Source organism: Miniopterus schreibersii (genome assembly GCF_964146895.1).
Source record: "Miniopterus schreibersii genome assembly, chromosome: 8".
NCBI lineage: Eukaryota > Metazoa > Chordata > Mammalia > Chiroptera > Miniopteridae > Miniopterus > Miniopterus schreibersii.
In genome coordinates this window covers 32177514-32318928 of record NC_138109.1, presented here as the reverse complement: position 1 = coordinate 32318928, position 141415 = coordinate 32177514, and the positions used below count along the sequence as shown (strand labels likewise).

At 49.1% G+C, this 141415-nt stretch overlaps 4 protein-coding genes across 13 annotated transcripts; 3 read left to right on the top strand and 1 right to left on the bottom strand.

Moving 5' to 3' along the window:
- The first annotated feature begins 32459 nt into the window (after positions 1-32459).
- Positions 32460-103044, top strand: LRP8 (LDL receptor related protein 8). 7 transcript variants are annotated; one of them, XM_081146264.1, is made up of 21 exons: positions 32460-32594; positions 33363-33482; positions 66623-66745; positions 74487-74615; positions 77632-78006; positions 78855-78977; positions 79743-79865; positions 81792-81830; positions 83057-83176; positions 83251-83376; positions 84951-85125; positions 87176-87403; positions 88343-88461; positions 88714-88853; positions 90528-90669; positions 91525-91677; positions 92721-92945; positions 94552-94620; positions 98016-98188; positions 99157-99333; positions 101534-103044. In XM_081146264.1, the coding sequence occupies exons 1-21, from the start codon at positions 32486-32488 to the stop codon at positions 101570-101572; spliced, it is 3027 nt and encodes a 1008-aa protein (XP_081002390.1). In that variant the 5' UTR covers positions 32460-32485; the 3' UTR covers positions 101573-103044. The 7 variants fall into 7 exon arrangements, with proteins under 7 accessions (XP_081002390.1, XP_081002385.1, XP_081002388.1 ...); XM_081146259.1 differs by lacking the exon at positions 81792-81830; XM_081146262.1 differs by lacking the exons at positions 77632-78006; positions 81792-81830.
- A 6517-nt stretch (positions 103045-109561) lies between these two features.
- Positions 109562-116292, top strand: MAGOH (mago homolog, exon junction complex subunit). The gene is made up of 5 exons (XM_081144300.1): positions 109562-109734; positions 111942-112000; positions 113171-113281; positions 114658-114740; positions 116030-116292. Exons 1-5 carry the CDS (start codon positions 109647-109649, stop codon positions 116127-116129), a joined length of 441 nt encoding a protein of 146 aa, XP_081000426.1. The 5' UTR covers positions 109562-109646; the 3' UTR covers positions 116130-116292.
- A 2696-nt stretch (positions 116293-118988) lies between these two features.
- CZIB (CXXC motif containing zinc binding protein) lies at positions 118989-133855 on the top strand. 4 transcript variants are annotated; one of them, XR_013999448.1, is made up of 10 exons: positions 118989-119262; positions 119476-119559; positions 120300-120356; positions 120704-120785; positions 120980-121011; positions 122211-122288; positions 123084-123149; positions 124053-124332; positions 125229-125357; positions 133579-133855. XR_013999448.1 is itself a non-coding variant. In XM_081145949.1 (8 exons), exons 1-8 carry the CDS (start codon positions 119083-119085, stop codon positions 124128-124130), a joined length of 657 nt encoding a protein of 218 aa, XP_081002075.1. In that variant the 5' UTR covers positions 118989-119082; the 3' UTR covers positions 124131-125557. The 4 variants fall into 4 exon arrangements, 2 of the variants coding, with proteins under 2 accessions (XP_081002075.1, XP_081002076.1); XR_013999449.1 differs by lacking the exon at positions 133579-133855 and having other exon boundaries at positions 125229-125500; XM_081145949.1 differs by lacking the exon at positions 133579-133855 and having other exon boundaries at positions 124053-125557.
- CPT2 (carnitine palmitoyltransferase 2) lies at positions 125549-137308 on the bottom strand. Its single transcript, XM_081145948.1, has 5 exons — positions 137092-137308; positions 131175-131255; positions 129471-129577; positions 127104-128408; positions 125549-126189 (listed from the first exon to the last, which is right to left on the bottom strand). The coding sequence occupies exons 1-5, from the start codon at positions 137241-137243 to the stop codon at positions 125858-125860; spliced, it is 1977 nt and encodes a 658-aa protein (XP_081002074.1). The 5' UTR covers positions 137244-137308; the 3' UTR covers positions 125549-125857.
- Between the last annotated feature and the right edge of the window lie 4107 nt (positions 137309-141415).

Below are 141415 nucleotides of genomic sequence, written 5' to 3'. Positions count from 1 at the left end.
TAGTAACGATAAATAAGCCAGAAGATGCTAGGCCCACACACCACAACGGGCAAGTTTGGACGTATTTCATTTCTGATCACACCAGGATGGAGCAAGAATTATGGACAAAGTGCATAAACCTAAGCAGCTGTGCCTGATAATTTACACTCCTCACTGTCATTTTTAATGTGCCATGGCTGCCTCTCTCCAACCTGGGAAACACTAAATCTGGCATCTCGAAGAATCACTTCATGCTACAATATGCCAAGAGTCTTTCTGTATTGGATGGATGGATGGATGGATGGATGGATGGATGGATGGATGGATGGATGGATGTCTGAGTAGGTTTTATTTCTGGCACAGAGGACATCAAAGCAGGGGTTTGAGAAGGCTCACGTTTGGCCTCCCTGATGTCAATCTCAAAGGTGACATTTTCTGCTTCCCTCAGGAACCCACTGCTTATCTACTATTAAGAATTTCCCTGAATTCTTTCCAAACCTATCCAGAACCTCAGTAGGACTATACAGATTCCGGCCTCCCCACCCTCACCTTCTGCCTCATTAAGTCCAAAATCCTTAGCATTTAACTCAGACCACTAGGGTCAGGTCTGTGTGCCCAGGCCCTGAGCTGGGGGCTCCATGGAGGGCAGGGATGGCTCTGGTAGGGATCGGGAGCCCTGCTCTTGGCTCAGCACTTAGAGCTGAGGCATCTCTGGGAGGGTACCCTGCTGGCAAGTGTGACGGGGATGGGCCCTTTCAAAGTCTGCAGAGCTGTTCAAGGTTTCTGGTTCCCTGCTCAGCTGGGCCCGCGGGCACCATTCCTTCCCAGTTTTAATCAAAAATGCAGAGCCCCCTGCTTGGCAGCCTACCATCTCAGCCAGATGCCCGAGGCAGTGCAGGGCGGTGCCTTCCTCCTATCTCCTGCCTGCCATTACTTGACATATTGTAAATTGCTTTTTATAAACTCAGGCAGGAGGCGGTCCAGAGGGAACCCTGCCTCATGACAAGCGACATTCGTAAGGTGCAATCTTCATTCTGCACAGGCGGGACTGGGGCTGCCTGGCATGGAGAACCCGCAGCAGCGGTGGGTCCTGTACCAAGGCCAGGCCGAGTGCACCAGCCAGTGGGGCTCCAGTGCGGCAGAGGCACGGGTGGAGGTGGGCGACGCACCCTGAAGGGACCAGTGCCAGCTGCCTGCTGCTAGTTCTGAGCTTTGGCTTCCTCTGATCTCAGATGAGTGCAGTGGCCGCTCCCACCTCACTGTATTATTCTGAGGATCAAACAAACAGAAGTCGTTACAATAATAACAGCTTGCATTTGCACAGAATTCTACAGCTAACAAAGGCCCTTTCCCTGCCAGGAATATGACTCAGTCAATATCCTCCCCTCACCTATGAACTGCTGCCTAAAATGCCACCGTGAGAGCCCAGTTTCTTTATCTTAAGCCTTTGGGCTCCTCCTGTCCCTTCCCAGAATGGAATGTTCGGGAACAGAAGCAGCAGGTGCCCACCCCATGGCTCCTTCTCTCCTCGACACCCTGCTGGCCTCCTTCTGTCTTTGGGTAGGTTTAGGGAGGAACAGGAACGTGCTGGGGACCTCCCTGTGGGGGCAGGGTAGGGTGGCGGGTGGGCCAGGACAGGGGGTCTGGGATGCCACAGAGGAAGCATCTGCAGAGCGGATAGAAAGGAAAGGAAATGTCACCCTCAAGTGCTGGCTGTTCCCAGGTGTGTGCTGGGTGTTGCACAAGGTGTGATGTGATGCTCCCAACAACCACTGCTGGGTAAATATGTATTAATACCCCCATTTCACAGAGGGACACTGAGACCCCAAAAGGGCAGTCCAGCAGGTGGTCAGGCCAAGTATTCAGATCTGCTCTGTCTGAGGTGGGGGTGGGTGGATGGGGGAACAGAAGCAACTGGATGAGTTTTAGCTATGTGGATATACAGACAGGTGAGAAGGGTATGGAAGGGTCATGAAGGGAAGGAATTGGGAGGGTGCAGGTTAAGGCACAAGTTAATAGCAGAAGACCGAGTCAGGCTTCATCCCTCCAGCTCAGTGTTCTACTGGACTTCCCCAGCCTGGGCTCCCCAGGGCCTCCAGTCGAGGGCAGGAGAGGCCGTTACCTGGGTACAGTCTCCAGGAAGCTGGGTGGGCCCCTGGGGAGCAGTGAGGGTGGGGACAAGAAGGATAGAGGACAGGCTGGCAGGAGAGCTGTAGCAGGAAGTCCTGCCTGGGTGGAAGTTGTGTTAGAGAAGCTCCAGGCTCCTTGAATAGTCACAGCCTTACTCCTGCTGAAACAGAGGAAGCCCCCTCGGGGGAAAGGGTCCCCTGGGAGCCCTGGAGTGGCCCATCACAGAACTGTTTCCATCCTGGTTGCCAGCAGCTTCTCCCCATCAAAGGCACAGCCTCCTCTGTTATTCAGCCGCCCCGGGCATTCCCCCAGATGCACACTCGCCCAGGGCACTCCTGCCCCGCTCCTTTCACCCTGGCGGCCTTGCACACCAAACTTCTCTTGCTGTGTGTGCTCTGTTTTATTTTCAAATAGACTCATTTCCTTCCTCACCTCCTAATCCACCTGCAGGGACGGCTTTTCCTGCCAGGTGCCCAGGCCAGAAACCTTGGAACATCCTGGGAGACTCTCTGCCTCTCCCACCCACATTCAGTCATCAGATCTGTGGGTCCTCCTTCAGGTTCAGTTATCTCCCACACTCCCACCCTGGCCTGAGCACCCCACCCAGGCACCCCACTCGCCGTGGCTGCCCATTGGTCTCCCTGCTTCCACCCGTGCCCTCTGCAGTCTCTTCTCAGCTCAGTGTTGAGAATGAGCCTGGTCAAATCCAGGTTACAGGCCCTCGGGCTCAGGAGCCTGCATGGCTCCCAGCTCACCTAAGTCTTTCCTGTGTCCCTCAGGTCCCACCTGACCAGGTCCAGTCCTCTCTCTGGTTCCCCCACTCACTTGGTTCTCACCTCACTGGCCTCCTGCCTGCTCCTGGTGCCCTCGGGCACATTCTCACCTCAGGGTCTTTGCCCTGGCTGTTCCCTCTGCCTGGAACCCCACCACCCTCTTCAGCCCTGCAACCTGCCTTCCCCAGCAAAGCAGACCCGGTCTCCTTCCCTTCCTCTCCTTTTCTCCCCACTGCCCCTGCTACCTTCTCACAGCTACGTGATTCCTTATTCACTGTCCACTGCTCAGTGCTCCCCTGTTTAGGAAGGCAGGGGCAGATGGTTTTGTCCGTCTTGTTCATCCAGCATCTCAAAGCCTGGAACAGTGCTTGGCACATTGTAGGCACTCAATACATTTTTGCTGAATGAGTTTTAAGTCATTAGAAATGTTCTCACTGTAAAAATAGTCTATCTACCATGTTGTAAAAAATATGGAAAACAGAAAAGAAAGATGAAAATCTAAATAGTTTATGGTCTTACCACTTAAAAAAAGCTCATCATTAATGTTTTGGGATAGTGTCTTCTAGTCCCTTGTGTTAAAATGTTTATAGCAAGAACCAGGTATTGTTTGTCCACTGCAGACACTGTCTTAGGCCATTTTCAAATTCATATTATTCTTTTTCACAGTCCCTGTGGCAGGTATCGTGCGTGTTTTTAATATGAGGAAACAGAGGTCCAGAGGGATGAAGAAATTTGCTCAAGTTTAAAAAATTACCTTAATAATTGTGTGGACTGCATGTAGCATTTTTTTTATCCTGCCCTTTTCACTTAACTATATCATGATCATGTCTCCAAGTCACTATAAGTATTTTTAAACATAATTTTTAATGGCTACAGAATATTCTGCCCAGAGGTTATACTACTATTTCTCTAACCCCTATTGTTTAGAATTTCGGATATTTCTAAATTTTTATTATTATAAATAATAAATGAACATTCTTAAACATAAAGCTTTTCCCACATGTTTTATTATTCCCTTTATCTAGGCTCCAAGGAAAACCCAGGGGTAAAGTTGTACGAACTTTTAAAAAGTCTCTAAAAAGTCTCTAGCTGCCTGTTACCAAGCGCCGTGCCGCCGCCTGCCATGGGATGGCCCCGCGTGCGTGAGTTTGCGCGTGAGGGGTCATCTCAGACGTTCTCCGGCGGTGTCTGTGTCCTATTCACGGGCCAGAGCAGCTCGCGTTTCTCCAGGTGAGGCCCTCGTTCATTATTGAAGCCCCAGCCCTCAGCATGGCTGCAGCCGAGGCCTTTGGCCCACCACATTAATATTGCAGACAGGACACCTGAGGCCCTAAATATTTGATCAGAGTGTGTGCCAGGCTGCCAGTGAGCCATATTCGGAGCGAATGGCCCTCCTCCCCTTCTGCAGTACCCAAAGCTGCGCGAGGCCTGGCCAACATCAGATAATGTGGTCAGTTGTCTTTGTTGAGCAAATAACTGGGGGGAAGACCGGTTAAAACAATTATGACATATTACAGCAGCCTCAGTATTCACTCTTTACATCCCACATCTGACAGCCTGCAACAGCATCCTGCCATCTGCAGGGGAGGCAAAAGTGGGGTTTATAACACACAGCCCAATGCCTGGCACACAGTAGGCCCTTGTGCATGTTGGTCTGTAAGTGCATGACTTGTCCTTGAAAACTGGGAATGTTCATTCAGTTCACTTGCCCACCACTTACTAAGCACCTGCTGAGCACTAGGCTCCAAGCTATGCACCTTGCAGTAATTATTTTAATTGCATTTAGAACAGTGCCTAGCACATAGTGTTTTAAAAGGGTTAGCTATTATAATAATAACAAAAAAATAATAGCATTTATTTATTTGTTATTATTTTTTATCTCAATTCTCTATGGGAGGTACGATCATTATTCCCATTTTACAGATGAGGAAACAGAGGCTTAGGGACTCAACTAAGGAATCAGGAGGCTGACCACAGACCTTGATCATTCATTCCAGATTTAGAGCCTGGCCCAGGCTTGGGGGCTGCCTGGGACTCCACATTCATATATCCAGGCTCCTCTTGCCCTGGCTCAAGTCCCAGGTCTCTACCACCTGCTCCTTGCCCAGCCTCAGCTATAGGGAGAGAGGAACAGAAAAACTCCTTACCTGTCCTATAAAGCTCTAAATAATCCTCCCTGGCCTATCTCTCTGATGTCTTTCTGTTTCTCCATTAGCATCTGCTGTTCCTTTTGTCGAAAACTCCCTTCCTCACACCTTCCCATCATCTTTCAGTCTCAGCGCAGCTGAGGTGGCCTCCCTACTGGAGTAAATTTGCCCCATCACCCTGTTTTAGTTACTCAATAAATTATCTTATTTAGTAATTTACTTGTTTGTTGTCCACTCGATTTGCAAAGCCCCGTGATGAAAGGGCCTTGTCGTGGTCACTGCTGTACCCAGAGTGTGCACACTCATGCCTGACATTGCTGAAGGGAAGACGAAAGGGAGGGAGGAAGACAGACCAAGCAGGTTCTCTGCCAGCCCTGAGCGGGTTTGGGGGTACCACTGAGAGTGCCTAGCCAGCAGAGACTGCTGGAAGGGGAGAGAAGGGCGCTGCAGGTGCCAGGACCCACTGTGGCCCGGGCCTGTGGTGTCTCTTTATCTCGTGAGAGAAATAGGACGAGTATGACTTTGCCCATTTTGCAGGTGAGCCTGGGGAAAGACTGACAGGCCCTGAGATCGGAGGCCCCTCTCTCCACCGCCGGGCATTCTGCACCCCCCCCCCCTCTGCCGGTGCCTGGCCCCCGGGGGAGCCTGCCTGCCCTGCTTGTCATTCCGGCCTCGGCCGCAGCTTCCTCTCTCTGGTGCTTCCCACCGCGCCGGGAGTGGGTTTGTGATAACGTCCGAATAAATTATTTAAGCGACTTTCTGCGAGGTGGAGATGAAACTACAGGCTGATAACCGAGTGGGGGCTGGAGGAGGTTCACGGCTCCCACACCCTGCACCAGCTGTGACCGTTCAAGCGGCTCCCCCTGGGTGCCTGCCCCGCAATCTCTGTTCATTACACCGGGCAGTGCTGGGGGGAGCGGACAACGCGGGTGGTAGTGTGTGGGGGTGGCAGCGTGGGGATCGCCCTCCTTTTTGGGCTCAAAGGACCGCAGGCAAACCATGGGGCAGGGAAAACAGGCCGGGGTCACAGGCTGAGTGGACCAGAGGGAGAGCTAGCCCCCCAGAAGCTCCCCAAGGGGAAAGGGTTCCTGATAGAGGCAGGGCTGGCCCATGGGCATTGCAGGCTCCTGAGGAACCGGGGTTGGGGGTCCCTGTGGAGCAGAGCGCAGGGAGAGGTGTGGGGGATCCTGTGGAGACAAGGTGGAGGGAGGTCTGGGTTGGGATGGGGGAGCTTCTGTGGAGAGTGGAGGACCTCCTACAGAGTGTGATTGTTGCCTGAAGAAACACCTTTGAATTGGGGGCAGATTGGGTCCCGGTTGTGTCTGTGAAATGCCAACAGTCCTTCCACACGACCGGGCAGAGGCTTCAGGCAAGTGACTTGCTCTCTTTCCGTGGAGGATCACAGCACAGCCTCCTCATGTCACCAGGTGTGGGGAGGAAAGGAAAGCAAGTCCTGTAGGTGTGAGTAGTACTTTCCTGTTTTTTTCCTAAGAATCGACTTAATCTGCTCAAGATGGTGAGAAGGGCTTTGTGGCCAAGGCTAAAGCACAGGTGGGTGCAACCAGTCACTGCCCAGTCTTACTGTCCCCAGCCCCTGGTGCTGGCAAGTCCTGTTATTTCAGGGCCCACGTATCTCCTCCCCCCCCCCCCCCACCTCCAGGGCTGCTGTCTTCTCTCTCTCCCCAAGCTCTCCTCAGGGGACCCCCTCACAAGCATAATGAGCTTTCGAAATTTAAACCGGGAAGGGAAGTGTCTAGCAGACAACTTCTGCTCTGGGCCCTGCCACAAACTCCCCTGGGCCAGGAGAACAGAGCTATTGCTTGAAAGAGGGAAGAGAGGGGGAAATGCCAGGAGGAAAACAGAAAGTGTTGTCTCAAGTGATATTCCTGCCCTCTGTAATCAGCAGCATTCTCTAGGGGCTGCCAAGACTATTCCTCCTCCACATCAAGGTAGGGGCAAGGGGTGGGGCAGGGCCTATAGCCCTGGGCAGGAGTAACGGAGGAAGATTCTTGGCTGGGGAATGGGCACCTGAGCCTTGGGTCTCTTTCTGAGTCTCAGGGAAAGTGGGTGCCTAGTTGGTGGACTCTGATTAGGGTATCCTTGAAAAGCTTCTGTTTTGGGGCAAAGAACTTAAGGGAAATGGGTTCACTGGCTGCCATGTGCCAACTGTGTGACCTTGGACCAGTATTCTGACCTCCGTGAGCCTCCCCCATCTCATCTGTAACTTTCATGTAAAGTACACTCTCCTTACGCTCCTCCTCCCATGGCCTTAGACCTGCCCAGTCTTAGGCTGGTGTGAGTCCCTCCAGCACGCAGCAAATTAGAGGCATTCTTGAGACCCAGAGGATTGCAGGGTGGAGAGCTGGTGTGGCTGTAGATGGACTGGTCTAGGAAGTGAGGAGGCTACGAGTGAGGTCCAGCCACAGTTCGTGGTGCTTTGTGATCTTAGGAAGCCGTGGCCCCTTCCTGGGCCTCAGCTTTCCTACCATCAGTGGGAATCATAGTCCTTGCCCTGCTCACTCACAGGATACAGATAAAATAATAACAGCTCATCCTTATAGAGTGCTTCCTGGGGCCCTGTTGCCCTAAAAGCCATATCTGTAGCCTCGTTTAGGTCACACAACAGCCCTGTGAAGTAGGTAATACTATCCCATTTTACAGATGAGGACACAGAGGCACAGAGGGTCAATTGTGGATAATAGTGGCTAAACTGGCTTCAGAGTCAACACTCTTCACAACTGTGAGTGATGGGAGATGGGGAAGATTTGCTTTCCAAGTTCTTGGGTTGTCAAAGCTAGCCCTGGCTACCCTCTAAGGCCCAGGCACTGGAAAGACTTGCCAAGGCCCCAGGGCCTGGTGGCAAGCTCTGCCCCCTCAAAGTGGACCTGAAGGAGGCTGAACCTGAGGACTCAGGATGCTCGAGCTATGGGTGGGATTGTGGAGGAGGAGGGGAGGTCTGGGAGGGGCTGGGGTGGGGAGGACAGGCTGTCAGCATGCAGCAGCTGCCCTGCCTCCAGCCCCGTGGAGGCACAGATCTGCATTACTGTCACTGGGGCCTCCTCCCACCCCCTGCCAGAACCTTCTCTGGTAAAGAGCAGCTGCTGCCCTGGGAGGGGTGCTGGAGGCTGATGCCACGTGGGAGGTCGCGGTGTCAGGGCCACCTGGCTTCTGGTCAGAAGGGTGGAAAGAAGGAAGCAACACTCCTACAAAACCTCTGCTGGGCCAGGCCCAGAAAGCACCGCCTCCTTTCATGTTCACAAAACCAGCAGTGCGAGCTTGTTATGACTGCCCATCTGCAGAGCAGAAACTGAGGCCTGGAGAGTGTGGGAAGAAAAGGTACAATTGAAAGCCGTGGGGCCAGCTGAGCATGGAGAATTCACGGGCTTTGGGCTAAGCCCTGCGGGTGATACAAGTTGCATACAGGCTGAAGGCTAGAGCCAGCATTGACTGAGCACCTGTTTTGTGCCTGGTAATGTGCTGGGGCCATTAGCTCGATTTTACAGGTAAGTGAAATGAGGTTCAGAAAAGAGAAAGTGGCCGGCCCTGGCCACACAGCTGGCCTTGTCGGAGCTAACTTGAAGCCATCCTCTGCCCTCCTGGAAGTTTTAATCAGTTGGAGGAAACAGATTCATACCAGACCCAAGGCAGCTGTGATGGAGATATAAACTGTTTTCTTTGGGAGATGGAGATTCCAATCAAAGGTATCTTGGGAAGAGGGAGAAGAAAGTGTCTGACCAGGACATCTGGGCTGTTGTGCACCAGGTTAAAGGCGAGATGAGGGGCGAGCATTCCAGGCATGGGAATAGCAGGAACAAGGGCGTGGAGGCAAAGTGGGTCAGGGCAGTGCCCAGAGGATTGTGAGGTGTCCTGGGGCATCAGCCATAAGAGTAGGGAGGGGAGGGAGGCAAGGCAGCCCCCTGGGGGTCCCACAGGATTTGGAGAGCCTTTCTGAGGTTTGGAGCAGGGGAAGGCCAATGGGAAATGGCTGGGAGGGAGACAAACAGGGGTAGGCCAGAGAAGCGAGAGGGGAAGAGTGGGGTAAGGAGGGAGGCACCCGTAGGGCTCCTGAGTTCAGCTGGGCCAGTTGTCTTGGGCTTAGGCTCCAGCATCAGGCACATATGGGTTTGAGTCCTGGCTCTGCCCTTACTTACTGTGCGGCCTTGGAAAGCTGCTTGCCCTCTCTGAGCCTTGGTTCCCCCTATGTAAAGAACTGCACCCTGGGGTCATCATAGATGGCAGATGTGAGCCCAGAGCTTTTCATTTAACCTTTTAACCTAGGAGGTGGGAGCTGTCATTCCCTCTACTTTCTAGAAAGGCAGACCAGTGACTGATCATGGCTAGGATGTAAAGGTCCAGACATTTTCACCCACCACAGGATAACTTAGATGGGCTGTTGTGGGCTCCAAGAGTAGCTGAAGCTGTGTTGGACCAGGGGTTTTGGGCTTCTCCCAGTTCTTCAGGGCCACCAGGTTGGTTGTTGTATGACTCACGGAATCTGTGGATGGGACCAGGCTCTATGAAGGCAGCCTAGGGAGGTCTTGGGCCACAGCATTGTTCCCAGACAGGGGGAGATCTTTAGAGATTGGCTTTCCATGGAGGGCTTAGCTGTGGGAGAGGCAGGGAGGGGCACTGTCGCACAGCCTGCAGGGGACTGCAGTCCCTCCAGGATGGCAACCAAGTCCCCAGAGGAATGAAGACCCCTGAATCATGCAAACAGTGTTTGCAGGGAGACCTGGGAACCCATTGGCACTATCAGCACATTCCACAGGATTAATCAGAGTAGCTTGCAGGAGGGCCCAGGAGTGAGAGGATGGGGTGAGGAGGGAAAGTGGGCAAGAAAAGGCCTCCATCTGAAGTCTCCTAGTCTTCCCCACCACCCCATTCTAAATTTTTTACATCTCACCATCTAACTGCCCTCCTGCTGTTCCTATGGGGAAACTGAGACCCAGAGGGCAAAAGGGACTTGTCCAGGGTCACACAGTGTCAGGGATAAGTCGTGACCCCAATCCTGCCCTTATTCTGTTGTTTTCCCAGCCCCTTTGGTGCGTCTCATCCCCACCCCACGTAGGACTAGTACATAATTGGCAGGACGCAGTGTAGAATGAAAATGTAACCCCTCCCCCCCTCAAAACATTATTAAGAATTTCAAGGTGGTGACTGCAGAGCATTGCACCCCTTTGACTGCAGGGCCCTATGTGAATGCACAGGCCTCAGGAAGCTGGCTCAGTGCTGTAATTCCTCTTTCCCTTCACCTGGTGACATCCACCCCCCCCACCCCCCATTATCCCTTAGGTCCCAGCCCCCACCGCCCTGGGAGGGAAGCCTTTCTGGGCAGTAGGTGGATCAGAGGCTCTCCCAGACGCAGCACCTCCCTCCAGGCTCCCAGGGCTCGGCTAGCTCAGCACCCAAGGCCAGGCCTTAGAGTGGGATAGCCCCTCCCTTTCTGGGAAAAAGGTGGGGACTAAGGAAGATTATGGTGACAAGGGACTTCACAGGGAGCAGCTGTAAAACTCAGTGATAAGGCTGAGGTTTAATAAGTTAATATCCGGGGCCAAGCTCCGGGCTCTGGGCTCCAAGCCCAAATCTTTGCTGATTAGTGCTAGCTCAAGTGCAAGGAGTTCAAGAAGTACAACTCCCTCCATGCAATCAATCTGGAACAGATCATTGATATTATTCCCATTGTATGTAGATGAGAAACTGAGACTCAGACTGGTTAAAACTCTTAAAAGTGACTGAGATACAATTTAAACCCAGTGCTGGCCCAAGAGGCCTCCTTGGAGTACTGGGTCTTCTAACTGAGCCAGACCCTGTCCCCACCCTCATGGCACTCACTGTCTAGTGGCTGAGACACACAGGGAGTGAGATACAGGAGACTCAGAGGAAGGGGAGGTCATTGTATGCTAGGGCAGTCAAGGGAGGCTTCCTGGAGGAGGTGCTGGAGAGACACATGAGCTGTCTTTGAAGGTTAAATACCACTCTCTTCAGGTGAAGGCAAGCTGTCACCTGTGAGCACAGCAGCCTGAGCAAAGGGGTAGAGGATGACTGGACATGGCAGGTTGGAATCTCCACACAGGGCCTGGTAGAACTGAGATCCTAGCAGGGGCCCCCAAGTGGGCAGCAACCAGTCCAAAGAGTTTGGCCTTGGTCATCTTGGCCTGGGGAGCTCTGGACAGGTGAATTTTCTTATAGGTGGAGATAACTCCAGTGCTAAGGAAACTGTTCTGGAGCATAGGGAAGGAGAGCTTTCAATTATTTTCATGAAGACAGTTTAATATTGATAACAAAACACAACCAAGCACCAAATAAAAAACAATAAATGAATCTCACATAAATATTGGGAATGTGACTATCCTAAGTAAAATAATAGTTTTAGGAATTGTGATGGGTAATTCATGTGCCAGTTTGACTGGGCCATAGGGTGCCCAGACGTTTGGTCAAACATTATTTTGAGTATGTCTTTGAGGGTATTTCTGGATGAGATTAGCACTTGAGTCAGTAGACCGAGTAAAACAGATTGCCCACCGCATTGACCTCATCCAATCTGCTGAGGGATTCAACAGAACAAAAGGAAGGGAGAATTACTTCTCTCTGCCTGTCTTTGAGCTGGGACACTGAAATCCTGCCTTCACACTTGGACTAGAACTGGAACTTACACCATGAGCTTTCCTATTCTCAGGCCTTTGGCCTCAGACTGAAACCGCACCATCTGCTCTCCTGGTTCTGAACTTCTCAGCTTCCATGATTACATGAGCCAGTTCTCTCTCTCTGTCTCTTTTTCCTCCCTCTCTCTCTCTCTCTTTCTTCTGTTCCTCTGGAGAACTCTGACTAATACAGGAATATAGTTCTAAATCCAAAAGCACATTAAGAAAATAGCACAAGTTTGTAACTAATCTTGGCATGGTTGAATTTTAGAAAACCTACTAATGTAGGTTAATATCAAGAATGCAATATTACAAAATGTCATCATTAATAGATCAAAAGAAGAAGAAAAGTATATTATTTTCTGTAGAGATACTGAAAAGGCATTTGATAAGACTCAACATTAATTCTTGATTATTTTAAACTCTTGATAAAATAGAAATAGATGGGTACTTCCTTAATGGGATAATATATATCAAAGCAAAAGCCACTATCAGTATGTATAATGCTTAGCAACTTAAAGCATTCCCGATAAATTCATGAACAAGACAAGGATGTCCCCTCTTACCAGTCTTATCTAACATTACTCTGGAGATATTAGCACTATAATTTCACAAGAAATAAGGGGCGTAAATATTAGAAAGAGACAAAAGACAAAAGTATTGTTATTTGAAAAACCCAAGAAAATAGAATAATTATTACAAGTAAGATAATTTGGTAAGATAAGTGGGTACAAAATTAAAATATAAAAATAACTTCCCTATACAAGAACAATGAGTTATAAAAGGTAAAGAAAAAGCTCATCCTAAAGTAGAAAGAAAAAAAACCCACAAAATACCAAAATATAGAAGATAAAATATCTAGCAACACATTTAATAAGAAAAATTCGAGATCTATATGGAAAAAAATTAAATACTACTGGACACCTAAAAAAACACACAACCAGGAATAAATGGAAAGAAATTCTCTGTTCTTGGCTAGGAAGACAGTAAAAAAACATACGTTTTCCCTACATTAATATGTACATTCAGAATAATTCCAATAAAAATAAAAATAGGGTTCTTAGGAGTGTGTATTAATTAGTATAGGCTAATTGCTTTAACAAACAGACTAGGAGGAAATAGTGGCTAGAACATGACAGATGCTTATTTCTAGCTTACATTAAGCCCCAAATAGATATTCCTGATTGGTGGGCATCTGTGTGTGTGTCTCTCAATCAGACTTCTTTAATCTTTTCCTCTGCTATTTTCAACATATGTTTTCCAAGGCGACTGTGATCATCTGCCTGCAGCTGGCAGAGGAACATGAATGATTTAAGCATGGGACGTTTTTATGGGCCAATCCTCGAAGTGGTACACATCACCTTCACTCACATTTCATTGGCTAGAACTCCATCATATGACCATATTTAACTACAAAAAAAAGCTAGTGTAAGTGGTTTATCTGAGTGCTCAGGGAATGATGGAATTAAGTTAGAAATACACTTTGTCATGGGAAAATTGACAGATTCTAAAGTTTACATGAAAACCATTCGAGAAGAGCTAGGGAATGTTATAAACTATTTTATGCAAAATTTGACAACTTAGATGAAATTGACAAGGCCTCTGAAAATGCAACTGTAGCAAAACTGACTAAAGAAGGAATAGAAAACCTAAATAGCCTTATATCTATTAAAGAGATGGAAAAACTTAAAGTTGTTGCCTCTGGGTCGGTTAAGGTGGCGAATGACTGGGAAGGAGAATGAGTGAAACTTCTAGGATGATGGAAATTTCTGTCTTGTTTTGAGTGGTGGTTATGCATGGATACAATTGCCAAAATTTACTGAACTGAACACTTAAATTCTATGTATTTTATTACATGCAACTTACACAAAAATGAAAAGAATGGCTGGTAAGATGATAAAAAATAATTGACAATTAGACACAAACACATGAGATTTTAATTTGATAAAGGTGTCATTTCAAATGAGTGGGTAAAATGGATTACTTAATAAATGATGTTGAAGAATCTGGAGAAAATAGGTTGGGACCACATGGTATTGCTTCCACCAACATTAATTTTGGATGGATCAAAAATTTTAAAGTAAATAAATAAAGCATGAAAGTACTGAAACAAATATGGATAATTCTTTTGTGATTCATGGTTTGGGAATGGGAAAGACTTTCTCAAAATGATTCAAACCCAGAAACCATAGAAGAAAATGTGAATATAGCCGCTAAAACTGAATATGTCCAATTTAAAAAAATGCTACAAATGAAATCTTTAAAAAATGAACAAACTATCTTATAGATATAAGAGACCACATGCCAATTTTTTTTGTAAAGATCAATAACCCAAAATAAAAATGGGCACAAGACAGGGACAGATGGTTCACAGAAAGTATATATAAATGGCTTCTAAATATATGAAAAAATGTCCATGCTCAATTACAGTAAGAAAAATGCCAATAAAAACTACATCACTACATCGAGTTACTGTTTCCCATATTAGATGGCATAGACCAAAAGTTCTGATAATATCCTGTGTTGGTGAGAGTGTAGGGCACAAGCTCTCTCCTGCATTGTTGATGGGAGTATAAATTGTTACAATTCTTGAGAAGACAATCTGGAAATATCTATCAAATATAAAACTGCACCTACCCTGTGATTCAGGCATTCAACTTCTAGGAATTAATTCAGCAGATACACTTCTGCATGTCCAGAAAGACGAATGACAGAGATACCCAGTGCAGCCTTGTTCACAGTGGCAAATAATGGCCATCAAGAGGAAGCTGGTTAAATAAATGACCATGTCTGGATATAATGGGATTCCATGAAGCTGCCTGAAGTGCACCACAACAGATTAATGTGGTCACTCACACATGGACTCTGGAGCCAGAATGCCTTGGTCCTAACCCTAGCTTTGCCACTTACTGGCTATGTGACCTTGGGCCAGTTGCCTAACCTAACCTCTGTGAGCCTCAGTTTTCTTATCTCTAAAATGGGATTAGTAGCAGTGGTAATAATGCCACTTACCTTAAAATGTTGTGCTGAGGAGTAAATAAGTTAAAAAAAACTGGCCTTAAGACATTTAGACCAGTGCCAGGCACACGGTAAGTACCATGTATGTGTAGATTATAATTATTACTGATCTGAAGCAATCTCCAAAATATAATAAGTATAAAAAAAACCAAAATGCAATTCCAGTTGTATAAAACCAAGATGTGTGAGAGAGCCCTACATGTTTATGCTTGCATATACGTAAAATATCTCTAGAAGAAGGCACCAGAGACTAGAGATTGCATCTGAGGAGTGATAGGGAGTGGGAGACAGTTCTCACTGAGTAACTTTTATACTTTTAAATATTGTTTTAACAAAGTATATGTATTATCTACTACAAAATTTTAAAATAAAGAAATACATATTTGGACAAACGTCCCTTGGGGTGATGAAACTGTTCTATGTCCTGATTATGGTGGTGGTTACACAAATCTACACATGTGTTAAAATTCATAGAACTGTACATCAAAGGAAAAAAGTAAATTTTACTGCATGATAATTTTTAAAATAAAAACTCAAAAAAGAAAGTCCCTTTGGAGGGCAGGAGGCCAGTGAGGAGGTGATTTAGTTTTGAGAGAAAAGAACTTCTTAGAGCCCAGGGGAAGGAACAATTGTTGTTGCTAATTCCTGCACCTGGCTCAGCTGCTCAGCCTGCTGCAGGGTGACTAACCATCCTGGTTTGCTGGGGACTGTCCCAAGGACAGCACTGAAAGACACTATTCCAGGAAACCCCTGGAGCCTGGGCAAACTGAAACGCTGGTCACCCTAGCTGACTGGGGCTGTCAGGTCTGGGCAGCCTGGGCTAGGCTGGCTGGGGCCCCTCTCCTTCCTGCCTTTCATCCGCCAGCTGGCTAGCCCAGGTTGTTGTCATGGTAGCAGTGACAAAGGTCCCAGAGCGAGCAGAAGCCTGCAAGAAGTCTTAAGGCCAAGCTCAGAACTGGCCCATCATCACTTCTACCACATTCTATTGGTCAAAGCAAGTCATAAGGCCAAGCCAGATTAACGAGGTAGGAAATAGCCTCCCCTCCTGATGGGAGGAATTGTAAAGTCACATCGCAAGGGGCACAGATGTGGGGGCCAAGGGTGGAGAACTGGGGCCAATTTTGTAATCAACCTGTCGCAGAAGGAAAGTTCTGAGTCGGGTACAGCAATAAGCCCAGCTGATCTGTGAATGCTTATTGTTTTAAACCAACTACTGCATTGGGGAGGTTGTTTGTTATACCACAAATCAAACTGAGACACCTTCTCCAGTTCATGGGGTCTAGCTGGAGAGTGGCAGGAAGCTCAGCGGGACTGGAGCATGGCAGGGCTGTCAGAAAGTGGGGGAGAGATAAGAATGGCTAGGTCTAAGTGTTTTCTCATCTCCTGACCTGGCAGGATGAGAACAGGAGAGGGACCTATATAAGGTGAGAAAGACTGGGGCCCAGAGAAGGCAGACATGTGCCCAAGGCCACACAGCCAGTCAGCACGGGTAGGGACTAAAACCAGGGCTTTCCTGCTGGGCCCAGGAAGGCCATGGGAGGAAGGGGAGCTTAAAGGTACTTTTGCAACCTCTTTACTTAAGACCAAGAGGCCATCAAGTATCCGTAAAAGAATGGGGAGGGATGACTTGATGGAGATGGATGTGTTAAAATCATGAAAACTCCCCTTGGCGCCTACATTCATGCAGAACTGGGTTTATTTATTCTTTCAATTTGAATGATTAGTGTGGGGGTTTTTTCCTTCAAAAATTCCCTGAGCTCCCTCTATATCATTAGTAGCAAATGGATTTGCAGGTGTTTAATTAGGCTGGAAAATTATAGACAGCCAGAAGCCTTGACCAGGATTCCCTGCCTCCTGGAGAGGCTCCTCAGGCCAGGAAATCAGGCCAGTCCCAGGAAATGGTCTCCCTGCTTATATGTCCTGGCCAACCAGGCCCCTTTAAATCCACTGACTGCCACTAACTTGTTGTGTGGCTTTGGACTAACTGCTCCCCTCTCTGGGCCTCTGCCCTTGGTCTATACTGTGAGGGGGTGGACCCGGGCAGAAGCCGTGTGGCAGGATCTGAGACAGCCAGGAGGCCTGGTGTGAGCAAATTGGCAGTAACAGGACCAACCATGAGCTGTGCCAAGGACATTATAACCCCAGAAGAGGCTGTGGGGAGCCAGCTGGGCACCACGGAGCAGAGAGGAGATGGGAGGGGCTCTGTCCTCTCTTGGAAAAGGCAGGCGATGTTCTGGTTTGACCAGCAAGCCTACTTACTGTGCCCCTTATATTTAGTCTCACTGCTGACTTCAGCTTCTCCGCACTCCTGGAGTGTTTGCTCCCCCATGACAGAGGGGGGAGTGACTGTCCTGTACGATGCAGCAGGTGTGAGTAGGTGGGAGGCCGGCAGTCTGACTGTGGCTCCCAGGCTCTTTCCACACATCTGCTGAATGCCTGCAACAGCCCTCCCAGCCCCGCTGCCCAGGCTGGACCGGCTGTTCTCCACTTGTCCCCGCGGGTTCACGCTCTGCCCTTCTCTCTGCTCCGCAGCCTGCACCACATCAGCTCCCTGGCCCTCTGCCCCCGGCTGGTTCAGCCAGGGGGAGGCAGCAGCTTGGAGGGTGGGAGGAGAGAGAGGCTGGGAGTTTGCTCCCTGGTGCTTCTCCGTGAGGCCAGTGGCATTCCCCCAGGTGGCCCTCCCCAGAACCTCTGCCCTCAGGGGACTCCAGCACGGGCTGCCTGCCTGCCTAGCCCCTCAGCTGCTGACTGCTCCCCACTGTTGCTACTCTCAGGTGTTTCACCATCTCTTACTCTGTCATTAGACACAACTCTGAGAGGGACCCTCGCAGAGACACCCACCCACAGGCTGCTCCTGCCCCCAAAGAGCTCTCTCCGTGCTCCATCACCCACAGTTTCTCCCCTCTCTCTCCTGCCCCCTACGCCCTTCTCCTGCGAACGCGGCAGGTCAGGGTTGGCAGCAAAGGCCAATCAAACTGGTTCCCGGCAAAGCAGTTTCCCACCCATGGTCCCTGCAGACCTCCAGAGCCAGGGTTTAATATTTCCCTTTAGTCAACTCTCTTTTATGTAAAAACTTTTTTAAAAACATCGATTCTGGGGTTCTTTAATTAATTTTTTAAATTTTAGAACAGTTTTAGATTTATGGAAATATTGTGAAAGTAATTCAGAGACCAACTCACTTCTTAAACTTTATTCTAAACGGAAAGTTTTCATTATTCCTGCAAATGAAAAACAAGCGTGACTTGCCTCAAAGAGACTTTAATCTTGAAAATGAACAGTGAAAACAAAACAATGTTATTAAATTTTTAAAATTGAAATAAAAAATTAACAGCCCAATAGAAGTAGTAATAAATCTGATTGATTTATAAAATACATTCTGTACAAAATTGGCTGGTGTGTGTGTGTGTGTGTGTGTGTGTGTGTGTGTGTGTGTGTGTGTGTTCTTGGCAAAAGAGGAGGCGGGACGTGAAGCCCTCCCAGCGCAGGGTCATCGCCAGGTGCTTTTCCACCAGGACCCATGTCAATGCCCCTGCCCTGCCAAGCGTTCTCCAGAGAGTGGGCCAACCACAGCACAGCCACTGTCCATGGAGCACTCGCCTCTGCTGGGCGCCATTCTGATGACTTAATCTATTGACTCCTCAGAGCCTCAGGACAACTTGACAAGCTAGTGGGTACTGTTATCATCTCACTTTTTTGATGGAGAAACTGAGGCAGGTTAAGTAGCTGATTCAAGGCCACAGCTGAGAGACATGTCCAAGCAGTGGGGCTCCCAAGCCTGCACCTATAATCACTGTATTCTGCTACAGAAAGAACAGGACTATCTTTAGAAGGGAATTCAAGGGAGAACTTCTCAGTTTTATCCCCCGACCCCCACCAACTTTGTACTCTGAAATTTTTTAATTACAAAGAAAAGGTGAAAGAGTAGAAAATGAAAACCCTATCTCCTCCAAGATTCAACAATTGTCAACCCTCCCTCTCTATGTGTACGTATTCTGTTTTGAATGAAAACAAATAAAGCCTTTCTCCATGTGTCCTTGGCTATAATACAAGGTTTGATGTGCTTGTTTTTTGTTTGCTTTCTCTAAATACACTTTAAAATAAATACATTACTGTGAAAATAAGGAGATGTTTCTTCATGTACCTCCTAAAATCACCCTGTGCACCCTCACTGGTATGATCACCACATGCTGGGAAAATTAGGTCCCAAAGTGGGGGGATCTCCAGAGATCTCTGGTTATTTTCAACAAGAATGCCACCTAGACCCACCAGGTCCCTCTGGTGGCAGGGTTGGGGACTGTGTGGAAAAGATACTGTGGGTTTGGGTGGGGAAGACAGAGGTGTCCTGGGGTTAACCACCTAGACTGAGAAGGAGGCCATGGTGCAGTGCAGACATGGCTCTGCTTTGGTTGCTCCCTGAGCCTGGTCACTCTTCCTTCGTATTTGGAGGTACCCTCCCTCCCTTTAATTGGGTATCTGCTCAAATGTCCCTCAAAGAAGCCTAGCTGACCACGAAACTACAGTGTCCCCCATGCCGCTTAACTTGCTTCATTTTTCATCAAAGTGTTTCAAATCATGACAGTGTTTTCTATACTCACCTATTAACTCCCTAAGGGCAGGGACATGTCTCTATTGAGTGCTATACCCACGTGCCTGGCATAGAACCCAGTACAAGCACATGCTAAATAAATGATTATTGAATGAGTGGATTAATGAATGAATCAGTGGCATGGGGTTCAGATTCAGACTGTAGGCCTGATGCCATCACCAGGGGCAATCCAGCCTCTGAATGCATGCACTCTGTGACGGCGATCTCAGTCCCTACATTCCTGAAAGGGGACCACATTTGGGGAGTTTCTAGATTTTTCCATAGATATGATTTTTTATGTCCCTCCAAAACCTGAAACTTATGTTTATTTCAAACAGTAATGTAACTCCCTGAGGAAACGAGACTCAGGGAGGGCAAGGACCCTCTGCTTTCTCTGGACCCCCATTATACATACTTCTGAGCAAGAACCCAGTTTTCCATCAGGCTCTGGGCTCATGGGGTCCTCACTGCCTGCCCCCCACCTCCAGTTTATTCCTCACTCCATCCATTCCTATTGGTGGGGAGATGGGAACGTCTCTTGGCTGGGAGGCCTTGTTGACAGAATCCTGAGCTGGATGAGGGAGATGCCTCAGTGCTGGGCTCTCTGCCATGGACTCACTGTGTAACCTTGGGCCTTGCCTTCCATACCTGTAAAATGGGGACGGTGAACTTGTTCTGAATCCCGGGATAAGAAATTGTACTAGGTCAGATTTCCAAGTCCCAGGGGCCTTCTGCAAATAGCAACTGTACCACCCCATCTCCAGAGGCCTCGGGCACAAATCAGCAGCACAGAAACACCTCCAGGCCCAGTTTGCCTAAGCACAGGCAGAACTCTGGAGGAGGAACCAGGTGAGGGACCCTGCAGCAGCCTCATTCTGAGCTGTCAGAGGGATGCATTAGACAAAATAAGTTTACATATTAGTCGGAGTGGGCTGTGGCAACTGGGCTTCAAACTGCTCCTTGGCCAATTTGGCTGGGGGCTGGCAGGCCCAGCAGGGCCTTTGGAAGGCCCACTGTCCACCTCCCTTACCCACAGGCCACAAAGAGCCTGGGCACCAGGCTTCGCTTAGGCCATGCTCCTACCTGATGTGCTCCCCCCGCCCCACCACCCCACCCCAGCTCAGCCCCACATTTTCTGATTCAGAAGAACTGGGTCTGGTGGGACTTGAGGAACTCCTGGGGATGAGGTGCCCTAACCAGTAGCCTGGTCAAGACTCAGTGTTGGGGTGAAGGCTGCCTCGTGCCTAGCATCTAATGGCTCAGATGTGAATTAACTCCCAGGCTCCATCAAGAATCCCCCTTGTACTCTGCATAGTGACTACCCATCCTTCAAGGTCAGCATCAGGACACATACTCCAGGAAGCCCTCCTGGAATGACGCAGATTCAGCTCTTGACTCTCAGGCACATGGGTTTTTCCCAAGTGAGAAGGTCCTAGGCTGGGCCCAGCAAGATCTTCCCTGGCCACTCTGTGCAAGATCCCAGCATCCTCCTTGCCCCAGCACTTCCAGTCCCAATCCCTGCTTTATTTTTTAACATAGTCCTTATTACCATCTGATGTACTTTAAATTTGTTTATTTTCTGGCTTTACCACTAATGTAAGCTCCATGAGGGAAGGGTCTGTCCTTTTTGTTTGCTTTTATAGCTCTGTGCCTAAATAGTACCTATGAACAGTAACCTCAAATATTGGCTAAACAAAGAATGAATAAAAGAAAAGGTGCACAGCATACACAAAGGCTCAGGGGTGTGGAAGGGGGAGGAGGAAGATGCCTCAGAATGTAGGATTCCTAAAGGGAGAGGCTCGAGCAGGAAGGGGAGCTGGGGAAATGTAGTAAGGCCCAAACTGAGAAGGGTCTTGAATGTGAACAAGGGTTGGCGGGGGGGGGCATGGCAGGGTATCAGGTGAACAACAAGGTCATATCTAGGTTTAGAAAGATCCTTCTGGCTGGGTCGGAGGAAGGACCATAGGGGAAAGAGTGGAAGAGAGAGAACTGTGGGGTGGTCGTGCAATTAGTCAGGCAAAGGGCTCTGCCATTCCCTCCCAGGTTTGCGGCTGGTGTCTGGAGGCTGCCATCCTGCAGCCTGAGCTCAGGGGCCTCCATCCCCATTGACCCACCCAGCAGACCCTCTCAGTTTAACCCCTTACCTTACAGATGGGGAAACCAAGGCCCAGGAGAGAGGCAGCCTGGTGTGGAGGTGCATGGGTTTCAGATCAGACCCATCACGCTCGTCCCCACCCTGCCACTTAGTAGCTCTGTGACCCTGGCCAAGTCTTTTAACAGCTCTGATTCTGTTTTCTCATCTTTAATGACCCATCAAAGTGTTTATGCTGCACCAGGCACTGGGCTGAAAGCCTTGTATGTATCATTCCATTTATTCAGCCCCATTTCTTTCCCAAGGTCACACACCTGGAGCAGGACTGAGAGTCAGAATTCAGACTCAGGTCTGGGCGAGTCCAAAGCCTGCATTCTTGAAATGAAGAAAATAATATGGATCCATCCTGGGATAATAAAGATAAAATAGTAGTTAATGCCTTCATAGCTGTTAACTACGGTGCCAGCTGCTGTTCTAAGTATTTTACCATATTAAGTTGTCCAACCCATGCATCAGCACTATCAGCAGGCATCAGTCCTACCGTCATCATCTCCCTGTTATAGATCAGAAAACTGAGGCACAGAGAGGTTGTGACATACCCAAGGTCACAAACTAGTGGGTGGTGAAGTCAGGGTTTGAATCCAGGCTTTCGGCTCCAGAGTCCTTGTTTTCACTCACAACCCTATAAACACAGAGCACCGTGTGTGATGGTATGTGCTGGACCCTAAACCGGCATGGGCTCATCTCCTCCGTTAGTATGTTGGCGGCAGAGCCAGAAGTGAGGATAAGTTCCCAGGCGTGCCTGTCCCAGACTGCTCCCCAACCCCATCAGTCCAGCTCCACCCCAGGGTCTGGTCTGGTGCACAAGACATAACCACCAGGACGGAGAATTAACAGGCCAAGGACAATGCAGGAGCCACACCATTCGTTTCCGTGAAGCCAGAGGCAGGGCTGGCCCAGCCACGTGGGGAAGGAGGAGGCATGTTCCTCCTGTTCTGCATCCCCAGGCCTCCCTCCCTCTCAGTTCCTTGAGCCCAGACCTGGGACCTTACAGCAGGCCCCATGGAGGCCATGACCATACGCTTTGCCTTTTCCTGTCCTATATCCGGCTCCTCCAAGTCCCCTTAAGTGAGGACACTTTTACAACATTGTTTCAACATGCTCTTTGCAACTTCTGGGCCTTTGCTAGAACTATTCCCTCTGCCTGAAGGCTCTCCCACACCCCTCGGGAAAAAGCTCTCTTTTCCTTGAAAGTAGAGTTTGTCCCGCCTTCCTTCATTGCCCCCAGGCCCTTGTCACACCCCCATCACACATTATTGTCATTGGGTATGAGCCTGTCTCAACCCTGGCTTGTGCACCTGTAGTTTTACGCAAGCACACCATCCCTTCCACACATACAGCAGCACACTCAGAAACATGCGACCACACAGAAACATACCACTGCTCTCTCCTTTCTCCGTAGCTATGAAGCTGGGGAGATCCGGCCTGGCTCTCCCCAGCCCTTTGACCCTCCCCCGAAGACCCTCAATAAAATGGTTTGATCCCTCCACCAAAATATATACACTGCTCTCTTCTCCTAAGTACATCTAGACATCTGAAGGCCCAGACTACACAAAGGCACATGCACACACGTATGCACCCACTAACCAAGATACCCATGTATACTCAACAAGCAACAGTGTAATGTCTATGAGTTTACACACACACACACACACACACACACACACACACACACACCATACCTCCCAGCACACAGAGACACAGCTATCCGCACATAATAATATACTTGCAGACATAGCCTTCTACTCTCCTGAACACATACAAATGTATAACCACGCATAAACATGCTGCATCACCCAACAGCACACACACTAGAGTCAGTCCCCAGGGTCAGCTGGCTCTGGCCTGAGGCTGGGAGGACGTCTCCTCATCTCCTTGGAGACAGGCTGGCCCCCATAGCAGGCCCTGGGAAACCAGGCCACCACCTCCGGCTGGAGCTCATGCCTGGAGGGGAAGATAAATGATGTGTCTACTGGGCTCCTGGGTGGAGGGTCCTGTGTGGGAGGGGGACTCTTGGGCTGATTCCTGGCTCCTGGTTCCTTGTTGCCACTTGTGCTTTCAGACCCCCTTGGGCCCAGTGAGCCCTTGCCTGTCCCAGTGGGAGCCCAGGCTCCTGAAGTCCTGATCTAAAGGAGCTGAGTGTCTCAGGCTATCCTGGGCACAGCCGGACAACAGCTGGAGCTGGCGCCAAGGGTTTAAGAGATTATGACAGGAAAAGCTTAAAACTAAGAAAGCTCCACGCCAGGCTGATTAGCTGAGAATTCAGCAAGACAACCAGGAGAAGACAGAACTCAGGTTTAGTAGAAGCGTGAAACTACTCCAGGCCCAACCCGGCCTGGGCCCTGTGTTCCCCTCAACCCTCCCAGGACCCTGAGGACACTTGTCCTGGGACTCTTTAAATGAGACCGGACAAATCTTGCCCATAGTTGGGCCTCAGCCTCCCTGGTCACTGAACTTGAGCGTAGATTTTAAATGTATGTTCCCCATTTGGAGTGGGGGCTTGGGTGGAATGCTGCCAGCTATGGGGCTTTAGGATTCCTCTCCCTCCTTCATCAATCAGAAGCACTCAGTGTGACAACAGGCTCATCAGCCTTATTTCTTCTTCCGGAGCCCACAGGAATGCATTCTCACCTATCTTGCAGAAGTGACAAAGGCTGTTTACAGTGTTCTTTGGAAGGAGTAGGCAGAAGTGATGTACACTGTCCCCAGGCCCAGCTTTGAAGTCCCTAGTGTGGCATTCGGCTCTTTCCTCTGCCTCCCACAGTGACTATGTACTGAAGTCACATTACTCAGTGGCACTGTAAGATGGAAGGAACTTGGGTCCCTGAGTCGTCACGTAGGAGAGGCTTTCCTGAGCATCTACTGAGAAACAGATGCTCAGGAGAGCCACTGACCCATTTTGTATCTGTGTGAGCGAGAAATAAACTTTTATTGTGTCAGCCCGTTGGGATTTCAGGGTTTATTTGTTACCTCAGCAGGGCCCAGACTAGCATAGCTAATATACTCCCCTTTGATGGATGTTACATTGTAAGGTTTCACATGGATTTTTACTGAAAAAAGAACTCTGTGACTAAAATCCCACATCTGAAATGCCCTCTCTTGGGCCTCCCAGCCCTGCGGCCCTGAGATGCCCTATTCAGGCAGCTGTGGGCAGTGGAAGCCAGGAGTCTTATTGGTCATATATCCTGGCTGCGTGGCCTTGGGCAGACTTCCCACTTTTCTGAGCCTCTGTGTCCTCACTGTAAAGAAGAGGCAGTGATGCTTCACCTATAGGGTATTGTGAGGATCAACGAGGAACTGCAAACTGTAAAGTGAGGAGATTGTGCTTCAGGGATACACTGACATCACGATGCACATTCTACCCATGACACCCGCTCCAGACAAGAACACAAGAGAGACTTCAAGGGGGGCCCCTGGAAGTCATAAAATTTTATTCATTCATTTACTAAGCAATAATATTTATTGTCACTGCTCTAGTGGCACAGGGTCCAGCAGCAACACACCAAAGTCATTGCTTCAGGGTGTATGTACTGGTGGGAACACATCCTGCCTTGTGCTGGATCCTGGGCCACAAGGATAGTCAGTGCAGTCAGATCTTCTCTTCTGTCTTGGAGGAGAAGGGGTGGTGTCTGCCCCAATAACAATGACAGTTCATACTCACTGAGAGTTTACTGTGTTCCAGGCCCTTTATGATTTAATTCAGATTCAGTGAGGTAGATTATTATATAATATATATATCCTATAGATCAATATATATATCTTCTTTATTCAGGGTGGGAAACTGGAGGCCGAGAAGGGTTGAGTGACTTGTCCAAGGCTATGCAGGTAGGACGTGTGGAAAGGCTGGGGTCTGAACCCAGGAAGCACATAAGACCACAGAGCTATTCAGATCTTGTGCGTATGTGTAGGTGTGTGGGTGGTGGGTGCAGGATGGGGGAGGGGAGGCTGGCAGGGGAGTGGGCTTCCAAGCCTAAGCAGAATAGTAAAATTCTCTGTTGCTTTGTCTCCTTCTGTCTCTTGGACAGTCTCTCCCCAGTTTCCTCCTTAACCTCAGTTGATACGACTCTTCCTGACTTCACAGTTCTCTTTGCCTTGCTTTAATTCTCTAGTGCCTCCTCACTGCCCTCAGGATACAGCCCAAGATCCTAGGCTTGGCATTCAAGGCCCCCAAGAGGTGCCCTTCGTGATCTTGCTTCCTGCCACTGTGCTGCCTTGTGCTCTGTGCTCTACTTAGCTTGAACATGTGAGCAGCCCTCCCTGAGCCCAGCTGGCTCCTCCCCACCCCATGACTCTGCATGCTCTTCTCTCTGCCTGGAGCACTCTTCCCCACTTTTCCCACCCAGCTCCAGACAGCCTTCCCTTGGTCCTTGGGTTGGGCTATGTTCTCTCCCCAGCATTGCCACAGCCCAGGCTATGTCACTGTCCTGCTCTTCTGGGTTGTCACAGTCTCCATCTCCAGCTGACCCTTGACAGTTCCTCAAAGGCAGGGCCCAGACAGGGTCCCCAACACAAAATCTGGCATAGAAGGGACATCAGTGAACATGCACAGGCTTGGATTAGAGGCAAGATTTCAGGGACCACTGGAGGATGGCCCCACGCAGAGTGACAGGTGGAGAAGAGGATAGGGTGGGACCTAGGGTAGAGTAGGGTGTGAGGACTAGTGCATAGGGAGGTCAGAATGGCCAGAGGTGTTCAACTGAGGCCCCAAGAACAGATACCCAGACGGGTTCAGAAGAATGCTAGGGCCAAACCACAAACATCCTATTTGACCGTGACTTGGCCATGGCCCTGGCATTAAACATTACATATATTATGTAATAATAGATACATACAAAAGAGATGCATGTTGCATTTTTATAAGAGTTAAATAGACAAGTCATATCATTTATTATCCAAATCAGGACTTTCCTGAGAAAGAAATGGTTGTAATAAATAATTAGGTTCAGACAATAAGTATAAATAGGGACTGTCCTGGGAACACCAGATATATGGCCACCCTGGATATGAAGCGTAATAATAGACACCTTTGAACCCAACTTAATCATGAGCGTGTGACTAATACTGTGGGGTTCTTCTTTATCTCATCCCCCTCTCCCCTAGAATATTACACACTATTTCAAATTTTGTGTGAATCATTTCCTCAATAAGAAAAAACAAACTTGTATCACATATGTAGGACAAACTAAACGATATTAATTATTTTGCTTGTTTTTGAGCCTTATAAATGTTGGATTATATTGTATGTAGTCTCCTGCAACAAGATTTTCTCACTCAGCATTATATTTCTAAGATTCCTTCTCTTAGTTGGCTGCAGCTATATTTGATTCATTTCCACTGCTGTATAGGATTTCAGTATATGGAGAGGGCATAATTTATTAATTCATTTTCCTGCTAAAGGCATTAGCTTGGTTTCCAGGTTTTTGCCATTATAAATGGCACTACTACGAACATCCTTGTATGGGTCTCCTGGTGCTTTTATGCAAGGCTTTCTCTAGGGTTTCCACTTAGTAATGAAATCACAAGTTTCAAAGTGGCTGTAACAATTTTCACTGCTTTAAGAGCACAGGAGGATTCTTGCTGCTTCACATCCTCACCAATACTTGTCACTGTCAGATTCCCTTTCTGTAAAACATCTCATGTGGTATTAATTTGCATTTTCCTGATTACTATAAGGTTCAGCACCTTTTCTTTAGGTTTATTTTCCATTAATATTTCCTCTGCTGTGAAATGTTTGTTCATATCTTTTGCTAATTTTAATTGAGTTGTCTTATTGATTTATAAGAGTTCTTTATATATTGTGGGTAGTAATGCTTTGTTCACTATTTGTGCTGTAATAGAGTCTCCCAATTTGTGGCTAGTCTTTTCAACCATCAGAAAAAAATGAACTTGGAGGAAGCAGAGACTATGAATGGTGATAAACACTTTAACAGAAACAATGACAAAACATTATTAACGTCCTCAGAGAAATGAGAAAATATTGCATCCATGAAAAATAAGCAAGAGAAAAAATGGAATAGTCAGCAAACAAGCATTGAGTTCTTGGAAATATGATAAGAGAAAAAGGAAAACTGGAGAGGGTTGAAGAAATTTTCTAGAATGGAGAACAAGAAGAAGTGTGAGGTGGGGTGGGGAAGGAAATGTAGAAGAACTGTCCAGGAGGGCCAGTGTTAAAATTATTAAGGAGATCCAGAAAGGAAAAACAAGGGGGAAATGGAGGTGAGGAAATCATTATAAAGGTATTTCTAGAAAATTTTCTCCAAACTGAAGATTTGTTTCCAGAATGAGAGGACCCACTGCATGCCCAGCACAATGAATGGAAAGAGATTTACTCTCAGACACACTCAGGACATAGGAGCCTGAAAGCTTCCAAAGAGAAAGAACAAGATTTCTAGAAAAGATTAGGAAACAAAATGGCATTGGACTTTTCAACAGAAACTAGAAGACAATGGAGCAAGCCTTCAAAATTCAGGGGGGAAAAATTATTTCCAACTTAGAATTCTATAACTAGTCAAACTATCAATGAAATGTGAGGCACTTTTAGAAATGCAAGGTCTCTAAAAATTTACCTAAAATATCAACTTTTAGAAAGCTACAGGTAGATGTTCCCCCAAATAAGGTAGTGAGTATAGAGGGAAGACATGAGATCTAGGCAGTAAGAGATTCAACAAAGAAGAAGACACCTCCAGGAGATGGTGAAGGGAGAGCCAACAATGAGAGCTGGGCAGCTGACCTTGCCATTGACCTGGCCAGGATGGAGCAGTCAGAAATCTGCTGGGACTTCTGGACAAGTGAATAAGTAGTATACTTAATATGAGTAATTGTATTAAGAGGAGATTTACACAAATGAGGGAGTTTGGAAATAAGGGATAAATACATAGAAAACTAAGCAAAAAAATATAACAAAAATATCAAGTCCAGGAAAAACACAAAGTTGTACAGGGAAAAATATTAATTACAGCACACTGTGAATAGCATTTATTTTGCTCTGATCACATAAAAGCCCTTTCAAGATATGACACCAACATACAAGCACAAACAACAAGAGACATAAAAATAAATTGAACTACACAAAATAAAAACTGTGTATTAAAGAACACAATCAATACAGTGAATAGGCTACCCACAGAACAGGAGAAAATATTTGCAAATCATATATATGATAAGGGGTTAATGTCCAGAATATATAAAGAATTCCTACAACTCAACAACAACCACAAACCCAAAACAACTCAATTAAAAAATGGGCTAAGGACTGAAATAGACATATTTCCTAAGAAGATATACAACGGCCAATAAGCACATGAAATGATGCTCAACATCACTCCTCAAGGAAATGCAAGCCAAAACTACAATGAGATACCATCTCGTACCCATCTGGTTTCTATCAAAACCAAAACAAAACAGAAAGTAACAAGTGTTGGCAAGGATGTGAAAAAAATGGAACCCTTGTGCACTGATGGTGGGAATGGAAAATGGTGCAATTAGTATGGAAGATAGTATGGTAGTTTCTCAAAAAATTAGAAGTAGAATTACCATCTGAGCCAGCAATTCTACTTCTGGATATATACCCAAAAGAACTGAAAGCAGGGACTAGAAGAGATTTTTGTACATTCATGTTCACAGCAGCACTATTCACAGTAGCCAAGAGAGGGAGGCATCCCAAGTGTCATCAATGGATGAATAGATAAACAAAGGGTGGAATATACATACAATGAAATATTACTCATCCTTAATGAGGAAGGAAATTCTGACATATGCTACAATATGGATGAACACTGAGGACATTATGCTAAGTGAAATAGCCAATCATAACATGGTAAATACTGTATAATTCCACTTCTGTAAGGTACCTAGAGTAGTCAAATTCAGACGGAAAGTAGAATGTGGTTGCCAGGGGCTGGGGTAAAGGGGGAGGGGCAGTTGTTGTGTAATGGGCATAGTTTCAGCTTTACAAGATGAAAAGAGTTCTGGAGATGGGTGGTGGTGATGTGAATGTACTTAATGGCACTGGGCTTACACTTAAAAATGATTAAGACAATCATTTTTATGTTACGTGTATTTTACCACAGTTAAAAATAAAAAGACATTTAAAATCACATAATTGCAACCATATTGGAAGGATGGGCAGAGCTGACACACAGACAGTTGAGTGTGTGGGTATCTGTATGTGTATGTGCTCGGGGCCCTGGGGTGTGTGTGAGAGAGCTAAATCTTTGTCTTCATGGTGGGAGTCAAAAGACAGTGCCTAAAACCAAAAGATTAAGAAATAGAAGTAAATGTGTTATTTCATGATAAGGAGGTAAATACGAAAAGAATCAGCCCAAAGAGTTGAAAATGTTTGCCTCTGGGAAGAAGGAAATGGAGGTGAGGAGTGAATGACTTAAGTTTTACATAACCAGCCTTGCAGAACTATTTGATTCTTTAAACTATGTGAACTAAAACTTTGATAAGAAAATATAAAACAAAAATGAAACCAAAACAAAAGCATATGGAAAATTGCTGAACCTCCCCTAGAAGGCCCTGTGACTCAGGCAATGGGCACCCAGGGCCTGGTGGCCTCCAAGTCACCTTGAGGAACCTGTCATCAAGGGCAGAGTGTCCAGGGCTCCTGCCCTCCATCCTTTCCCCCAGATTAAATGGGAGACACAGAGCTGGAGGCCCTGAGAGAAGTGAGACACATCTGGATAGACAAAGGAGCATTGTTTATTTGCATAAGCACACATTTACTTTAATGTGCATTGGAAAAATATAATTAGCATATCAAACATGTGATTTCATGGAGGTTATTGCTTAGGATAAAGCTAAGCTTATTAAGTGAAAGGATTTAAAGAAAAATAGTAGGATGGCAGTCGAGGAGGTGAGTAGAAATGGCGATAAGAACATAGTATGGCAGTTCCAGGGGAAAATATGGACTTAGTCCAACCACTTGTGTTAGGGATGGGTACCCCAGGCCCAGAAGGGGAAAGGGACCTGCCCAGGCAGTGAAGGGGGCAGATGTGACACCAGCTCTCCTGAGAGCACATGGCCAACAGGCAGGAAATCAAGGCTGGGTTTGTCCTGCTCTGCCTCTAGTCTGCTCTGAAACCCTGTGACACCTTCACCCTCTCAGTTCCTGTGTGTCTCCCTCTGTATAGTGAAGGGGTTCTGCAGCTACTAGCAGTAATGTTCATGGTAATTATAGATAATCCTTGTGGAGTGCTTACAATGTACCAGAGACAACAATAATAATATAATAAGCAAACACTTATATAGGGTGTGCTATGTATAGAAAACTCTTCTGAGCACTTTATATATATTAACTTATTTCATTCTCACAAATCCTATGAGATAGTGTGGCAACCAGGATCCAAGATGACCACATGATTTTTGCCTCCTGGCTGTCACAACCCTGTAGAGTCCCTTTCCACATGGAATAGGGCGGACCTGTGTAACTAATAGGACATGGCAGAAATGATTTTGTGACTTCCACAGTTAGGTCATAAAAGACATCATTTCTTCCTTATTTTCTTTCTTGCTCTTGGATCTGTCACTACGGGGCTCTGTCTTAGTCTTTTTGGGCTGCCATAAAAAAACCACCATAAACTGTGTGGCTTATAAACAACAGAAATTTAATTCTCACAGTTCTGGAGGCTGGGAAGTCCAACGTCAAGGTGCCTGCAGATTTGGTGTCAGGTGAGAGCCCAATATTTTGTTCACAGACAGCCCTCTTCTCACTGCGTTCTCCTGTAGAAGGGGCAGAGATCTCTCTGGGGTCTCTTATAAAAGCACGAATCCCTTTCATGTCCTAGTTGCTTCCCAAAGGCCCCACCTCCATATACCCTCACACTGAGAATTAGGTTTCCACATATGAATTTTGGGAGGACACCAACATTCAACCTATAGCAGGCCCCTTCTTGCCATTCAGTGAAATGTCACCTCCTCAGAGAGGCCTTCCCTGATCACCTCTCTAAAGTTACCTGCCATCACTCTCACATAACCATGTTTTATTTTTTCCAGAGTAGTTATGATTATCTGAAATTCTTTTTTTCTTCTTCTTGCTTTTGTGTCTGCCTCTCCCAACTAAAATATCAGCTACAGGAGAGAAAGAAGAGATTTCTACAATGTATCTCCAGGCCTCAGGCAATGCCTGGCACACAGTAGGTGCTCCATAAATTTTTGTTGAAAACATGCCTGTATTTCATTGTCTGCTGATGGTCTGTCTCCCCACCAGTCAGGGACCTCACAGGGGCTGGTACCATGTCTTATTCACCTTGGCACCACCTCTAGGCCCAAGACAGGGTTGGCACAGAGCAGGGCTGAAATACGTTTGTTGTATGACTGAAGGAACAAGGATAGAAGAGGTAATGGCCTGAGTACCTGCTGTATACATGGGCTTATTAACGAGCTACGCAGATGTGTCATATCCAGGTTGGAGCCCATGAGGGGTGCAGAGACCCAGTCCCACTCCCCCATTCTTCCCATCATGCACACCCTGGTGCCTAAACTCCTATCCACCACCACCTCAGCACCATGTGCATGTGCACCTGTGCGCCCAGGAACGTCATCTCCCTTCTCCCCCAGGTTCCGCCCCTAGGCTTCCATCAGCCTCCTATCAGCCTGTCACCTCCTCCAGGCAGCCTGTGCTACTTCCCCTGGACCATCTGCTACCTCTGGGGACAGTGGCCTCGCCTGGCTCACCCAGCTTCTGCAGCGCCCAGCACGCGGCCTGAGCAGGGTCACCCAGAGCCTGCTGAGGGAGGAGTGGACCAAGGACAAGAGGGAGGAGGGAGAGGTGGTAGCAGCAAGAGGGACATCGGGCGGAGGCGGCGACGGGAGGGGGCGCGCGCGCCGGAGGCGGCCGCCCAAGGCCGGGGCCGCGCGCCCAGCCTGAGCCCGCCCCGCCGCCGAGCGTCACGGAACCTGCTTGAAATGCAGCCGAGGAGCCAGGGCGGGCGGCGGCGGCGGCGGCGGCGGGGGCAGCGGCAGCCCCGGCGCCGCGGCAAGAACTCGGTGGGCTGAAGCGCAGCGGCGGCGGCGACACGGGGTGTGCGGGGCGCGGCGGCCGGAGCCCGGGGCCCGCCATGGGCCGCCCCCAATGGGGCGCGCTCCGGCCGCTGGCGCTGCTGCTGCTGCTGCTGCTGCGACTCCAGCATCTTGCGGCGGCGGCGGATTCACTGCACGGCGGCCAAGGTGCGTGCGGCCGGTCCCCGGCCAGGCTCTGAGCCACCGCAGCCTCCAACAAAGCGCGGCCCCCGGCCAGGGAGCTGGTTGCACCAGGGTCACCCAGCCCGGGCCTGGCAGAGGCGCCCCGGTAGGAGAGGTTCCTCGGGACCCATCTTTTAATTTGCCTCGCGCCCTCGCGGCTCTGTATTGTGGGCTCTGTCCAACCGCACCTGCTCTTGGGGGTTGGGCGCAGTGGGGGCCCGGCGGGCGGGGAACTTGCTGGGAGGTGTGAGGCGGGGGTAGTCATTGAAGGTTTCGGGCGAGCTACATGATTCTCGTCTTCGACACGCGCTCCGTGGCGGCGGGGAGCGGAACCAGGCTACTTCTCCGCCTGACAATGCGTTTCCGGGGACCCCTGTGCGCCGCGGAGAAAGAGGGGCTGCGTGCAAGAGATGTGCCCGCGGCGCCCAGTGCATGTGTCTCGGCGTGTTTGGGGGCTCCCTGTGCGCGGTGTCCGCGTGGATCCCTGACTATGGGCCGAGGGTGCGGGCGGGTGTGACGGAATGGAGGGTGTGCCTAAGTCGTGGGACACCCACTGTGTGTGCCTGGCCTCGTCGTGCCACGGAACTGCCCGCCATCCCAGGAACGCTCCTCCCCTCCTTCCTGAGCGAAGGTGCCCGAGGTCCCCCGAGTCGTTGCATCACCCCCTTTCCTTCACCCCAGGAGACGCCCACCCGCTGCCGGGCCTGCATGGCCCGCGGACCCGGCTCACGCCCCCTCTCCCCCCCCTGGCAGGGCTGGTCAAGGAATGCGAAGAGGACCAGTTCCGGTGCCAGAACGAGCGCTGCATCCCCTCTGTGTGGAGATGCGACGAGGACGACGACTGCACGGACAACAGCGACGAGGACGACTGCCGTGAGTAGCCAGCGGGGGCGGGAGGGAACGGCGGGGGCGCCATACTCCGCGCGCACGTGGTGGCAGCTGCCGCCGGGCCACCCGCGGGGACCTCGGCCGGGCAGCCGCAGCCCCAGCCCCGCACAGCCTCTCCGGGGCCGTGTGCCCTCAGCGACCCGGTGGGAGCCGGGCTGCAGGCGTGTCCTAAAGGGGTCGGGGGCGGAGCCCGGGACGGGGTGGCCCGGGAGAAGGGCACGCCGCACCCGGCGGCTGGGCGGGAACTGCGGGCGAGGACGCGACGGTCCCTGCACGCGTCCAGCTGCCTGCGATTCTGCCTTCCCGCACTCCAGCCGCGGCTCCACGGGACGCGCGTGTTTTTCAAAGTTCCACGCAGCGCAGAGCCCCGCTCGCTCCTTTTCTTGCTCGTTTTTTGTGAATGAATGGGCTCCCCGGGGCCCCTGATTGGCTGGGCGAGGACCACCCCATAGCCCCCGCGGCCGGAGCGGCCAATCGTGGTGCCGACGGGTGTGTAGTTTCCCGGCTCTGCGGGCGCCCCGGCCTTGCCCTGGCCCCGCCCCGGCCACACCCCTACGCTCACCTCGCGGGCCGTGGGTGTGGGCGGGACCCGGGAGCTGGAGCTGCTGGTTTTCCGCTTAGTCACGGTGAAGCCCTTTTGTGCCGCGCGGGTTAGCCGACCGCGATCTCCAGCCAGACCGAGCCGGGCATGAGTCATGGGGCAGACCAGGAAAGAGCGAGCCAGGAGGAAAGTTTGTTTCCCCGGAAGGGACCCGAGGACCCCGAGGCCGCGTGTGAACCCCCGGCTGTGCGTTGGTTGCTGGCCATCTTTTCTGAGTATGGTGTTTGCACCCCGGGGGCGACTGCTTTGGAAGTTCCTTCTCGGGGTGCACACAGTGTCGGATGTCTGCGGGACCAGAAGCGAGTTAGCAGGCAGTTCCCACGGTGGAATGTAGTTCCAGGAATAGAAAATCAGGACCTTTTGGAAACAGAATCAGGCGGTTATTCATTCTCCGTTACTGGGCGCCTCCTGCGGGCAGGCCCTGGGGCGCTTGGAGAGCAGGCCCACCCCACTGGCCCGGGGGAACCGGGGCTGAGGGAGGAGAGCAATGGGTGCACAGACCCACAGCTCCACACAGCGGCGCGGGTGGGGGGGGGTCGAGGGAGCACCTAGACAGGCACTGTCTGCTGGGACCTCAGGGTTTTGTGTGTTTTTTAAATCCTCACTGGAGGACATGTTCATCGGTTTTTAGAGGGAGAGGAAGGAGGGGTAGAGAAAGAAAGACAAGCAACGAGGGATAAAACCTGCAACTTAGGTATGTGCCCTGACTGGAATGGAACTCGAAACCTTTTGGTTCATGGGATGACGCTCCAGCCAACTGAGCCACACCGGCCACGGAAAGGTTTTTGTTTGTTTGGTTGGTTGGTTGGTTGGTTTTTAAACTGGGTTTGCCAGCCAGCCTCCGGGTTCCTTTTCTCAGATTCAACCCAGAGTAGGCTCTGTGACTGGGGCACATCTTTTCCTCCTGCCTCAGTTTCCTCACCTGACCACTGGGCTAATGATTCCTGCTCTGGTTTTGAGGACCAGTTCTAGAAATGTAATTGGAAATAATGAGACTAACAGGTGCTGACTGTTAGCTGTGTGCCAACTACTATGGTTGTGCTTATCCTATATAAACTCCTTTAATCTTCAGAATAGTCCTGTTTTACAGACTAAACAAACTGAGGCACTGAGAGATGAAGGTACTTGCCCCACAGCTATTGAGTTGCTAAGTAGAAACTTAAATTGAAGCATCTTACTCCAGAGTTCTTAGACTAATCATGATTCAACTATTTCCCAGTGCTGTTGAAGTTATGAATATGGCTGAGCTGGGGTAAAAGATTATGAGTCTCATCACGGAATTGTTCTCTGTGGTCCCCTTACAGCAGGAGTGCTGAGGGTGAGGCAGGAAATAAAAACTGCGCTTCTGGCCCTGGACAGGTGGCTCAGTTGGTTGGAGCATCCTCCCATACAAAAAAGGTTGTGGGTTCGATTCCTGATCAGGGCACATACATAGGTTGCAGGTTCAAGCCCCTTCGGGGCACAATTGGGAGGCAACCGATTGATGTTTCTCATATCGATGTTTCTCTTTCCCTTCCTCTCTCTTTCTTAAAAAAAAAATCAATAAAAATATATTCTCGGGTGAGGATTTAAAAATAACAAAACCAAAAAACCAGCCCTGGTCTGGTGTTGGTTGAGCGTTGTCCCCTGCACCAAAAGGTCGCCTGTTCAATTCCTGGTCAAGGCACATGGCCATGTTTCAAGTTTGGTGCCCAGTTGGGGTGCATGCAGGTGTCAACAGATGGTGTTTCTCTCTCACATCAATGTTTCTCTCTCTCCCTCTCCCTTCCTCTCTCTCTCAAATCAATTAAAAGACAAAAACAAAAACCTTTGTTTCTGGGCTAGTTTAAACTTACCTCCCTGATTCTTTGTAACAGCAGTCTGCCAAGAGTGGCTGTGAAGAGCAGACATTTTTCTTGTCATCCTGTTTGTAGATAAGGATCTGGCTCAGAGAAGCTGAGTGATTTGCCCAAGGTCACACAGCAGAGAATGATAGAACTTGGTCAGGACATCTGCCTGCCTCCCAGCTCAGGGGCACTATTTGTTTCAGTGGGGGGCATGGTGTGGAAGGATCTAGGAGAGTGATCCAGGATCTATAAAGTCATACTCTGAATGTTAGGCCTGTCCTTTCATCTTTATGAGAGGCTCTGGGCAAGATGAAGGTGTGAAGTAGTGGGTGGCTTGGTTACAACCCCACATGGGACCAAGGGAGCTCTGATGGCCAATCTGAGTTCCTGTTTTCATTCTGAGATAGATGGAGTGGAATCATAGGCAGAGAGTGAACAAAAACAAATAACATTGACGGCTTGGAGTGGAAGGGGTTGGGGCTTTCAGTTAGTAGCAACTATCAGTTCCACACACTTGTCTTCTCTGAGCTTGTTTCCTCCTTATCTGCCACATGGGGGTAGCTGTTCCTCCATCATAGGTTACATGCGTAAAAAGTGTTCACACAGGGCTGGCAAAGGGAAGGAAATGGATGACTGTTCACATCTCCAAGGTCTTTAGAAAGGGGCCGCTAGGAGCCACAAAGAGAAATCTTGAAGAAAGAGCTTGGGGCCTTTGGGTGGCTGTGTTGGGCCAGCTGTTTGAAAGTATCTTTCCTCATGCCTTCCTTCCCTGTATTGGGACTTCCTCCCATTCTGGGCCACCTGCCCAAACTGCATTTCTTTGAACTATCCTCCCCTCAATGCTGTTGGCTTCTCCCTGAGCAGCCTCCCTGCCTTATATCTGACCTCTTTCTTTGGCACTTCAGTCCTTCCACTCCATGAGAACTGCCCCACTTCTGTACCTTTTGACCTGCAAAATGGGGGTTGCAATTTGTAAGTGAAGTCTGTGTGAGGCAAAATGAATTCAAGCTCCTGGGGGACCCAGAATGCAGCCTGTGAATACCAAGAGCTGATGGAGGCTTGAGGAAGGGAGCTTACATAATGAGGAAGCATAGGAAGACTTCCTGGAGGAGGAGTCAGCTAGGCCAAGCCTTGAAAGATAGTAACTAATACCATCCCTTTGGAGCTTACCATTTAAAAATAGATAGTATAATCCCCATATTATAGAGGAGGAAACTGGGGTCAGAGAGGTGAAATGACTCTCCCAAAGTCACACAGCTTCTCAGGGTTGGAGGCAGCACTCAAACTAAGGCCTTTTAAACCCTGATCCTCAGCCACAGCAGGTGGGACTTGGCTCTCTGGAAATACGGGATAGAGCGGGCGGGCTGGGGAAAGGAAAGTCTCCCGGAGCTTCAGTTCCCAGCTCAAAGGGCCTTCAAAGTGTAGGAAGAGTCTGGAAGCTGGAAGCCCAGGGGTGGCCCAGCCAGGGGAAGTTGGGTGGGTCCCTAGCTGTGGACCTGGGTCACGTAGGCCAGCTGGCCCCTTGGCCTCAGTTTCCTGTTGCTCCTTAGTGTCTGGGGGCAGACATGGGGCCTCTGGTTTCTGGCCAGCCCTTTGCTCCCAGAGTAACAGCAACAGTGAACACTTACTGAGCACTTGCTGTGGACCAGGCAGCACTTGTTGTGCTGAGATTCTATGTGCATTACCGCATGCTTCTTGATTCTGTAAAATGGGGTCACTCTATGAAGTACCTGCATCATTCCCATTTTACAAAGGCACAGAGGAGTTAAGTAACCAGCTCAGGGTATACGATATTTTAGTGAAATTGCCGGTTAGTGAATGCAGGCACCTGACTATGGAACCTGTGCTGTCTCACCAGCACTAGCTGGTGACCTCGGGCAAGTCTTTCCAGGCCTGTTTCCCCATCTTGAGATGACATCAACCCCCCCTCTGTCCCTCCTGCTCTGGGAAGAACTCTGTGTTTCTCTTTGTGGATGGGCTGAGGGGCTGGGTGTCCAGTGGACTGGTTTTGTGCTCAGATTCCTCTCCCTTGTTCTGGCTCCTTTAAGCTGCCATGTTCTCCCAGCCCCCATCACCCACCATCCCAGGTTTAATAAAGAGTGGCCGCAGCGAGTTCTCCCATGGCTGAGAGTTCATTAGCTGGGCAAGGCCAGGCTGCAGAAGCGCTGAGCCCTGCTGGGAAGCAGCCTTGTAAATAATTAAAACTCTGCCACAGCTCCCAGCTGGGGCTGCGGCCTGCATCTGCCCTTCAGTGTGCCGCCCGGCCTTGGCCCCATTCTCACACCCCTGACATCAGGCCCAGCTTCATCTCCTTTTTTGGATGGAGTCATCTGATAGATAATGCTGCTCCTCTCTAAACCTCAGTTTCCTCATCTGACCAGGCAACTCCATCATTCACAGTCCTTCCGAGACTCTGACGGGCTCCTGCTGCCCACTCTCCTCTGGCCCGTTCCTGTCTCTTCTATGAGCCCGTGACACCACACTGTAACTTTTGTCTCACTCTCGCTTTCCCACTGCTTCTCACCTCCAGCTGAGGCACGTGCCATTCTGTCTGCCTGGAATACTCTTTCTGCTTCCTCTCCTGGCTACCTTCTTTTTGTCACCTTAGAAGATTCATCTCAGATATTACCTCCTCAGGGAAGCCCTCCCTGCTACCCTCTCTCCCCAAAGCTGAGATACAGGAGTCGAGAGAGGGACTTAGGGACCTGTGTTGAAGTCACAGCTCAGTGGGGCCCTGAATCAGATGCACCTGGTTTTCTATGCTGCTGTTGCCTCTGGCTGAATGGGCTTGGGAATGATTACAGTCTCTCCCTCCCAGAGATGATGTGAGGATTAAATGAGATAATGTGCCTGGTAAGCAGTAGGTGTTCAATGAATGGCGATTAGTATCATTGTTCTTGGAGGGAGGATTTTCACTGAAGTCTAGGTTCTTGACTACGAGACGCCCCTGCTTCCCAGACGTCTGAAGGCTCCTGCAGCTGGGGCTGTCCTCAGCCAGTGGGCTGTACGGCCACAGTGGAGGTTGCCCCAAGGCCATTCAGCTTTGGACCTGGAAGGGAGAGAGGTGCCCAGGGAGGGGCTGAAGGAAGAAATGTGCCAAGTAGGCCTGGTTGGTTTCGGTGAATAGGGCCCTAGGAGGGGCAGAGGATGGCTTCCCTCAGGCCTGTGCTTGTCCCAAGGCTGGTTCTTGTCCTATCTGGCCTCTGCTCCTTTTTCACTGGCTGTGCCTGGGGAAGCCCAACACCCCCAGGGCTCTACCCAGCAGGCCTCAAGTTTCCCTCTCTTCCAGGCCCAGGTCTGTGCCCCCAGGGCTGGCCCTGGCAGGCCTTGGGAGTGCTCGCTGAAGGCTGCCCAATGGGCCTTCCCACGGACCCTCCTGGAACAGTTCCCCTCCCTGAGTTCCTGGGCTTTCTCAGGCCTGCTGGGGATCCTAAGTGCAGCAAGCCTCGGGGCTGGTTGGCCCCCTCCTCCCCAGTTGTCTTTAGGTCACTGACTTGACAATTTTCCCTCCTTGGGGAAATGTCAGCTGCAGGTGAAGCCAGAGAGTTGTCCCCAGGGAGAGGATAAGGAGAGGGAGAACCCAGAGGGCTGATGGAGCAGGAGTGTGTGGACTTTTTGTGCCCATCAAGGGATATAACCAAGTGGAAGCTTTCCTGGCCCCAGGGTGAGAAGTAATGCCCCGAGGCTCCCCCAGGAAGCCAGTCCTGGGCCTATGGGAGGGCATTGGCTGTGTTCTGGGGGCTGTGGAGCCAGGCCCTGGGGCCCCAGTTCTAAGCAGCATTGATAACACCTGCTCACAGATGCCTTACATCCAGATCACCCAGTCTTTGAAGGCCTGGTAGAGATGCCACCTCCTCCAGGTGGCCTTCCCTGACCCCTTGTCCTCTAGCCTCCTAGTTCTTCAGTTCCCAAAACAAGTCCCTGTTCCTCCCTCAGCCTCAGATCCTTCTACTCCACACTGTCCACTCTGCCTACCTTGTGCTGGGCACTAGGGATTCCAAAATAAATAATTCCCTCCAAAGAATTAATAATAGCAGATATTGGCTACTTACCCATGCCTGGCACAATGCTGGGCAATGAGCATTTGTTAGCTTTGTTCCTCACAACCCTGTGAGAATGTTTTATTATTAAACCCTTAGTGGTGGAGCCAGGATTTGACCCAGGCCTGTCTGCTCTGGGGACAGGCTCTTCCTCCCAAGCTCTCTGCCTACCCTGCTGGGATCAGAGGCCTGGGGCTCAGAGGGTGTGGAGAAAGTGGGTAGGTGGCCACAGTGTCCAGCTGTGCCTCCCTGGGCTACAGGTTTGCAGCCTGGGAATAGGGTTGGGAGGGACTCTTATCTCTGGAGACCCCTCAGAGCCCCAACATAAAACCCCCCTTTTCTAGCCTCCCGGGGCTTGACTCTCCACCATTTATGAAGGCCTCTCTTGGCCATTGTTTATGGTGATTACTCTTCCAACTATGGTACAGATAGGGGAACTGGGGACCCGACAATACGTCACTGATGCAAGTGACCTCAAGGAGGATCAGCCCCAGTTGTACTAGGAGTGTCATTCCCCACTTACCATCCTTCCTTCAGAAAAGCCCAAGAACCCAAGTCATCGAGACTATTCACAGTGTAGTCTTCATTTCTCTGAAGACTTCATTTCCCTCGCTCCTCCATGCAATTCCCTGACTCTAGGTCTTTGCACATACTGTTTCCTCTGCTAGGATCATCCCTTCCCTGATTCCTATCCATCCTTCAAAATTGGCTCATCTCCACCTCCATGAGGCTTTCCTCATCTTCCTGGTGTTATCTCACCTCTCCCGTGTCTGGATGCCTATGGCTTTGTGCACCCTTGTCATAGCCCATCATAGGAGCTCCAGGCGCCTTGGGAGTGTCTGTGAGCAATTTGAGGTAGGGACCCCAGGACCATAGGGCCTCTCACAGAGGCGGCATTTGGGGGATGACGTATGAATGAATAAATGGGACTGAGGAAATGTTAATCACTTTTGAGGGTGAAAAGCTGATAGATCAGGTGTGGGGGCCAAGGAGCTTCTGAGAAGGCCCTGAGGGGCCCTTGAGGCTGGAGAAGGGAGCTGGGTATCCTAGAGACCATAGTCAGGCTCCCTCTTAGGCCACCTGAAGTCTAGAGAGCACAAGCGACTTATTGGCAGTCACACAGGGCCTGGGCTTCCTCTTGGCACGTGGACTTCTCAGAGCTCACCCTGCAGACTTGTGAGCTTCTCCAGCCCCAGGCTTCAGAAGGTGTAACCAAGGCCTGGTGACTGGAAATGGCTCCAGGTGTCAACAGAGACCCAGGGTGTCCTCAGTTCCTGGGCAGGACTCAAATCAGAACAGTATGCTCCCTCCACCTTCCCCCTGTAGCACCCACCTACCACCCCTGCCCTCTCTCTTCCCTGAACAAGGTGTTCCCAGGCTAAAGGCTGGGCACAGGCTTCTGCACACAGAAAGGGCTTTGGGGGTCTTCAGGTGCACCACTACCCCTGGCTGGCCCTACCTACGCACCCCTGAATTGCCAGGAACTCATCTAAAATAATAATGATTTAACAAGCATGTTGGCTGCTAGGGGCTTTCCCATACAAGAACTTCTTCAGCCAGGGCCAGGAAAGAGCCAAAGCTCACTTTGCCCAGGTGGTTTGGCTGGTCAGTGGCAGGACTGGGCCAGGCCTATCTGCTTGTAAAGTCTGATGCAGGTGAAAGACATACACACTCCACATTCACACATCGCGGTCACAACAGTGTGAGTGGTGCACGGGATGAGCTGTGGCCTCCCTTCCTGTCCAGCCACTCCAGGTGTCCCTCTTAGCCAGCCCACCAGTGGGTATACTGGCTCCCTCCTGAGCAGCTCTGCTAGGGGCTTTCTCATACAAGAACTTTTTCAGCCAGGGCTAGGAAAGAGCCAAAGCTCACTCGCTCCAGGTGGTTTGGCTGGTCAGTGGCTGTGTGCCCTCAACCATTTTTAATCCCCAGCCATGCTCACCTGGCTCCTCTCAAAGCTGCTGTATGTCACAGACCCCAGGCATAGCCTCTCAGCTGGAGTGGTTCAGGAAAAGCCCCTACTATGAGCTCCCCATCCACTGCACCTGGTCGGACCTCTGTGTCCCTAGCAGGGCCTCACACAGATGCCCACAAGCTGGCCTCTTTGGGGGTGTGGAACCCAGCAAACTATCAGGTCCCTCAGAATGCCCTCTGGTGACTGAGAGGATCACCCAGCAAGCCAGAGTCATGGGGCTTTCTATTCCCATGATCCCTCACGGCCTCTACATACTCGCCTCTTGGAACATGGCAGGACAGACAGCCCAAAGCCTCTCTAGGGTCTGGGGGTCCATGGGAGTGGTCATGTGGCCACTTCAGTTGCCATAAGGGACTTTAGGCCAGTCACTCGAGACTATTTCAGTTTCTAGCCCTCTCAGCCTTTTCCAGTTTGTATCTCACAGTCATCCTGGGAGGCAGGTGGTACAGGAGTTCATTATTACCCCCATTTTCCCGATGAGGAAATTGAGGCTCAGGGAGGGCACAGGGCTCCCCTAGGGCCACACAGCTAATTTCGGAAGTGCTGATGCTAAGACTCGCTCCAGCTGATTTTATTTATTTATTTTTCCAGAGGAAGTAACTATGATTATATAAGAGTAATTTCATACTTGTAATTAAAAAAAACACACACACAGACAATACAGAAAGGCAAAAAGGATGGTAACAATCACCCTTGGTTACACCGCCATGGAGGTGGCATATCTCCCCAGAGGTTTTCCTCTGCATGTGAGCTGATGGGAACACGTGTTATTTTTTTAAACAAAAATGAGGATGTACTATGCCAATTCTTTCTCCCCACGTCATCCATGTCTTTCCACGTCAACAACAGTAGATTCATATCGTTTTAAAGGACTGGGTAGTATTCTGTTGCATGAGTCATTCCAAGCGAATGATACCGTCTCCTGCTAACAGGCGTGTGTCTGGTTGGCCGTTTTTCTTTTCCACACAGTGCTGGGATTACCATCCTTGAGCTACATCTTTGTGCGTTTGTCTGATTCTTTCCTTAGGATAAATTCTTACCAAAGGGGTTGCTGAATGTGTGCATGTTTGAAGAAAGCCGCATTGCTCTCTCGAGGAGACTGTTTTCGCATCTCACAACACCACCTAAGGCCCCATGGCCCTTTCCAGCCAGGCGGCCCACAGGACTTCCTTCTTCCTTGAGCACAGGGCCACTTTGTCCTGGGTTCACAGGGCAGACAAAGTAACCAGATCTCATCTGCACAAAGCAAAGCAAAGAGAAAGGACAATTGTGTTCTGGCCCCAAGGACTACCCGCCCCCACTGAAGAAAACAAAAGGGAACAAAATTGGCCTTCGTCCTTCTTAAGATGTTTGTAGAATTCATCTCCTCCACAGCATTATATTTGTTTTGTCTCTACCTTCAAGCTGCTGTGTGACCCTGGGCGAACAGCTCGCTCGCTCTGAATTTCGTTTCCCCTTTGGCCATTGGTCCTTGCTCTACCTACACTGCAACCAGCACCCTGAGCAGATTCCTTCTCCCTGGAGCTGGGCTCAGGGCCGGTCCTGGCCTGGGGATGGGTGACCTGTGGCCCTCAAGCTCCTTACTGCCTGGTGAGGATTGGAGGAGCTTGGCTGGCTTGGTGGGTGGATTCTGGGCAGGCAGAGAGGGAGGGTAGCTGGACTTCTTAGGGTCCACTTCCAGAACTCAGTCATTAGGCCCAGTTTCCTTGGGCTACTTCCCCTTCTGCCTTCTTCCCATGCCCATGTTTGGGCTGGATGCAGCGGAGTGATGGAGAAAAGAAGAGTCAGGTCCTTCAACCCCGTGACCCACTGGGCCAGGGGCCCTGGTGTGGGTCTTAGATTCTGAGCCTTAGATCCTTGGTCTGTGAAAGGGGATAAGCCCAGCTCGGGAAGGTGCACAGGCTGACGCAAAGCATTCTGCACAGCCCCTGGTCCTGAAAGTGAGCATCGTCATTCCCCTTCCCAAGCCTGTGACCCTGCACGGGGAACAGCTGACTAGAAGGGACCAGCAGCAGCTTTCTTCCTCCGCCACCAAGGACACAACAAGAGGGCAGCTGCTGAAATAGCAGCAGGAGAGATGTAGGTCAACTGGCCAGTTGGGAGAACTTGGCTGCCTGGAGAACAGCAGCTGCTCCAGTTGGAAGGGACTGTAGGAAGCATCCCATCTGCATTGGGAGCCCCAGGGTGGCTGCTTCTCGGGTGGCCTGGGGGAGCTAGTTCCGCAGAGGGAGCCAAGGAGAACTGGTTAACCAGCCAGACCTGGCATGGTTGGCTATCTAGGAGGGATCGTGGTTTACCAGTGGGTCCAAATTCACATCAGAGAGTTGGCAGCTGATAAGAGGCAGGAAGGCCCCACCAGGCCCAGGTTAAGCTGCTCAAGTGAATAGCTGGAGACCAAGGCTGGGCTTTCCTGGTGGCCTGAATCCAAGGACTTGCAGGTAAGGGCTCCTCTCTCCCTCTCCAATTCCTGGACCCCGAGCTGCCATCTGCTGCCGACCTCACCTCAGAGCCCTCTCAACTGTGTGCCCCAGCACCATGCGTGTGTGTGCGTGCTCAAAGAGGGTGCTCCAAGAGGGAGGTGACTTATGGACACACGGAGGCTGCAGGGCCAAGGTGACGTTCTTCCTCCTCCCACACTGGCCAAGGCAGCCCAGCCCAGCCAAAGCCAAAGCCCCGCACTGGCCGTTTGTGGTGGGGAATTATTTGTAGCTGGAGAGGCACCAGCAATCTCTGTTCCCAGCCTGGCCCTCCCCCCCACAGCAGCCTCTCCCCATCAAGCCACGGCCTGAGCCCACTACCTAGCCCCCACCTAGAAAGCTGAGGTCGATACTATCACCAAGGCCCAGAACACAGACCCACCTCTGCTTTACCTCTGTCCCTCTTGGGGCCTCTGCTCATGGGGAGCCAGGCATCTCCAGGCCTCTTTTGGCCTAATTCTCTGGGATTCTTTTGTTTTTCCGTGAGATCCAGGGCATTCCAGGAGTCCCCCACAGTCAAACCCCAGGTGGGGGTGGGGAGGTGAAAGGAGGCCTGGAGCAGGGGGCAGGGACTGTGAAATCCAACCCCTTACACAGGGGACATGGCCTAAACTTACACGCAGAGCCGGAACCAACCACTTATTAGCTGAACCTACCTTCACTCAAAGGTTTCTACCTGTTTATTTTTTTGCTGAGTCTGACCAGGCCAGCAGAGCAAACTTTATATCAGCTGTGCTTGTGACACTCTTTTGTCTCCCTTTCCTGCACCCACCCCCCCGCCCCCACCAACCCTTCACCCCCACAGGCCACAACTGTCTGTTTCTCAGGGGAGCAGAAGGAGCAGGGACAAGTGTGGCCTCCCAGTGTCAGCCAGACCTAGGTTGCCACTGCAATTCTTCCGCATCCTAGTTGGGGGGCCTGGGGCAAGTCCCTTGAACCTGAACCCCAGATGTGGTCATTTCTGGTGTGTATAAAGTACCTAAAACCTTGTTGGGTCCCACAGTAACCCTAACCCTAACCCTACACCAGGAATTGGGCCACACCAGGGCACACAGGTCTGCCAGTCTGTGGTTGCAGCCCTGTTCCCTGTGCCCCCACCTCTCCTAGACCCCTCCTCTTCTCTTTCCATGGTTTTGGACCCCTCCCACACTTGCAGAGTCTCCCCCCTTATCTGTGTGGGTTAACTGAACCCTGTTGCCACTCCTACCCACACTCTTGGCTCTCAGCCCCACCAGGAACCAGGTAGCCTCACCTTGTCACTGACTTGTTGAGTGACCTGATCAGGTCTCTTCTCCTCTCTGGGCTTCAGCCTCCTCACCTGTACTGGGAAGATATTAGGATTGGATGCAGAATTTGAGTCACTTTGGGCAGCTTTTGAAATTCAGATTTCCTGGACTCTTTCCAGGCCTGACTCCAAACCTCTGTTTGCTGTGCAGCCAGGTGGGAGCTATAGATGTGACGACACCTTCCTCTCCCTCCCAGCTCCCCTGCCCCTGACTGCTCCTGTATGTGTCACCTCACCCATAAGAGTCCTCCTTGTGTGGCACAGATAACAGCCAAGCCTCTAACCAGGCTGCCTGGGGTCACTATTTCCTAGCTGTGGGACCCTGGGCAAGTTGCTTCACCTCTCTGAGCTCTTGCCTCATCTGTAAACTGGAGCCATCAATGCCTAACCCTCAAGGTGGCTGGAGGATATGTGAGTTAATTTACAAAAGGCACTCAGAGCAGTGCCTGGCTCAAGATCAGTGCTCAAGTCAAGGTTAGCTAAGCTCATTTGACCTTCTGTGAACCTTCATTTCCTGTCTGCACTTCAGGAATTCCCTCCCAGGCCTTGCTTCTTCACTGCTGGGTAGAATGGGAGGGGCTAGGGCCCCCCTTTGTCTCCCCTTCTTCCCTGAGGCCCCAGGCCATAACTTACTGTCCTCGTTTAATTAGGAAGAGTCCTTCCAGGGACCTCATTAGGAAATGAGCCCAGAGCCTCAGGGACCTCTGGAAGGAGTGGGGTGCAGGAGGAGGTTGCATTGTGCCTGCCCCTGCCCAGCCCTTGGCCCTGTGCTCGCTCCTTTAGAGGAGAGGATACACCTGTGACATGGAACGTGGGCAGCCAGCGCCTCCATCCTCTGTCCCCTGCCCTGCTCCTGCCTTGCCCACTTGATGGGGGTGGGGAAAGTTGAGAGAGGAGGCTTCTCTGGTTCTGCCCATTGTCCCCAGCCTGGCAGAGCAGGCCTTGGTGAAAGTGTGTTGAGCGAATGAATGAACTGTGGCTCTTGGGACTGGAGCAGCATCCTCATTTGGCCAAAGCAGCCTCCCCACTCTCATCCCAATGCAGGAATTCCCTTGGCAGCCCCAGGGTGGGGTGTGTGGAGGGGTTTCCAGTTTCTTCTTGAATACCTCCAGGGATGTGGAACTCACTAACTGGCCAGATAGCCTCTTCTGTCCCTGGACAGCTCTTCCTGTTAGAAAATCTGTCTTCCTTTCCATCCCAGATCTGCCTCCTATGAGTGTCCTGTCCCTCTCTGGTCCCACCTTTGTTTCTGGGGCCTGTGCTCACAGAGACTGCCCCCCACCTTCACCCCAAGCCTGCTTCAGGTCCTTTCCCAGCCTGTGACAGCTGACATGCTGTGTAGCCTTGGGTAAGGCCCATCCTCTCTCAAGCCACTGCTTCTCAGGGGCTGGTGGGCTGCACACTCTTGGGCTCTATAAACACTAGCTGCCTCCTATAACCTACTTGCCAGGGAAGACGGATGTGCCGTGCCTTAAGGTAAAGGTGACATCTCTGTAGACAGCGTGGTTTCCTGGTCAGCAGGGTGGCAGTGCCCAGACCCTACGATGACCTGCGCACAGGCACTCGGGGGCTGAGTATGGACCAGTTCTGCCTCTGGCACCAGTCCACAGCATGGACATCACCTGGGCCTTGGTCAGGAACATGGGAGTTGTCACAGCCCCTCTCTCCCTCACCTATAATAGCCACCAAATCCTTAGATTCCTCTCCTGCTACCTGCCAGTCCAAGCCCCTTCCCCATCCCGCTGCAGCCTCTCTGGTCCCTGCAGCAGCACTGACCATGCTCCGCTCTGCAGCTGAGTGCTCTTCAGGACACACAGTTCCACCCTGCTGTTGCTCAGCATCCCACAGTGACATCCGCCGCTCATAGGGCCGAGTCTGCTTGACTGCCATTCAGGGCCCTTCAAGACCTAACATGCACCTGACATTTCTCTAGTCCCAGACCTCACAGTTCTGTGCTGCAGCCTTACCTCAAAGGAGAACAAATGTCACAGAAGCGTCACCCTCTCACATGCGGTTCCCCTCTGCCTAAGGCCCTTCCTCTGCTTGTCTGACCCTGCTTTACCTCAAGAGTCTCCATTTCCAGGAAACTTCCCAAAAGGTAAAGAACTGGTTTCTTCCTCATGTTCTGGAGAAATTCAAGGAGAAATAGAGCCCTTTGGAAGGAAGGTGTGGAGGAACCAGGGCCGAGCATCCTGTTTGGGGTGCTGGTGTGGACAGGTCCAGGAGGCCTGGCCACTGTCCCGATCCTGCCTCTAGCACAGCTGTGTGACTGCTCTCTGGGCCTCAGCTTCCCCAGCACTGCCCTGCGCACCTCACATTAACATGGGGAGAATCATTACCTTGGTGGCCCTGCCTTGTGTTCTTGCTGCCATTTATCCCTCAGGACATTTTTCTGCCAGTTCTTATACCGTTCTGACCTTTCCACTTCCAGGAGGAGGGCAGGCTGGATCTTAATTCCCACATTAAACAGAAAGAAGCTGGGGACACCAAACATTTGCTTGCATAAGGCTCTGTGATTCACAAAGCCCTTGCCACATATTGCCTCTGGGCTCCTGGTAGTCCTTTGGAGGCCAGCCCAGCAGAATTTACTGCTCAGCTGTACAGATGGGGACACTGAGCCCACAATCCCACAGGATTCTGACCCCTTAATGCGCAGGGAGAGGTAAGGGATGAAGACAGATGGGTGGCTTGCTGTGGCCGTGGTATGTGGGGGTTACAAGTAAGTGGGTGGTCACTTGCTGGCTGGCCCTCTTCCCCTCCCCACTCTCACTTTGTCAATGTCTTCATCAGCAGGAAAGATGCAGATACACAGAAGGGAAAGGAAGGCACAGGGGTGCGGGGAGAGAGGGAACGTGGGATTGGGGGAGAGCGCTAGGAAGGCGGGGGGGAGGGGTCCAAGCAGAGTTGCTGCTTACTCTTGTGGTTCTCACAGTCTGTCTGCACCGATTCCTGACAGATGGAGGGTAGGGGAGAGCTGGTGCCAAGAGGCTGTCACCGCAGGCGGGCAGAGTTGGGGGGAGGGTGCTTTGTTACCAGGGTTTGTATGGGGAGGGGGCAGCAGCTGGTGGTCTGGCTGCTGGGCCTCCTTGGAGCGTGCTCCCCGGGAACCATGGTTGGGGGGGCATGGATACTGTGGGGCAGAAAAGTGGGCAAGGGGTGAGCCCACCACCTGCCTGGGACTGGCCGTGCCCTTGCAGAGACAGCCACCCCTCCCTCTTCCACACGCTGCTGCTAGCAGGCCCCTCCCTCCAAGGATATCTCCTACCTGTCCCTCACTGGGTATCAGGAGTAGGCAGGGGCCCTGGGGGCTGGCACTGATGTGTGGTCAAGGTGGACCAGAGCCCGGAGAGCACGGGCACTGGGAGACACTGGGTGGCACTGGGCACTAGGAGACCCTTGGAGTCACAGGCCATGGGGGGCTCAGAGCAGGGTAGAACCCAGCCTCATGTCTGCTGGGCCAGAGTTCAGCCCCTCTGTGAGCTGCCCTGGGTGTTTCCCAAGCCTCCTTCATGGCAAAGTGCCTCTTCTTTTTTCTCCAGGCTCTCACACATTTACCGGGTAGGGGGGAGGCAGGCCTGACTCGGCGTCTGTTTGGCATCTTTAGCATCTCTTGCCTTTTTAGAGTGTAGGTTTTTCCAGGCAGGATTGGATCTCATGCTCTCTTTCCCAACTGCCCCTCACCCCCAGTGCCCAGCACAGGGCTCAGCACAGAGGAGGGGACAATGAATACTTGCTGAATTAATAGAAGGATCCAATGCCTGCACACCTCCTGGGATGGAGACTTCATTTTTTCTAAGGAAGTTCTTTCTATTTCCAGAGACAAAGTTCTTTCTGATTCTGTTCTGAGAGGTCCTGTGGGTCCCAGGCCCATCACTGGAGCCATACAAAGACCCCCTGGCCAATTCTCTGCCTTAGAGCAGCCTTGTAGCAACTGGAAACCCCCTGAGCCCGCCTTGTTCCTCGGTGGTGCCTGGCAGGCTGGGTCTTCATGCACTAATCTCCGGTTGTCAGCAGTCACAGTTGTCAGTCACTGAGCCCTCATTCAGTGCCAGGTGGTCTCTCATTTGATCCTCACATCAGCCCCATAAGATAGGTACTGTTTGTTCCCCATCTTACAGAGGAGAGCCATGAGGTAGAGGTAATGAGTGGCTTCCTCAAGGTCATATGGCTAGTGTCTGAGTCAGGAGGTGGGGGTTGGCAGAGGGGGCCAGGAAGGCTTCCTGGAACAGGGGATTGTGGCAGGGCTTGGGGGTACATGGCTTGGCAGGGATGAAAAGCAGTCACAGCCAAGAGATAGATATGCCCCTGCCGGCCCCCTCCTTCCCCACGTGATTCGCAAGCAGATTCTTCCCTCAGGTGAGACCTAGGGCCCTGGGACCCAGAGCCCCTCCTGCCCCCTGGAGACCAGGGCATGGGGGTGCTCCTGGTGGAGCCCAAGGACCTTAAGACAGCCTGACCTGTTCAGTGACCCAAGATGTGTGCAGGATGATGGCTGGGGCCTGATGTGTTGGGATGGGGGGATGGGAGCTGGGCCTCCTTCCTGCTGCCGCTTACACTTGGCTCAGGTCAGAGGTGTCTTCCTCATTAATATTAATAATGGCAATCATTAATGATGAATTGTGGTGTGCCTGCCCCATGCCAGGGCTGGGCTGGGTACCCTGGAAAAAGCTGAGAGAAGTAAGAGATGATACCAATCTTGAGAGTAGGGCTGCACCTTCCATGCATTTATCTCTTCCTCAGGGCCTGACAGGGCACTTGCGGGAAGCTTAATAAAATCTCAGTGGTTGAAAAACAGGTGCCTAGACCTCTCTGGTGGGATACTCACTGCTAAAAAACACACTTCTCCCCTTCCTTCATCATCCACAGATGGATTCCACATAGAGCCCTCCCCTTGGCTCTGTGGATCCTTCCAGAGGCTCTCCAGTGAATGCAGTGGGGGCTGTGTTCCCCTCACCCCCACTGACTATCCATGCAGCCTTGGGCAAATCGCATCCCTTCTCAGTGCCTTGGTTTCCTCATCTGTACAATGAGGTTATAATAGTCCCTTCCCCCAAGGGCTACTGGGAGATTTACTGAGATGATGAGCACAGGGACAGTGATCATCAGTGTTTGCCCTGATGCTTATGACGGGGGCGGGAGGGAAATGCGGATCTCAGAGCACCTGTGCTCTTCACACGTGACTCCAGAATCCTCTGACAGCCCTTCGAGAGGGGATTTGTCCTGTCCTCTTTGCACAGAGAGGTGAGGTGACTCCAAGATTCCTCAGCATAAAAGTGGCAGATTTGAACCCTGGTCTCTCAGACTCTGAAGCCTGTGCATTTGCCACTGCGCCAGGTGGGAGCAAAGAGCTTAGACTGAACGCTCCTTTGGAATTAGAGTTGCAGAGGCTCCTGGCTTCCCTTGCTGATCCCCCAGATCCCAAATCTCTCCTAATCCTGGGAGAGAGGCAGCCCCTATGGTCACGTCTGTCAGCAGCTCTGAGAGCCCTCCCCAGGCCTCTCACCTCCCACGGGAGCAGGGAAGTGGCAGTCGAGGGCCTGTGCTGCAAGGATGGGGGATTTCCCAGCTCTGGTTTAGATCTGTCACAACATTAATGTTAATTAAGCCTTGTTAATTCAGCCCTCTGCTTACGCAGAGCTCCTGACAGCAAATTACTCATAAGTGAGGCGGTAAATTTATTGCTGTGTTTCCCCAAACACTCAGCAGCAAAGAATGCACCCCTGGAGAAGGCAGAGGCAAGGCCTGGAAGGCAAGTGCTGCCAACCGGAACCACCATGCTCTCGTGGCCCAGAGAACAGGCCAGAGCTCACCCAGAGACCTGGGTGAAGCTGGACTTTGGTCCAATCAGAACAGGCTGCCTGGAGACGTAGTGAGCTCCCCATCACAGGAAGCATGTAACAGGAGGACAGGGAGCATTGCAAGTCCCTCTGGACCAGCCCATCATCTTTCCAACTCATCCATCTCACACAGCAGACTGAGGTGGCTCTATGCTTTGTTTGCTCTCACAATGCCTTGAAGTCACACAGTAGGGCTCATAAAGGGCAGGTTTGGATCTGGTCGAAAGCCCAGAACTACAGTCTGACAGGAGCCCTGGTGGCCCTGCAGGGACTGAGCTCCCTGTATGCTGAGGTGTGCAGGCTGGGCCAGACAACCCTGCCAGGGTGCCACTAAGGGGTCTCTCTCTGTCTGAGGTCATGGGGCACTCTTGGAATCAGGATCAGGCCCACATCTTGAGTCCAGCCTTCCTTGCTAGACTAGGCATCAACCCTGTGGATCCTTCAGAGATGAGTGCTCAGCCTCTCCTGAGTGCAGTGGGAGCCCCTCCCTCTCCCTGCCCCCCCCCCCAGGACCTGCTTCTCTCCTTGGCCTCAGGCTGGCCATGCCTGGGACATTTGGAACAAACCCATGCCCTGGGTTCCTAGAATATTTTTTAAATTAATTAGAGCATTAAATGGTAGCCCTCTGGGAGAATCCCACCATCTGTTTGTCACAGGAAAGGCAGGAAAATCTATGAATATTTGACTGTAGTGTGTGAGCATCGTATGAAGCCACCTGTGCATGTGTGGGTGTGTGGTCCATGTGCTGCGATGTGTACACAGTGCAGTATATTGTGCACATCTGAGTGTGCAAATGTGTGTGCCCATCTGCACATATGTATGCTGTATGCATGGGCCTGAGTGTCTACACGTCTGCTTGAGCCACTTCTGTGCTTAGGCCTGGATCTTTGGTGTAGTGAGTCAGGCTGCGCTGTGTGCAGAGAGGGGGCAGCCTCTCGTCCCCTCCTGGCTCAGGTGGTGGTCACAAACCACCAGCAGTGGGGCAGGGTTAAATTTAGCAAGTGCATGGCAGGCCTGCAAGGGGCAAGCAGGGCAGGATTCTTGTCCCGTTTGACAGATGGAGAAACCCAGGCTCCCCAAAGCACAGAACCAGGGTGTGAAGGGGCCAGGACTGGAGGTCAGCCAGGACTGGGGCTCCCTGTGCAGTGCTCTTTCTGCTCCAGTGGACTGTTGCCCCAGCCAGTGCTTCATGCCTTTGCCACCTTTTTGCTGGTGGATTTTCATGGCAACTCAGAGAGGTTCTTGAGAGGTTGTCACCCCCCTTTCTCAGGGTTGCTCAGAGGGCAAGGTCAGGACTTGCACTGCAGATCCTCCCTGTTTTGTGGAGGAGGCAGCTGGGCTGCTGGCCTGGCCCACGGTCATGGTGTCAAGGCAGAATACTGGGCTGATGAATGGTCCTGAGCCCATCCTGTCCCTTTCTAACCCTCACAGGATGGTTTTAAGAACTAAATGAGGAGGTGTATACAAAGGGCTTCATAAACCTCAAGATGCAGTGGACAGATGAGGCCCTGTCCCAAAGGTGCCATCGCACTACGATCAGGGCCACGTGTCCTCGAGGTTCCTTGAGGAACAGGCCAGGATGTGGGGTCCCAGACAGTCTCATGCCCTCCCCAGCCTTTCGGACCGTGAACCTTTCCCAGAACCATCTGCCTGGTGCGGGCACTGCCCTCCAGCTCCAGTCTTCCACATGTGGCTCGTCATGAACTAGAGGAAGACTGGGGCTCAGAGAGCAGTGGGACCCACCACTATCCAACAGGTGAATAGCTTGCTCCAGGCCACACAGCAGCTCAGGGTACATCTGGAACCAGCCGGCCCCGGCTCTGTTCTTGGTGCTGCCCTGCTGAGTTTTGGGAAAGGGAGAAAGAGGTGGTTCCTGTGCCTGGAGGGAAGGATGTGGCAGTGCCAACCAACTGTAGAGAACGTGGGACCCCCTGGAACCCCAAATCATTATGCATGAATGAAGGATTTTTAAAGCAATGTTTTGATGATTGTTGTTTTTAATATGTATGTGGAATGCAGGATGGTGATTATGGTTTCTACCTTGGGCGGTACGTTCTGTATAAATAGAAAAGCCCCAAGCCTCAAAGTTGCATTCATTCATTTATTCTTTCAGCCCTCACTCCAAGCATTCCCCCAGTGCCTCATGCAGACCTCATCCTGCTTCCAGTGAGCTGCTAGTCTAGTGGGGAAAGGGAGCTGAGTGACAGTAACACAGGGTGATAAGGCTGTAGCCAGAAGAGGTCTCAGATCCCACAGGGGTCACTGAAGCCTTCCCAGTGGAATCAGGGAGGGAGCCCTCCACTCTCAACTCCCAGTGAGGCAGATGTGCTTACCACACTCCCTGGGCCCCCAGCCTCACATGGGCTCGACCTTGGACAGCCTCACCACTCACCCAGAAATGGGGAGTGGCTACCTTCCAGCTTCACTTCCCCTCTACTCCCCCACACAGCTCTCCTGGGCTCTGGCCCACACACGAGTGGAGGAGAGGCCCCCCTTGAGGACCCTGGTTCTCAGTGGGGCTCAGGAGAGACCAGTGTGGGGGCAGGGGCAGAGGTGGCAGGGAATGTTGGTGGCTGGACCTCCCTGTGATTTCCAATCACCAACTGTACGTCTAGGTGGGCCAGTCTTGGCTCTGCCAAAGTTTATAATCGTTGAGGGATTAGCTGGGGACACCACTTCTAAAACAGCTTGTCCTGTGAACCCAGCTGGCTGTCTGGCAACAGCTCTACCTGGACCTTTTTCTCCAAGGAACAGCCCTTCTACTTTATGCTTGGAGAAACCATGTTAGGAAGGACCACCGGGCCGGGCCTCCTGATGGCCTTTAACAATTGAAACAAAAACTTCCTGAGGGCCTGCTATGTGCAAAGCCTGGGGCTGGGGAGCAACCAAGAAGAGTTGGGAGGAGCTTCTATCACTATTTTCTAAGTACCAGGCCTTACATTGGACACTGATATATATGTTCTCTCACAACCAACTATCCTGCAAGTCAGAATTCATCATCACGGTTTTAAGTGAGGAAAACGCAGGTTCCGAATGGTCAAGTAAGCTGCCTGAGGTCACACAGCCAGTAAGGGACAAAGCCAGGATTTGAGCCCTGGTTTCTTAACCTGCTCCTGGTGGGAGGAGGACCACAGCGGCCAGAAGACTAGCATCTTCCAGACCTCTGGGTTGGGAGAAAATGGTCACTTGAAGAAAAGCCCGATGTGGGTGGGATTGTCATAGGGTAACAGGCATGCTTTCGAACCAGCTGTTTCAGAAGTGGCTTTTCTTTCATCCAAGCTGTGGACCTGTCTTGTTGGGGGAACCACACTGACTCAGAACCTCAGGGTGATGGGCACCCAGTCTTAGGCGCTCCTAGAAGTGAGAGGGGTGGCCGAGGTCTGGGCCAGGATGCCATTGGGAAGTGAGGATCTGCTGGCACCTCCCTCCCTCTGCTCACCTCCCACAGCCATGTCTGTTTCTTTTTGCCCAGCTCTGTCCTGGAGTCTCACAGCCATCCTGCTGGGACCTTGCCAGAGGCACTGAGCTGTGGCCCACAGCCATTGACTCTGCCCACACTGCCTGCCTCATGGGTGGGGAGTCTCTTGCCAGAGCCCTGAGCCCCAGCCTTGCAGGGTATGGCCACCTCTTAAGTTCTTACCTAACTGCATGGTTTGCTAGCACCCAGTAGGGCACCAGGCACACAGTAGGCCACCTACTTGATTCTTTTGGTTTCCAGCAGCAGAGACCTGAGACTTTCCAATTAGAAGAGGGGTCATCAGAAGCTCCACCCTCCCTGCTCCCTTCCAGGACACAGGACTTAAGGGTGTGAGCTGGGCAAGAGGAGGCCCCGATGGCCCCTACACTAAGCTCTCCCTGAAGAGGGCCTGGGGACCTCCTCTGCCCTGAGCACTTGCCAAGCAGTCCAGTGGCAATGCGTGGGCCTGCCTTTCCTCCCCCCTTGCATAGCTGTCTCCCAAGAACAGGGACTTTTCCCTCATTCCCATCATTAGGGTGCCAGGGCAAACAAACAGCCTGGTCCAGATGAGCCCGGGGCCACAATCACAGTCCCTTTTTGGGTTTTCTCTTTATTTCTAGCAGTTTTGAGAAGCCTGGAGTAATTGGTATCCCTCACAGGTTAATAGAACTGCTGCCTCCTCAGTATTATGCCTTAATTTCCTTTACCGCATAGCAAGTTGGAATTAATCGTCCCTCTCCCTCCTTTTTCCCACCGAAACCTATTACCAGCCTGTCTGCTGGTTCAAGTCATTTTGTGGCAGCTCTTGGCTCCTTTCCACTTCCCTAGGAATCTTTCCGATCAGAGCCAAAGAACAAGGAGGGGTGAAAAATCCATTTGTACGAAGTGGGGATCTCCTGTTGAGAACTTATTTCCCTCCCTGTACAAGAGGAAGGAACGTGTCCAGCCTCCAGCAGGAACAGCTGACTGAGTCCCCTGTCGCTGAGAGCATTCAAGGAGGCGGGATGGCCATATGTCAGCAGTGGGAACAGAGGATTCCTGCATGGGTGGGAGGAAGGAGCAGGCCTTTGCCACTCCTGGTGCCTGGATTAGAGTCTGTGACATGAAGCTTCTAGGGTTCTGTTTTCTGCCTGTGAGATTACAATTCTCCCTATGATTTCAAAGTTGGAAAGATTCTGTGAATTCACGGTCCTAACATTGGGACATTTAGGGTTAATACTTTTTAAAAAAAAAAAATACATCTTTTATTGATTTCAGAGAGAAGAAAAGAGAGAGAGAGAGAAACATCAATGATGAGGAAGTCATTGATCGGCTGCCTCCTGCACGCCCCTGACTGGGGATCAAGCCTGCAACCCCCGGCATGTACCCTGACCAGGAATTGAACTGCAATCTCCTGGATCCTAGGTCGATGCTCAACCACTGAGCCACACCTGGCCGGGCAGTTTAAGTACTTTTAAATTGTGCGTTTTAAGATTCCAAGATCCTCTCCTGGAATCGGAGATTCTGTTCTGTGATTCTAAGGCTATTTTATGATTCCGTGAGCCTCCTAAGCTGCAATTCTGCTCTGTGACTAGCTCTTGGAAGGGAGTGTGATTGCTTTGCTGAGGCTGCCTTGGGAGTGTGGCCTCAGGCCAGCCCAGGCCTTCTCTAGCCTCAGTTTTTTCCCATTTATGAAATATAAGATTTGGACCAGAAGGCCTCCAGGGTCTGACCTCCCGCCCTTGTTGGCACCTTCTGAGCGCCCCCACCCCAATGCCCCATCTGCACTGGCCACCCCCTAGCACTTCAGGGGACCTAGAAGCTTTTCCCACCTGAGCCAAGTCCCTTGTTCACCTGCCCCCAGCCCTCTCTGATTCCAGCAGGAAGGCAACCCACTCTCCTCCAAAGTCCCAGTAGGAAAGCCAGTGGGGCAATGATAAAAAACAAACCAGATCATTGACAAGAGCTCTAGTGCCTTTGTGTGCTCTACAGTTCACCATACAATTTCAACATCTATAGTATTCTTTAATCTCACCCCCTTGGGGGTGTAGTTATTGGTTGTTAACCCCATTTTATAGGTGAGGAAACTGAGGCTCTGAGAGGTTAACTCGGAGATCCCAAGATGGCAGATTAAGTGGAAGCTACACGGACACTCAGGTCCAAACTGGAATTACAACTAAAGTAGAAAAACAATCCTGAATAATCAACTGAAGACTAGCTAGAGAGCACCCTCATAACTAAGGACCTAAAGTGGAGGCTGCATAGAGAGTGGTAGGAAGTGTGGAAGCATGAGAGGGCTGGCTGGGCTCCCACGGGCAGCTGCTGAAGGTCTGGAGGGATATCTCAGTTGTGAGGTTTCCCACTGAGAACTCTGGGGTCTAAAACCCCAAGCTGGGCTCCTGAGCCCAGAGCACCAGAACTGAGAAAGGTACCCACATAATATGTGGCTGTGAAAAGCAGAAGAGGTTTCTGTCTGCCAGAAAGAGACGGCTGGAAATGCAGGCACCCTCTTAAAGGGCCAACATACAAAGTTTTCGTGTGCAGCCACTCACCTTGAGCTCTGGTAGAGGGAGAGCAGAGTGAATTGGAGCTGTGTGAGGAGAATCTAGGGGTGCTGGCTCTGGGGATACAGCTTGGAGGGCAGCCGTCTGGATTCCTGTGCTGAGTCATTCCCCCATACAGCACGGGGAGGGTAAGGGACTTTTCTGAGATCACTCAGAGGTCAAGGGCAGCCTGGAGCAGTGCCCAGGACTCTGAGGCCCATACCATTTAGAGGCTCCTTCACACACACCCAGCCTGAGTTTGTGGAACTCCCCCAGAGGAGCTCTATGAAGGGCTTTCCGCAACCCAGAGCCCAGCTACAATGAGAGGGGAAGGTTTGCATCTTCTGAGGTGGTAGCTAGGCCATGTGTCCCCAGTTCCCAGAGCTGTTGGGATGACTTATGAGCCTGCTCAGTCTGGTGGAGGGCTCCCAGGGCCTCCTCAGGCTGCCAACAGGGAGACAAGTGCTGTCCAGCAGGGCTATAGATCTTCACCTCAGCGGTGACAGCCAGGGTGGGCGCAGCCTGGAAGGGCTTGCTGCGGGCACAGCCCAGGTCTGACCTGCCAAAACTATGGCAACAGAATAAGCACCTTGTGGAGAACTGAGTTTGCCAATGTCATGCCCTTGGTGGTCTGGGCCCCACAGACCAGGGGCAGGGGCTCTACTCCTTCTGGCCTTGTTGAAAGTGGAGCGTGTTTTCAGACACTATCAACAACTGAGGTTTCAGCTGGCCTGGAGGAGTGGAGAGAGTTTTTCCAGTGGAGATGGAAGAAGTCTCCTGCCTGGTGGAGCTGCACCTGGTGGGAAGGCCCACGGTTTGTCCATGACCGTTGAGTGAATATGGGAGGCGGTGGTAGCCAAGGGTGGGCCAGAGCAGGTCCAGGCATCAGGGCAGCTTGACATGTTCCTGAGTACCTGCTAAGACACTTGATCACATTCTAGGGGAGATGGGAACCCAGCAGAATAAAGAAAAATGGCTTTCAGATTATGGGGAGGCCTCATCAGGACAGTGGCTACTAACTCTGGATTTATAGACCCCCAGCTGGAGCCGCAGGAGTAACTGGGAGGGCCTGGGGACTGAGCCATGGTTCCCTCCCTCTGTCAACCTCACCCTGAACCTCAAAAGGAAATGAACTTAGAGATCATCTTGTCCAATCCAGTTATGTCACAGAGGAAGAGAGAAAGGCACAAAGAAGGCAGAGGACTTACACAAGGTTGCACAGTAGAGCCAGGGCCCCAGGCCAGGGGTGGGGGAACCCAATGCTAATCCAGTTCACAGTGAAATAATCTTAACCTTTCTCCAAATAAAAGCCAGCAACCTCCCTGGCACAGGCCTGAGAAGCTTCACAGAGTGATGGCCTAACCTTCAGGCCTCCTGCTGGGCACACATTGGGCCCCAGGCTCCCTGGCTGGCCACTGAGGAGCTGGGGGTAGTGGAGAACTCATACCAGCCTCCTAAGCAAGAAGCCCAGGGCCAGTCAGCAGGGGTGCCCCTGAGAGACCCATCCAGTCCCAGGAGATGGATTTCCCAATGATAGGGTGTCACTGTCCATTTATCACCAGGGTGGCCCAGTGGGGCTCCTCCCAGAAACGCTTCTCTGTCCAGCCTAATTGGTAAAATCATTTGCATTTTACACTTAGCCAGCACTGCTTCCCACCAATGTTCAGCCGTTGCCTCATGGCCAGAGGGTGCTGCATGGACATTTCTGCAGGGCCAGTGCCCTGACTGCCCGTGGAGTGAGAGGAGGGATTCCCCCAGACAGACAGGGTCATCTCTTCATCATTCACTTCCTCAGGCCTTCTGGCTGTGGGGCATGAATGAAATACTGGTCTCCTGCTCCCTCAGCAAACCCGATCCAGGCTGTTGACTGAGGCAGTGTCTGCCCTGCATGGGTTCTCAGGTCCCCCTGGTCTGACCTCCTTGCTCCTGAATGCAGAGTTCTGCCCAGGCAGTCCTGGTTTTCCCACTTGAAGTCAGTAAGGAGGAAGATAGCAGAGCCCAGAGAGGCCTGCCCTGTGTCACCTGGCATGCTGGTGGCAGAGCCGGGCTGGAATGAGACTTGGAGCTCTTTCCTCTACTGCAAAAGAGGAGGTAGAAGAGCTGCCTCCCCTCCCACCGGGGGCTGCCGGGGTAGGAGAACAGGGTCTGGAAGGTGGGGGTCCTTGACAGGCTCTCAGGTCTGCTCGAGGGAGGTGGAGCCATGGATCGCCCCCCTGCCGCCCTAGCTCGGGTGGTCTGCCTGGGGTTAGATAGGAAGGTCCCCTGGTTACAGGAGGCTGAGTCTCCACTGGGGCCAGCAAGTGCTCCGGCCCAAGTGAAGGGGCAATGTGTGTGGTGGGAGCCACTTGTCCTCTGGAGGCTTCCACTCTGAGGACCATGAGTTTCCCTCTAGCTGTTTCCTTGGGACCTAAAATCCTAATTCCAAGTGGGTGACCCAAATCCAGGGTGGGCAGTCCTAGCCTAAAAGATGGGCAGGGCCATGGGTACCCTCTGTGTGCTGCCTGCACCCCTGCATGGTGCTTGGTCGTTTTGCAGACACCAGCCAGGGACCCCTGCTGATTCCATCCATCTCCCCCACCCCCATTTCCCCCACCCCCTCACAGCTGTCACTGGCTCAATACCTCCTGCATCCACAAATCACTGCGACAGGAAGACCCCTTTGTCGTCTGTACCTCGGAGACGCTCCTCTTCCCCGTGGCGACAGGGTGTCCCACATACCCCGGCGAGGGCTTGGACTTCCCTTGGTGACAGCAGGGCTGGGGTCGGGCAGCATCCGACAGCAGCTGGGATGTGCTGGGTCTGGAGGAGGGACTTGGCTGTGGGAAGCCCCAGGTGACCTTTCTGGAGGGGCCTCAGGCAGCACCGTGAACCACAACCCATCTGTGTCTTAAAGTCACACACCCAGAATGTCAGCTGGTGGGGAAGATTTGTTCACATGAGGAAACTGAGGCCCAGAGTGGGAAGAGGTCACACGGTCTGTAAGAGGTGTGGGGCCGTAGGTATTCTTGGAGCACCCACTTGGGGTCAGATCCTTCTTGTGTGAGGCCCTGTGAGGGGGACACTGAGATGAAGGAAATGATGGGAAAGCACCATTGTGGGGCCAGGTGGACCCCGAGGCTGAGAACATTGCCTGATTTAGAAGCAAAGATGCCCTCACCAGAGCAGTCCTCACACTAACCCCTTCACTCTTTCATCTTTGTTTCCTCTTTCCCCCTAAGTGGGGTGAGAGGGTGGCTGAGGAAGCAGACTCAGATGTCACCTGCTGATGGATGGTGGTGGCCTGAGCCCCAGAGCCCGCTGAGCCCCACAAAACGGAGAGCTGAGCCCCGCCCACTACACTCTGTGGGTGTCAGGACGCTGTGGGAACTGTTCGCCTCTCTGGCACCGAAAAGAACCTTGAGTCTGTCCGTGTGTACTCAGGGACACAGTCCCTTGAAGAGATGGAATGGGGGGCGGTGAGGGGGGCACCCACAGCTCACTGATAGGTCTGACTCGTGCAGTGACCATCCTGGAGCCCCGTCACAGCTCGAGGATGAGCCCCATCGCAGGGCTGAGGGTGAGCGGATCGGAGAAGCGCAGTCTTAGCATCTTGGGTTATGAGAGAGTGAGAACCTTAACGCAGGGCAGCTGTTCTAAATGTTCTATTAGGCCCACAGATCTTTAAACCCGGGTTGTTAGGAGCATCACACATCCGATACGCATCAGGGTCAGGGTGTGAACCCAGAGCTGCTGGTGATAGGGGGTGAGCCTGGGGTTTCATGGTCCCACCAGGCCTGGTGGGGGGATAATGGGGAAACAGCTGATGGGTTTCCCCTCACCCTGCTTCCAGTAGTGCAGCTTCACTTTTATGTTGGGTTTCACTTGGAAAAAGAATTCCTCTGCTTAAAAATAGAGTAAGTTTTCTGGGCCCTGCGCTGTGCCACAGCCCCATGCCAGCCCTGCCGCAGCCCGAGAGGCCGGCTGGCTCTGGTGGTGGGTGAGCAGGCCCGGGGGCGGGGCGGGGTTCCCAAGAGGGGGTGCAGGTTGCTCTGGGCCACCGGCTCCTCCCCCGCTCACTCCTGCTGTGTTGTTGCCCAAGCCAGAGAACACTCCGGGTCTGTCGTCCGTTGACTGGGGTGACAGTTTAATAGTAGCTTCCTGGGCTGTCATTTAAATCTGCCTGCCAGGTTAGTAGGCCAGAGGCGGGCTGGCACGCCCCCTGCCCCCACCCCGGATCTTCATTCTGCTGGCAGCCGTTGTCTTGGCAACGCCAGGGCCCGCGGAGCTCTGCAGAAGGGTAACCATGGGGGGAGCAGCCCTTTCATCTCCGATTCGGGTACAAGTGGCCCAGCTGTCTTAGGGCTGGGCTGCCGGGCCAGAGCCAGGCCACCCGGAGCCAGGCTACCCAGTGCTGGTCCAGGCCTGGGAGAGGACGTGGGAGCAGATGAGTCCCTTCTGTGCGCTGACCGCCAAGTTTAGGCTTTACATCTTTGCCCTCACAGATTCTCGCCTGCCCTGGGAGCGGAGGGGACATGCCCCAGCTGGCTCAGCAACAATATTGATGGGCATCCACCTTGCCTATGGGTCTCTGCCCTCACAGTATTCTCTGGCGCCCACAACCTGTCTGCAGAAGCCTGAGAGCAGACAGAGCCTGCATCCGTGACATCTCTCTCATCTCCCTGTCCCAGGTGGCCTGGTATCAATCCCCTCCCCAATCCTGGGCTCTCCTCCAGACATGTCCCTGCTCTGAGGACTGGGGCGTCCCCTCAGCTTCACTCTGGGCAGAGTACTCTGTGAACACACTCTCCTATTTTCACTGCTTGGTGGAACTGGCCTGAGACAGAAAATTGAGTACAAACCTCTGCTGTGTGACCATAGACTAGTCCTTCCCCTCTCTGGTCTTCATCTTATCTGCAGCGGTATTTTGGGTGTGGTTCATTGGACCACTTGTTTCTTGAGAAATTAACACACATGGCAATCAAAAAAGAAGTTTCGTCACTAAATAAGTTTGGCAAGTGCTGGAGAAACAAATTTAATTCAGTGCCTTTTCTGTAGGCTTTTTCAGGGCCTTTCGTAAGCCAGGGGAAATCATGCATCTTTCCAAGGGCGAAATAAGTGTTTCATCCCAAACATCTGGGTGGATGGCCACCTGCTCTCGGTTCCTACCTCTGCCTTTCTCCTGCTCTGCTAGGAAACCCTGAAGGAAGCCCCAGCAGCTTAGAGCCATGGGTTTTGTTGGCTGCTAGAAAGCAACCCTGGGCTTAGCAGAGGTTGGGTGAGTTTCTGGGTGAGCTCAGGAAAAGCCAGGCTCCTGTGCTGGGCCTCGTAGGAGTAGCCTTGTGCCAGGCAGGGCGAGTTGGCCCCTGGCCTAGTGGAGCTCCCAGGTCCCCAACCCTGCCTGGCCATTCTGTTCCATGTCTCAGGCCCTGCTATCCCTTACCCTGAATGCCCTTCATTGCTCTCCTCACTCCCACAGCTTGGCTGACTCCTCTTCCTTGAATACAGTCCCCTCCTCCAGGAAGCCTTCTCTGACCCCTAGACATGGTGGGACCGGGAGTCAGAATCCCTAGGTTCAGGTGCAGCCCTCCCACGGGTGGCTGTGACTTTGAGCAGCCACTTCTCCCTGTCCCTGGTTTTCTGGCTTATAGAACGGGAGAGCTGTATGGAGGCCTTAGGGCTCTGACATGAAGCACTGTGATTGCTAAGAGGAAGCCACACAAAGCAGTTCCACCTGGCAGCCCCGACTAATCTTTGTTTTGAAGCCCCCTGTGTGTACTGGGGCTGTGGGGTGAGCGTGGGTGGGGAGCAACAGAATGAAGGATGCGTATTGTCTCAGGGAAGGATGCTCTGGGGAAGCTGGCAGGTGTGAGTGATCATAATAATTTCACAAGATCGTAGACTGGGTGCAGAGAGGGGCTTAAGATTCAGTCAGCACCACACCTGCATTTCCATATGAGGAGGCAGGCCCAGTGGGACTGATGGGCCCAATGCCACACACACAGCAGCTGGGGCTGCTGACTTCACGCACCTCAAACTTACACCTTTATGCTTTTCAGTTTATGCACTGGCACCATCCTTAGCCCCTTGGCTCCTCACAACAATCCTGTGTGGTGAAGCAGGGATAGTATCCCTGAATGCGGATGAAGAAAGGGAGGCTCAGAGAAGTTCTGTAACTTGCAAAAGGTCACACAGCCCACCATGGCAGAGCAGAGTTCGATTAACCATGGACTGTCTGACACTTTCCTTGGCCGGGGTTCTTGTTATAAATAGCAACTCCCGCTTCCTTTGTCCTGGATTTCCCATTCTCCCCCACTTCTGCCCTGGTGTCAGCCCCCCCCCACCGCCCTCTGGAATCCCAAGTCCTTTGTGGTAGCTCATCTGTTGCCATGGCACCAGATTATGATGTCGCAGACCCTGGATGACTATATACTGCTCCTGGGCTGTGGAGTACAGGGATTCACAGAGGTGGGCATTGTCCAAGGGGCGACTAGCATGGAGGGACATGAATCCCTAGAAACGGAGCCACGGCCTCCAGCCCAGCTGGGGAATCACCCTGGGAGCTGGAGCCAAGGCTGCCAAGGCCAAGAGAGTGGGGGCTGGCATGGCCTGCTCCGACAGCCTCGAAAGACTGCCCAGCCCTCATTACTTGGCAGTGCAGATGTAGCCTCTTGATGAGGGGCTGTCGGACTCAATTCCCTGAACAACCCAGCACCAGGATGCTTGCTCAGATCCCCCAGGAGAGCCTTTTTGCCTTTTGTTCTGTGTCAGTGCTGCACGGGAAAGCCACCGTCCCCCCCGCTTGCCCAGAGAGGGAAGAAACTTGCCCAGAGTCACCCAGAGAGGAGGTGGCTGTTCCAGGATTCAGACTCAGGTCTGACTCCAAATCCTTTCACATGGTTATACTTCAGACAGGCCCCAACCTGAAAGTTGCCTGCCTCAGTTTCCCCAGGACAGTCCATTAGCAGGGCTCACGTCATCATAAGCCCAGGTTTATTCTGCTGCACACTTATGGCCACATTCCAGGGGAGCACCTCGTGTAGGCACCTCCCTACTATGGTTGATTTGCCTCGTGTGGAGGCTCCAGGACCTCGTCACACTGCATTTGCCTCTTTGGAGTCCTTACTCTCAGCCTGGCATTGCTGAGATGGCTGAAGGCCTTAGTGGAGGGAGCCTAAGCTTGCCACATGGAATTGAAATCCTACTTCTGCCACCTACCACCCTCACCTCTTTGAGCCTCAATTTCCTCTTGTGTAAAAAGGAATTAACCGCAGCTACCAGGGTATCTGACTGTGAGGTCAAACTGTGGCCCATATGTGACCTTAGGCATGTAACTTAGCACCCCAGGATCTTCCGTGTGACAAGTGGGACATATGGACCCTCTGTCATGGGGTTTCCTGGTAAGGTTACCTCACACAGAGACTGGCACACAGGATACACTCAGAGGATGTAGAACAGGAAAAATACGTTTCTCTTTTGGATGCTGGGCTTCTGGTGGAGAAAAAACTCTGCTGTCCATGTTGGGAAAAGCCCCAGGTGCTGTGGTTCATAACTGTACTTACTTTCAGGTGGTTATGGGCCATGATCTGCCAACAAGCAGTATTGGTATCTATGACCTGCCATGACCCCTCAGTGCAGGGCTCAGGGAGGGCTGCTCAGGACCCCGCCTTGGGAGTCAGCACGGCTGATTCTGCTCCCTGCCTTGCTATTTCCCTGGGCTGACCCTTCCCCTCTCTGGGCCTCAGGCTCCCTATCTGTAGGTGGATTCTGATTCCTCAAGTTTCTTCTAGCCCTGCATAGACAAAGGTGTTCTATAGAAAGTGTGAAGAAAACTCGTCTTAGAATGGAGATGTACTGCAAGGATTCCATTGAAAACAAAGGCAGAAAAGGAAGGGGTTCAGGAGACCCAGTCACGTCACTCCAGAGGCAGCCAGAGCACCTGTGGAAGGATGTATGTGATCCAGGGCTGGCACTGGGAAGAAGCTCCTGGGAAGGGCAGCCCCGGGCCTGGATGTGTGTGAGCAGAGGCTGGGCAGCTATGTTTCCATTGAGTTCCGTGCCCCCACTGAGAGCTACCCCAAGTTAGGTCCTGTGCCACATGTGACATGGCACCTACACTGGGGGAGCATCAGGCCAGTGGAGGGGCAGGGGGAAGAGCAAACCATATTGAACCCGGTGTTCTTGTCCCAGTTCTGCTACCAGCTGTGAGAGCTCAGCCTGCTACATACATCCCCTGGGAGACCACGGAACACCCCATTTCCTTTGCTTCTAATTAAGACTTCAGACCATAAAAACAGCAATTGCTGCTACTTACCGAGCATCTGCTGTGTGCCAGGATCTCTGCTGCGTATTCTTCATACATTATAACTTCTTGTTACTCCCCCTCAGAGTCCTTTGTTTCCTTCTTCCCATTATATAGATAAGAAAACGGAGGCTCAGAATTTAAGTAACAACCCCCAAGGTCAGGTTGACAGAAAGAGGCACAGCTGGGATTCAGACCCCGCCCCCCCCCCCCCCCCCGCCCCTCCCATGTGGAGGCTGGAAGCACTCTCCGGACTGGAAACTCCCTGGGGGCAGAGACTGGTTTGGGTGTCTTGCCAGTTAGGTAGATTCTATTTCCACCACCCTGAACAGAGGATGCCTCATTAATCTTACCACAAGATCATTTCCCTTTATGATTTATTATCACCAGCTTTCTGGTGCTTACAGAAGAGGCCTCGACTTTGGTCTGGTTGTGGAGAGCAGGACAGGCAGGTAAAGGGACTGAGAAGTGGTGGAAGGGGTGATCGGGGCTTCTTGGAGGCTTTGACAGCGGAACTGGACTTTGGGGGAAGAGAGAGGTGTGATAAGGGGACAGGCATTCCCTTTGTGGATGGATCTTGTCACCTTTGTTGGACTTGAGCTCTGAACTTGGAGGGCAGGACAGGTGTCACCTGTCTCCACCTGGTGCTCAGTAAAAGCCTTTCTCTCTTGTTCTCTCCTCTTGGTCAATGGGGCGGGATGCCCTGTGGCCTAGCGGGGCCATGGAAGGCCATGTCATCCAGGACTTTCTGGTCACCCCGTAGTGACCTGTCCTAGAAGAGCTTCCTGTGCCCACCAGACCCTCACGCTCTTCTCCTTGCCCCACAGCCAAGAAGACCTGTATGGACAGTGACTTCACCTGTGACAACGGCCACTGCATCCCAGAGCGGTGGAAGTGCGATGGCGAAGAGGAGTGTTCTGACGGCTCTGATGAGTTCGAGGCCACTTGCAGTGAGTCCTGTCCCTCAGGCTGGGGTGGGGGTGGGGGGCTCTCTGGGCCTCAGTTTCCTCATCACACATCTTCCTTGTTGGGAGGTTGAGGCTCGAGTGAGGTGACCTGTCAAACACAGCTCTGGGCTCACTCGGTGCTGCGGCCTCGGGGACTCCTGGCAAACAGCAGGTGGATCTAGTAGCTGGTGTCCAGTGACCTGTTCTGGGCTTTCTTCACAGCTCTCTTCCACACTGGGCCCTGCTCCTGTAGTACCAAGAGCTAGAAATAGCCCCTTTGAGCCTTTTGCCCAGAAGTAGCCGTAGCACATCCTCCCAGCCCCCCCCCCCCCCCGCCTCCACTATTTTTTGAGGACTCTAATAGTAATTCTGATAGTACTAGTGATAGCTGGTGCTTGTGCAGCATGTACTGGGTGCATAATTCATCTTATCCCCACAGCAGCCTCGTGAGGCAGGTACTGGCACTTACTGAATTTTGCAAAGGAGGACACCGAGGCTCAGAGAGGTTAAGTGAGTGGCCTAAGGCTCCCAAGCCAGGACTTTAAGGCCTCAGTTCTTTACTCTGCCCTGGGCAGGTGCCCAGGAGCCCCAGCCTCCATGACAGGCTGGGGAGCAACCGAGGCAGCCAGAGGTGAGGTGGAAAGCCAGAGCTGAGCCCCAGGCCTGCCTCCCACACTCAGGGCTTTGTCTCTCCATGATTTCTTTTCCAGGCCCTAATCCTCAAAGCAAACTTACACCAGGCAGGTCATTCTGTGACATTTGTTAAATTAAAAAGGAGATGAGAAGGGGGTGGGGAAGGACCCAGTGGTCCTGGAAGCGGAGCTTCAGCAGAGTGAGCCTGAGACAAAAGGTGGTGGTGGGGGGGATAGTAAAGCACGTGGAGGATGGTGGGGCTGGGGGGAGACCTGCGAGTCACAGCCCCATGTCCTTGTTAGGGGTCACAGTTGCCCCAAAGGCAGAGGCAGGGACAATGGAGGCCATCGTCCCATCTAGTCCAATCTAGGGCTGCAGCTAGTGATAACTGGGTTTCCTTGTCTCCTAGCAACAGAGCTACCAGTCTCCAGTGCGAGAGAAAGGGGGAGAGAGAGAAAGAGTGAGAGGGAGAGCAACCCCGCCTGAGACAGGGCCCCCTCGGTCCCTTGCACTGCTGCCCTGCCTTCCCGGCATCGCCCCAGGCCCTATCCTTTCTTTGCCCACTAGCCCACTAGGTAGCCAGATCCAGCGCTGTGCTGGAGGTGCCTGGGCAGGGGCAGCCAGTGCATTGCCCTGAGCTTCAGAAGGAACAAAGCCTGGCCACACCCACTGTGACTCTCATCCTCACAAAGGTGGGAGTGGATCCCCATTTAGAGAAAAGAAAACAGGCTGGGACTGGTTCACCCACTTGCCCAAGGCTACCCAACTAAAGCAGGACAGTCTTTTGCAGCCACAGAAGCCTGGTGTGTGTTTGGGGAGGGGGCTGTGGCCACAGGGGGCTTTTCTACCATTGCAGTCAGCCAGCTGGGCCATCCAGCCCTCATGCCAGCAGTTACCCCGCACACTGGGGGCAGAAGGGGAGGGGAGGGAGCCTCATCACTCTTATTATTGGGATCTGTCTTGCTGAGAGCTGTGCTCCTCTCTCCCCACAACTCTTTGTGTTGGTGCCCCTTTTCACCTGCCCCCCAACCCCACCACCAGGGTCCTTCCTGCCCTCCCCTGCTCTCTTGGGCTGCCTCCCTGCAATGCCTGCCCCTCTTCTTCATCCTGCCCTGCCCCATATTTCCCTGTCCGTGTCCCTTTTGCCCATTTAGCACTTGCTGCCTTCCCATCTTTGGGGCTGTGCAGGGGCCTTCGGCTCTCAACCTCCTGCCTCCCAGGCTTGCTTCACACCCAGCTCTGGGCACTGCTGTTTGACAGCCAAGTAACTGGAGGCCTAGAGGAGTGCAGGGCCTTGCTTCCAAGACACACAAGGCTGTTCATGGCTCATCTGCTTTCCATAACAACAGGCTCAACAGGCTCTCTGAGGCTTGAGAGAGCACCCATGGGAGCACAGCCAAGGCTGCATCCAGGGAGTCAGGAGGCCCAGCTCTCTGGGCTCTCCTAGTGATTTGCTATGAGGTACTGCATACTTTCCTGCCCTTCTGTGGGCCCTGGTTTCTAACATCCCAGAATTCCAAAGACCATGATTCTAAGATTCCTAGACCCATAGGATTCTGAGACACTATTTCTCCCTTGCCTGTGCCCAGCTGGGACCCAAGGCCCAGGACCCCGCTTCCCGGGCAGAGTTCCATGGTCAGAGCCATGAGACGGACAGGGCCTATGGGTGGGGAGGGATGCCTGGAGGAGGCTGGCCGGGGTGGCACCTCTAGGGTCAGGCAGAATTGGGGGCAGCAGGATCTGGTAGCAGGCTTGCTCACAGCTTCCTGACCTAGCAGGAACCCCGCAGCCAACCCACTGCCCATTTAATTGGTGTTGTCATAGCAACCTTCACAGCCTACCAGCTTTCTGGGGATTGTGCCAGCTCCCAGGATTGAGCCCCCTCCCCACCCTCAAACAAAGATTATAGGCAGTATTAAAGTATGGTGGGTATGGTGTTTGATATATTTGGGTTCAGGTCCTCTAACCTGTGAGGCCTCAGGCAAAATGCCCAATGTCCCTGGGCCTTGGCCTACTGCATCTTTATTTATTAATTAATTAATTTTTTAAAATATATCTTTATTGATTACAGAAAGAGGAAAGGAGAGGGAGAGAGAGAGATAGAAACATCAATGATGAGAGAGTCATTGATCGGCTGCCTAGCCCGCAACCCGGGCATGTGCCCTGACCGGGAATCGAACCCTGATCGCCTGGATCCTAGGTGGACGCTCAACTGCTGAGCCACGCCTGGCCAGGCACTGCATCTTTAAAATGAGGATAATGCTACCTGCCTTACCGAGGACATGAGGAGCAAGTGAAAAAATGCACACAAAGTGTCAGTGCTGGAACAATGGGCAGTGTTATTTTTATTATTATATTTTGATTTCCGGCCCTCTCCCTCACATACACCAGTTTAAAATCTTAGAATAGTATAAATGAGGTGGGTTGCATCGAGAGGGAAAGCGATTTGGGAGCAGCTCCCCATTCTTGCATTCCTCCACTATGTCCTCTTCCCTAGCTTGCTGGAGTTGCTCCCAGCTCTGTTTCCTGCTGGTTCTGGATTCTGTGTCTATCAAATATAGCCAGGAGTCACAGTAGGAAAGTCTGGGACATTTGCCTAATGAAAGTAGCACTTCAGCTCTAATTATAGCTCCCTTGATTGGGGATGGTTCTGACCCACCTTCAGGCCTCTGGAGGGGCGGGGGTGGGGAGATTGGTTCGAGGTGAATGAGTTACGATTCTGGGTGCCGCTTATTGAAAACGAGGTTTTATTCATGAATCTTAAAACCTTTCCACCTGGAAGAGGACCTCACTCATTAACCAAGTGCACCTTCTTATAGATAAGAAGTGGAAGCCTAGAGATTTTCTGAGATCACCCGGCAAGTTAGGGGTTGATGCAGCTACAAGTATTTGACCCCATGTCAAGGAGCAGGTATTAACTGCCCCTTCCGCACGGTGGATGGTCCCATGCTGTGCTTCCACGCTGGGCAGCAGCTGGACACTGATAGTTCCCACAGCTGAGCTCTGGGCCTCTTGGAGCTGGCAGTCCCCATTTGGAGGTTGTCTGCCCCTGAGCCTCACGTGACCTAACACGGCAGACGCACTTGCTCAATAAGCAGCCGCCAAGTACTTGCATTCTTTTATTCAACAGACATTTCCCTTTTTATTAATTTGTGAGCTTATGAATTAGAGAAAGTACCCATGGGTTTGGATTTCTAGGGCAGGATTCTCTGGAAATGTATCAATGCCTACAGCCACTCCAGCGTGCAGCGCCGGGCCCTTACTGACTGTGCAGGATTCCCAACATCTGAGACAGTGGGTTCCTCACTCCTGCTTCTTGGAACCTGGGGAGACTTGGACAGCAGGCCAAAGGCTTCCCTCGGGTGTTTGTCTCAAAGAGAAAGAGAGAGAGAAAGGCAGAGACAGAGACAGAGACAGACACACGTGTTCCGGGGTGGGGGCTGGAGCGAGGGCCTTGTGGACTCTGATAACATGCATCCCCAGGGGTTGAGACCAGGGCCCTTCCAGCCCTTTGCATTTTGTGAACTAAAGCAAGGGCCATTGTTTTTTGAGCTTAGAGTGTCTTCCAGGTTCTGAGGGTAGGGATTTCCCTGTTTCCCCACCTAAACCACTCACCAACTCTAGACAACTATGTAACCCCATTTTCAGATGAGGGGAGCCAGAGTGCAGAGAGGTTAGGTGACTTGCTGAAGGGACCTTCATGTTAATAAATGAGATTTGGACCCACGTCTGTCCAACTAGAGAAACCCACGCTCTATCTCCTGCCTCGTGCTGCCTGAGGCCTTGGGCTTCAGTCATCCTGAAAGTGGACAGCAGACGGCCATCTGCCATGTTGCAGATGCTGCCTGAGCAGAGGTTCCGCGAGCCTCCTTCCTCCAGTACCCCTCTTGATCCCTGGGATGCCAGGGAGACTGACATGGTGGGGACCAATGGGGCCGGCTTTTCTCTTGCAGTGGTAAAGGGTTAAGTGCAAAAAAGTCAAGCATTGCATTTGGGGTCGAGACCTGGGATGGAGTCCAGCTCTGCCCCTCACTGCAAGACTTTGAGCAGATGGCTTACCTTCCCCAGGCTTTGCTCTCCTCATTCATGAAATGTCGGTAATGATGGTACCCACCTCATAAGGAGACACTGCACTTCCCAGGGCAAGACAGTAAGAGGCCTGGCCCAGGAGCCTGGAGGTGCGAGTCCTGGCTTTGGGGAAGAGCTACGTCCCAACAGAGACAGGGAGGTTCCAGGAGAGAGAGGCAGTTGGAACAGCCAGCATCCAGTATCCTCAGTAGGTCCCTTCCCCTCTCCAGGCTCCTCTCTCCTGTCACTCTAATGGCTGCTCCTCCAGGTGACCCCAAGGAGTCCTAGCATTCCAAGATGGTGCCTTGGCTCTTTGAGGGCAGGAGGGCTGCTGTCAGGCACTGCTGAATCCCCAAGAGCCTGTAATTAGAGCTGTCTATTTAGGGACACAGCAAACGTCTTATTAATTATAAAGAAAGGAAGCAGACGGATTGTTTAATCATTGTCCTTGCTGAAAGGTTATGCAATTAACTGTATAAATATTCATTTAAAGTTCAAGCAGCTGCCTGCTGCACTGGGGTCTGCAGAACCAAGCTCTCTGAGGTGGTGCGGATGGTCAAGGGACATGCCAGTCACCTGGGCTTTGGGACAGAGTCTGGAACTGGTTCTTGAGCCACTTCTTCAACCGCAAGAACATTGAGATTTCATGGGAAGGGAAGGGCTCTAATCAGAGGAACCTGGACTCTGCCTCTGACTGCTGTGCATCTTTGGGCCATTACTTGGTCTCTCTGAGCCTCAGTTGCCTCATCTGCAACATGAATAAGGGACTGCTACCTTGCTGCACTCTATGGGCAACACTGACATAATGATTTGTATGAATGGTGTCCCTGGAGTTTATGCTTATGCCTGCAGGGCCTGTTTACCTGGCAGCAGTCAAATGGGAAAACATCAAATGCTCTGCGTGGACATCCTGATACACTGAGGGTGCTCAGGGAGCATGACTTCCTTCCAACTCCCCTGTGTGTTGGAGTCAGGAGTTTCCTGAGGCCTGGCTCAGGGATATACGGTCTACTTGCCCCTCCATCCCATTGCTCTCTCAGGGGCTTGCAGATTTAAACAACAACCCTATCACTTTTCTGGGAGTAAATTTAAAAGAGATGAAATATCCTGTATCTTTTGGACTTGTAGAATGATAACCTGGGGGTTCTCAAAGGGAGTGGATGGGAATCACTGAGGTGGGGGAATTGCTAAAATACAGATTCCTGGCTCTGCTCTCAAAGTCTGGATTCAGTATAGTATGGGCTGGGGCATTTCCAACAGCCCCCACACCCTCACCCCTTAGTCAGGACTCTGGGAAATGCTGGTCAGCTACAGCTCCCTCATGTTCTGATGGGCCCAAAGGAAAAGTGCTTACCGAGGTCCCATGGTGCTTTGTGATAGAGGTGTTCTGGAGGAGCCTCACTCCCCAACCCCAGGCCCTCCACCACCTTGCACTGCAATCCCAAGGCTGCCCCAGGCTCAACCCCACAGTTATTTCTTAAGGGAAATTTCTGTAAAATGAATCCTGTGAATCCTGTATTGCCAATGGGTTGCCTTCTATTTCAAGAAATGTATTCCTAGGATAACTTTGGGGTCCATCCTGGGGTCCAAGGAACTCCTCTCTCATGGCATAGTAATGTTCAGACACCTGAGACCCCACCCCATCTTGTTTATGCCCTTTATGGCCTCTCATCCCTTGTGACCTCTCATCCCAGCTATGAAAGTAAAGAGAGAGCAAACAGGTCTGAGATCAGAGAGAAGAGCTGAGGGTCTGGCAACGGTAATCTTCAGGTATAACGACTGTTCCCAGTCGCTGGTATCAGACACAGCTGGCTCTGAGTTCTCCTTTCTTAACCAGCTGTGTGACTTACCACTGTGTCTGGTGCACAGCAGTGCTCAGTAGATACTCACTGAGAGAATAAACCAGTCCTCATCTGTTACATGTGGATTAGGTAACATTAGTGCACACAGGGCTGGGCGTTTTAGTTCTTTCCAGACATTAACTTAGTCATCGTAACAATCCTATGCGGTAAGGAATAGTATTGTCCCCACTTATTGGCACAGAGATGAGGATTGTTGGCTAAGGTAGAGAGCCAATGAGTGACCAAGCTAGGATTGAACCTAGGCAGCCAGGCTCCAGAGCCCATGCCCTTGATCCCCATGCTGGAGGCCACAAGATAATCCGCCTCCCCCCCCCCCGAGTTATTGTGAAGATGAAGACTGCCTGGCACATCCTAGAGACCGTTGCATTCAGGCCTCCGGTACACACTGAAAGTCAGTCAGGAGACAGCCGCCACGGTCTCAGAGGCGTCTGCCTTGGCTGGGTCTGCCACGTGGGTCATCCTGAGATGCTCAGTTTGAGAGCCATCCCCAGCCCTGATCGGGGTTCTCATTCTTTCTTCCAAATTGAGAATCAACCCTGGGGCTTCAGGCCCCTGATTGAGTCAGTCTCTGATTGCAGCTGCAGTAATTATAGCTGTGTGGTCCCGCTGGGCCCTGCCACGCAGTGGCTGCTCTTAGCAGCCGGCTGGCACCACCGCCAGGAGAGGGACTTGGAGGGGGTAGGTTGTACTGGGGGAGCTGTTGAGGCCTTGGCGAATCCTTCAGATCTGCAAGTTCACATCATGGAGTCACTGATCTGGAAGGCAAACTGAGGCCCAAATGGGGCATGTCTTGCCCAAGGACACACAGCTGGGGAATGGCAGAGATGCACCCAGGGCATGGCAGCTCCGTGTTGCTGGAGCTTAAAGGGGAGATTTGGAGGCGTGGGAGGTGAGGCTGGTGAGACAGGCAGAGGTTGACCATATCAAGGAGGTTTGAGTGCCAGGGACGAGGGCGGCATGAAAGAGAGTTAAGCAGGGCAGCAGTGGAGTCAGATATAAGATTCAGAAAGTCTCACGGCAGACAGGGGTTTCTCAGATGAAGAAACTAGACATGGAATAGGAAGGCTTTGGTGGATTCCCAGGGCCTCAGGCCAGATGGCTGGGGCCAAGCAGTAGGACTGGTTGGCACCATGCCCTGTGTCTTCCTTGGCCAAGCCATGCACATGTGTCTGTCTCCACAGCCAAGCAGGTGTGTCCTGCAGAGAAGCTGAGCTGTGGACCCACCAGCCACAAGTGTGTGCCTGCCTCGTGGCGCTGTGACGGGGAGAAGGACTGCGAGAGTGGAGCGGACGAGGCCGGCTGTGCCACCTGTGAGTCGGGATCAGATCCCTAGGGTCTGCCCCACATAGTCAGGCAGCCCCCGGGGGCTTGGCCGGTGGAGAGGGAAGGGCGATGATCAGGACACTAGTGATGCCAGGCACTTCGGAGACATTTTCTTCTTTCATCCTCACAACCACCTCACAGACAGCCATTATCATTCCCATTTTATGGGTGAGGAAACTGAGGCTCAGACAAGTGAGGGAAAATACTCAAGGCTGAATGATGGAAAAGAGATTCAAATTCAGGTCTGGACAGCAAAGCCCATGAGTTTTTTTACCATGCCTGACATTTGCTCATCCATTCCATCTCTCTACTGGTCTCCAAGCAAGAGCAGGGAGAACAGATGGGGCTGTAGCAAGAAATGGTGGTGGCCTGGGTCAGGGCACTGGCAGAGGAGGAGATGGGGGTGGGGTGGGGAAGAGAACAGATTCCTGAGGTGTGAAGGACTCTTGCTGAAATCTCAGATGCGAGCACAAATGTCACAGGGTGGAGAAGACATTCCCAGCAGCCTCGGCAGGGACAGATGGAAGTGGTCACTGGGATGGTTCCACATCACTGAGCTTCAAACACAGGATTATCTCCATCCCCGGGAGCAGGCCAGCAGGTCCTGGGCCAGTGGGGAGTGTGGCTGGGCCACGCTGGTTTCAGTTTGATGGGCACCTACTGTGTGCAAGGCCTGAGCCAGGCTCTGGAAGGGACGAGAGGCGAGCCCTACACAGTCCTCTCTCTGGGAACTCATGACTAAAAGGGGAGAGAGACTAGCTGACAATAACTAGGCTGTGAGGTTGGGCGGTCACTTGAAGCTTTTGCCAGGCACTTACCCACCACTGTCTTCCACCCCACTCCCTCCTCCAACCTCTGTATTTGCATCTTACCCATCCTTCCAGGCCCAGGGGAAATGCCATCTCCTCAGGGGGTTTCTGAGTCACAGCTCTGTGAGATTCTAAGTCTGCAGTTTGATGTGTCTGAAGCAGGAGGCATCTGGGGGTGGGAAAAGATACTGACTGGGGCCAGCAGTTTCAAAGCCCCAATGATGACACTGGCTCTTTTCTTCAGCTGGATAATTTTGTGGGGCCTCACTGCCCATGAGAATCCTCTCTCGCCATAGTCAGGTGTTTCCTCGGTCATAAAGGCCATTGGCCACTATTGCAGGGGTGGGAACAGCTCTAACTAAGGGCATGTTGTAGCAGGAAAGTTCCCTGTTAATCATACATAGGAGTGTTGGAAGGTTTTAGTGGGCTTCTCTGCTACAGCTCCCAACCAACCACCTGGGCAAAGGAAAAAGAATGCTCCCCTCTTCCATCCCTCAGAGTTTCTTCCACTTGTGAATGCTGTGAGTGGGGTCTCTGGGCATAGGCCTGAGATTATAGATCTTAAAGTTGCTGTCAGCTTCAAAACCTTGGAGAGAATTTAGTATAAAGTACTTTCTCCCAGAACTCTGAACACAGTGAGTCCTCCCTTGGACATGTACAAGTTGAGTCTGGACAGGAAGAAGGGGAGCTAATCAGCATAATCTTGAGGGGCAGACATCACAGGATGGTGTGTGCTTTTCCCACCAATGCCCCAACATCCCCAAAGCCCAGAAGGGGGAAAAATGCATCTGTCAGAAATTTGGCAGAACTGTCAGCAACATGTGACATGAGCTGTCTGTATTGTGAAACTGAAGGTATCATTCTATTTTATGTTCAATAACAATGAAAAAATGACATTTTTCCATTTGAAATTAAAAACACAGACTCTTGGTGCCCCCAGGTGGAGAGATCTGGTGCTACCACCTCTGTGTAGGAATGAAGGAAGGAAGGAGGCAAGGAGGTCACTGCTCTAGGAACAGCTTACACTCCAGGAGAAAACCCGAAAGCTGGGAGGAATTAGAGTAGGAAGAGCCCCAAACCTGAGTTCTGTTTCCCTTGTCACCCTGGACTGTGTGACCCTGAGAAAATTGCTCCCTTCCCTGGGCCTCAGTTTCACTATCTGTAAACTGGAAGTTGGGCTGGTGATCTCTAAGGCCCTCCCAGCCTCTGAGCAACCCACCAGAAAGGGGAAGCCCAGGACCCCAGGCAGGGCCAGTGACCTTTGCCCTTAACTACCACACATCCCTAAATTAGTCCTCACACCTGAGCTGGTCCAGCACCCATTCACCACACACCCACCCACTGCAGGGAGCTCTGTGCCAGGCCCTCAGGACAATGCTGGGTTAATCTCAGAGCCAGTCCCATGCCACCTGTGGTCACGGGGAGACGGAAAAGGATATGAGACCCAGACACCTGAGCACGATGTGAGAGGTGCCGGACAGAAGAGTAGGAAGGCGGCTTCCCAATCGGGAGCAGGAAGTCTGAGGGGGAACTTGGGCCCTCAACTGATGAGAACTCATCACTGTAAAGTGTGGAGACAGTGGTGGGCAAGAGGGATGTACCCAGCGGATGGAACAGCTTGCGCCAAGGCCCAGAGGTGGAATGTGTGCAAACGGTCTAGAATGACTGAAGCCAGGGTGTGCGGGAGTGAAGTGGGTAATGGCTCCATGCCAGTGGCCTTGGGTGCCGGGCCAGGGGACTTAGGTGGTACAGTACAGGCAAATGGGAGGGTGGGGAGGAACCTGAGCTGCGCTATAAGGAAACAGTCCCAGGCCTTGTTCCGGGGAAGCCTCAGTGTCACGGTCCCTACCACCTCCCAGGGACATCACAAAGTCCTTTAGGACAGGTGGCCTCTGCAGCTTTAGCGACTCTGTCCTAGTGCCCCCACCCTGCCGGCAGCAGGACAGGAGTCCCCCTCCCAGGGAGGCTGGGGCGGCCCAGGGAGGGCAAGTGCGTTGCCCAGGGCCCTCCGGCCGTGACCCTGGCAGTGCCCGCAGCGGAAGCCGCCTTGGCTGTCCCTGACGTCACGTCCACCGTTCCGCCCCCAGCAGGGCTCATTCCGCCCCAGGCGAGGGTCCCGGGGCCCCTGCGGCAGGGCCGGGGGGCCGGGGCCGGGGCGGGGCCGGCGGGCCGACCGGCTCTCTGTCCCGCGCAGTGTGCGCCCCGCACGAGTTCCAGTGCGGCAACCGCTCGTGCCTGGCCGCCGTGTTCGTGTGCGACGGCGACGACGACTGCGGCGACGGCAGCGACGAGCGCGGCTGCGCCCGCCCGGCCTGCGGGCCCCGCGAGTTCCGCTGCGGCGGCGGCGCCTGCATCCCCGAGCGCTGGGTCTGCGACCGCCAGCTGGACTGCGAGGACCGCTCGGACGAGGCGGCCGAGCGCTGCGGCCGCGCGGGCCCGGGGGCCGCGGCCACGCCCGCCGCCTGCGCCGCCGCCCAGTTCGCCTGCCGCAGCGGCGAGTGCGTGCACCGGGGCTGGCGCTGCGACGGCGACCGCGACTGCAAGGACCGGTCCGACGAGGCCGACTGCCGTAAGCCCGCGCCCGCGCCCGCGCCCGCCCGATTCCCGCTCGTGGCGGGACCGAGCTTGGGAAAGTGCAGCGGCTTCTCCGAGTTCACGTGGCTGCTAAGTTGCGGAGTTCAGGTCTCACTGCAGAGGTCAAAGGTCTTCAGTGGGACCCGTGTCCTGGGCGGATGCCCTCTCCGTCCTCCCTCCCACCCCGCCCCTTTCGGTCCCAGGCAGCCACCACCGGTTCCCGCGCGGGGAGACCTTGGTACACTCGGGAACCCGCGCCACCCTCTTACCCGCTGGGGGGTCTCCCCGAATCCTCCAACCTTCCCAGCCGAGCGGGGCCTCCACCCTGGGCTCGCTGTGGTGCGCCCCCCCCCCCCCCATTCCTCAGCCCGCCTCTGCACCCTCACCCTCGATCTCCTAGACGATGGGGAAGCTCTTAGTAGTCTCTGGGTTCTCAGCACCTGGCACAGCGCCTGGCACACAGGGGGGCGCGGGAAGGGTTTGCTGAAGGGACGGTCATTCAGAGATGAGCACTAAGACTGAAAAGAAGGCCATGTGTCCGCGCTGGAGGGGTAGCCCTGGGGAGGCAGTCAGTGGAGAAACAGGAGACCTGTTTTAGTCCCGGCTCTGGGTGTGACCCTCGGTGAGGCCTTCCCCCTCTCTGAGCTTCAGTCTCCCCATCTATACACTGGTAGTGCCTTGGTCAGGTGTCCTTCAGGGACTCCCATGGTCAGGTGTCCTTCAGGGACTCCCAAGCTCAGCCACTGGTTCTGTTCTTGCCAGGGGTGGATATGGAGTTGGGGGCAGGAGAACTGTCCCAACACCATGTGGCCCTGACCCTCTCTCCTTGCCCTCTCCTGGCAGCACTGGGGACCTGCCGTGGAGACGAATTCCAGTGTGGGGATGGGACCTGTGTCCCTGCAATCAAGCGCTGCAACCAGGAACAGGACTGTCCGGATGGGAGTGATGAAGCTGGCTGCCTAAAGGGTGCGTGTGGTCAAAGGCAGAGGGGCAGCATCTTCCATGAGAATCCCAAGCTCTCCCCTAACTCCAACAGGGAGAGCAGAGTTGGAAGCTGCCTCCCCTTGGTGCCTGAGATGCATCTTTCCCCAGAGCATCATCTGCCCCCAAACCACCTGGATCCCCTCCCTGGGATCCTAGATTTTTAAGGACTTAGCAAAAGCTGAAAAAAGCCTAGAGGATCATGAAAGGGCACTGCAGGAAGTCCAGCCCCACCATTTGTCCACGTCCAAGTCTCCAAGGGACTTTCCTCACTAGTTCCCAGGCTGAGCAGAGGCTGTCCTAAGGGGTCTTAATTCTCAGATGGCTCTTCTAGTCATCACTCACCCCCTGCAGGGGCAGGGACCCTAACCTACTGGTCGTCCGGGGAAATGGGCAGTAAGGCAGCTTCCCCTAACCAGGGCCCCTGAGACATACATCTCCCTCAGGAGGTGATCAGTCCAGCCCCAGGGTCTCTGCTGAGCTGCTGCTTTTCCCTCCCTGGGCCTCCGTGCTACCATATCAGACACAGACCCCCAGCCCTGCCCAGCTACATGATGCTTGGGCATCCTGATCATCCCTGGGGTCCTGTCCTGTGAGCAGAGCTCCCACCAGCCCTGCATTCAGCTGTCTGTCCTGGGCCACCCTCCAGAGACACTGGGGCTGGAGCTCTCCAACCTTCCATGGGCCCAGCCCAGCCCTTCCTGCTGAAGGTCTCACAGGTGCTGTCCACTCTCTTGTTTGGCCTGACAGAGTCAACATGTGAGGGTCCCCGCAGATTTCAGTGTAAGAGTGGCGAGTGCGTGGACGGCGGGAAAGTGTGTGATTCTCAGAGGGACTGCCGGGACTGGTCAGATGAGCCTCTGAAAGAGTGTGGTACAGTACCTGTCTACATCCAACTGCTGGACTAACCCTCCCTCCATGCCCCTTCCTAGCCGCCAGGCCAAGGCCCTCGCCTGCTCCTACCCTCTCTCTGGACTCTTGCACTGTCCTGTGGCCTTTGAGGGAGCTCTTTGCCTTTGGGGCCTCCATGTTCTGCATCTCTACAAATATAAGGGCCTTTCCTTTCCAGCCCAGAAGCTCAAAGATTATGCTTCCTCTCACAAACCCAGCCTCTCCTCCTCACTCCTTCCACATTCCGACCTCTGAGTGTGTGTTCACTCTGGAACCTTCTCTCTAACTCAGTGTTTCTGCCCTGCTGACCTAGCCAGGACCCTGGCCTCTGAGGCCTTCCACCCCCCCACAGGAGGGACAGGTGGGGAAGAGCAGGCAGGTGGCCAGTGGAGGCACATGCTAAGGCCATCTGGCTCAGGCTAGGCCTGGGGGAGGGGAGAACAGAACCAGCAGCAGAGGGTGGCCTCATCCTGAGCCCTGAGGAGCTTAGACTTCCTGGGACCCAGACTTATAGGCTGGACAAGAGTGAGGAGCAGAAGGAGATGGCTGTCCTGATGACCAGAGCTGTCAGGGTAGGTTCCACGCTGGAAGAACAGGAGAGTCTGGGCTATAGGTGGATGGGCATCCCAGGGAACATGCAGAAAACCCAGTGTGGGCTCCAAGAACGTTCATTTCTGAGGTCAGAGGTTTGGACAGAGGATTCCTGGGAGGACAGAGCCTAGGTCAGACCCTCCCTCCATCCCTGCCTGGCAGGCCCCTTTTCACCCAGCATCTCCCCTCCTGGGCACTCAGGGGAGCTTCATTCTTTGGAGCGCCATAGGAACACCATGTTTCTGCTTCTGTTGAAGATTTTAAAATCTATTTTGAAAGGAAGAGTAGCTGGGTAAAGGTCACAGTCTACACCTGAGCTTGCAGGTCACAGACTCCCCCCACCCAAGACCCTGCCAAGAAAAGTTCTAGAAGAAGAAACCTATAGAAGAGAGGATGGGGAAGCAGGAGCTACTGAGCGAAGCCCCACCTCATCCCCACCCAGACTTGGAGTTAGCCAAGGACTACTAACCTACTAAACTCTCTTCTCTCTTGTCTTTTGCATGACACACCAAAGAGAAGTATGTACGCATGTGTTTGTGTCTCTGTGCTGGTGAGAGGCCAGTCTCGGAGTCAGGCAAGGGAATTGCATCATGGTCTCTGTGTGTGTTCCCACGTCTGTGTGGATGTGTCTGTGGAGCCCATGGCCTGTCTGTGCCTCTGCATGTAAGCTGGTGTGTGTGTGCATGCAGGTGTGTACATGTGCTGGGGAAGTAACAGCCCCTTCCTTCCATGGGAGACCTGGTGCTGCTCAGGTCTCTCTGGACCACATGCCCCTCTCCTTCCCTGCAGGTTCCCCAGAAGAATCACCTCCAGGCTAGATAGAACTGGGGAGACCCAGAGATCCCCCTTTAGCCTCCACCTTGGTGCTAGCCTTCCGGGAAGGGTGGACAGGGATAGATAGGTCCAGACCCACTACCCATTCTTGCCTTGACCACCTCAGCCCTGGAGGACTCTGGGCTCTCCCTTTTCCCTTTTCCAAGCCATCCTACATGTGCCATTCTGTCAGTGTTCAGTAAATACAAGTGTTGAGTTGCTGCTACCTGCAAAAGGAGAAAGAGGAAGTGAATGGGTGCATGCATGAGGCAAGGAGTGAGTGGGTGAACAAACGAATGGATGGCACTGAGGGAATAATATGGTATGGGAGAGGTCAGGGAGGGCTTGGAGTGACAGATTCCTGGAGGTGGTGCCCCACAGAGATCACCCCAAAGGTACCATGGCTCAGCCCACGCCAAGGGGCTGGGGCTTCCAGGGCTGGACCTAGTTGAGTCACCCCCAGGCCTCCCCAGTCATGGAGTTGCTGTGGTCTTGTTCTTTCAGTTCTGCCAGCATCTCAGGGAAACAGGAGGCGGCCCAGGGGTAAAGGGGAACATTCCCCAAGCATGGCTTAGGCTGGAGGTGGGGCACCCACAGCTGTGCATGGCCTGGGGTAGGCAGCTCACACCAGCTGTTTGTATGGCCATGGCTGGCTCCGCTCACCTCTGCTTGGCTTGGCTGGAGTGGCGGTGCATGAGCCTGGAGGGCAGAGGGTGGTATGGCACCTTCCCTTGGCTTGCAGAATTAACCTCTGTGATTCTAAAGCTCAGAAGATGCTGTGGGAACTTGGTGAGCCTTGGTCCTGGCCTCTCTGACCTCCTCTAAGACCCTGCCAAAAGGAGATGCAGGAATGGATGACCAGATGGCCTCCTGGCATCCCTTCATCCCTTGCAGCAGTTGGTAGTCCTGGGACCAGGCCTGTGACTAAGTGTGGGAATAGACAGGTGCTGAGAGGAGAGGTGAGAAAATCCATCGTAGTTCATGGTAGGAGAGAAGTGACTTAGCAACAGCTCAGTGTAGAAGGCCTGGGAGTCTTAGATAACCACAAGCTCAATGCAGGAAGATTGTTCAGACTTTTGCGTGGTGGGCTAGCTCTGGGCCTGGTCCAGGGCAGGGCATGGACAAAGGGAGCGTATCCAGAAAAAGGTACCTGATCAGTAGGGGATCAGAAATCAGCGCTTTAAGGAGATTCTGAGGAAGCCATTTGACTCCTGTCAGCCCCACACAGCAGAGCTGGGAGCGGGAGCAGGAACTACAGGGAGGCCGATCCTGTGAGGAAGAACTTTGTTCAGGTGGAGCCAGCTGCCTCAGGAGGGAAGACGGCTTCTGAGGCTGCAGACGTTGAAGCAAGGGTGTTTCAGAAGGGATTACTGGGGTATCCAGAGGGTTAGACGTAGTGCATGCAGGCCCCTTCAACTCCAAGGTCACGAGGAAGGAGGAGCTGGAAGAAACTTGTTTGTGAAGGAAAGACCTTAGGCAGCCTAGCTGCCTCCAGCCTGGCGGTGGGCAGAGCTCTGGCCTGGGAGGCAAAGGACCTGAGTTCTGCTTCCACTCTTTCCCTATCTGCGTGTCTGGCCTTAAGCACCTCTTGACCCCCCTCTTGCCCAGTCACCTGGTTAATGAGGCTGAGGCTCAGTGAGGCCACAGAGCATCCTGGCTCCATGGGAGTCCCGCTGCCCTGAGTCTCTGCTTCAGCTCCGGGCCCACCTCTGTCTGGCCACCACCCGGGCTGGGCTCCTGGACCCTCAGGAGCCCGTGTCCCTTTCCAGGGCTAAACGAGTGTCTACACAACAACGGTGGCTGCTCCCACATCTGCACTGACCTCAAAATCGGCTTTGAGTGCACCTGCCCAGCAGGCTACCGGCTCCTGGACCAGAAGACCTGCGGCGGTGAGACCCTCCCCTCACGCCCCCAAGCAGAGGCAGACCCTCCTGCCGGTTCTGACCTCTGCTCCTCCCCACAGACATTGATGAATGCGAGGACCCAGATGCCTGCAGCCAGATCTGTGTCAATTACAAGGGCTACTTTAAGTGCGAGTGCCACCAAGGCTATGAGATGGACACACTGACCAAGAACTGCAAGGCTGTCGGTATGGATACCCCAAGCGGGGGCGGGGGGCTCTGAGGAGGTAGAGAAAGCAGTGTGCTTCCATATGTGTGAGGAGTGAATGTGCACACACAGTGTTCGGAGTGTACACATACACGCAGCACTGCACACTGACACCCACATGGACACTACACAGAGCCACCCAGTACAGCCCACAGAAACTGCACCCACAACACACAACATATAGACAAACCGGGCCATGCAGACTACACGCACAGCATAAGCAGCCCACACAAAGAGCATGACCTGTGCAGACCTAACTGGTCAGTTCAGCCAACTAAATTCATTCACTTTATTTAATCCTTTATACTGGATGCCTAACGTAGGCACTGGATTCAGCAGTAAGCAGAACAGACCCAAATCCTCATCTGCACTTGCAGCCCTGTTTTCCTATACGCTGTTTGTGCCACTCCTCCCTTCTCACCCCACCCTGCTCTGAAATAGTCTCCATCATTACATACCGGTCACACGGAGCCCTGGGCCCCACATGGCTCTGTGCTGGTCCCACCCTGCCCCTGGGGACACATTAGCCTAGCACAGATGCACAGTGACAGGAACCAGGTGGCCTACAGAAGTGTCAGCTGGAAAACAAGGAGGAGAGGAGGCACAGGCAGCTCCGGGTACAGGTGTCACCACTCAGACAGTGTGGGAGCCTGAGTGGCCTGATACATCTCAAAACAGGCGGGGGGACCCTCAGGAGCCAGGAACGTCTAGGTCACTGATGACCTTCCTGAAATCTAATCCGAAGTCCGTAAGTGGGTTTTGTGTGTACCCAGGCAGCTGTGTGCTGTCCCATTGCACATACATAACCTGTGTCATATATTATACACATCCCACCCCTGCTGTTGGCTCAGAAAGAAACGCAAACTCTTCACACAGCTGACAGGACACTTCATGGTCTAGTCCCTGCCAACCTCTGCAGCCTTATCTCTTATGTCCCCAGACACACTCTGCATAAACTAAAGACTCACAGTGACCTCCCTGAATCTCCTCCCTCAAGTCTCACCCCCAGCTCCGATGTCTGTCCTCCATCCTCCATCCTCAGTCATCTTTCTAAAACACTTAATGCTCATGTTGCCCCTTCTTGAACTATTGCAGTGGGGCCCTAAGCAGAGGAGGTGGTAGTTGCTGTGGAGAAATGCATTCTAGGTAGATGGAATGTGAACAAAGGCCCTGAGGCAGCAAAGCTCTGCCGTGGCCAGGTAATGACAGTAATCTGGTGGCTGGAATTGAGGTGTGTTAGAGGGATGAGTGATGACACTTGGAGTCCCACTGCCTTCAGGAAAAGCCTAAGGAGGAAATGGGGAGTCATAAAAGATTTGGGAGAGTTTGTATCTAATAAAAAGACAAAGATTCCTTGTTACGTTTGGTTCTTTTGCATCTTACGCTTTTTGTAACAATTGTTTCGTCGGCTCCTCTAACCTGTGAGGTAGGAATTGTCACCTCTGTTCTACAGGAAAATGAGGCATCACCCAGCAAAACAGTGGCAGAGACTCAGTCTCCACTTCCCCACCTCTTGCGCTGACCCTTTCTCTCTCAACCTTCCCTGCATGGCAGCTGGCAGAAGCCCGTCCCTAATTTTCACCAACCGGCATGAAGTGCGGAGGATAGACCTGGTGAAGCGGGACTACTCGCGCCTCATCCCCATGCTCAAGAACGTTGTGGCACTAGACGTCGAAGTCGCCACCAATCGCATCTACTGGTGTGACCTCTCTTACCGCAAGATCTACAGGTGAGCAGTGACAGGTGTCCATCAGCCAGGCCTTGCGGGGCAGGGCCTGACAGAGGAAGAGAGGAAGGGTGGCCTCTGTGGCCCCTCTGCCCCTAGAATTCCCCAGGACAGAGTTAGGGCTTAGGAAGGGACACAGAATCACAGTGGTTATGGAACTGCCAGGACTTCACTTGCTTGACTGGCCTAGGCCGTGAGCTCTGTTGGGAGAGCAGCTTTGAGCGCCACATGCCTGGGCTTTGACTGCCCTCTGGCGGCCTAGTGGGGCAGTCAGTGCAAGACACAGGAAATCGGGGCACAAAGGCAGAAATGTCTGGCTTTGGTGAGGACTTTCAAAACACTTCACACATCTGTGTGTTGGATCCTGAGAACTCAAAGATGATTCAGACTGCCTGGAGGCTCACTCATAATATAGTGACATCCATTGTGATGATCATGAGGGAGAAGTATAGAGGAGGCATCTGACCCAATCTGGGGGTCAGGGAAATCTTCCCGGTTGCAATACCCCCAGTCCAGCCCTTCACTGTGTCTGTGACACCACAGCCAGTGGACTTCAGCTCTCAGGAAGGCTCCTCACACACGAAGTTCTCTCCTCGCTCTTTCTCAGATACCGCAGGCCTGCCTCCCTGCATGTCCTGGGCCCCTTTGGGCAGTCATAGCCTTTCTTTGTTCTGAGATCCAGCCACTTAGCAGACCTGCCAATGACCAGGCTCTGGCGAGACTGTTGGAAGAATGATGGGATGGGTGTGTAGATGGGCAGATAGATAGACGGATGGATAGGTAAAAACAAATATATCAAGTGCTACTCACTGACAACTCAGTGCCCACCCCCCCAACACACACTCAGTTCACACACACACACACAGAAACGGAAGGCGCAGTACCTGCCCAACAGTTGTTACTGAAAGAGGCAGGATTTGATGACCGACTGAAAATGGGGCTGAGGAGGAAGAACTCCCAGGTTCATTCTGGGAGTTTTAGGTTCTGGCTCAGGAGGTTCTGCGGACAATGCTGCTCTGATGTGGGAGCTGTGGAGGAGTATCAGCAGGGGAGGGCAGTCTGGCTGGCTGGCCAAGGGAAGGGAGTGGAGATGAGGAATTTTGATGAGTTTAAGGTGTCCATGGACATCCAAGGGGGGCCAGTTGGCTTTACAGTCTGGAGCTTAAGAGGGTTATCAGGATGGGAGAGTCAGAGTTATGGATGGCGGCAGGCACTGTGGAACTAACTGCCCAGAGAAAGGTTATGGGGAGAAGAAAACCTTGTGAGAAACAGCATTTGGGAGACAGAAGGGCTGTTAATGCTGCCCTCAGAGTGTCTCCTATGTTCTCAGCCCCTTCTCTCCATTCTTACTGGCACAACCCTCCTGCAGACCCTCTTCATCTCACCTGGATGCAGTAAACAGCCTCCTCACCAGTTGCCCTGCCTTCATTCCCGCCCTTTCCGATCCACCTCATAGTCCACAGGTGCCACGGTGATCTAGCATGCCTATCTGACCCTGTCTTCTGACCTGTTCAGTTTCCTGCTCCAGGAGAAAATCCCAGCTTCTTAGCATGCCACCCAGAGCTGGTCCTGATGTGGCCCCTTCTTACACTCACTTCTAGTCTTATAACCCACTGAATGTCTCATCATATTCCGTATTCCAGAGCACAGACCTCTGGGCATTTGCACATGCTGTTCTTTGTGTTCTTAATGAACTGGTCCTTCAGGACTCAACTACAAAGCCTTCTGCAACCCTCCAGGATGATGTTGTCTTCATTTCTCTGCTGCTATAGCCCCGAGTAGTTTCTGTAATCACATTATACTGTAATTACCTGGCTATAGATTTCTGTCCCCCACTAAAATGAGCTCCTCCAGGCCAGAGGTTCTGGCTGATTTAGGCCTATATGCTCACTCTGGTGGCTGGCCCAGGGAATGTGTTGAATAAAAGTTAGCTAAGCTCCTCTAAAATCCACTGCCATAATCCAGAGGCAAGAGATCAGAAGAGTGCACAGACAGCTCCAGAGGGGTGCAGGTGTAGAGCACCCACCCCATGGCCAGCTCTGGTTGCTCCTAGTGCGTACATGGACAAGGCCAGCGACCCAGCAGAGCAGGAGGTCCTCATTGATGAGCAGCTGCACTCGCCAGAGGGCCTGGCGGTGGACTGGGTCCACAAGCACATCTACTGGACTGACTCAGGCAACAAGACCATCTCAGTGGCCACAGTCGATGGCGGCCGCCGACGCACTCTTTTCAGCCATGACCTCAGTGAACCCCGGGCCATCGCTGTTGACCCCCTGCAAGGGTGAGTGTCCTCACTTGGAACTTCCCATTCTCCCATTGCAGGCACGCAGTTACTCAGGCCTCATGTGTCTGTCACAAGATCTATCTTGAGGACTTTGGAAAGCTATAGACATAGCCCATGGGAAGAAAGTTCGTGCAGGCCCCTTAGCCTATTAACCACTGACCAAGGGATCTTTCGGCATTGGTTTCGGGGTTCTCCGGGACTCTACCACTCACTCATCATATCAGGATCAGAGCATCTCAGAACAGAATAGGGCTCTAGAGATTGCCTGGTAGAAGCCCCTGGGCAGGAAGTCTGGACTCACACTGCAGGTGGGCATCTGGTGGCTGCTCACACACTTTCAGCGACAGGAGCTCATTCTTTCCCCTGGGGCCTGTTTTGTTTCAGTATAGTTCTGCCCATTGGAAAGTATTATTTTGTTTTGTTTGGTCTGTTTTCTCATGTTCCCAAATGTTCCTCCCTTTGACTTCCTCCATAGTCCTGATGTAAGTACATGAGGTGAAACCATTCAGCCCAGTCAGTATTCAATAAATGTTCAGGAAAAAGAGAGAAGCCCTGGACAGTTCTAGCTGTGTGGCCCTGATAGATCATCCACGTTCTCTGTAGACCAGAACAGTAAGAGAGGGTGGACAAGGGCCCTTTCCATTCTGAAGTGCTAGGGCTCCAGCTGGAGCTGCTGGAAGGGAGAGATGGGCTCCCAGGCTTTCCAGCAGAGGCTGGGTGGACACTCAAGGGATACAGGCTTCCCAGGACTCAGATGAGGTAAAGGCTAAAGTGCCTGCCAATGCTAAGATTGATGGCTCCAACAGATTTCAGAGGTCTTCTCAGTCCTTACTAAGCATAATCTTCAACATTCAGTAGGTCATTGAGCCCTTGTGATCCAGACCACCCCAATCATGTCCCTGACAAGAAGCCCTATTGGTTTCTTCTCTCTTTTAGGTTCATGTATTGGTCTGACTGGGGGTATCAGGCCAAGATTGAGAAGTCGGGGCTCAACGGTGTGGAACGGCAAACACTGGTGTCAGACAATATTGAGTGGCCCAACGGAATCACTCTGGGTGAGCTCCACCTTCCCTAGATTGGAGGCTGTTCTAGCACCTGGTCCTGAGCACTGTCCTGAGCCCTATGGGTCTTGTTTCTACATCCCCTCACAGTACCAGTGCCTGTGTTTCCTATTGGTTGCCCCCAGATGGCCTCAGCTGGAGGCCTGGCCCGGAGATGTGGGCAGGAACAGGGCACAGAAGAGCAGAGATCAAGGCTGTGGTCCCAGGCTCGTGACCTGATCCCCTGTCCCCTTTTCCCTCCCCAAGATTTGTTGAACCAGCGCTTATACTGGGTAGACTCCAAGCTGCACCAGCTATCCAGCATTGACTTCAGCGGAGGCAACAGAAAGATGCTGATTTCCTCCCCCGACTTCCTGAGCCACCCTTTTGGGGTAGCTGTGTTTGAGGTGAGCCCTATGAGGGGAGGCATGGCCCCATCAAGAAGCTGAAGCCTAGAAAAGGTTTATTCAGATAGGATGGCTCCCTGAGAGTTGTCCACATGGAAACAAAGGGACAGGGAAGCCAACTGATCTGTTTGTGTATACATTGTGAGCTGCCTCATGCAAAGGCTTTGCAGCCCGTTGTCCACCTGGCAGCCTTTCCTGTGCTCCCTTCCCAAGCACTCTCTCAGAGCATGCTCAGAGGTAAGTTGCTAGACCACGTATGTTTTCTCTTGGAACTCTCAGCACCCAGCACTGTGCCCACATATACAGAAGGTACCCAATAAAGGGAGGGAGGGAGGAAAGGAATCTATATTTCCTTACAATCATTTATTGTTGGAAATGCTCTGAGAGATGCTATTCAGCTCAGCATACTTTTACTGACCTTTTCTGGACCTTGGGGTCATGGAAGTGAATCAAACATCATCCCAGTCCAAGAAGCTCCCAGGAGTGTGAGAGTTAAAACCCTCCTGTGCTCTGACCCTAACAACCTTTCTCCTCTGGGAATGAGGAAGTGAGAACCACCCAAAGTCTCACACACCTACCTCTTCCCCAAAACTAACTCCAAGGGGAGGGAAGGCAAAGGGACAGTGGTCTTTGGTGGGCATTGGCAATATTTGCTTGGAGCGACATCACCCAGCAATGCTCTGAATTTATGGGCAAAGCCCCACCTGCAAGTCCAGCCCCTGCTTCAAGAGACAGGTGTGTTCGGATATGTGTATGTGCTTGTGTGTATTTGTGGCACGTACGTGTAAAATATATGTATGTGCATGTGTGTACATGAATGCATTTAAAAGCATGCATTCCTTGCCCAGGCCAGTGTGGCTCAGTTGGTTGGAGCATCGTCCCGTGCACCGGAAGATCGTGGGTTCGATTCCCAGTCAGGGCACATACTTAGGTCGAAGGTTCGGTCCCCAGTTGGGGCACGTATGGGAGGCAACTGATCGATGCATCTCTCTCACATCGATATTTCTCTCTTTCTCTTCTCCCTTTCATCCCTCTCTAAAATCAATTTAAAAAAAAAAGAAAGCGTGAGTTCCTGTATATGGTGGTGCTTGTGGTGTGAAAATATATATACCAATTTTTAGACAAGTGCTTATTTAGGTACAAGTGTGTCTTTGTGTGTGTAGATGAGCACGTGGGTATGTGTCCAGATCTGTGCACGAGGCTGCATGGTTGTGCCTGTCAATGTGGGTATGTCTGCAGATGCACATCCAGGCTTATATGGATTAACCATTGGATGCATATGTGTTACACCCAGAGGCTGTAGGAGGCCCAGCAGGGAACAGTCCTCAGTAGCTCACCCATTCCCTCCAATCATGGTTCTGGGCCCCAGTAATGATAACAACTAATAGAGACCCAAACCTGAGTTACTGCTGGGCCCCAGGAAGCGGGCCTAGCTAAGCATTAATGAGCAGCCTCCAGGCCAAAGCTCAAAATCACTGAATAACCCTCTGAGATGGAGGGAACCAGAGTACTTGCCACTGGTCAGAGGCTGAGAGTCCCCCTGTGAACCGGTGGACAGAAGAGCTCAGGGGAGATGGCAGGGCGACTCTTATGACTACAGTATGGGGCTGAACCCTCAGACAGGTCATGGGTTTAGGCTGTCGGCCTCCCATCCTTTGCATCTGTACCCCACAGGACAAGGTGTTTTGGACAGACTTGGAGAATGAGGCCATTTTCAGTGCGAATCGGCTCAATGGCCTGGAAATCTCCATCCTGGCTGAGAATCTCAATAACCCACATGACATTGTCATCTTCCATGAGCTGAAGCAGCCCAGAGGTGAGCCTTCCCCAGCCCTAGGTCCCCTGCCCATGTCCTCTCCCTCCACTGGGCAGGCTGGTTCTCGTTTGTGTGACGTGAGGTCTTAGCCCCCCGGGAACAGTGGCAGCAACCCCTCTTAGTGGCAGAGTGCTTTGCTGGCACACGTTTTATTTCATTTTATCTCAAGCAAGCTTTTGGTGAAATAAGCCTGGGTATAAAGAAATAAAAACATAATCGCCCTCTTTGCCAATCCTACAAAGTGTGAGTATTACTGTTCTCATTTAACAATTGAGGAAGAGGTAAAATACTGTTAGCAGGTGGCAGAACTCAAATCTAAACTCAGATTCCAGAGCTCCTTCTGCTATGAGGAGCACATCGCTTCTCATTTATTATTTGTACCCATTTGACAGTAGTATAATGCATCCTAGGGCCAGACAGTAATTCAGTTTGTTGGCTGGGAATAGAAGCCAGGACTCCTGGTACTTGGTTGTCCCCTCCTCTGTCACTAGGAGATACTAAATCTAACTGTAACTGAGGGGTTGGTTGCCAGGGGAAGGTGGGAAAGCATAGGGAGGTAAGGAGATAAGGTTGGTGCCTGATTCCAGATCTAGGAATTTAAATAAGAGAAATGGCATGTGGCATGGGGGAAAAACATGAACTCTGGAGTCCAACAGACCTCAGTTTAAATTCTCTCTCCAAAATTCCTAGAGGTATTTTGACAAGTTTATTCTCCTTGAGAGCCTAGGTGTCTTTTATCTGTCAATCTGGGGCCTAATACCTACCTCTGAGAGCTGGTGTTGGGATTAAATGAAAGTGGGATAAACACCAGGTACAGTGCTGGAAGGTGCCTCCTCTCTCCCTCCCTCCCGTTAGCTGGAGATGCCTGCGAGCTGAGTGCCCAGCCCAATGGCGGCTGTGAGTACCTGTGCCTTCCTGCTCCTCAGACCTCCAGCCACTCTCCCAAGTACACCTGTGCCTGTCCTGACACAATGTGGCTGGGCCCAGACATGAAGAGGTGCTACCGAGGTAAGTGGGCCTACCAGGGCCCATCCTGCTGAAATCCTCCCTTGACTTCTGGGACACTGTGCTCCTGGTTTCCCTCCATCTGCTCTGGCTACCTGTTGCCTTTGCAGTCTGCTCTCCTTTACCTTCCTTGAATGCTGGTGTCCCTCAGGGTCCTTCCAAGGCTTTCCTCTTCTCACTCCCCCCAAAATGCACATGTACAGCCATTTTAGATTCATTTCAGGGGCTTTCTGGGACCCCTGCAGGGCTTCAAATTAAGAACCCTTGATCAGCCCTGCCAGGTAACTCAGTTGGTTAGAGCATCATCCCAATACACCAAGGTTGCAGGTTCGATCTCTGGTCAGGGAACATACAAGAAGCAACCAATGAATGCATGAATACGTGGAACAACAAATCAGTGTTTCCCTCTCTCTCTCTCTCTCAAATAAATAAATTTTTAAAAACAACAACCTTGATCCACATGGCATTAGTCACTGTTTATATGCAGGTGACCATGAGCTTGCTTATTTCTTGCCCAGAACTTAACACACTACATAGAAGCCCTTTTGTGGCATGATTGGGACTAATGGTTCATACTTCAACCTTATAAATTCATATTCATTCCTGAGTCTTGATGAAGGGCCAAGGCCTTTTGTTTGAGCATAAGTCTGCTATATCATTTATGATTTCCAGATTCAATTGTTTAAAGTGGAGTGAGAGTTTAACCCTAATGGTATAATAGTATGTGTGTAAAATCCTTCTAGATTTATATGATTTCCCCTCCTCCCAGGCTTTTACAGTGGTCTTGCCCACACCTGATTCTACAGCATTGTTATAATCACTCGCCTTTATCAAATCAGCATGCAGTAGAAACACAGACACAGTGCTTGGGATTCAGCTAAAGAAAAGATCTTAGCCCATGCAGCGGGATTAGGGAAGGCTTCACAGATGTCGCACGTGAGCTGAGCCATGAGGATAAGTTCATACGTATAGTCCACAGAAGCAATAATTTAGGCACTAAATCAAAATTCTCTGTCCAAGTGACCTCCATGGTATTTCCCCTCCAGCACCTCAATCTACCTCAACTACGATGTTAGCCTCTACCACGACGAGGACAGCAGCCGACTCCACAAGAGCCCCTGGAACCACCATCCACAGCCCCACCTACCAGAATCACAGCACAGAGACGCCAAGCCTGGCAGCTGCAGTCCCGAGCTCAGTTAATGTCCCCAGCGCTTCCAGCATCCCCCCGTCTACCCCAAGCCCTGCAACCAGCAACCATTCCCAGCACTGTAAGGAAATGAGTTCTGCCTTCTTTCCTGATGTGGGAAGTCACAATGGGGGAATGTGTGGGAAGGAGAGATCATACCAGAGCTGAATATTGGAAATCTCCAAGGAGGAAGCAACAGGAGGTAGAGTGTGCCTACCTGCAATTTAGGAGTCTTAGGTGCCCCTAACTTACAGAGGGTCTTGAAGAAAGCTACTCCTGTCTCTGAGCCTCAGTCTCATCTACAGAGCGAAATAATAATAACCCTTCTCCCACCTGCTTCACGAGATTGCCAGGAGAGGCGAAGGAGACCGTGTAAATGGAAGTGCTCACCACAGCCTCTGCTGACGTGTCTGTATCACATGTCACTGACATGTAATCATATATGAGGGAGTGTCCCTCAGAGTTGGAAACTTCAGAAGCTCTGGTCTAGTTCTCAGCACCCTCAATAGTAATATCTGTAACTAGTCTGCTCGTGCCTCTTCCCAAACCCTGGGATGAAAGTAATTAAGTTCACCACTTGTTAAATCATCAGGAGCAGTAATTATCACTGCTAGAAAAGCTCTATCTCATTAACCAGCAAACACCTTTTTAATTGAGTTACCTGCCAAGGGGAGTTTATTTAAGAGAATAAACTTCCCCATGCACGCATGGCCCAGAAACCCAGCAGCTCGGCAGCCTTTCTAACTGGGCCTGTCTTCCCAGCACAAGCTGGACTTTCAGAGTTGAGCGTCTACCTGGAAGTTTGAGAGGCAGGTGGACCATGTGTGAATTCCCGTTCCTCTCACCCAGGGCAAGGCCTCTGAGCAGGAGTCCCCACCGGCTTCTTCATGCTCCAGGCTTTAATGTTGCTTGTCCAGTGTTTGCTGGGCCCCGAGGGCGAGGACAGCCGTGTTGCCACAGAAGCTGCTTTGTAAGCAGTGCAGCTCTGTTCTCCCTTAATAGCTAGGCTCCCTCAGAGTGACCTGGAGAAATAGACACACTGAGAGGGTGGCATCTGGGCCACTGCTAGGCGACAGTCATCTCCCCTCTTGGAGCAAAAGTAGATAGCTTCTCTTCATGCTCAGAGGGCTGTCATGAGGATCCAAGGGAGAAATGCCTTCTAAGCTACAAAGTGCTGTACAAATGTTACAATGAAGATAGCTGTGAGAGTGGAAAAGATGACACGACATACTTTTTAAAAACTACGGTTCACTTTCCAAGCACTTTTCCATTTAGAATGCACTTTTATATACCCGACTTTATTTAGGCTTCACAATACCCTACCGCCCTCCCTGCCCTCTTTGAACTAAGCAAGGCTGTGCCAGACATGGAGCTAAGTAAGCATTTTACATGAATCACCGCATCTAATCTTTACAGTATCCCTAGGAGGTATATAATATCACTATCCCATTTTAAAGGTAAAGAAATATATTTATAATATATAATAACTTGCCCATGGCACACAAATAATGAGTAGCATAGTTGGACTTGAACCCGAGAAGTCTGATTCAGGGGCCTGTGCTCTTGATTCCACTACATGATACTGTGTCCCATTTTAATTACTTTTTACAAATGAACTGATGATACAGATGGCCAGAAAGACCACCAGAAATGAGAGACATCATCCTGCAAATGTTTGTGTTTTGCAGATGGGAACGAAGGCGGCAAGATGGGCTCAACAGTCACTGCTGCTGTCATTGGAATAATTGTGCCCATGGGTGAGTGCGGCCCCAAGTCACTGGGGAGAAAAGAGAGAACCTGCTCAGGGTCTGGGAAAAGCACTAGAAGGATAGAGCACTCAGCATGCTGACCTGTCCCATGACCTTTTTCTGCCCTGGCGGCCTTCCTGCCCACCTCCCAGTCCTGATATAATTTGGTTTCTTAGTTTGGCACACGAGGCCCTTTAGGGCCTGGCCCCAGGCAACCTTCCAGATGCACCCCCACGACCCCCTCATTCACACTCTGCATCCAGCCATGGGAAGCTGAACTGTAGGCTCTGTGGGACACGGGTGACGTCTCTCATGCTCCCCACTCTCCCCAGCTCCCAGCAGTGTCGCACATGATAGGAAATATTTATTGAATTAATGAGTAGAGTTGCTTGCCATTGCTGTAATCAGGCCATCTTGCTTCTTTCTGTTTGGTTTTCAACAAACATTTATCAAACAGCTACGATGTACCAGACTCTGTGATAAGGGGAGGGAAGGTGGTTAAAAGTGGATAAGACATGGATCCTGCCATCCAAGTGTATAGTCTGGTCAGAAAGACACACACAGATAATTTGATTATAATGTGGTATGTCCTGCAATTAAGCCCTTTATAGTGCAGTGGAAGAGCCAAGGAAGCATTTAACTTAGAACTGGGAGAGAGGAGAAGCAGGCAGGGAAGGTTTCCAGGTGGAAATTACGTTTGAGCTGAGTCAGCCAAGCAGTGAAGACAGCATGAGCAAAGCCAGGAATGGGAGATGGCATGGGGGGGGGGGGGGGGGCTAGAAGGAGTTCAGTGTGGCCAGGATATATAACATTTGGTTAAATCTCACGAAGAACCCCAGGGGCTGATTCATTCCCTCCCACCCTGGAGTTCACATAGCATCCTGTCCATCCTGTCTCTCATCCCTGTCATCTTTTGGCGGGATCTTTGGATTGTGATTGTCCGTCATAGGTTTATCTCTCTCACTTGCCCATGAGTAGTACCTCAAGGACAAGGACTTTGCCCACTTATCCTGGGAATCCCCAATATGGTGGTGAGTTAGTGAGTGAATGTTTTTTAAAAATTCTACGGTGAGCAAGGGGCTGTGCCAAGTGCCAAGGACCCAGGGAAGAAAAAGAGACTTTAAGAGCTTTCAGTCCTTAATCAGACTTAGTCATAAAAAAGTGATTACACAAGACGTACTAATACATATTATGTGCTGCAATAGAGGCTTGGTGCCTGTGGAGAAGAGGGAATGGTGCTTCTGGGGAAGATGGCATTTGAATTAGCCTTGAAAGTGTTCAACAGTAAAGATGATGGTGAGGCTGTTCCAGGCTTATACTGAGTGGACTAAGAGGAAAATGCTCTGAGCATTGTTTAGTGAGAGAGAATTCAACCCCGTTCCTGCATCCTCTGCTCTGCAGAAGGGCACATGTGTGCTGTTTCCTTGACAATAACCCACTCCAATATAGTCAATATTTTAAATTTCTGCTAATCTGAGGGGTAAATGATGAGTATTCTTTCCCTGATATTTTTCTGTCTCATAAACTTATTGGCCACTTATATTTCATCCTTAATGAATTGCCCATTCACAGTCTTTTTAAAATTTTTCTCTTGGTTTTTTGTTTTATTCTTAATTATAGAGATGTTTATACATAATCAATGTTAAACATGTTACCAATATTTTCTCCCATAATACCACTCGAACCTTGTTTATAGTATCTTTTGCAGTGCATAAACTGAAAATTTTAAGTATATGTTCATCTTTTGTGTTATGATTTCTGAGTCTTGCTTAGGAAGGTTTGCCTCCCTCTAAAATATAAAAATAGCTCCCTACATGTTATTCTGCTACTTTAAACATTTTTATTTTTTTTTTAGTATTTATACGTGGGATTTATTTTAGAGTATGGTGTGAGGTAGAGATTTAACTTTATTTTTTCCGCACGCCTGTCTAGTTTGCCAAGACCATTGCTCAGTAGTTGGTGCTTTCCTTCTGACTTGAATTGTCACCCTTACTATAAGCTACATGCCCGTGAACACCCCATCTGCTCCTAGGCTGTTTAGTCTCCCCCACCGGTTCCCTGTCCATTCCCATATACGAGAAGCACAACTTTGTGCTAGGTTTTCATATCTAATAGGGCAATAATATCCTTGCAACATTTTCCTAGCTATTTGTATTTCTCTTTGAGATGAAATCATATTGTTAATCTGTAAAAAGTAAGATAGAATCTTATTTTTTGGATGTATAAATTGGTGTGGAGAGAAATGACGTTTTTACAACATTGAAGCTTCCCATCCAGAAAGCTTCTCTATTTATTCAAACCTCCTTTGGTATAATTTTGTGGGTGATGTAGGATTTGCATGTATATTATTGGGTTATCCCAGGTATTTTATAGTTTCTTGGGCCATTATGAATGTATTCTTATTCCATTCCATTTTCTAATTAGTAGCTGCTGATTAATATGAAAGCTATTTATTTTTTTATGTGGATTCTTGATTAACCAAAATTATTTCTAAAAGTTTTCCATCTGCTTTCCTAAGATTTTTCCAAGCATACAATATCTGCTAAGAATAACGGTTTGGTTTTCCCTTTCCCATATATGTATCCTTCAATTCCTTATCTGGTCTTCTGCATAGCTAGAGCTCCAGGACAATAAGTAGTAGCAGTGGTAATAAGCATGCTTGCCTTGTTCGTGTCTTTAATGGGTATCAATTATTTTAATCTTACCAAAGTAGAAACCCTCTCTGTGGCATCCTGGATAGCTATTATCCAGCCCATACGTGAATGCTCAGGGCGATTGCTTACTATCTTATGAAGATGCTTGCCCCACTTGTGCCCAGCTCTGTTTGAGAACTTCCTCCTTTACACTTAATATATTCATTTATTCTAACTCAGAGCCTATATTTCCCTGCTCTGTCTTCTTCTAGAGATGCTCCTCTTCTTGCAGAGTCCCTCCTATTTGGGGAGAGAATGGTTTTCTCAGAGAAACCCAGGGAAGCAGCGGCATTAGGGCAAAGGTGTGGTGAAGAAATTCACTCATTCAGTCAGCACACGTCACTGAGCACCTACTCGGTGCAAGGCACTGGGCACAGAGAGAGAAAAAGACATAGTCCCTGCCCTCAAAGAGCTCAGTCTGGTTGGGGTACACGTATGTAAAATAATGGTACCATGGCCTGGGAACGCATGTGAGGGAGCAACTGACTCTACCTTGAGAGGCTGGGCAAGACTTCACTTTCAGCTGGATTTGAAGGGTGAGTAGTTAATGAAAGAGGAGATGGGAAGAGGGCTTCCAAGCAGCAGAAAGAGAGCACGTAGAAACAGAACCCAAGGGACAAGGGCAGTAAAATGAGAGGTGGCAAGAGACACACTGACTTCTGAGCAGCGGGCTGGGGCTGCTGGAGGTCAGTGTATGGTGTCTCCCTCCAGCGGTAATAGCCCTCCTGTGCACGAGTGGCTACCTGATCTGGAGGAACTGGAAGCGCAAGAACACCAAAAGCATGAACTTCGACAACCCCGTGTACAGGAAAACAACAGAAGAGGATGACGAAGATGAGCTCCACATAGGGAGGGCTGCCCAGGTCGGCCACGTCTACCCCGCGGTAAGCACTCCTTGCTCAAAGAATTCCTCCTCCCTCCCTCCCTCCCTTCCTTCCTTCCTCCCTTTTTCCTTCCTCCCTCCCTCCTTGCCTTCCTCCCTTCTTTCCTTCCTCCCTTCCTTCAAACATTTATCAAGAACCTACCATGTGCCAGGCACTGTTCTAGGCCCTGGGGACACAGAAGCGTTGAGGCAGGCAGTTGGGGTAGAAGGGTATCAGGACCATCTTGTACCTAGAGGCTCTTCCTGGAAGTAAAGACCAAATGTCTGTCTTTCTGCTGAGTAAGTTTTCAGAACCTTTGACCTAGGGCCATTCAATTCAAATGTATTCATTGCAACAAGCACTGTATGCCAGTTATGAGCCAAGCACCACATTAGGTATTAAGTGTTCAAAAGGAAGGAAGGAATGTGCTTGCTCCCAAGGAGCTGGCGGGGGTTAGAGATCGTCACTTCCTATTGTACAGCTGTGTGCCAAGTGCCATGGTGGAAGCTCAGGAGTCCTCTCTTCTAAGAAACTTTCCCTGGCTTTCTATGTTCTCCCACAGCTTCTCTCCATCACAGCACCTGTCACACTCTGGCCAACTTGTCTTTTTACTCTTTGGTCTTCCCACTAGACCGTGAGCTCCTTGAGGGCAGGACTATCTGATTAATCTATTTCCCTGATGCCCAGCACAGCATAGGTGGCTCCCAGTGAATATTTGTTGAACAAATCAACAAGGGTGCTGTTAATTCTGTTTGGGGAATTTGGCAGGGAGTGCCTCACAGAGGAGGTGACAGATAAACCGCGTCCTTGAAAGAGAAGGAAGAGAATGGCATTCCAGAAAGAAGCACATGCAAAAGCTGAGAGGCGCCACAGGGCATGGCTTGTTGGGGGAGCAGGACTGCAAAGTGGCTGAAGCAGGTGTCATGGTTGTCTAGCAGTCAGGGGGCTGAGTGTAACCTCATAGGTCACCCAGTCCATCCCCCTGTCAGGCAATCAGCAGCTTTGACCGCCCACTGTGGGCAGAGCCCTGTCTTGGGGAGACCAGAGAACTGGAAGACCCAGCCCCTGCCCTCAAGGAGCTTTTTGTCTTGCCGGGAGAACCAAGGTCACAGCTGCACCAACTCCCGAAGAACCCTCTTTCCGAGCTGCCTGTCGTCAAGTGCAAGGTAGGGCAGTGCCACTCTGAGTCTGAGGGGCTGATGAGTGAGGGTGTGAACCCAGGCAGGTACAGCCAATGCTAGAAAGCTTTCTGGTTCTGGAAGGCTGGGTATTGGCACAAAGAGAAAAGCTGGGTGAGTTGCAGACTGAGGAAATGGCATGTGGAAGAAATGATTGAGTATGAGCAGGGCAGACAGAACTGCTGCTGAAGCAAATTGTTCATGAAGGGGAGACACGGGAAATGAGGCTGAGCAAGTGAAGAGGGCTAGAAGGTGGCCTTGAGGATCCTTAGCCTGGGCCAATCAAAGCAAATAGTTGCTTAACCAATTTTTAAAGATCAAAGAGGGCACAGTGGAAGAAATGTTGAGCTTGGAGTAAGGAGATGACTCCCAGTTTCACTGTTCCACAGCCCTGTGATCTTAGTCACTTCTCTGCTTGCTTTTATTTGTCAAATGGGAATAACACACACCCCCCCCTTCCATCTGCCTCTTGAGTTTATAAAGTTCAAGCTAGACAGCACACGTGAGAGAGCTTTGTGAGTTATAAAGCACTCCGTACATGGGAGGTAGCATTGTTTCCAGAGAAGGAAGAAACCGTCCAGGAGGAGCTATTCCTGAGGAATCTAGAACCAAGGAATAACCTCCTGCCAGTTGCAGAGAAATAGAAGGACAGTGAGGAAATCAGCCATGTATCAGACACCACTCAGTGTTTTACATGCCTCTTCTCCTTTAGTTTTTACAGTGGCCTTGTAAAGTTGATATTATTAGCCCCATTTTGCAGATGAGAAAACTGAGACTCAGAAATTAAATAATGCCTAGGATCACAACCAGGAAGTGGCAGAACCAGGATTCAAACTCCAGTCTGTATATATACAAAGCCCATGCTCTTCCCACTCTATCATGGGGTAAATAGCCTTGAAGCTCTGGAAACCAGTATTCTCAATAACCTGTTACCTCCCTGTCCCTTTCTCAGGTAGCTCTATACTGTCTTGGAGAGAGTGGGAGGGTAACTGGATTAGAAAAAGATACTCTCAAATATCTATACTAGTGGAGCAAGGCCATGGCATTCATGCAAAACCACAAATAACCAAAAGATGATTTGAAAGGCAGTGGAGTTACCTTTTATTATGTGTAGATTGTCCAGAGGTGGAAAATGCTAGTCTGGTTGTATTTCGTGCTGGTTAGGTTGACCTAGAATACTCTGGACCTGTGTGTGTTAAGCATTCTACATACATTATGTCATATAATTTCCCAACAACCCTAGAAGGTAGGTCCTATTATTATTCCCATTTGACAGATGATGAAATCAAGGCTCAGAGAGGTGAAGCGGTTAGCCCACATTCAATTGCCGTGAGACGATATTGAAACACGGATCTGTCCACAGGAGGGTATCCAGGAAATGGATGGGTGGGAAACAGGATTACAACTAGACCAGTTGGGGAAGGCTAGATGTGTAGCCTGGAGAAGAAAACATTCCGAAGGAAGGAACTCAAACACTGCAAATTTCAAGTGTTGTCTGTGTAGAACTCTCTGAGTCTAAGAGAGAGAATCAGGGAACATCAGAAGATACAAAGAAACACTTCATATCAATATAGGAGAGAATTTAAATCCACTGTCCACAATGGAATAGACTGGCTCACCATCCAGTGGTCAGCCATTTGTCACAAAGGGAAGTCTAGCATCTAATGACTAGAAAGTAGGGGTGTGAAGGGAAGAGGTATTGAATTTCATTGACCTGCATTGCCTTCCGATTCTGTTAATCATTTGGGAGGGGTACAGCAGATCACCTTCCTAACTGTGACTAGCATGCTAGAGACAAGCAGCTAATGACGTGGGATTAAACATATGCCAAAACATATGCAAACCTAAAATCCTATAAGAAAGGACTGAGAAAGTTTAGATCCCTGCAGCCCTCCTTTACAAAGAGGCAGAACAGAATGATGGAAAAACTAACACTCTGGATTCACACAGATCTGGGTTCAAATTTTAGTTCACCCACTTGCTACGTGATCCAGGACAAATGTTTAAGCTCGTTGAGTCTCAATTTTCTCATCTATAAAATAACTATGACAAACCTGTCTCTTGGGGTAGTTTGAAGATTATATGAATTAACGCCTGTAAAGTAATAGAATTCTCTCTGGTACCTCAGGCATACTCAATAAATAACTCCTATGGGTCTAATGATGGTTTCTTTGCTGTGTCTCCCCAGCGAGTGGCATTAAGCCTTGAAGATGATGGACTGCCCTAAGGATGGGACCATTCCCTTCATGCCTCACGGAATTCAGTTCCATGCACTACACTCTCTGGATGGTGTATGCCTGGATGGAAGGATTTCTGTATATGGGTCTGTGAGAGCGCACGCGCATGCATGCGCGTGCGTGTGTGTGTGTACGCGCGTGTGTGTAATTTTTTTTAATTTATGTTGCAGAAAGGTAACCACAAAGTTATGATGAACTGCAAACATCCAAAGGATGTGAGAGTTTTTATATGTATAATGTTTTATACACTTTTTAACTGGTTGCACTACCCATGAGGAATTCATGGAATGGCTACTGCTGAGTGACTAACATGATGTACATAACCAAATGGGGCCGATGGTACAGTAGCTTACTCATCACTTAAAACCTATATTTACAGAGAGAGTATTTGATTTGGGGGGGCTTTCTTAGGTTTTGGAGTTTGTTTTTTTTGTAAATAAAATGATTATGCTTTGTGGCTATCCATCAACATAAGAAAAAAACACCTCAACTCCTTCCCCAATTTAGATTATTTATTAACAAACTTCAAAAATAAGGTTAGTTATATAAATAATTTAGAGACATGAGAGTATTTATTTTTGGTATGATTGGCCCACCACACAGACTCTGTGTGCATTTATGTTTGTCTGTATGTGTGTGCAAGAGAAAAATCGAGAGAGGAGGCGCACCTATGGCTGTTGTTCAAGTACATAGACATAAACCTACATTAAGACAGTCCACAAGAGGGTATCTGGAGTTTTCAGAGAAGCCTTTGGAAATTTGGCTCAGAAAACAGATACTGTGGTTTGTGCAAACGTGTAGCAGAAGAGGCAGAATCTTTCCACCTCTGGCTATTCCTGGGCCCCAATCAGTCAGGAAAAACCCTCCAGCTCACCCATGGCTGCTGTGACTTCTACCTGGGCTTTCTCTTGTGTGGCTAAGGCCAGGGTATAGACTTTACACCATGTCAGAAATCCTCGTGAGCTCAGGTGAGAACACGCCTGAACCTTGGCTACTCCTTGTTTTAAAGTTCAGCATTTCAAGTAACTTCATTTTCCTTCAGGACACTTTGGTTGAATTCATCAAGGTTCCTCTGAAGCACCCTGCGGGTACCTACTTATAGAGAGCTAAGTGGAGATGTTTCCAGAACCGCCCAAGTTTACTCTAGGGACTGGCTTAGGTACAGAATCCCTGAAATAATGCTATGGATGAAGATAAAGATAGTGGAATAGGTTTTGCTACATCTCCATCTCTTCCTTCCTCTTTCTACCATTTCCTTTAGGCGGGGAAGTGTAATACACAGGTTTGTTGCCTTCATGTGTTCACATAGATGAAACTAATTTGGGGCTTAAGTCAGAAAAAGTGGCCAAACCTAAAGTCCTATTTGAGGGGGAAATGGCATACGCAATATTATAGTACACTGGATATATATGTTCACACAGGGATTTGGTTTACTGCTTTGTAAATAAAAGGAAAAACTCTAGGTATATGTACAGATTTTTTTCCCCCCATATGGACACTTTCTTTGCTTCTCCTGGGCCTTGGGGGAGGCGGGTAGACCCCTTTGTGGGGTCTACCATTGGAAAATAATCGGACAGTCCCAGAAGGAGTTCAGTCTCCACTGGCTCTCTCATCCGAGGTCTTTTCTTAACTCTGCTGTTCTACCACTTCACTCCCCACTGCAGTGAAGGACAAGATGTGACACAGAAGTGTTTGGCTTAAGTAGGAGCAGAGGACATGTATTTAACCTTAACATACCTGGAACTTGACACATTTAAGCAAATTTCTCTCTCCTGCTTCCTGGTTGCCCCCAACTCAATGAAGCTTGGATGTCTCATCAGCTTATCACCCTGTTCCTAGGACGTTTTTCTACGTCACTCATGGTCTCCTAAATCTTGAGAAAACAACTGTATTCTGGAGCCTGGGAACAGACCAGCAATTTCCTCATGATATGTACGTGTTGACAGTCCTGAAACACCAATTAAGAAGGAAAATGCAATTGACCTAGAATGACCATTACCAAATAGAATTGTAAAAACAGCTGGCCAGCTCCTATGGAGCTTAATCACTTACTACTATTCTTTCAAGAATAAAAAGTAAAATAATTTTTGACTGAAGACAAACGATGAAAGTGAAAAATCACTGAAATGTACACAAAAAAAGCAACCTTTTCTGTAATCTGCTTCCAAAGAAATAGAATTTCCTGTGGAAATAATAACAGTGACTAATGCATAATATCTAAACTTTCAGTCAGATCCTGGCCTTTACAGGAAAAATAATGAATAAGGTCAGGATGATTCAGCCTGAGATCTCAAAATGATGACAAGATACAGCTTTCTCAGAGACACTCATATTTTCTGACTATGCTACAACTGCAGTTTGAAAGAGGCAGCTATGGGAGCAACCTACAAAAAACAAAATTGTGGAATACATGTTGGATGGTACTAAAATAGGTGAAATCTGAGGAGCCAGGTCCATCTTCCAGTCCTTAAGGCTTTTAAGCCCCATTCTGAGGTTTAGTTGCATTTCTGTTGCCTTCTGCCCCTGTGCATTCATATATCGACAGTCAAGAATGGGTCAGTCATCGGACTGTAGAGCTGGAAGGGAGCTTAGAGATGACTCCAGGAGGGGAGAAATTTTATCAGACAATTTTTCTCTATTTAAAACAAACTGGTCCCGGTCCTTTTCCTCCCTTTTCTTCCCCAGTTGACTACTTTGCACTGCCTGAACTCTGCAATAGCAAGTTGCTTTACATTGTACCAAACCTGCTACCTATGTTTCCAATGGAATTATGAAGGCACTGGCAGAAATGGCCTTCCAGAAACAGTGGAAACTAAAATTTCATTTATTCACTTTCGATAGCATGATTATTTATAAAACAGATGGAGATAACCTGTAATGTCAGAATGAGATTGGATTTAAACTTACGGCAATACGCACTATTGATCCCTCCAATTCTCTCCTTGCGATTGCAATATATTCATTCACTGAAACCACTTGCTCGGTACCAACTAAGTGTCAGGCACTGCAGATGTACAGGTCAACTGAATGTTTTCTGTCCTTATGGAGTTCACAGTAGCAGTGGAGGAAGACATATGTGGAAACAAAAAAGGAATAGATTCTTTCCAGAGAACAGCTGTGGTACGAAGTTATCATTTCTCCCGAAGGAGATGAAGAATGGGGTCAAGAAAGCCATCATAGGGGAAGTGACCTTAAGCTAAGTCTTAACAATTAAGTAGGGATGTGAGGCTGCTTCAGGCAGAGGAAACACTGAACCAAGACAGGCATGAAAGAGCATGGGGACTTTAACTGCATGTAATTCATTATAAGGAACAAAAAGCTCTTGGGGACTTAGCAAGAGATGAGGCTGGGTGGAAAGACAGGTTCAGTATAAGCACTTTATAGAATGTTCTGTTTAACTTCTGGTTCCATTAAGCAAACACTTCTTGGTCGTTCACTGTGGACGAGGCACCAGGTGCATGGGAAATTCATCAGGATGCGTTGCCAGCACTTGCAGACATGACAGGCTTCAGCCTCAAGCTTTCCAGTGGCCAAAGAGAAACAGTGACTGCTTTTCATATATTTGAGTTGAAGTTCTTTGATATGGTCAATGAAAACTAATATAAGGACAGTGGGACTTTCACAGAAGGTTCCATGTTGTCAAGAGCCTCTGAGATTTTTCTCAACTGTGAGAAAGAAAACTGGAAACTTTGATGACGTGGAGTCTGCAGAGGGGGCCCCAACCACTATCCAGTTAGGCGCTGATGGGAATGGGGAGAGGGCACAGGAGTGTGAGCCTCCCCACCTCACTCCCTAACTTCAGCCATACACTCATCATTTCACAGAATAGAGATGGTTAGCAGTTAAACGTTTCAGAGTAAACTATCTCCTTTCAATGCATGAAAATAAAGTATTGCAGTCTTCTTACACTGTATTTTTAGGGTATTGGAGATTTTCAGGATATGGAGACTTTCGGGGTGGAAGAATTACAGCTTCAAATTTTCAGTTAATAAAAGAAATCAGGACACACTGTTCATTCAGGCTATGAACCATGTGCACAGTCAGGAATCAGCAGAAACCCTCTGTATCTGCAAACACTTTGTGCTATAAAAAGTAATTTTAAAAGAGCCACCTGTATATGTATATATATATTTAAAGACATGAAGGTTTTGATACTTTTTTACAAAAATTACAAGAGAAAACAAATACCTGTACAAACCATGTGTTTTAAAATTAAAATAGCATTTTGTTCTATACAAGCTGTTAGTTTGGGGGTGAAGTACTCATTTGCAAACTCCATCACACTGTACCCAAATGAATTTTTCTTGTTTGTCTGCCCCCCACCCTCCCACACACATGCCCCAAAACTACCATATTTGATGTGATATAACAGGCATGTTAGAATGTTGGGTCACACTAACCGTTCCTGCTCTTTTTGTCTCGTCATTCCGAGTTCCGTTGACTCTGTACTCAGTCACCTTTGCAGTCTGGTTTCTCTTCCAGAGGCAAAGGGTGGTGTGTTGCATCTCACTAGCTGTACTGGCATCATCTCGGTGAACTAAAAACCAAATGTGGACATTTGTAAAATCAGTGCACTGTTTCTAGAGAAAGATTAAATTCATTTTTTAAAATCCGAAAGTATTGTTTCATTGTGATGTTTTAAGGAGGGGAGAGTGAACGAACGGTCGTTGATTGAGTCCCTAAGGTGTACCCAGTATTCCACATAAATTACCTTAATCTTCATCAACAATCCTGTGAGGTAAATACTATCAGTATTATAATTCCCACTTTATAGATGAGGAATGGGTGAAGGAACTGCCCAAAGTCACAGTTATGCTTATGTCCCCAAAGAACATGTAGCACATGTGCTCATGTACACCGGGCACTCTCTGCCTAGATTTTCCTTCTCTGCTCTTCATCGGGCCTACTCCTGATTGTCCTTGAGTCCTCCAGGAAGCACTGTCTATTCTCTCAGACCCAGACCTGACTCATAGGGTTAGATAACTCCACAATAAACTTGGCCTACTTGTATCCCAATACTTCTGCCCTACTTCTCACTCCCACTTCTCATTAAGGTTGCTTTTATCAAGGTCACCCAGGACCTCTTTGATTATAAATCTTGTAAATACTTTCAGTCCTATCTTCCTGGACCTTGGAAGGAGTATTTAACATTGTTCACACACCTTTCTTGGGATACTCTTGTTTTGGTTTACCTGACACCATACACCCGGTTTTCTCTCTACCTCTCTGGCCACATCTTAATATCCTTTGTCCACCCTTTAAATTATGGTATTCCATCTCAAACCCATCTACTTTTATATCTCCATTGCTATTACCAGAGTATATATTACCATCATCTTGGATTGTCACCATCATAGGTTACTTTAAAACTACTTATCTGAATTTCATACTTCTAATCTTTCCATTTTCCAATCCTATCTACAACACTGTAGCCAGAGCGATCTTTCTAGAATGCAACAGGTCATGTCACAACCACCCCTCTCTACTTTCCTGCTGAAAGGCCTTTATCTGTTTCCCTTGCATTAAAATCCAATACCCTTGAGTTTTAGCCCCAAATCCTTAATGTCTTGTAAAGTCCTTTATAATTTAGCTTCTGCCCCCTCTCCAACCTTGTTACCATGTTCACAACCTCATTCTGCGTTCTAACCACACAGTTCTGGGCCCTCTCTCTGGAACATTTCCTTCAGGAGATTTCCCTTAAAGCCCCTAGACTGGATTAGGAGCCACTCCATGTGCTTCCACAGTATTCTGTGCTTCCCCTATTTGTAACCTTTATCCCTACATTATAACTGCTTGTGTGCTCAGCTCTATAAAGATCTGCCTTGCTCATTGTGGTAGTCCCAGCACATGACACACAGTACATGCTCAGTATATTATGCTGAGTTCCAGCACATCAGCCACAGAGATCATGCTCTTTCAGCTAGAACACGCCGTCTCATACCCCCAAACCTGGATCACTTCACAGCCTGCTTTACTATAAAACCCTATGGCTGGTGTCCTTTAAGTTTTCTAGCACTTTTGCTATTTGCCACACCTGCAGATACCCAGATACACCAGTTACATTATAATTTTTATAATTTCATTCTTGGAAAATAACCTTGTGGTTATTATCCAATGTCTCTACTTAGCTCCAGTTACCATCTGTGAGGATTCAAAGAACAAGCGTTAATAAATGGGCTCAGCCCTAGGGCTGACAGTTATTAGGTGCTTAATACCTGGAAGTTCCCTTCTCTTTTTTATACAATTCCTTTGTTACCACCCATATCCGGTGTTGTTGTTGTTTTTAAATAAAATGCCATATGGTTTCAAAGTAATTTGCAGTTTGAAAGTATTTTCCAATTTCTTAAACATTGTTTCTTATCCTTAAAACAGTTCTGCCAGATGTATAACATTATTATGCTCATTTTAAAGATAAGAAACCTGAGGTCCAAAAAGTTCATTCAGTTCACCTCTGATCACAGTGAATCATTGTCACACAGAGGATTATTTTAATACAAGTCACCAGTGATTTTTTCCTCCATCACACCCACTCTACACTTTGTTATCAATGCTTTTTCAGGTAGAAAAGGAATAATGGCAAGATTAGGAATGAGAATCAGAGACCACTGGTCTGAACACAGAATAATATACAGTTATAGTTACCAAGACCCAAGAATGATACCATCTCAACATTATCTCTAGAACCAATTCCATTCCCCCTCTGGCTGGAACTTAGATGAGCTAAAGCAGGATTCTTATAATTAGGATTTTGATTGTTCTTGGCCTAATCAAGAAGAAAATTTTTTTCCACAGCCAGAAAGCCTTCACAGAGTCAACCACTTAGGCCTAAAAAGATAAGAGTCTCTTAGGTAGTTCTCAACCCTGACTCATCTGGGGAATTTTACAATAAAAAACACCAATGCCCAGGTCCACCGTGAGAGATTTGGGTTTGGGGTGGGGCCCAACATGGGTATTTTTTAGATTCTCCCAGGTGACTCCATTGTGCAGCCAGGGCTGAGAGATCACTGCTGAGTAAGCAGTGCATAGATGGCTGGGGAGCGGGAGATAAAATATTCAACCCAACTTCTACTCATGGCCCCTACTCTAGAGACCAGTGTAGTAGAAAGGGAGAGGTAGAAAGAAAAGGTAGAGAGAAAATGGGGGATAAATGCGGGCAAGTTAATTCCAGGGAAATGGTAATCTCCACCACTGTGTTTTCAGGAAAAGCACCCTGAGAAGGGTTTTCTCGAACTGATCCTTAATCAGCAAAGTCAGGTCGGAGCCAACTTGTTTTTTTTAATGTTTCTATTGATTTCAGAGAGAGGAAGGGAGAGGGAGAGAGAGAGAGAAACATGAATGATGAGAGAGAATCATGGCTGCCTCCTCCACATCCTCCGCAGGGGATGGAGCCTGAAACCCAGGCATGTGCCCTGACCAGGAATCAAACCGTAGCCTCCCGGTTCAAGGGCTGACACTCAACCACCGAGCAACACCGGCTGGCCCGGAGCCAACTTTGGACACATGTACTATCACGCACTCAGTTCTTCTGTGGGGTCTGGTCATTTAACCCCATTTTCCTGTTGAGACAACCTAGGTCCAGAGACAGTGAGGGGCTTTGTCTGCCTCACACAAGTGGAACGTCCTTTAAATGGAGGTTGGGCCTGGAGGGTCGCAGAGCTCAGGATGTTCAGCCCGAAGTTGTTTTTGTTTTTGTGTGTGTGTGTCTTTAGCCCGAAGTTTTAAACAGAGGTCTAGAAACCCTTTGCTAAGCCCTCAATACCTTGCGTGACTGCCGGCCTCACGGCTGGGAGAAGGGGCGCTGGTAACCCTCAGCCTCGTTCCCGCACCGGGCTGAAGGGCGTGGCTACACGGACCCCGCCTCCAAGTGCAAGGGGCCGGGTTTCCGCCGAGAGGGGCGGGGCAGCCTTGTTCCCACCTCCGGGCGGGGCGGGAGAGGAGCGCCCTCGCTACGGGCGGCGGCGTTGCCTTACGTCACTTCCGCGCGCCACCAAACGTCACTGTTGGGCGCGTACAGCCCGGTACGTGTTGCTATTAAAGTTCGGTCTCCGAGGCCTTTCGCTAGCTATGGAGAGTGACTTTTATCTGCGTTATTACGTGGGTCACAAGGGCAAGTTCGGCCACGAGTTCCTGGAATTTGAGTTCCGACCGGATGGTGAGAGCGCTCTCGGGAGCGGGAACTAGGCCTAGGGCGGGCGCGGGGAGGCCAGGGGTCTGGAATTGCGGGGAACTAGAGGAAGGGACGGATCTGGAAGGAACATTTCTGTGTGTCCCCCCCCCAACTGGTTCTTTTTGTCCAGGTGCAGGGTCTTCTGTATAGTGACATTTTTGACCAGAATACTTAACAAACTGTGATTGAACGCCCATTTTTACCACTTTGTTTCACAATCTGGGATACAGGAGTGAACGATAGACAAGCTTCCTCTCTCGTGGAATTTGTATTCTAGGGCTGGGAGAGAAATCATAAACAAAAAAGATTCCAGATAGGGATGAGTAGTCAGGAAATAAAACAAAGTGATGGGCTGGTTTTAAATAGAGTGACCATTAGAGAGCCCTCTGAAAAGGTGATGTTTGAACTGAACCTTGATTGACAAGAAGGAGCCAGCCTTGTGAAGCTCAAAAAAGAGCATTCTAGTCAGAGGGAGTAACAAGTCTCAGGGGCCACTGGGCAGGGATGAGCTAGGCATCCCTGGTAGCCAACATGGCTGAAGAATAGTGAGCTCTGGGGAGAATAGTAGAAGATAATGTGGGATAAGTAGGCAGCGGTCACAACATGTAGGTCTTTGTAGGCCATGGTAAAGAGTTTGGATTTTATTCTAATGCAGCAGGAAGCAATTGAAAAGTTTTAAGCAGAGAAGAGATGTGATCTGTTCTTGAAAAAAAGTTCTAATTATTGGGTACAGAATATGTAAAAGTGGAAAAGAGCTACTTATTAGGAGACAGTTAACAGTTATTCAGACAAAAGGGATGTTGGCTGGGACTAGGGTGATAGTAAAAGTGGAGAGAAGATTTAGGTTACTGTTAGAGGCAGAACCAATATGACTGTCAGTTATAGGATTTAGGGAGGGGACACAGTGGTGAAGGAAAAGGAATTTAAAATGATAGAAAACTCCCACTGAATGGGGACACAAAGATGAATCTCACAAGCTGCATTTGTGAAGGAAATAGATTTGTAAACAGTGAGAAGACAGTATATTAGGTGCTGTGGTAGAAACAGAAGGGACTATGGGAGCAGTAAGAAGGCACTTAATCTAGCCTGAGGATTCAGAGTTGTTTAGGCAGATGAGAGTTAAGACATTTTGGACAGCATTAACGGCAAAGAGGCTGAAAACCAAAAAGTGCATGGGATGTTTCAGGTAGAAACCAAGTAGTCTAACTCAAGCTATGAGAGGGATGACTGTTGCAGAAGTGAGCCTGGAAACGCAGGCAGAGGCTCAGCTTAGTAGTATGCCATGTTGAACTTGGATTTTGTCAAGAATTCAATGGGAAGCCATTGTCAGTATCAAAGTGTTAGAGTAATATAATCAGATCTGTCTGTTACTAATCACTGTGTGGAGAATGAACTGAAAGGAAGGAGACTTGAGGTAGAGAGTGTAGTGAGGTATCATTTAATTTGGCTCTTTTATCTTCTTTGTACGCACCATGTACCCAAATTAGCCTGTTGAATGCATGTGTGCACAGAGGACCTTGTATACCAAATGTGCTAAATAAAGAAAACACAACTTTTTTCTTTTCAATCTTCACCCAAGGACATGTTCATTGATTTTAGAGAGAGAGGAAAGGAGAGAGAGAGAAACATCGATCAGTTGCCTCTTGTACCAGCCCTGACCGGGAATTGAACCCAAAACCCTCCCATGCACAGGATGACACTCCAGCCAACTGAGCCACACCAGCCAGGGCTAAAACCACAACTTTTCCATCACAGGAATGGATCAGAATGTTACACAGTCACAAGATAATGTACATAAACAGCATTTTATGGTTTGCAAAAGGCTTTCACAACTCGCTTGAGCCTCAGCAGGCCTGTGTGCAGGAAAGTTACCAATTACTATTCCTGTTTTCAGCTAAGGACATTAACCTGCAGAGATAGGATTTGCCAGAGTCACAAAAGAATCTGCCTGTTCTTTTATCACACCTGAGCTACCTTTTGCAAGAACTGTAATTCAGCATCAGCTGTATTTTTGGCTGTGAGGCTATTTAATAGCCTAAAATGAAGAACTGAAAAAATGTACAAATATTAAAATGTTAGACCTTGAGGGGGGAGTTAGAATACATTTTAAGCAACAGCTAATAGTCTTAGTAGGCTAATTATGGTTTGTTCATATGTTTTTATTGTATATTGAATTTGTTTTTTGCTCACAGGGAAATTGAGATATGCCAACAACAGCAATTACAAAAACGATGTCATGATCAGAAAAGAGGTAATGAGCCTTCTGAGAGCCTTTCTCATTCACTACAGTTTAGCCTTTTGTCTTTTTTTGTTCTTCCTGGGAGGAGTATTAAAAGATAAAGAATAGGAAATTATAGACATGTCTGTAGACAGCTTCTAAAGTTTTTCTCAAATCTTTTAGTATACATTTTCTTTCACAACCGTGAATCAATTACTGGTAATCATTTGAAGTCTTGCAGATCTTGGCTTGAACCATGAGTCTGCTGCTAACTAACCATGTCACCTTGGGCAAATTCCCCGGCTGAACTTGGTAAATTTCATTTCTTCATCTGCAAAACCAAATAAGAGCTACTGCCCACTCATAGTGTTTGGTATATTCCCTGGTACACAGCACTCAATAAAGCTTTTTAATTTGCATTTGAATGGGAGCATGGGAAAACAGTTAACATATTGATTACATGTTAGATGCCAGGCAGGACACTAGATATTTACATACAAGATCTTATTTAACCCTGATTGTAAGCCTGGGTGATGGGTGGTATTAAATACCCTTTACAGATAAGACCATGAAGGCCCAGATATTAATTAGGGGACTTGTTCAAAGTCACCCCTGCTTGTAAGGGATAGAGCAGGAATTCAAACCTTTTGGTGTGGTTTCTATCATACTATTAAGTCTTCATTAAAGCTACTCTTTCCTTTTAACCACTTTGTCACATTTGAAAATATCTTAGTCAATATATTTTCATACTATTATATTTCATTGCAGTCAGTTTTATGCTTACCCACATGTCAACATCCTTTTTCTTTTTTTTTTTTAATGTAAACTAATATGTAAAGTATATTTAAAAGACATGAGTCTGCTCTTCAGAAGCATGTCATCTAGTTAAGAATAACCAGGGTTACTCACAGATCTTTTGTTTTGGGTTTAGATCTGGGTTGAGTGTGTAGGCAAGGAGAAGGCCCATGTGAATAGGATGTGCCAAGAAGTAGAAACAACTATATGGGGGACTGAGGTGTAGTCATTGGGCACTTCTGACCCTGCCTTCTTCACATGCTGAGGTCAAGCCTGAATGTCTTCACATTTGCAGAGGTGCCAGAAATAAGTTTTCAGGAGCTGTCTTTTTTGAATCTTTAATTGCTGTCTGAGGCAGAATGCTGCTTAGCAATACAACTTAAATTCTGTTTTTTAACTGGCTTTCAGGCTTATGTACATAAAAGTGTGATGGAGGAACTGAAGAGAATAATTGATGACAGTGAAATTACCAAAGAGGATGATGCTTTGTGGCCTCCTCCTGACCGAGTGGGCCGGCAGGTGAGTGTTTTAGCAGCTATCCACAGTGCAGAAATCTTACAAAAAAGATAAGTTGACTACTTTGCATATGACATTGAATCCTCCACTTGTGGTGCCTGTGCTTGCGTGTATTATGGAGCCCTACACAAAGCAGATTACCAGCACCTTGGTCTAAGGAAGCAGTAATCCTGCAGGGAGGAACAGAGAGAGCAAGTGCTTCTGACCACCTAAGCCCAGCCCTGAATTTCTTCTTGAGATCCCCTCTCCCCATTTTCTCAGAGTTTTTGCTGCCCACCTTACTTACTAACTGCTATAGAGAAAGCATTGTGAGGATACAAAGATAAAAGGAACATAGTTATTTTAACAGTGTAATAGAAGGAAAATCATGCAAGCAACTAAATATATGAGAGAGATTTCTTTCAACCTCATCTGCTTCTGTCCTAAGCCAAACTTCTAATTGATTTCCTTGTTTCTCCTCTTGTCGTGTACAGCCCATTTTTCCATCCTGAAACCAGAATAATCTTGTAAAATGTAAATTTGCTTATGTATAGCAGCTCTTCAAATAACATCATTCTGTTCAATGTGACTTCCTCATAATGTTGATGAGATGCCATATCAGCTTAACTGTTGTTTCTATCAATTAGCCTATGATAAAGTTGGTTTTGTTATACTACATCGCTTTGCTTAAAGTTGCAGAATTTTAAGTAAGTACTTACTGTATTCCACTGATTTTGAACCCTCCAGTAGTTTCCCACTGCATTTAAAAATCCAAACTCCCACCTTATCTTCTGCCATTCTCACAATCTCTGGCTGTGTTCAAACCTCACTGGTCTTATTTCTGTCCTTCAGACATACCTGTTGTTCTTAGTTTAGGACCTTTGTATTTGCTACATGCTGCTTGGAATATTCTACCCAAGACTTTATTATCAAGGTCTTCATTTGTCACTTCTTCAGTGAAGTCTGACCATCAAATCTAAAACACCCCTCCCCATCATTTAAAAAAAATCTGTTTGTCTTCATAACATTTATCATTGTCCGAAATTGTCTCGTGTTGCCCAGAAAAGTTAGATTCTTGGTATTTGTAAAACTTGATTTATACTTATTATTCCACACTGTTAACAATGAAAACTCATGTACAAAACAATTATGTAATTTCTTCCAAATCTCAGATGGTGGAGCCTTACAGACACAACTTCCTTTGAGTATGAGGTACTCAAGGACTAAACCAGTATTTAATTCATCTCTTTGTTTCTAGTGCCTGGCACAGTTTAGTGCTCAGAGTGAATTGGTGTTGTTTACTTATGGTAGAGTTGTGTGATTTGGCAGATGAACCCTCCTCCTATGTGCTTAATGAAAAATCCAATTTGGCTTGACTTAGTTTTTTTAAATGTTTCTAGGAGCTTGAAATCGTCATTGGAGATGAACACATTTCTTTCACAACATCAAAAATTGGTTCCCTTATTGATGTTAATCAATCCAAGTAAGTGTACATGATCGTTATGTCCTGATGGGTCCAAATTGGGACCATTATTGTAAGATCTGATACAGATGCAAGACAGAAGGGGGTCATTGGAGAGAGACTGAATTATTTTCAAGGACTTGCTCCTATTGCTTTTGGTGTTTTGTCCAATTATTACTAATAAGAGCTTCTCAGTGACACACACAGTAATGCCATAGGAGCAGCCAAAGTGGGTAAGAATCTGTCTGGAACAGAAAAATGAAATATGCCAATACAAACTTGAGATAAACTGTAGAGTCACTGACTCTAAATACCTTCCTCAGTGTTAAGTCATTCAGACTAGCGCATCTTAAAGTCTGATTGGGTGAAACTTGAAATTTGGAATATAAATTTAAAAATTCATGTTGTTAGTAGGGAAAATTATAAAATTGGGACATGAATCTGTATGCTACAGAGTCCCCAGAATTTGAAAACCTTTTTGCCTCTTGTGTTTTGAGGATTTGGGATTAGATATATCTTACTTTTAGTACATGGTAGGCATAATTGTCTTCCTTTGGACAGTCTCTTTTTTCTTAGCTGGTTATGCTATAGTAATCTTTAGCCTCTTGATCCTGACGAGTACTATTTTAAAAAAGTTTTCCTAAATCTGAAACTTACACATGCTCATTACAGAAAATAAAGGAAACAAAAGTTAGGGGAAACATCACCCACAAACCTGTCAATTAGACAACCATTAATATCTTAAAGTATTTATTTTCTTTTTTCTGTGCATTAAAGAATATATAGTTTTTTTTAAAAGCACAAAAATATTTAGATCAACGTTATTTTAATGATTTTTTTCACTTAACAAGCATTTTCCCATTTTAAAAAACCATAACATTTTAAATGACCTCATAATATTCTGTTTTATTTTATTTATTTATTTATTTATTTTTAATGTATCTTTATTGATTTCAGAGAGAGGAAGGGAGGGGGAGAGAGAGAGAGAGAGATAGAAACATCAATGATGAGAGAGTCATTGATCAGCTGCAGCCCGCAACCCGGGCATGTGCCCCAACCGGGAATCGAACCCCGATCTCCTGGATCCTAGGTAGATGCTCAACCGCTGAGCCACTCCCAGCTGAGCAATATTCTGTTTTAATATATAGCATGTAGCCTTTTTCTCCTTTTTGGACACTGTTGTTTTCAAAGTTTTAATTCTGTAAATACCTTTATGAGTAATATCTCGGTACATAATCTGCATTATTAAATGATATTATCTTGCCAGTATTTCTCAGCTTTTTAAACATTTTTTTCCTTTTGCATTTTAGGGACCCAGAAGGCTTACGAGTATTTTATTATCTTGTCCAGGACCTGAAGTGTTTGGTGTTCAGTCTTATTGGATTACACTTCAAGATTAAACCAATCTAGATTGAATATTGGTGTGGACACAAGGGGGGTGGGAGTAGCTGTTTTTAATTACCATTATCAGGAAATTTTTGTGTATATCAGGCCAATATTTCTTTTTTATAAACTGTAAATGATTGTCTTTAATAAATACATAACAAAATGTGGTTCTTGTTTTATAAAGATCTGAACGTGTGAACTTTTTTTTTTTAACCCTCACCTGAGGATATGTTTTTATTAATTTTTAGAGAGAGAGGGGAAAAAAAACCACATTGATCAGCAGTCTCCTGCATGTGCCTCAACTGGGGATTAAACCCACAACCTAGGTGTGTGCCCTGACTGGGAATCAAACCTACAACCTTTTGGTGTACAGGACAACACTCCAACTACTGAGCTACCTGGCCAAGGCTCAATTACTTTTTAAAACACTAACATTATGTGTAAAATATTGCCCCAAAATCTAATTGAATCAACTCTGTAGATAAAACTACCAATTCATAGGAAATAAGAAAATAGAGCCTTGGCCTGGTAGCTCAGTTGGTTAGAGCGTTGTCCCAATACACCAAGGTTGCAGGTTCAGTCCCCAATCGGCACATATAAGAATCAACCAATAATGCATAATTAAGTGAAATAAATCGATGTCCCTTCCTCTCCCTGTCTCCCCTGCCCCTCTCAATAAATAAAAATTTAGCCTGGCCGGGCGTGGCTCAGCGGTTGAGCATCGACCTGGGATCCAGGTGATCGGGGTTCAGTTCCGGTCAGGGCACATGCCTGGGTTGCGGGCTCGATCAATGACTCTCTCATCATTGATGTTTCTATCTCTCTCGCCCTCTCCTGTCCTCTCTCTGAAATCAATAAAGATATATTTAAATAAATAAATAAATAAAAATTTAAAAAATAGAGAAACATGTTAAAAAATACAGTGGGAGTTTAATCAGCAATATCAAGAGAAAAATCCAAGGCAGGGGCTCTGGTTTCTTCAATAAATTGCAAACAAAATAGAGATGGAGCAGGAGCCTATAGATTAAAAGATTTAAGAGACACAATCAATACAATGGATCCCATTTGGATAATGATTCAAAAAAATTTTAAATTGGCATCATTACAGAAGTTTGAGCACTGGATATTTGATATTAATGAAGTATTGTTAATTTTTTAAGTGTAAAATGGTATTGTGGTTGGGGTTGTTTTCCTCCAGCTTTATTGGGATATAATTGAAGTTGGGTTTTGTTTTGTTTTTTAATATGTTTTTAATGATTTCAGAGAGATGAAGGAAAAGGGAGAGAGAAACATCAATGATGACAGTCATTGATCAGCTTCCTCCTGCACGCCCCCTCCTGGGGATCAAGGCTGCAACCAGGCATGTGCCCTGACCAAGAATTGAACCACCATCTCCTGGTTCATGGGTTGACACTCAACCACTGCACCAAGCAAGGTTGGGTTTTTAAAAATCATCTTTTATAGATATACCTACAGCTATTTCAGTATGGAAGAAAGTAATGTATTACAAGGGATAAAATACCTAGTCTCAGTAAAATTTTCCAATACATTTTTAAAAATACCAACAGCCATTAAGAATTGAGACCTAGTGGGTACAGACAGTATGGAAATTTGTTAAGTAATTATGTAGGAACTTTTGATGCTAAATTCCTTAGGCAGATTGCTGGTTGAATAGATTGTGGGCACTGACAGAGCAGGGCCTTAAGTCATTTGACTAAGGGGAAGTGATTGGGCAAAGCTCGAATCCCTCAAGATAGGCCAACTTCAGACAAGGTTGCAACTCTTCTGACTCCTAGGCCAGTGCTCCTACCACTCCCAGCATATACACATCCTACTCTGCCTCCTTCAAAGATACCAGGACAGCAGGTTAGGTGCAGATCTGGCACCTGATATGTCAGGGTTCCTGACTTCAGAAGGTTACTGTGGGCAGTGAGGCAAGTTGGTAAAGTAGTTATCAAAAACAGTCACTCCAAATTTTAAAGAAATGACAGTGAGGAGCTCAGAAGGGTATAAGAGTTTCAAATGAGGTGTTCCTTGTAATGTTCATAGTGCCTGTATGGTCTCAGATGTGCCTTGGACAAGAGGGCAAGTAAAACAAGGTTCAGTAAATGTATAAGGATAAACGAGATGGGAGCCCAGAGAAGAGTCAAGTGAAGGGGTGACCAGTCTTGGGGACCACAATGAGGACGAGGCACGGGACAACTCTGAAAGCAGGTCCCGAGGAGGAAAGAAGGAGCAGCAGTTAGAGAAGAAAAAGGCCCCAAATCTGTGAAGCTGGCCCTGGGCAGGGAGAACCAATCTAATAAGTCTCAGAGCAGGCAGGAACCAAGCGGGGAATTGAATAAGGGAAGGCAGAGTAGTGAAGAGCCAGGAAGGAAAACAGGAGCAGGAAGACGTTTGCTGCACTGTCCCTCAGACTAGCTTAGTGCTGGCACCGGACCCGCGTTCAGTCAATACCTGGAATTACGGATGACTGGAGGCAGGCTAATTGCGAATTCAGGTTACCTACGTTTTCTTCAACTAATGCAAAAGTAGATAGATGATAGATGATGATGATAGATGACAGACAGACCGATAGATAGATGATGATAGATAGATGATGATAGATAGATGATTGATAGATGATTGATAGATGATAGATAGATAGATATATAGATGATAGATAGATGATAGATATAGATAGATGATATAGATAGATGATAGATAGATAGATAGATAGATAGATAGATAGATAGATAGATAGATAGATAGATAGATAGATAGATGATAGATGATAGACAGACAGACAGACAGACAGATAGATAGATAGATAGATAGATGATAGAGATAGATGATAGAGATAGATGATAGATGATAGATAGATGATGATGATGATAGACAGACAGACAGACAGAGAGACAGATAGATAGATAGATAGATAATGATAGATAGATAGATAGATGATAGATTGATGATAGATAGGACAGACAGATGATAGATGATAAAACCTGCGTGCGCCGGAAGGAGCGGCGCACGGAGGTCCGCCCCCGCGCCCTGCGCCCCGCCCCACGCTACTCCGAGGCTCGTACGAAGGGTGCGCAAGCGGCGCCCTCGGTTTACGACAGGCCGGAAAGGAGCGAGCGCCGCTAGCGCCGGGTTGAGTCGGGCCGCAATGGGGGTGAGACGAGGCCGAACCGCTGGCGGGGCAGGGACGGGGCGGTGGCGCGGATCTGGGGTGCGGGAGCCCCGCTCCTGTAGAGAATGAGGGGAGTGAGGGCGCTGGAAAGAAGTGGAGGGGCGGTGCTCCAGCCGGGATGGGCGGGGCGGGGCTAGGCGTGGGGCTGCGCAGGCGCGGTTAATGTCGTCGCTTTGGCCCTCCCTCCCCTCTCAGAAAATCGCGCTGCAGCTCAAAGCCACCCTGGAGAATGTCACTAACCTCCGGCCTGTCGGGGAGGACTTCCGGTGGTACCTAAAGGTGCGGCTGCAGGGGCGGGCCCCTGAAGGGGAAGGGGAGGAGCCCCGAGAGGCTGTGGGCACTTCGAGGTTCCGGGAGGGGGCGCCAGCGGCCGGGCCCGGGAAAAGGTTTCCCAGCCTGATGTAAGTGTTAACAGCTCTCTCCAACAGGATTAGAAGTGTTTAACCATTACACGTTCTTTTTTTTTTCTGGGTACAATTTTATGTTTGCTTTTTAAAGTTTATTGCGTAATCCTGTTTCTCTCCTGGTCTAAATCCCAGCATCCTTCAGTACCTGGCAAAAGCCTTTTCTCTTTCAGGAAGTCTCTGACCTCTTGTAATTCCATATATTTTGAAGCCCAAGTGCCAGGACTTATTTGGGGAACTTATGTTCTTTGGTTTAAAATACCACACAGAGTCTAGGGAAGGAGACCCAGAAATAAGAGCAAATACATAAATACAACAGGGGCCTACAGGGCCTGTAGGAACACAGCAGAGTGGGTGGGGGGCCTGTTGAGACCCTTTCTACACCACATAAGCAGTTAGACTGGGCACTTCTTGAAGGGGAATGGGGATGCCAGCAGGAGAAGCACCTTGGCCTGTTCTTTGCCCAGAGGTAAGTCTGGTTATGTCCTTGGTGGGACTGGTTGTAAGGATGAGATGAGATTGCTGACAGGGAAGTAGGTTGTGAGCCTGCCTTCTTACCCTTCCCTCATTGTCTCCTAACTAAGCTACTTTACTAATACTCTCTTCTCCCCCAAGATGAAATGTGGCAACTGTGGTGAGATTTCAGAGAAGTGGCAATACATTCGGCTGATGGTAACTGCTCTTGCCCCCCCTACCCACCATACCCACCCCACACACGTACATCTCTAGGCTGGAATTTGGAGAATCTGTGACCCTAATCTATATGGTCTTTGGACCTTACTTTTTGTGGTTTGGGAGGGCAGGCATTAGTGTGATCAACAATGGGAACAGGCTTCTTTGGGATATGAGACAAGAGTTCAAAATCAAGGGGAAGCCCTTTCCTTGGTCTCAAGAAGCCTCCCCAGGATTCTTGTCCTAGCAAGTCACCCTCTCTTGGTCTCTTTAATTGGCTAATAAGTGGTGGGACTGGATCTCTTCTAATAGATATGTGACAAGAGGTTCTGTTTACTCCTTGCTAGGACAGTGTGGCACTGAAGGGGGGCCGTGGCAGCGCCTCCATGGTCCAGAAGTGCAAGCTGTGTGCAAGGGAAAACTCCATTGGTAGGTCAGGCCATGAATACGGAGCTCTGCCAGGCTAGCCCCTAGCTTCCTGATACTAGACCCCAAAGCAGGCTCATATTACCTAAGGTGCCCAAGTTTCTGCAGCAGACTCTTTCTCGGAGCCACATCTGGGGACCTGGGGTAGGGCCAAGGTATGGACTCAAGTCAATTTTGCCCTCTCTTTTATGTTTCAGAGATTTTGAGCAGCACCATCAAATCTTACAATGTAAGTTGCCTCCTGTAGTGGCAGGCATGGTGGAATTAATTCCAAGCTGGGAGCTAGGAGACCTGGGTTCTAGAGTTATAAGTGGTAGGCTATGGGAGCTCAGAGGACCCTCTGACCCAACCTGGCCACTCAGTTTCCATCATTGGGAACACTTGCCTTATCTACATCTTAATGGGTCTAGTGAGCCTTCTCTGAAACCATGGGTGGGAGAATCCTTCAAATGGTACCTTCCACCCTTGATATTGTCCATGTTACTAGGTAGTTATACATTGCTGTACAACAGATGAGTCCAAAGGTGAGTGAGGGTATGTGTGCTTTGGGTCTGTGTGTTTAAAGAAGGGCATTTAAATTGTATTTATCCATTCCTTATTTGGTATTTTTGAAAAGTGTTTGATTTATGCCAAATTCTCAGCTCTGTTCCGAAGTTAGAGATCAAATGAGGACTTGCCCTTAAGTAAATCGTAATCTAGTGGAAGAGACAGACTAGCAAACAAAAAACAAACTAGGGTCAGCAGAGCAGTGCTGGGCACATGGTGGTGTGCAGGAAATGATTTTACAGTGACTGACAGAATGAGAATGTGTGGCTATGGCCCTTGGGCTGTCTGGGCCCAGGTCAGGTAGGCATGAATTTCCTGGCTATACCACCCCACTTATAGGTGCTTCCTCTACAAGTAAATCTCACTTCAAAGGCTTTAAGTTAGGCCCCTGCCTTCACAGCAGATGGTTAGCAAAAGACTACAGTTAAGTGTACTAGGGACATTTGGATGATCTGGAGACTTTGTAGCTTAACACTCTTATTCATAGTTGTGACGATAATTATATCTACCATTTACTGAGCAGTGTTGGGTACTCTGCTGGACACTTTACACATATTTCAAGTTCTTACAATAAACCTGCAGTGGTTTCCTCACCTCTATTTGATAGTCTCAGGCCCAGAAGGGAAGAAAGGCAGAGCTCTGCCTCACATCTGGGGCAGGCTGACCCCAGAGTCCACACTCTTTGTTCTGTAGTATCCATGTCCAAGGTCTTATGGGGAGCAAGTGGCTAAGGCAGGCTTCTTCCAGAAGGGGTGAGTTGGTCCCGAGTCCCATTCTGGGTTCACAGGAGCAATAAGGACCTGCTTGGCAGGAAGCGTGGGGGCAATGGGGTTATCCTGAGGGCCCATTTGGGCCTACCTCCTCAATATACTTCCTTTCCAGGCTGAAGACAATGAGAAGTTCAAGACAATAGTAGAGTTTGAGTGCCGGGGCCTTGAACCAGTTGATTTCCAGCCCCAGGTGTGTGTGTCTTCTTGGGGACCCTGTATCTTTGGGGAGGGCATATAGGAAGTAATAGTGGAACTTTGCTTCCTACAGAGACCATGGACTAGGAATTCTCCTTTGTAAGAATTACTGTTTTTATTTATTAAGTGCTACTATATGTTGGGCACCATGCTGGTCAGTTTTACATGTTACCTTATTTAATTCTCACAGTCATGCTGTGAAGTTATTTGTACTGTTTTTCAGACAAGGAAAGAACTTCAAAGGTTTTGCAACTTGCCCAGAGTGACACAGTTATTAAGCAATGGAGCTGTACTTTGAATGCAGGTGTCTCTGACTCTAGAGCCAGTACTCATCCCACTTTATTGGTGCAGCATTTTCACCTCACGAGAAGTCTGTGAGGTTGGCAGAAGAGACAGTATTATCATCCCCATTTCATAAATAAGAAAACTAAGGTCCAGAGAGGGAAGCGACATGCCCAGATGGCTGATGGTTAGCAAAAGGCTGCAGCTCCTGGGAGACTTTATAGCTTAGATTGTCTTTTAGACAGTCAGGGATAGTGAAAGGTTTACCTTGTACCTCCTGCCTTCTGGTCAAGGCTCTAATTGGAGGAACCACTCTCTCTAATCCTAGGGCAGCTGCCAGGCCCTGGAAGCTCAGTAGTTATTCCAGAACAGCTGCCCACACTGCATCTCACTTTTCCCTTCCCAAATGTGTTGTGAGAAAAGCCAGTTCCCTGGCCAGGCTCACATGTCAGTCCAGTCCAGTGCCTCCTTTCCCTCAGACTCACTGCTGCCTTCCTGTCCCTTACAGGCTGGGTTTGCTGCTGAGGGTGTGGAATCGGGGACAGTCTTCAGTGATGTTAACCTGCAGGAGAAGGTACGGGACTTGGGGGCCTTGCAGGGTGTGGAAATTACCTTTTTTGGTGAACAAGGCTCATCAATGGAAAGCTGACTGCACATCTTTTGTGCATTTTGTTGGTGATTTTTGTGTTTAAGATGGCCCCATGATAACGCTGAAGTTCTGTCTAGTGTTCCACATGCAAGAACACTGGGATGTGCCTGCTGGAGAAAATATGTAACAGATAAGCCTTGTTCAGGCATGAGTTATAATGCTGTTGGCTGTGAGTTCAATTTTAATGAATCAACAATATATTAAAAAGGTGTTTTAAACAGAATCATACATGAAACAAGGTTATGTATTGATTGGTTGAAGAGCATGTTGTGATCAGATGCTCCCAAGAACCTAACCCTGTATTTTCCCTGCGAGCATTAGTTCATTATTCACTAATTCAGTAATAACTTTGCAGAACATAATTACCACAAATAATCAGAACCAGCTGTATTGCTGGACATGGCACTGCCTTGCAGATAAGGAAACCTTACCTATGTCCAGGCCTCAAAGGAAGGACGAAAACTTCTTTCCATTTGCACAGCATATAATAATAGCAGTAACAGGAATTTATTGAGCTCTTACATGTACCCAGCACTGTGCTAAGTATTTTTATATGTGTTACCTCATTTCATTCTTTCAGCATTCAACATGAAGTCTATTGTCTGTTTTAAAAAACAGAATAGCACTGAGGATCAGAACAGTTAAGCGACTTGCCCAAAATCACAAAGCTAGAAGAGCTGAAATTCAGGCCTGAGCAGTCTGGCTGTTCTAGGTCATACATGTTCATGAATGGCGGAGTCAAAGCCTGAACTGGGCCTTTTAAGTCCCAGTTCTCCACACTGTCCTAGGCTGCCTCATGAGTCTAACACTGCCATTTTTCCCCCACAGGACTGGACTGACTATGATGAAAAGGCTCAGGAGTCTGTGGGAATTTACGAGGTCACCCACCAGTTTGTAAAGTGTTGAACCCTCTTCCTGCACACTTGCCTCTAAGAACTGAGAAGGGACAATGTGCCCCAAGCAGCAGAGCCCACTAAGGCTGGTCTCCTCACCCCTTGTCTCCTGGCAGCCGTCCAAGCCCTCACCGTCTGCATGCTGGGCTCTTACAGCTTCCCAAGCCCCACCAATAAAGCCCGTTTGTGCTGTACTCATGCGTGAAGGTAGTCAGGTAACAGCCACTCCTAACACAAATAAGAATTCATGTTGGAGGTCTTTTACTGCTTTTTGACAGCTTCCCACAACATGGAGTCTTACACAGTTCAATTTGCAAAATATGCAGGAGCACACAGCTTCGAAGGGCTCTCTAGCTCATGGGTGGGCAGATCAATCCGAAGAACCAAAGGTGTCAAGGCCAATGGTATGAAGTGCAGCTGAGCTGTGCAATGATGCCATGAGCCCAATTATCCTGAGCCAAAATACTGCATTGATTAGCTTGGCTCTTCAGTAAATGCAGGCATCTCTGTTAGCTGGTGTCACTTCATATTCTAGGGCGAGAAGGGACTATACTATAGAAGTCAGTATAGAATCCAGTCCTGTCATGAATCTGCTCTATAAAATTCCAACCAGGTAGTCCTTAGGTCTTTGCTTACTGGCTGCGATGGAGCTGTCTCCTCCCATCACAGAAGTCAATATGAAAGTTCTTACTCTAAGTAAGCCTCTATGCCCCCATTAGCTCCTGGTCCTGGTTTATCCCCTTTGTGGTCACACTTCTGTGTGCTGCCCCCAGACAGCCCTGTGGAGGTGTAAAGACAACAGTCATGGGCCTGTTTCCATAGGTCTGAAGACCCCCTACATAGCGGACAGAGTTGTTTAATGCACAGTTAGGTCATGAGGGCATGTTCATGCCTTCTCACTAGTGAATCCATTTGGAAAACCTGTTATAAGAGACCTTATTTCTCTAGTGTTCTGCTGGGGCCTGGAATTCTTTGGAAGTAAAATTAATATCTTCATTTTCTGAATGGCTGGTTGTGGGGTACTAGGAAGGGGGTCATGTCCAAGAGTGGTGAAGAGGTACGCCTACTTTGTCCCCTCTCCAGTCTGGCAGCTACATCTCCTTTCCTGTAGGTCTTGTATTCCCGGGTCCCTGTGAGCCTCTTCTCTGTACCTGACAGCAGCACTTCAACCCTCACTCAGCCAGCAGGCCTTCCAGCCCCCTACCCATTGGGTCTAGTCCACTGCCCAGCCTGAAAGCAAGTAAGTAGAAGTAATGGGCTGGGTAAGCAGCCTTTCTAGTTTTCAGTCTCTATTCCAGTCGGTGTGTGTTAAGCTCATAAAGATAAACACCAAAAGGATCTATAGGTTTATATTTTAAATTACCATCTCATCTTTCAGGAGGTAAAAACCAAAAAAAATCATTAATTAAAAGGAAAAAAATAAAGATTATGTCGATAGATACAATTAAATTTTATTTCTGCTTCAACAATAAATACACCTGAGTTACTTTTCCAAATCCTACCCTTCTGATCAAATGCCCTCAAAATTGAAATCTCACATTATCTTTAACTGTGATCTAATTCCACTTGGAAATTGCATGTTTAGTTTTAAAACCACAATTTTAAAGCTCAGGCTTCAGAGCCCTGGCTGCTCAGGCACCTCCTGATTAGTTTAATTAGTCACAGAATAGCACCTGTTGGCTACATAGGCCTCAATTTTCATGTCAATGAAGTGATGGAGGCTTTTAACCCTCCTAGAAGCTAAGTTTTGATGGATTTGCCTTCCATGGCATCAAACATGTCTTCTAAGGCCTTCTGCACACATTGGAGAAACTCCCGGGGATTGCGGGTTGGGTAGGAGGAGACATTGCAGCCTATCCAGTTGTCATGAACAGCATACCCAACACCAAAGCCATCAGGGACCACGGGGGCAAAACCACCAATGTTCACTGCTGGGCTGGACAGCGTGCTAGTAGACAGGATGTTGTGGTTTATCTGCCCATATGCAGGATCCAGATACAGCTCAGGCAGGACAATTCCTTTGGCTGCTGCCAGGTACCGCAGAGCAAATAAGTGTCGGTCAAAGCCCTGGCCTGTCAGAGACAAAACAAAAAAACAGAGTCTCAGACTCTAACTGAAATGAGCCTTAGTAAAACCTCCCACCCATGTAGGAATCCCCTGAACAGCATCCTTGAGATTGGAAGGAAGGTCTACCTCTGCATGCACACCTCCAGCTCACTAACCTCTGGAGCAGTTCATTCTAGAGCATTTTCTTAAGAAAAAACTGTAAATGGCTGAGTCAAAAGTGAGCCTAAAATGAAAGCATGATTTTTAAAAGTCTGAAACTAAGTCAATTTAATCAGTCAAGAAAAGTACATGAAGAGAGCTATGGACTCAAAAACTAAGATAAAACCCAAAGTCCAAGTCAAGTGTAAAAGAGCAATGAGTCAGTGAAAAAAAATGGAAAGAGTTCTAATCTCATCTTTACTGCTAATTTGCTATGTAGCCCTGGGCCTGTGGCCTCAGTTGCCTCCCTATAAAATGGGGAAGGATGAGACCAGAATGTCTTGGAGGTACCTTTTAGTTCCAGGACTTTTGGCTGCATGAAAGGATTGGACTATGTGATCCTCCAGGTCCTTTCCAGGTATCAAGTTTTGCCACAAAGAGGCAAAAAAGGATGACACTTAGATTTGGGAAAGAGTTCTGAGATGACCTGTTTACAGGGACACAACATGCTACATCTGAGGTGAAGAGGGGCTGCAGGCTTAGAAATCCTAAACTGTCAAACTGAATTTAATGACCAATAAATAGTAGAGACTCATGTGTCACAGCTGAAATTGACCTTCAATGAGGATACAGTTAGATGCACTTCCCCATCCCTGGGAGCTGGCAGATGGATTAAACCTAGCGAAAGGGTGGAAATGAGATGTGGGGTAGAATATTACTGAAGCCTACCCCCAGTGCTGAGGGCAACAAGACCCAAGGGAATGCTCCCCACCCATCTCACCCATTGCTGCTTCTTTGGTCAGCTGGCCGTGGTATTTGGAACACTCGGCCATCATCTGCTGAAGCTCTCCAGCACTGTGCTTGGAGGGTTCCCTGACAAAGGCCTCGGAGCACCTCTTTGTGAAAATGGAGGCGGGGCGGATAGTCTCCGTGCGGCCGTGCTTGAATGCTGCAGTACTGCAGGACTCGTAGGTGGCCACTGTCTGCCCATACTGCCGCATAAAGGCCATCTGGAAGGCCAGCTGGGCCACTGAGTCAGGGCTCAGCTTCTGCTTCTTCAAGAATTCTTTGCCTCCTCTCTGAAACTGGATGAAGTCAACAGTGAGGGTTTTCATGGTGGCATCAAACTTTTCCTTAGCAGCAGTGATGCCAGTCTTTAGGGCATCGTTCAGCTTGAAGTTGAGTTTCTGCACAGCAGCAGAAGAATCAGTTCTGGCCGGCTGGCTCTGTGGAGTGATGGCAGGGGTCTGAGTGCTGTCTTTAAACACTTCATTGAAAAACCTGAGCACTGCAACACCATCACCCCAAGCATGCTCAAAATGGACAGCGGCAGTGCCGTCCTTGGCTATAATGAGGTTAAAGGATTTATCAAACCAGCGGTTTGTGCCATCACCGTGCAGCATGGTGTGAGACAAGTGGACAAGGTCCTTAATGGGGAAGTCATCTAGGCAGAGACAGAACACAGCAGAGTCCACTTTCCTCAGAGTCTCCTCATTACCACCACTCACCAGCTTCTGCCTAAGCTCTGCCCAGATATCTCGGTTCTCACTGGGCAGATAGGCCAGTGGAAACTCAGGGGCAGGGCTGTTGTCTGAGAGAATGTACTTCAGGTGAGCCTGGATTTCAGAGGCAGGCACAATGTTCCCATCTCGATCCAGGACATCAAAGACATAGAAATGTCCTTTTCTTAGGACCAGGAGGTGTCTGGCCTTGTCATCAGTGAAGAGTTCATCCCGGCTAGGTCTGGGTAAACGAGTTGAATTGAAAAGCCGAAAATACTGGGACATATCCAATGGATATGCGTTGACTAAGTAGGCACCATACCAAGACAGAGAGGAAGGCACAAAGCGTATGAGTCTCTTGAAGGTATCAGTATCACTTTTGGCAGGGTTCAAGTGGAACACTTCTGGCTCCAAAAGGCCAGCCCGGAGTGTCTTCAGAAACCGAATGGCAGAAACGGTCATGTTGGTTGCCCGGGTGAGCTGGTCATTATACTCAGACTTTGGGTCAGGGTTGAATGCCATAAATGGGTTAAAGTTCAGGACAATGGGGTCTCGGGCAGTTAAGTACATATCAAACCAGGGGCCTAAAATATAAAAATAAAAAAAGAACAACATAAAAAGTTGACGCAGAAGAAATGACATCAACCTCCAGAGGGAGGAATTTCCTGATTACTTTTGTTCTGCAATAATTCATGTTATATAAACAGGATCATACACTATGTGGTCTTTTACATTTGGTTCCTATCACAATAATGTTTTTGAGGTTCATGGATGTTGTAGCATGTATCAGTTCATTTCTTTTTATTGCTGAATAATGTTCCATTATATAGATATAGTACATTTTGTTTATCCATTCATCAGTCGATGGACATTTGGGTTGTTTCCACTTTTTGGTTATTATGAATTCTCTTGGGGATATAGCTAGGAGTGGAATTGCTAGGTTATGTGGTACATCTACGTTTAACCTTTTGAGGAACTGCTGTGGTATCTTCCAATTTCCATTACCACCAGCAGTGCATGAGGATTCCAATTTTCCACATCCTTGGCAACATTTGTTATTTGTCTATTTGATTGAAACCAGCCTGGTGGATAACTATGGTGGTTTTGATTTGCATTTCCCTAAGGTTTATTAATTGCCTTTTCTTCCTCATTCTGTTTCCTTTCTTGACTCTTAAAGGAATAAAATAAAATAACACCTCACTTGCATTCATACTGGAACAGAACAGCTATTAATTCCCATCCCATCTCCTTAGGGAGGGAATGAGTTGTTCAGTTTTATTGAAACATGAAGTGTGTCAGAGAGAATGGTAAGAGAAAAGGCTGGAGAGGGCAGACTGTGAAGGATCGAGAATGGTACGCACAGGGATTTAATCCTGCATCCCTTCCAGACAGAACCAATGGTTAGGTTCCAGCTTGATCCCACCTACAGAGGAAGCAAGCCATTGCTCTTGGGCATAACTCCAGTCAACATCTTAGTGGAGGAGGAACCACTCAGCCTTAGTGTTTACCTCAGGAAGAGAGAATGATACATTATTTCAGTGCTGTCCCATCAAAAATATTTTTGGGACCTAAACAGGAGAGAGCTGCCTTACTTTCAATTATGGAGGGCTCTGGGGAAAATTATACCCACAGCCCAGCCTACCTACCTGAAATGTAGCTTGTATGTTTATTCTGCTTATCCTGAGCAACGAGCTGATCGTGCAATTCTTTTCCAATCCCATTTTCAAAACTCTTGCAAAACTCTTCTGTTTTCCTAAAATGTTTGAGAAAAGATAGAATCAAATAATGGCAGAAAAATTCATGATTTTTAGATTCATGGCCCAAAACTCATACACAGAGCTTTGAGTCCCCTATAGTATATTCCTACAACCTAGGACTGATAAGAACAAGAAGGATAAATCTAAAATGAATAAATCTAGGGTATCTTTTTCAAATGATGATTGGGAAAATCAACATCTCAAAACTATCTGTAATCTAGGAGGCAGTTTGGCATGGAGAAAAGGACATTAAACAAGTTCCTTGATGTGAGTTTCAGTTTCTTCAGGTGTAAAAGAGAGTACTATCCTAGGATGTAAGAGCTTAACGCAATCCACTTTTTGACAATATCTAGTACTATTTTCCAATCCCAGGCTGTATTAGTTTCCTAGGACTGCCATAACAAAGTACCACAAACCGGACAGCTTAAAACAACAGGAATTTATTCTCTTGTAGTTCTGGAAGCTAGAAGTACAAAATCAAGGTGTTAGCAGGACGATATTCTCTCTGAAGACTCTAGGGGAGAACCTATTCCATGCCTTTCTCTTAGCTTCTGGTGTTACCAGCTATCCCCAGCATTCCTTGGCTTGTTGACACACTCCAATCTCTGCCTCCATTATCACATGGCTGTCTCGGTGTCTCCTCTTCTTCTAAGGACATCAGTCACCTTGGACTAAGGATCCACCCTACTCCAGTATGATTTCATCTTTTTTTTTTTTTTTTTATTGATTTTAGAGAGAGAAGAGGGAAAGAGAGACATCGATGTGAGAGAGAAACATCGATCGGTTGCCTCCCGTATGCACCCTGACCAAGAATTGAACCCATAGCCTGGTTATGTGCCTTGACCAGAAAAATCAAACCCACAACCTTTTGGTGCACCAGATAATGTTCCAGCCAACTGAGCCACATTGGCCAGAATTAATCTCATCTTAACTAATTATATCTGTAACAACCTTACTTCTTTTTTTTTCTTCTTTATATATCTTTATTGATTTCAGAGAGAGGAAACAAGAGGGGGGGGAGAGAGAGATAGAAACATCAATGATGAGAGAGTCATTGATCGAGCCCGCAACCCCGGGCATGTGCCCTGACCAGGAATTGAACCCTGATTGCCTGGATCCTAGGTCGATGCTCAACTGCTGAGCCACGCCCAGCTGGGCAACCTTACTTCTAAATAAGGTCATATACTGAGGTTCCAAAAAGAACATGAATTTTGGGGGCACACTATCCAACCCAGTACACACGCTCACCAAGCAAACTTCTGGTCTGCCATATGCTCTCCTCAATGGATCTCCCTACCAGAAGCACATGCCTACTGCAAATGACCAGTACCAGTACCAGGTAGGCCTGCCAAGATACAGTACAAACTTGGCATTCAGGCTTATAAACCATCACCTGTTGAGTCTGGTTAGAGAGATTTGGTCAGCCCTTCCTGAGTAAAACTTTATTTCCTGAATTTGCAAATATAGAGACTAGGCCTCAGGTTCCTGGAGACCCAATCAAATCACAGATACTTCCTGAAGCACAGTCTACCATTACTTGTCAGCTTCTCTTGAACCACCCAACCATGGTCATTCAGGGTTCTCAGCATTTACCTGAACTGCCCATCATTCAAGAGAGGCTTCTGCGCACTGAGGTATCTCCTAATGGTGTCTTCAAGTTTGGGAACAGGCAGCCTGAGGAGATAGCAAAGTCAATGTAAGGGTGACAATATGTGAAACAGGTTTATTAGCTTCACAACCCAAACTAGTAAGCTGATTACTGGATAATTACCTTCCAAAAAAAACCAACAATGGGAAGCCACAGACAAATCAGAATTGATGGATTTACTAATGTAAGTTATCGATGAAATTACACTGAGGCAGTATAGATTCTGTATAAAAATGTTTATCATAGACACAAAAACCACCTGTTTTCTATAAAAACAAATTAAAGATAACATAATGAATATGATAAACTTACCAAGTCTATATTTTTGCTTTATGTAAAATGTCTCAAATGTAAATACCAAACAGCAATGCAGTCCACATCAATGGATTATCTAATACCTATACTTAGTAGACAATGGCCATGGTTATGAAGTTACTAGTTTACAGTGAAATGAAAAACAGGAATAGAACAGTGAGCTTTTCATAAAGATTAATTTGCTTAATTTAGAAGTCTGTCCTTAAGGCTGAGAGTGTCCCTTTTTTTTGATGGGGGATGAGAGTCATTAAAGGTCAGTTCTTTTAAGAAACAACATTGATAACCATTTTCCCCCATAATTGTAATGATCTGTGAAGTCTAAAGTATAAGAACTACTAACACAGTAAAAGAGAAAGAAATTTAGAATCAGACCTCCTAGGCTTGAGTCTCAGCTCTGCCACTTAATTTCTAGTTATATGGTTATAGGTGGCAAATTACTCAATGGTCTTCACACTCCATTTCTGATCTATGGATTGGAGAGAATTGCCTCACAGAGAGATCTGAAATCCTACCTGTCAAGTTCCAACCCCACCTAGCACAAGTTTATCACTAACACACCTAGTGTATGGAGAGGTTAAGTTCACAGCCTTTGGAATCTCACAGATCTGAGTTTGCAGCCTGAATTCTGTCACTTATGACCCATGTGATCCTGGACAAATTTCTTAACTCTCTGGTCCTCCTTTCTCAATTTGTTAAATAATAGCTCACTGGGCTATTATGAGAATTAAGTGAAATTATATATATATACATATATATGTATATATGTATGTATACACACATATATATGAATTTAGGAAGGTATCTGACATACAGTAAGCATTAAAGACACTGAATATATATTTAGAGACATCCAGGTATCTATCCATATCTGTAAATAGCTCACTCTATTTCCTTTCCATTTCCCTCTTAGTTTCCTGCTTCCACCTTAGGCACAAAGCCTATTGCTACTATTTCCTTCCATCTGCTCAGCAACATCCAGTTTGGTCCCATGTAGCTATTATTCTTCACTAGCTGCTGCCACTATGTCTTTAGAACCCCCGTTCTGTTCTCAAAATTATATTCTATAATTTCTTCAGTACTTCACCTACCTCCTCACCTCTCTTAAATTCTGACTATAGTCAGCTCTCTTTATCTGCGGGTTCCACAACCAACAACAGAGTAAAAATATTTGGGGGGAAAAAGTAACATTGCTGAAATGTACTCTGTAGTTAGGCCTATGATGGTTTCACATCTGTACTGAACATATAGAACTTTTTTCTTGTCATTAGTCCCTAAACGATACAGTATAACAACTATTTACATATCACTTACATTGTATTAGGTACTGTAAGTAATCCAGGCATGATTTAAATTACTTGGGAGGATGTGTATAGATTATATGCAAATACTATCCCATTTTACATAAAGGATTTATGCATCTGTGGACATTGGTATTCACAAGGGGTCCTGGAACCAATCTCCTGCAGATACTGAGACAACTGTATTCTAAAAATACCACTTGCTTTCAAACTTCTCTCCATAGAAAGCTACTCCCCAACTTCTAGGAAGGACTAGCACCCTGCTTACCCCCACCACCCGCCATCAACATTAAACAAGTTTCTTTCCTCTCCAAGTCAATTGTACCACCTTATCCGCATCCTCATCTGTTATTACTCCAAGGGGTGGTGGGTTAATAAACCAGCTCCCTGGTGGGTAGAGGGTGAAGCCCTGATTTGTAGCATTTATCAATTTCTATAAATCTCCCACCAGGCCAATTTCAAGGTACTAACATTATGTCACTGACGGGGGAGCTGGGAAGAAATGCACAGAGTTGGCTCTCATGATTATGGTAATGTACAAATAGGGGAGTCTTCCTCTAAAACCTCTCTGACCTCCACGGGCACAAGGCCGGCACTGAATAGGTACTTAATAAATGTATGTCAAATGAATTAGCTGATTACTCCTTCCTTCAACCCACTACCCGTCCCAGGACCCCGCACTCTTCTCTATTACATTTAGTGGCATTTATGTATTTGTGTCTCTTTCCCTCATCAGACTGCAGGCTGTGATATCCTTAAAGAATGTAGAAGATGCAGTTAGAAATTCTCTTCCCACCCTGTTGGTTTTGATCCATCTTCTTCTGAGTCACCTTTATATCCTCTTGGCCTAAAAGTGCACATTTTCTCAAGACTGGATCCTCTACCCTCTTCTGACTAATCACTATATCAGCAATTTTCAACAGGTATGCCTCAAGAATTTTTAAAATACGAAATACCTATTTGGTCAGGGGCACAGACTTTAGATTCCCAAATAAAAAAAAATGATGACAGCCAACAAAACAATAGCTGCCCAGTGTGAATGAATCAAAAGTATACCTATCTTTTTTGTCAGATTGGCAAAGAAATATATTTTTGGTGTGCTGCAGAATTTTAGTAATTAGTTTATGTGTGCCATGAGATGAAAAAGATTGAAAATCGCTGCTTTATATAACTTGTATTCCAGATATAATGGACGGGTTCACTTGTATTCCAGATATAATGGACGGGTTCTCTAGAGTTCAAAAGTAAAGCCAGAGTTACCAATATGTAGAGGATAACAGGTAAAAACAGTAATATTCTGGCCCCAAAGGCATGCCCTTCAGATAGACTGTCTTGACATCTAGGATGACTTTATCCCAATGATAACTATATTGTATAAAAATACAAAAGGCTTTTTAGCTGCGCTCTTGCAGGAAGAATTTTTATCTACTGAGTACTTAATTTGTTCCAGATTTTGTACTAAGTGCTTTATATCAGGGTATTTAATTCTAACAATCCTGAGACAAATACTATCAATCCCAGTTTTTAGATTGGATGACTTGCTCACAGCCATGCAGCCAGTACGAAGAGAAGCTGGATTAAAAATCACATCTGATTCCTGTTTCATGATCTTAACCACCATAAAATGTGGCTTTCCACTTACATAATACATCTGAACTATCTGTCTACCTGTCAAATCTCCCCCATTACATAGTAAGCTCCTCACCGTGACTGATCAGTCTCCAAATCCGTATCAATGTTTATCAAACTAATGATGTGAATGAGTAGGTGAGGCTGACCCACCCTTTGTCTCCTCAGAACTTCCAGTTTTATATTCTGAAATTAACTGTTCAGTATATATAAACATAGCCATTAAAAAAAACACACCTAACTGAACTGTACACCTAAAAATGGTTAAAATGGTAAATTTTATGTATATTTTACCACACTAAAAAAAGAGCAAAGAAAAATACATAACATTCTAAAAAACAAACAAATGCTAGTGCAAGAGTTCCTAGAAAAAAGTGAGTCCAAGGCCACTTGGTCAATAGGCAGCAGTAACATCACAGGAATAAGAAGGGGGAGAGAGATCCAGTTGGACGGCTTAATACAAAGGGACCGACCACTCTGGCCAACTAATTGGGATAGTTCCCTATTTTAGGCATCTTATCTCACTCTATCACCACAACAGCCGAATGAAGTTTGTGTTCCATTCCTACCCTGCAGGTAAGGGCTGTGGCTCAAAGAAGTTAATCAAATTGCCTGAAGTTACAGAGATCCAGACTCTGAAATCAAGTTCTACCAGACTTCAAGGCCAGGGCTTTTCACCAAGTGTTACAACAAAATGAGTGTCAGAGATAACACATTTTACCAGTCTAGAATCTCAGGGATAAAAGGAATCTCATTTTACCTAAAGCCCACTTTACAGCTGAGGTAATGGAGGCCTGTGAGGAGTCCTTGTTTAAAGTTACATATGGGTGATGACTCAGTGCTACTGTTTGTAGCTTCAAATTCCTACATATTTTTGTACTATAGGTTGCAGGAAATGATCTTGAATATTCTTCCCAGCTTTCCAATTCTAAAATAGAGAAAATCTCTCTGATCTTGCAAAGTCAAGGGCCACCTGCAGCAGGACTTGGCAAACGTAGACAGGTTATGTCATTCCCCACCTTTGCCCCACTTACAGGCTCAGCTCACACACAGGCTGTCAAGGAGGAGGCATGTCCCAGGCTTATAATGACAGGCACAAAGATACTTTTTTCTTCCTCTCCCCCTACCTCTTGACAAATTTAAATGAGTTTAAACGAGTTTGAGGCTAGATAATCTCATTTTAATTTGTTTTTGTTTAGATGCCTTCACAGTGTAATTTCACAAGAATCACCTTGGTTGATTTTCCTGAGAGGGTGGGGTAGGCAGTGATGACAGTAGGTTCAGGGGTTGCTGTATGTGAAGAAAAACAGCAACCTAGGAGTTTGGGGTGATGCCTGGGATATAATCTTTGTTCTATTTATGTGCTGGGGAGCGCTAGCCTCCAGCCCCCGGACCAGGAGATTCCTGATGGCAGTTTGGAGAGAAAGAGAGAAAAATCTTTGATACAAATTTGGAATATGGCCCCAGGAGCTAACTAACTGGTGAGCAGAGAAGGTAAAGTCTGATTTTAGAGGGTAAAGGAATTTGGGGAAATTTCTAATATTGGAGAAGGATATCTGGCAGCTCAGATAAAGGCTGAGAAGGCTAGGAAAACTGGAAACTTAATGAAAGAAAATACTGGGTGAGGGAAAGGTAAAGATTTATTGGAACTGTCTTTTTTTTTTTTTAATATATAAGAGAAAGTTTATTTATAAAGTTACAGAGGCAAAGGGCCCTTGGAACTTAGGAGAGAAAAGGGTAAAGGTAAGGAGTCCGGGAGGAAGAAGAGGGGGAGGGGAAAGGCTCCGGAGTGCTCCCTGGAGGCAGAATGCAGGGGCTGTTTTCTTAGGGGAAGCCGATTCTAGGTGAAGTGTTTTAGGTGCGGGGGTAGCCTACAGAGTGAAGGAATAGATAGGATCTGGGTGGGCTCCGGATCTAATTTGAATAAGACTCTGGGAGGGGTACTGAGGGTGGTGCCTAGAATTCTGTGAGGAAGGGCTTAAATTGGAGAGTAATGGGGGTTAGGGATATTTTAGGGGGAGTGTTGAGGAAGGTTTAATAGTGGTGAAAAGTTTTCAGGTGAAGACTGGGCTTAGAACTTAGGGGAGAGTAAGATGAACACTCGACTGTGCTTGGCTGACTGATGGGGGTGCTAAAAGAGCACAGTACTGTTGGCACGTGAGTGGGCTGAGGGTTCTGCGCAACAGTGATGAAGACGCGGTGCTGGGAGAAGTTGAGGGATAACTATTATGCATCGGAAACTGGCCTGTCCATATTTTGGGCAGGGATGTGGGGCAGACATGAAAGTACTCCAGGGAACACCCCAGGTGGAGGGGTTAGAGTGGAGTTGGAGACATGCAGGTTGGGTATTTTTCAGGGGGGAAAGGTGAGGAACTCTTAGGGTACCCGGAAGTTGGAAGTTGGGTTATTGGAGAGAGTCCGAGAAGGGTTCAGGATGGAGAATGTGAGAGAGCAATGGAGCGTTCTAGAATAGGAGATTTTGAAAGTTACAGGATTTCCAGACCGGGGACGTGGCAGCGTCCCACGTAGGAGGCTGGGGGCAGGCGCGGTCAGGAGAAGGGTCAGGAGTGACTGGAGTGAGAGTGGGCCGCCCCGGGGGGGGCCGGGAGGCCGGGCTCACCTGGGCAGGCTGTCCTGGTAGTGCATAGTGGGCACAATGCTGCGCTGCAGGTACTGGCCCGGCCCGGCCCCGGCGCTCAGGGGCCGGCGGGGGGCTCCCGGGCCCACGGCGGGGCCCCGGAGCCGGGCGCGCAGCAGCAGGCGGGCCGCCATCGTCCGCGGAGGCTGCGGCGGCGGGACGCGGGGTGCGGGGCTCGGATTGAACAGAGACGAGCCCCGCCCCCTCGGGCGCCCGCGACGCAGCGTCTGGACTCCCGCCCAGTTCCCAGAGGTCTCAGAGCCACTTCCGGCCCCGCCCACGGGAGGCTCAGTCCCGGGCCGCCCCGGGCGCCTGTCTCCCGAGCTCCGAGCGCCGGTCCCTCCGCGCGGCGGGTATGGCTGCTCCCAGCCCGCTCCGCCGTCTCGGCGCCGCTTCCCGGCTGCGGGAAACGCAGCTCCGAAACCACTCCCTTCTCCTTGTTTGGAGCAAGATAGAATCCAGAGCTGAAGAAAAGCCGGAAAAAGCTTTTGGAATCTGATTAACCTAAATTTGATCCAGGTTCCGTCCCTAGGAGATCGTGGGCAAAATTTTAAACCTCTGTTTCCTCGGCTGAGATACAGAGATCATGACCGTTCCGCGTACCTCCACGATCCTAGATATGAAATGAATTAACGTGGGATGGACAGTGCCGGGCGCTGTGGGCAGTAAAAGGTGGCGGCTGTTGTTAAGCAGCGGGTTCCGTGTACCCGGCAGAGGACGCCTGACCTGCTTAACGCGGCACAGCTGCCCCGCGAGCTCACCGGGCCATCATTAGAGAAAATGTGCCAGAAACCAGGGAGTCTCCCATGCAGTCTCCTCTTCTGTGCAGAAAGACCCCTTAGAGCGCAGCTCCCTTTTGCTTGAACACCTTTCTCACCTTGAACATTTCCAGGGACAGGAAGCTCGGCCTTCGGCGGTAGGGAGTCTTCCATGCTCACTGGACCATATGAAGCTGCCTGTCACCACCACACATCACTTCTAAGTTTCCTTCCAACTCTGACTTTAAGATTATACAACTTGAACAAAGATTCATCATCCCTTAACCACCACAAAACAAACAACCCCACCACACACTAATCCCTGCTGTCAGCTGCAGCCAAAGGATTAAATAAGCTCTGCTCCCATTTTACAGAAGAAGAAAGGGAGGTATCAAAAGACATTAAAACATGCTGTCTGGCTTGAGGTACAGAATTCCATTCTGGAAACAGCCCTCCCTTAGCTCCAGCTCTCTATCGTGGCTCTGTGGATTTGAGGTACCAAGTACATTTGGTCTGACCCACAACTAGCTAAGCAGAGCCAGAAGCTGGAGCACACTGGAGGAAGCACTGGACTGGGAGTCAGGAGACCTGAGTTTTGGTCTCAGCTCTGTTCTTATCTAGTTGGTAACCACTGGTTCAACAGGAAGATCACTAGCCAGCTCTGACACTCATTCAGTGCTGACTACAAATCCTTAATACCTGAACTTAAAACTCAGGGCTTTCCTGGGAGTCCAGCGTGCAGATGGACTTCTCAGCCTGTATAATCTTGAATCAGTTCCTCATAATAAATATCTATCTATCTATCTATCTATCTATCTATCTATCTATCTATCTATCTATCATCTATCTCCTATTGGTTCTCTTTCTCTAGAGAACCTTGACTAATACACCAAAAAAAACGCACTTATGAATACACTAGAAATTTGATTAAATCAAAAGATGAATTCATATGTGAAAAAAGTCTGTTCTTTTTAACTTACAACTAAGCTGAATTCACTTTTTGAAGCATTACTCAGAACTATTGGCAAAAAAGAACTAATGGCCAGAGCTTAGAGAGCTTACTGCATGAAAGTCTACAGGGGTAGAAGGTGCACTTTTGAGGGGTCCGAAGGACCAAGTTCATGCATCTCAGACATGAGTTCTGGTCATCTGAGCTGGAAGGCCTCTGGATCCCTGGTTATAATGATGTGATGGAGAATGAGGCTGTGAAATGTGTGTGTGTCTGTGTGTGTGTGTGTGTGTCTGTCTGTCTGTCTGTGTCTGTGTGTGTCTGTGTGTGGCAGGGGGCAGGGTACAGACTTCACCCACAGCTCAGAACACTTCCTTGGGGAGGCACTGGCCCCTCTCTGGACCCTGTGGCAATAGATTCCTTTCTTCTGCTCTACTCCTGTTTGTACTCAGCTCTTCCAAGTGATCAAGGTTGACCTCAACTCCAGCATTCTCCAACTGTCACCATTTTCACTTGTGGACTTCTCTGGTGGGGCAGGCCTCTCCACCTACAGCCCCAAGTCAGCACTGGACAGAGAGAAGTAGGGCAACTCTCAAGACACAAAAATAATGGCCTGGCCCAGCCTACAAGGTGTGACGGATTGTTATAAAAGACCATTTTCCAATGGAAACTTTTGTTTCTTCACTGGGTCCTTGGGCCCCAGTCTCTTTGTGCCTCTTTGCCAAGACAGGTAGGAGGGGTGAATACAAACAGCTGTTAGGGTATCAATCTGTCTATATCATATTATGCTCAAGCCAGTGGAATTGCATTATTCTGTTAATAGCAGCCAAACTGATTCCTAATTGATGCACTGTTCCTCAGAGTAAGGCAATGTATCACTAAGTTTACATAGATATAGTCCATGAAACACCAAATGAACAAATGTGTGGCTATAGGGATCAATTTGTAAGCCACTCTCAGTTCTAAAGAGGAGCCATAGTAGTCAGAAAGCCAACTCTGAACTAAGGATAATCAGAGAACTTACCCAAATGCCAGAGGTGAAAGCCAGATTGCAGCTTCATTCCTCTCTGCAACATGGGTGGAGTTGTTAACTCTACAGGGCAGTAGCTTGAGAATAATGCAGGACTCAAGTGGGATGACCCTTTAAAGATGGGCGATACTGGAGCAAATTTGAAGACTGAGAGGAAAGAGCTGGTGGAGAGGCAGAGATTAAAGACAGGTGGAAATTAATGGAGGAAGTTCTGGAGGAAATGAGGGAGAATGGGTTAGAGGAAGGGGCGTGTCTTTGAAAGGCAGAAGACAAGGATGGGTCAAGATAACTTCACCACTCACCTCTGCCACCTGCTCCGTACCTGTACTTCCGCTACTGCTGCTTTGCTGTGACTATCCCATCAGATCCAAGACCGTGTTTGGAAAAGCTGAGAGCCGCATCTGGGTACCTCTCAAAAGTGTCTGAGGATCCTCATGTTGGGAACTCGAGCTCCCCACGATTTTCGTATCTGTGAATATGGAGCTAATGGCAGCAAGAACTGAACTCTGGGGCCCTTCGAGGTCATGCCAGTCCACTCCACACACCAAGAGGAATGTCCCCAACCTTCCCAGTGTTCATATAAGGTTTCTATCTTCTGCACTTTGTGGGCAGCAGCAGCAGGAGTGCCTGGTGTGAAATCAGATAGACCAGATTCTCCCCCAAACTTATCATGTGACTTTAAACAAGTCAGTTTATCTCTTAGCCTCAGTTTCCTTTATTAGTAAAATTGGACTAATCCTTACACTGACTCCTCCTCAAGTTTGTTTGTGAAAGGAATTTGCGAAATCCCTCATGCACTTATGAATTTTTAAATTATTGCAGGAACCAAGTCTTCCAAGTCATAAAATCTACTTCCTTCATATCTCCCCTATTTATTTTTTTATAAATATACTGAAAATATGTACATATATATATCTTTATTGATTTCAGAGAGAGGAAGGGAGAGGGGGAGAGAGAGAAACATCAGTGATGAGAGAGTCATTTATCGGCTGCCTCCTGCACGTCCCTTTCTAGGGATTGAGCCCGCACCCCGGGCATGTGCCCTGACCGGGAATCCTAGATCATAGGTCGATGCTCAACCGCTGAGCCACCCTGGCTGGGCATATCTTTCCTATTTCTTAATTGGATGACACAATAGTTTGTGACCATTTGTTTCCAGTCTAGAACTCCTCCAGTTCTCTCCATTGTGTTGTTAGTCTCATCTTTCTAAACCACAAATCTAGCAATAATAATAATATTATAACAATGATAATGATGAGGGCTAATATTTATTGTGTCTGATATTTGCCAGGAACTTTGAGTCTTCTTAAAACCCCAGACTTCAGATTTAAGGTCAAACTCTTTAGCCTAGCAGCCCTGTGTGTTCTTAATCCTATGTTCTGCTCTAACCTATTTATTTCCCCTTCCCACGGGTGAACCCAGGGCTTTCCTAACGTGCTATGTTATTTTATACTTCTTGTTCTAACTTAGTCCTATTCATCTTTTTAACGTGGTCCTAACTTCACCTCCCACAAGCAGCCTTCCTTGCCCTTGACTGAACAATCTGCCAGAATCCCACACTCCCATCCT

Coding starts and splice junctions, on each gene's coding strand:
- CPT2 (XM_081145948.1), bottom strand. CDS start 137,243: ATGGCGGCCCGCCTGCTGCTGCGCGCCCGGCTCCGGGGCCCCGCCGTG. Junction 128,409..129,470: donor ACATACAAGCTACATTTCAG/GTAGGTAGGCTG, acceptor TTTATATTTTAG/GCCCCTGGTTTGATATGTAC. Junction 126,190..127,103: donor GACCAAAGAAGCAGCAATGG/GTGAGATGGGTG, acceptor TGTCTCTGACAG/GCCAGGGCTTTGACCGACAC.
- LRP8 (XM_081146264.1), top strand. CDS start 32,486: ATGGGCCGCCCCCAATGGGGCGCGCTCCGGCCGCTGGCGCTGCTGCTG. Junction 74,616..77,631: donor CGAGGCCGGCTGTGCCACCT/GTGAGTCGGGAT, acceptor TGTCCCGCGCAG/TGTGCGCCCCGCACGAGTTC. Junction 99,334..101,533: donor TGCCTGTCGTCAAGTGCAAG/GTAGGGCAGTGC, acceptor GTGTCTCCCCAG/CGAGTGGCATTAAGCCTTGA.
- MAGOH (XM_081144300.1), top strand. CDS start 109,647: ATGGAGAGTGACTTTTATCTGCGTTATTACGTGGGTCACAAGGGCAAG. Junction 109,735..111,941: donor ATTTGAGTTCCGACCGGATG/GTGAGAGCGCTC, acceptor TTTTGCTCACAG/GGAAATTGAGATATGCCAAC. Junction 113,282..114,657: donor CTGACCGAGTGGGCCGGCAG/GTGAGTGTTTTA, acceptor AAATGTTTCTAG/GAGCTTGAAATCGTCATTGG.
- CZIB (XM_081145949.1), top strand. CDS start 119,083: ATGATAAAACCTGCGTGCGCCGGAAGGAGCGGCGCACGGAGGTCCGCC. Junction 119,560..120,299: donor ACTTCCGGTGGTACCTAAAG/GTGCGGCTGCAG, acceptor TTCTCCCCCAAG/ATGAAATGTGGCAACTGTGG. Junction 120,357..120,703: donor GGCAATACATTCGGCTGATG/GTAACTGCTCTT, acceptor ACTCCTTGCTAG/GACAGTGTGGCACTGAAGGG.